Source organism: Chanodichthys erythropterus, chromosome 15 (genome assembly GCF_024489055.1).
Source record: "Chanodichthys erythropterus isolate Z2021 chromosome 15, ASM2448905v1, whole genome shotgun sequence".
Classification (NCBI taxonomy): domain Eukaryota; kingdom Metazoa; phylum Chordata; class Actinopteri; order Cypriniformes; family Xenocyprididae; genus Chanodichthys; species Chanodichthys erythropterus.
Window position 1 is genome coordinate 2,637,911 of NC_090235.1, and position 127,090 is coordinate 2,765,000.

Sequence of the window (127,090 nt, forward strand, 5' to 3'; positions counted from 1 at the left end):
AAAACTAATTGCAGGAGATCTTCAAGGTTTCGTTTTCACGACAAACGTCCACGTTAAAGATGAACGTCCAAAACAGCAGTGATTTAGACAGACCTGAAGGCAACTTGGAGGCACCTGAAAAAACCCTATTTGGCATCGGCACCGACAACTTCGTCACGCTTCTGATCTTTGGACTCATTTTTACTCTAGGGGTCCTGGGAAACTCTCTGGTTATCACTGTTCTGGCTCAACGCAAACCTGGACAGCAACGAAGCACCACCAACATCTTCATCCTCAACCTCAGCGTGGCAGATCTGTCCTATCTGCTCTTCTGCATCCCCTTTCAGTCAACAGTTTACATGCTGCCCACATGGATCCTGGGTGCCTTTATTTGCAAGTTTATCCACTACTTTTTCACCGTGTCCATGTTGGTGAGCATCTTCACTTTATCAGCCATGTCGGTGGACAGGTACATCGCCATAGTGCACTGCAGAAAGTCCTCATCCATTCGAGTTTCGAGGCATGCATTGATCGGGGTGCTGATCATATGGCTGCTTTCTTTAGCCATGGCCACCCCGGTTGCCTACTATCAGGGTATCGTGGAAAGTAAGGACAACAGTACGTTTTGCTGGGAAGTGTGGCCAGATCACAGCAAGAGGAAAATCTATGTGGTGTGCACTTTTGTCTTTGGATATGTGCTGCCGTTGATTCTGATATCTTTCTGTTATGCCAAGGTTAGTGATGAATATTTTCATCATTGATTATGAATATTTGCATTTAATGTGCATTGATTTTAATCCTTATTAATGCAAAATGATATGTGGATTTGGTTTAGAATCTGTTTTCGATGAAAAATAAGCATGTGTGCCAAGTTAGAAATATTGTCATTATTGTTTTTGTTTTTTTGTTTTTGAAAAATGGTTTTATGGTTTAATTAAAAAAAAGTTTTATTACATATTCAAGAATTTGTAAGTTAAGTTTAATTCCATTAATTAATTTTTATTCCATTGAGTCCTGAACAAAACATGAAAGAATAAATACATAAAATAACATATGGGTCTATGGGTCCTCTCTGTTTTATGCATTTGTCACATGACAACAAAAATTGCATCTCCTGCATGTTGATTTGGCTAACAAAATGTTTTCAAATATTATTTTTTACCACCTAGATCTATTTTTTACTTTAAGCCCCACAAAATATATCAAAATAAATATTAAGAAATGTAAAACTTATATATTTTATAGAATGTTCCATTGTGTGTATTCAATTCCCTTGTATAAATAGCAAAAAAAAGTTGTATAGTTGTTGTAAAACTTTATATATCTGGAAAAAAAAAAGTGGGTCAAATCATTGACCCATCATTCTCACATTTTAATTTTCAATTGACTATGTGTCGATGTGTCTTTAGGTCCTGAATCATTTGCATAAGAAGTTAAGAAATGTCTCCAAAAAGTCTGAGGCATCAAAAAAGAAGGTAAGGAGTGCTTGCTTTAAATATTAAAATATAATCTCATATCTTTCCCACACCTTTGTTAATTGTGGACTGTGAAAACCAGCAGAAATGTCTCTCCACCTCTTTTGACAGACTGCGCAGACAGTTCTGGTGGTTGTGGTGGTCTTCTGCCTGTCCTGGCTGCCTCATCACGTGGTGCACCTGTGGGTCGAGTTTGGCTCCTTCCCCCTGAACCAGGCGTCCTTCGTGCTCCGCGTGGCAGCCCATTGTCTGGCCTACAGCAACTCGTCTGTTAATCCTGTTATTTATGCGTTCCTTTCCGAGAACTTCAGGCAGGCGTATAAGCAGGTTTTCCGTTGTAGGGTGGCTTCTGAGTGCCCAACAAATGAGGCCAGAGAGATGAAGGCAGCACCATCCACCAACTGCACGACTGTGTAATTCCTGCAGCTGTTATGTTTGTCAATTTATGATAGCTTAAAAAAGACTTAAAGTTGAGTTTTTAGGCTTGGGAGAAGGTGAGAAGCTTGTTACATATTGATTTAAATTGATAAGAATTGAACATGGTTAGAAATTGGCCAGTGTTTTTCTTAAATACTTGGAGATTTGAGTGGTTGCCATTTTTTAAGGGCTTTTGGCATGTTAAAAAAGCATTTGCTGTGTGCTTACTCATGATGATGAATCTCTTTGGAGTGCAATCGAGACCTTACTTAGCACCTGCTGTGAAGCTGTAGTGATGTATGGCCTGTAAATACGTGCAATCAAAAAAAAAAAAAAAAAATGGTGAAGGTTAAGGAGAGTGAGGATCTGGTTTTCCTTTTCCTACAGGGAAAATAGTCTGAAATGTAATCAACTGTTATCTTGAGCCATGATATAATTTCTCAGTCTTTCAAAGTCTATCAAATGCTTGTTTAATAGCATTTTCCCCTTTATATCATCTGTGGGTTGGGGGGGGGGTCTTGGAAATGTCCCATATGTTGTACATAAGGTATAATTATTAGAACATTTTGGTAACACTTTACTTAAAGCCTTTATAAATAATGCATTATGAAAAATGTATGTCCTCATGAATAATTGTAATCACGGTTATGATACATTATAATATTTTACCCCTTTAGAAGTTAACGCATAAAACACAACCAATTTCAGACAGTAAAATAAATCTGCAAATATTATAATGCATTTTTACTTTGGTTACAAATATTTATGATATAATGCATTATAACATACATTATGAATACATTTATAATCCATTTTACATAAAGACATTTAGTAAAGTGTTACCAACATATTATATACAGTACATCATGTTAGAAAATCACTTAACAATTTGGCTTGTTATATTATATTATATTATATTATATTATATTATATTATATTATATTATATTATATTATATTATATTATATTATATTATATTATATTATATTATATTATATTATATTATATTATATTATATTATATATGTAGTATAATCAACATGCGATCAAATGCTTGCTATATTGCATGTATATTTTCTTTTGCTATATATATATATATATATATATATATATATATATATATATATATATATACAGCTATGGAAAAAATTAAGTATATATATATATATATATATATATATATATATATATATATATATATATAGTGCTGTCAATCATATATAGTGCTGTCAATCAATTAAAAGAATACACAATTAAAAAATTATTTTTTTTCCATAGCTGTAATATCTATCTATATCTATATATATATATATATATATATATATATATATATATATATATATATATATATATATATATATATATATATATATATATATAGTGCTATCAATCAATTACAAAATAAACACAATTAAAAAATAACGTTTTTAATATTTTTATCCTGTAATACTTTCAAAATGATGTAGAAACACCATAGTGTAGTATATTTTAAATATGTTTAATTGCATTTTAATAGCATTTTTGCTAAGCACTGAAAGCCAGTATTACTGATACCAGCACTGGTGCTGATTCTCGGATGAATGTATTTTTTTTTTTCTTTCTCAATTTTAGGCATTATTATAGCCATTTGAATACAGTATAATTGAAAGCTATAATTTGTAAAGGCTGTGTCTTTAATATATCAGGGTTCAGCACTTTTTTCTACAGGCCCAGGTGGGGTGGTTCAGATTTTTGCTAAAATGCACAAAAAAAAAAGTTATTGTTTTTGATCCTTGTAACCTTGTAAACAGAGCTTTAAGATGTTCAGGTAGGTCTAACAGGTAGGCTTAAATATACAGAAATTGAACAATGTCTTGAATAATTTCTGTATCTGTGCAGTTAATAAACGCAGCACAGACTTTACTGCATAAATTATACACTGAAAATAGATTAATGCTTGTTAAAGCTACAAAAGTTATTCAGTCAAGAGCAGTGAGTGATTTCCCTTTGTTATTTGTTCTTTGAATAACATTAATGTTTATCAGGCTGCTGTCACTTTAAGTCCTGGAATACATGACGCAGATCTGACACACATCCTCTCACAACTCTACATTCAGTTAATGTTTTTTAACTCAGCTAAAACCCTGCTTATGAGGTTACTCGCCAATAACAGTAATTTTGTGTGTTTTTGTCGTTTAAGCGCGAAACAGAACTCAGTGCAGCGCTGGTGCCTTTCTGTGTGAGCGTTTCGAGTGTTTGTTTAGAGAGACAGTGGGCCAGTGGACCTAAAGATGCCAGGAAAAACGGATGCTGTGTTAATTGTGTTAAATAGGCTATTTTTTATGCGTTAAACTGAAAAATTTATTAACTCACTTGTTAATTTTGACAGCCCTTATATATATCGATGCATTGGGAATTGAGAAATGATTCTGGATCGATTCTGATATTTTCTGAATGCATCGTGATTCTCTCTATTCTGAGCTTAGTTTTTAACATTAGCTGGCACTGTGTGCTTTAGAAACAGCTGTACTCTGCTTCCTTCCAATTCCTTACACACACCACTTGAAACTTCTATAAAATAATCATTCATAAAGTTCGAAAAATGAATTACAAGGGTGTTTCCAGTGTGCTGTTTACATCTCATGTCATAAAAGCATTCTGAGTTGCAAATACATACTCAGACTCAGTTGAATGCACGAGCGCTCTTCTTCGTGAGCATTTGAGCCTGTGGTTAAAAAATAGCCTAGAGCACCATCTGTTAAAAATTAAGCTCAGAATCGATTTGCGATGCATTTGGAAAATATCAGAAACTTGATGCATTATGGCGTTATTTTACTGCCAAATGTTGAGAGCGCATTATTGTGACACGAGAGCACATACATGTAATGTGCAAGCACGAAACTCTCTGCTCGAGCGCGGATTTTTAAAACTGGACGCACGCTCTCAAATATACAGTGCTCTCTTATGAACTGCCTCTCCTCTCGCTCAGATATTGCGTGTGCGTTCAAACTGTGTCCTGCTGCGCGCTCGCGAATCTCTTGCACTAGAAATGAATTTGCTTCGCATTAAACGCTGTTAAAAGTTATCAACCAATCAGAATAGATGACTGATCGATGAAATTGCTACGAGGAATCTTATTGGCTGAGAGTGAACTGCGCCTGGAATTCTTTCGACAAAGATGCATATTTAATTTCTTTACAATTGAATAATATTAATCAAATGTAGGCTGATCTTAGAAATGGCTTGGAATGGGGCGCTTGGATGATTTGTATATTAATAAGCTTGTTTGTCTAACTGCATCACATTACAGGTCAAACCCCACTGAACGATTTATCAAAAACCATCATATTAGCCAATATCATGGACCAAAACATTAAACTTTAATTTCAAAATATTAAACAACTAATTTAATGTTATAAATCAGTATATTTAGAAATGTGTAAAATATTATAAATTAGCCTATTAAAAATATTTATTCATTTAAAAGAATTCATTACAATATCGTTTGAAATTAATGAAGACTTGTTTTGTCCTGTGTTTTTTGAACGAATCGCTTGAATGAATGATTCTGATACATCAAATACATTTTAACAGCCACTGGTTGCCACCTACTGGCAAAACAGTGTAATAACATTAGTTTCAAAGGTCATTTACTCAGTTTTATTGCTGAAATCGGTATATATTCAGAATATAAATTGTTATTGCAGTACTTGGGTTATTATTTAATGTTTGCAACACAGAAGTAGTAATATTGTGTTGATGAAAACACTTTGTGAATATAGCTTACATGACCACTGCTTTCAGCAACAATGCAAAATCAGGTTTAAATATTCTGGTATGATCATATTTTCAAAGGTTTAATAGACATAGCCAAATCGTTGTCATTATAAGATCGCGTTCTTTGGATTTATCTTGCATACATATGGGCTTATAGCTAAAGTATTTTTGAATGTCATATTTGTACCAGATCTCAAAAGAAATTCTCTATGGTGGTATATTTGATCTCCACATTTTAAGTATTTAGGGAATGATGATCTGACACTGATCTAAATAATTCTGTCAGAAGATATTTTTGGTAATACTTTACAATAATGTATCATTAACATTAGTTAACTGCATTAGTTAACATGAACTAATAATGAACGACACTTCTACAGCATTTATTAATCTTTGTTCATGTTAATTTCAACATTTACTAATACATTATTAAAATCAAAAGTTGTATTTGTTAACATTAGTAAATGCCTATTGTCTATTCTGATTGGTTGATAATTTTAGATAATTTTCTCACAGATTCGTGAGTGCAGTGGACACAGTTTGAACGCACACACGCAATATCTGAGCGAGAGGAGAGGCAGTTCATAGGAGAGCACTGTGTATTTGAGAGCGTGCATCCAGTTTTGTGTGAGAACAAAGGAAATCCGCGCGTGAGATTACATGTATATGTGCTCTCACGTCACAATAATGCGCTCTTGACATTTGGCAGTAAAATAACGCCATAATGCATCTGTAGTATTGTCCCAGCCCTAATATATCTCTCTCTCTCTCTCTCTCTCTCTCTCTCTCTCTCTATATATATATATATATATATAGAGAGAGAGAGAGAGAGAGAGAGAGAGAGAGAGAGAGAGAGAGATTAAGCCAGGATTAGATGGAAATTAAGCCAGGATTAGATGGAAATTAAAAATGAAAATGTTTTGAAAAGTCTTGAAAATGTTTCATATCAAATGATCATATTGCATGTATTTATTTGCACTCCTATATATTCTCTCTCCTATATATTCTCTATATATTTCAGAGAATGCTGAAAATGAAAATGCTGGCTTTAAATGTATCATAAGGATGAGAAGATTTTCTATACATTATGTATCCTGTATCACCATCAAAATAATTATATGTATGAGTATTAGCACTCAAAAAATTAATTTTTAAAGATCTCTTGTATAACACTCATCGGATCACAAAGGAAACCGGTACACCTGGGGATGTCTTTACATCAAATCCACATAAGATAACACATAAGCCCATAAGATGCCTCCTCCAGCAAACCAACCACTTGAAGTTTATTAAAGGAACTTTATTGTTAGGATTCATAACTTCATAAGTGTCCTTCACTTTGATGGAAATGTAGAAGCTCAATTTATATGTGGCACATTAAGTCCACATTGAATTAAAAAATCCAATAATAAGACACCGCACTGTCCCAGGGTCACGAGAAGATGCTGTTTATCTTATCACCTCAACAAGAGACTTGACAAGATTACCCTTTGTGGCAAATGTACCTGAATTACTGATAATGGAATATAAGAAGGTCATGAGAGGCAGCATCGTCACGATCTCTCTCAGAATGGATTGATATTTTGCTGTGAAATTTATACATCTACAACTGTACGTTATGATCATGTGTATGTTTTTTGTTGTTGTGATGTGTAGTAAACTAGTTTCATGTGCTGTAAAAAAGAGTTTCTGTCTCAAAGTATCCTGCTTTCGGTCGTCATGGAGACCTGAGTGCAGTACCTGAGTGAGTCCTGCAGTCCCTGGCTTTAGGGTGAGCAACAGGAGTTGTAATTCTCCATTACTGGCTTGTGTGTGATAGGTCACTGTGATCCACAAAAACTCTTGCTTCTGGAAGCATCTATCCAATATGGGAAGAGAAGAGTGTAGAAAGATCTGGAGTCTTATTTTGCTGCACAATATCTATCTATCTATCTATCTATCTATCTATCTATCTATCTATCTATCTATCTATCTATCTATCTGTCTATCTGTCTATCTATCTATCTATCTATCTATCTATCTATCTATCTATCTATCTATCTATCTATCTATCTATCTGTCTATCTGTCTATCTATCAGCCTTTGGATTTTAAGGTCAGGTAAATACATGCCCTCATGACATAAAACAAAAAAAAATCATCACTGGGTCAGAGTATACTGTACTGTAAATGATGAGGTAAGATTATAAAAGGATTTGCCAAAAAGGACTCTTTTTCTCTTCTCTGAGTGTGATTGTGCAATTTGCAACTTCCTCTGACGATACCATTTTTAAGATTTCAAGATTTTAACCCCAGGAACTCTGATGAGGGATCCATTTTGAATGCTGCCTGCATATGTGTGTGTGTGCACATTTTTGTCATTTATGAGGACACAAATTTGTGTAATGACATGGGAATTACACTGATGTTACGAGGTAAACATGAAATATGTGGACATTTCATGAGTCCTCATATTTTAAATAGCTTTAAAAACATACTAAACAATGTTTCATTAAAAATGTAAAAATGCAGAATGTTTTCTGTGATGGGTAGGTTTAGGGGTAGTGTAGGGGGATAGAATGTACAGTTTGCACAGTATAAAAAAACATTACACCTATGAAATGTCCCCACAATTCACAAAAACAAACGTACGTGTGTGTGTGTGTGTGTGTGTGTGTGTGTGTGTGTGTGTGTGTGTGTGTGTGTGTGTGTGTGTGTGTGTGTGTGTGTGTGTGTGTGTGTGTGTGTGTGTGTGTGTGTGTGTGTGTGTGTGTGTGCGCGTAGTGTACCTGGTATTCCCTATGTCATTGGTACCAAAATATATATATATATTTTTTTTGGTCCACATGAGGAAAACAGTTTATAAATCATACTAAGTGAAAAATGCAGAAGGTTTTCTGTGATGGGTTTAGGGGATATAATATTCAGTTTGTACAGTATAAAAATCATTCTATGGAATGTTTCCATAAAACATGGAAATCCAACATGTGTGTGTGTGTTCAGGTATTCCTGCATTGTGAGGACAAAATACCAGAAATCTTTGACCTTGTGTGGGGATTTTAGGTTCCCATGAGAAAAACAGCTTATAAATAACTGGGTTTTTTTTTTTTTTTTTTTTTTTTTTTTTTGCAATGCAGAAAGTTTTCTGTGATGGGTTAGAGTTAATGTATGTTAATGTATGTTAATATATGAAGGCCATTTGCTCTGTGGACATGTGGATACATTTATACATCACATTATGAAATGATTTAGTCAAACGTTAAATGATTTGAGTAATAACATTCTAGCCTTCAGTTGCACTCTCATCAAATTCACTGCCAGTAATAAACATGAATTAGGTTTTGTCTGGTTGATTGACTTTTTTATTGTTTTAAGGAGCTCATTTTTCATATAGGCCAATGGATTAGAGGAAAATTTTTTTTGGGAATTAGTCCCAAAAAAAAGAAGATTAAAAGTTCAAACATCATAAAATAAAATAGAAAATAAAATCATAGCATTTTCATAAAATTATTGTACCAAAAATCATTTACATCAATTCTCAAAGCAGAAAAAAAAAAAAAAAAAAAAAAAAAAATCTTGCAACAAAAAAGTTGCTCTATTGGGTTACACCAGTAGAGGTCAGACTTGCACAGCATTTCAAAGATTGCGCTTCATCATGTAAAACCCCTCGAGATTCATTCAAGTGTTATTTTAGTGGCACTAGACTAGAGTAGTTAACCCACTAATCAAAAAGATGAATCTAAAATTATAATGATAAAACATAGCACTCTCATTACAAAGGACACTTCAAATTGTAACACAATTTCCTCCTCTGTTTTTAAACACAATGCGCCCTCAGCATCAACATATATATATTTTTTTAATATAAGTAATTAGCCTAAACTGTAAGTCGTTTAACACGGTTGCTAAGCAACGTGGCAACCTGGCGTATTAACATATAATTAATCGTAATTAATTTAGTTCTTAAGTTAATTCTTAAGCGGCTTCGAATATGGCTCATCCAATGAGGATCGAGTCAGAACTATTTATGTATAGGCCTATAATTATGGAATATAAGTACAAGAATAAATTATACCATATTTTAATCTAAATGTATAAATATCAACTATTCACTAATATAGGCTATAATGTAAATGTATTCTCTTCACAGTATAGCCTCAACATTAATGCTTTACTAAAACGTTTACTTAAAAGTAAAAATCACAGATTTTCATTAAAGCATTTTTATTTATTATTATTATTATTAAGTAGCTCTTTATGCTATCAAATCCCTATAACCCCCTACACTCTAAAAATGCTGGGTTAAATATGGACAAATCCAGGGATTGGGTTTTTTTCACCTAGCCATTTTTTTCAACCAATTTTGGATGTATTTTTTTAGCCAGCAATATAGTAATATAGTAAAAGGCATGTTTTTGCTCACCCCCAAATAGGGGCAAATTTGTGGGGTATTTTAAGCTGAAACTTGACCACACCAGAGACTTTTACATCTTGTGAAAGAGGGCATAATAGGTGCCCTTTAACCCAACCTGCTGGGTTTGTCCATATTTAACCCAACGTAGGTTGTTTTTAACCCGTCTAGTCTATAGAGGGGTTGGAAATATTTACAAGATGAGCATGAATGACCAGAAAAGATGTATGTCACTGTAAAGCAATTATAGTAATGAATGATTCTGGAATTAAGTTAATTTTCCATGCTGTATATGAAAAAAATTAAGGCACATAGGAAAAAAAGCTCATTGACAAGCAGAGTAAACATGAATAACATAATAAATGCAAAACAAATGTTTGCAAAATAATTGTTTTGTTAGATATCATACATGATTGAGATGAAAATTATATAAAATAAATGTAAAATATAAAACATTATAAAAATGATAAACACGTGTCTACACTGGACACGACAAAATCAAATAGATCCCATTATAATCAGTAATGCTGTCTACAATGGATGTGGCGCAATGCAACACGACACTTTCCCGACAGTAAACTGATGCCTCGTTCTATTTCTGACGTACTTCAAGTTTGATTGTGTTAGTTTAATTGGCCTAAAGAACCATAGGGTTCAATTTTAAAGAACCCATTATGCCAAAAAATTTCTGTATGAGGATAATGATAGTGTAGGGTAAAACGGGGCTAAAGGCACCGCGGGGAAAAAGGTGCCTTAGATTTTATTTTCCTCTAAACCACTAGATGGCACAAAACTTGCCGTAGCACTTTTTTACCTAAACATCCACTTTTCAAGACGCATGTGTAAATTTGTCCTTGACGCAATCGCGAGCAGCAGCACAAAGTTGATTCTGAGGAATTTTGATCTAATATTTGATGTTTTTTTAAAATGTTGTTGATTTAAGTAGCAAATGAGAATTAAAGTAATGTTTATGTTTTCAGACAAAGGTCTTCTTAATGATTTTTAGATTTATAATGAAACAATATTTATAATGAAACAGTCATATTTAAAAATAAATTAATCATATAATAAAATATCATTTATTGTTACTACTGTAAATCTATATTAAATATTATGGGATCTCCTTCAGTGTTATCTTTATTAAATAATTTTTATTTCTGTATTTTTAAAATATATTTGTATATTAACATATTTTAATGACACTGAACAAAAATGAATTCTTTTATTTATCAAAATAAACAGAAAATAGTATAAACTTTGCTAAAGTGATTCTGTCACAGATCAGCCAGGCTCCTTCACCAGCCAATCACAATGCACCCTCACCAGAGTACCAAAGCCACTGGAAGGCAAGCCTGCAACCTTTAGCCAAAAAAGCATAACGGCTAATGCTAAGGCTCCAGCTGTCACTGCCATTACACGATAGGCTGAGAGGTGCAGCACGTGATAAAGTTAGCCATTACGCTTTCTCCAATGGTAAGACATACAGGCCCTCTCATCTCCCTATAATATACAATCTCTGAGAGTACTGATCACGCACACCTGCCACCAATCAACACACTCATCACGCTGGCTACATAAGCAAACACCTCACCTCACTCCAGTGTCCGGTCTCGTTCACACGTAATGGACTCATTCCCCGTTTCTCCTATGTATCCTCCAAATAATATTCTCCAATGTCTCCTAGTACTCACCTCCATTGTTCCTCCAGCGTGTTCTCCTCACCTAGGTCCTCCATTGTTTTTTTGTGACTACTTACCTTCCATAGAGTGTGTGTGTGTATCCATTTGTCATCCGTCCATCCACGATCTCCAAAACCTGAAAGACAAAGACTGAATCAACATCATCATCTCTGCTAAAGTAACATTGCTCTGTTTCCTCACCTGATATTCTGTCTCATTGCTACTGTTGCCAATAAGCATCCATTTATCAATATTCTCTGTGTTCCGAGTATACTTCCGTATAAGTAAAAGGCCCCCCTCACCACCTCATACATTTATTCGATTTTTAAATAAAATGAACCACTTTTATGATTTATTTTCACACAAAATCTGTTGCTCCATCAATGTTCAATACAAACATATATTTGTTCTGCAATCATACACTTTGAGAGCAGTGAAAAGCACATTTTTGCCTTTAAGGTGTGCTTTTAGCCCCGTTGTACTCCTTTCTTGTTTAATGTGTTATTTCATTTTTTGTAGTTTATGAGCTGTTTAAATCTTAAAATTTTATCAAAATTGAATGAATTAAAACTTAATTAATTAATTAAAACTAAATCCAGAACCCTCTAAGGTTCAGAGAACCCCTACATGACAGAATCCTGTAAGGTTGTATATATATATATATATATATATATATATATATATATATATATATATATATATTTTTTTTTTCTTTCTTTCTAAAAGTGTAGAAGTATTATTATACTATTTTTTGACATATTTTGATTGTCAGGATGATATTAACAAGTGATACCATAGTTTTCATAATGAGGCGCCAAATTAGTACCAAAAAGACATTCTGTCAGGCAGTGGTGTAATGTAACAAAGTAATAATACTTCGTTACAGAACTTCAGTATCTGTACTACTTGAGTTTTTATATTTCTGTCCACTTTTTCTTTTACTCCTCTACATTTCCTAACTAAAATGTATACTTTTACTCCGATACATTTTCCCAAAGCATTTTCGTTACTTACTTAAGCATGTTGATTTAATTTTCGGGGTTGTGTCCGTTGCTGGAGCAGCTGAGAAGACAGTCATTATACAGTATGAGAGCGGCCTCTAGAGGCAAAATATAAACTACCACTGATGCCTCGTAGAGTTTGTTTTGACACGTGACGTGAGGCTAAAAAACGGATTTAAACCATAGACAACAAAACGGTATGTTATACAGTATACACTATAGTACATGTTTTCATATCATTATAAAGTAATTAGTTTGTTGACTAGATGCTGCATTAGTGGAGAACAGTAGTATGTTGCCATTGAGGCTGAGAGAATGCTAACATTAGTACCTCAAGCGGTTAAAACAATGTCACAAAAACACTGTTTAATGTCACGATTGTTTAATGCTATGCCTTTGAGTGTAAATATGGCAATTTTTAAGCATTAAGACTGTTTGGATGAAATGGTAACACTTTGCAATAAGAGTCCATTTGTAACATTAAATAAGGTTAATAAAAGTATTGTTCATTGCTAATTTCAACATTTTAACATTTAAACAACAGAGAACAATTTTTAATAATATTTTTTTGCTCCTTTTATATTTTACATTTACTTGTACTTTTACTTTCAATACTTAAGTACGTTTAATATAAAAAAAAATACTTTTCATACTTAAAGGGTTAGTTCACCCAAAAATGAAAATTCTGTCATTTATTACTTACCCTCATGCCGTTCCACACCCGTAAGACCTTTGTTATTCTTCGGATCACAAATTAAGATATTTTAGTTGAAATCCGATGTCTCAGTGAGGCCTTCATAGCCAGCAATGACATTTCCTCTCTCAAGATCCATTAATGTACTAAAAACATATTTAAATCAGTTCATGTGAGTACAGTGGTTCAATATCAATATTATAAAGCGACAAGAATATTTTTGGTGTGGCAAAAAAACAAAATAACGACTTATATAGTGATGGCCGATTTCAAAACACTGCTTCAGGAAGCTTCGGATCATAAATGAATCAGTGTATCGAATCATGATTCAGATCGCGTGTCAAACTGCCAACGGCTGAAATCACGTGACTTTGGTGCTCCGAACAGCAGATTCGATACACTGATTCATTTATGCTCCGAAGCTTCCTGAAGCAGTGTTTTGAAATCGGCCATCACTAAATAAGTCATTATTTGTTTTTTTGGCGCTCCAAAAATATTATTGTCGCTTTATAATATTAATATTGAGCCACTGTACTCACATGAACCGATTTGTATATGTTTTTAGTACATTAATGGATCTTGAGAGAGGAAATGTCATTGCTCCCTATGAAGGCCTTACTGAGCCATCAGATTTCAACTAAAATATCTTAATTTGTGTTCTGAAGATTAACGGCATGAGGGTAAGTAATAAATGACAGAATTTTCAATTTTGGGTGAACTAAACCTTTAAATACAAAAAATATCACATATTTTAAATATAGTAATATTCTAAACAGTTATTTTAACTTCTACCAAAGTCATTTTCTGGTAAGATATCTCTACTTTTACTCAAGCATGGCTTTCAAGTACTTTATCCACCACTGCTGTCAGGCAACGGAATCGCTGTGGGGGTTTGGATTTTGGGCTCTCGATTCGGCTTCCAGGTTGTTTGGACTCTATTACCTGAGCTTAAAATGTCATGACTAATGACTCAGGTGGCACCACAAGAACGCACACACTCCAAGCCTTTCACTGCAGCTATCCAAAGCTCTGACGTCAATATGAATCCATTAAATGCTTTTAAGAGCCCTCCAAAAATAATCTAACAGCAGAGGCTAACAGGGCCATGCTAACCAGCAAAACCTTGAACCCTTCGTCCGAACGTTGTTATGCAACAAAATAATGATAATAATCTATGTATGCTCACAGTGATATGCTGGACATGTGATCTGCATCATAGTTGTATAAACAGGTTATTAATATTGCTGGAATGTTGTGTTGACCAATTAGCATATGATTAACTTATTTTATAATTGTATAACTGCATGTAAAGGTCGAGAGAGATCATGCTGCTGTTGTTCCACTTTCTCTCTTTCTCTTCCTCCCCCGCAGTGAGCTGATGGTCATACATCTCTTAAAGAGCCCATTGCAATCAATAATATTCCGAGCTAGCACTCAGTATTGGCCTCTATAGTCATATAATACCGCAGCATTTGTCATTATTTGTACTGACGGCTGAGGTCTGTGTTATTCCCCTGGGAGCTGTTCCCCGGTCATTACCGCTGTCATAAATAATATGCACTAATGAGATATGAATTGATTGCTTGTGTGAGCCTGACATTTTCATCTCTCACATTAAATGCTGTTTAACAATAGATTACAACCCAATCGTTCCTTCAGTAAGGGACCAAGCGGAAGAGTGAATTGTCGCCGAATCAGGCTGAAAGCGAAATACAGGACTAAATACCTGCTATAGATGTTGCACAAAAGCTGTTTTTTTTTTTTGTTTTTTTTCTGTCTGTACAAGAAATACTGGTTTTTATTTGAATATTAAGCATAAATGGGGTGCAGAGTGTATGGTATGTTTCAGGGTCATTTCTTATTATGTTAGTGAGAATTAGACTATAGACTATGCCACTAATTGATTTTTTTTCTTCATATGGCTTAGATGAAGACTAACTGAAAAGCTTGACACCACTAAAAGCTTTATTCAGCCAATAGTTTTCTTTTTTTTTTTCAATTAATTTAGAGCAAACACATCAATAACACCTTCAGTCCAGGAAAACAAAAAGACAAAAAAGATGAGATGAACATAAAGAACATGAAATGTGTGCGTTTGTATGGCTGTCACTTTTACTGATTAATGACTGTGTCTGTTAATGTACATTGAAGCCCAAGTGTATGTGTAAGTGTGTGAGACAGAAGAGAGAAAGTAAGGGAGCGAAAGAACGAGAGTGGAAGAGATGGAGATAGGAACATGGAGAAAGAGGGATTGGTGTTGGTCTGTCCCTTTGTTCTCAAAGGAAATGGTGTCAGTGGTTCAGTGTTGCTTGCCATTGAGAGGTAAAGATTTACTGTCATCAAAGAGCAGATTAGAACACACAGACACACACATTGATTTGGAAGAGAGAGAGAAGAAGGGAACGAAAGAAAATAGAAAGAGAAAGAAGGAAAATAGATAGAGAGAGATTCACATTTTTGGTGAGGAAACTCATTCCGAGCTGGGAAAGATATGATCAGCTTATTTCGGGAGAGGGGAACATGGCAGCTCCTTCCTGAATGAACGTTGAAAGAAGTAAATTGTAAATATTGATTTCTGCAATGAACTGTCAATCTCCCTCGGCCCGAGATTATGCCGATCATCGGAGACCGACAAATTCGAAAAATGCTGACAGAGACAGCTGTATGGGATTCGTTTTAGCAGTGAGTGGAGTGGGCTTTATTTTCTGATGGCTGGTAATGGTTGTTCAATTTCATCAGATAGCAGCAGAGATCTCATCGGCGGGGGAAAAATGAAACCAAGCGTGACACCACAGACAGACCTTCACAGACAGAGGGCTTCGTCCCCCCAGAAGGATCTGAGGCACTTCAGTGGTCCTGTATAGCAGGTCAATTTTGATATATCAGGAAACCTGTTTCAAACCGGGTCAAGCCATTGAACTGATGTCAGTCCTCTTAAGTGAGTCTGTTTTTTGAAGCAGACAAAGGAGAAGTTAACAGATTTGTTCCAAAACGAGGAATAGCTGCAGACCTTAGAGGTGTACTCAGTAACTGCAATTATTTCATCAAAAATATAGTAAAAAAAACCGTCAATATTGTGAAATGTTATTACATTATAAAATATTCTTTTTAAATTTAAAATGCAATTTATTCCTGTGATGGCAAAGCTGAATTTTCAACAGCCATAATTCCAGTTTTCAAGTAACATGATGAAAACAGTCCATGCAAATCCATGCAAATCAACAGCCTAATAAAAGTTGTTTTATTTCACATGAAGTGGGTCGCCTCATGAGGGTGGACATACAGAAGTGCAGGGGTGACGTATTTTTGTGGGCCAGCCTGGAAGTTAGCATCAACCTGGTTCTCCCAACAGGATTTTCCCATTTGCTTTTAGATTATTGCAGAAAATAAGGTCAGTGACTAACAAAAGCTGATGATTCTTATGTTTTGTTCATCATGATAATATTTACAAATAAACACAATTTTTTATGAATTTTGAAGCATACTGTAAATACAATAGGCAGAAGTCAAAAGCTGAATGTAGGCTATAAACAAACTACACTACAGTCACATGCCTCCAACTTAGTCATCATCACTAAGCTTTCAGTCTTTGTTTAAAGGGGACAAATAATGCCACTTTTACAAGATGTAAAGTAAGTCTCTGATGTCCCCAGAGTGTGTATGTAAAGTTTTAGCTCAAAATAATTATTTATAACATGTTAAATTTGTCACTTTTTGAGGGTGAGCAAAAACGCTCAGTTCTTGTGTGTGTGTGTGTGTGTCTCTTTAACTGCAAATGAGCTGCTGCTCCCAAGAAGAGGGCGGAGTTTCAAGAGCTTGTGTTAGCAGCACCGATTACCTCATGCAGACTCACTAAAAATGTCAGAAACTGTTCAGACTTTTATGATCAAACCGGAGTCGGACAATGATGGAGAGACTAAAGAAGAAGTGACAACATGTAGAATGCAACAGAACATTTCTGAATGGTTAGTTGCTTAATTTATGTAGCTGAAGTGGGATATCTTATAGTCATTGATTAGCATATTCTGTCATGATAATCTATAAATCGCTTGTGTGGGAATTGTTGTAAGATGCCTACAGAGTCAGAGAATATATGCTGCATGAAGATAGAACAGATATAGTTTAGTTTAATTACGGTGGTAACTTGTCTTGTTGTCATCTTGCTTTTATGACATGCTATTGCATTTGTGTCATGTACTGTACCCCTGTACCCCTTTGTTGCATGTTCTCTGGGGCTGGGTTTATGTAAATTTTAGGGTTAGTGATGTCACTAATCCGGGAAGAAAGCCGAGTTAAAAAAAAAGCAGTTTCTTGTAGTCCTTAAACAGAGAATTCTTCAAAAAAAAAAAAAATTGTCATTTTGATTTGAACTTTAAGCGTCCTAACTTTGCAGATGTTGTTTAAGCTCTAACAGCAACATTACACACTAAATAAAGTTAAAAAAGTGAAATCATAAACAACCACCTCTTTAAAAAACTTTTTTTCCTTGAAAGTTTAAGTTAAAATAGTTTGCAAGAGCGTGATTCTAAACGATTAAAACAGAAGTGCTCGTTTCTGGGTTTTGGTCTACTAAAATTTCTCATCCCTGCATCACTCTATAAGCATACAGGATGGATAGCGTTTCCACTTCAAATGCAACATCGTCATGCATTTTTGGTTACCTCTGTATATGGTTTTGTTTACGGAAACACTCAGCTCTTTCCCACCAGAATAGTTTGCATTGTTCAATGAGACTGCCATAGACAGCGACAGCATTTCTCTGCCCCGCGCTCCATTTGAGACATTCAAAACTTTTTCTGCAGTGGAAATGTGCGGAACGGTTCGAGAACGGTCAAAGGCAGTGTTTACTGACAGCAGATGGATAAATAGTAGTAAAGGAGCAGATGAACACATCACAGCTAATTATGGCAGGTAATCAGTCCATAATAAACAGGTAATGGTCAACCCAGTCCTCTAGGAGCAAGACATTGAGGATGGCTTTCGTGGAATTTGGTAAGTAGGGTCAGATCCAGGATGCCATCCTTATGTACCACAGATCTTTCATCAGGTCTGTGTCCTTCCCAGTCCACCAGGTACTTTAGACGACCCCCACAGAATGGGAGTCCAGGACCAGGCTCTGTGGATGGACGTGAGACAGGTTTTATCAGGGATACATGGAAGGTAGGTTAAATACGATATTGTGGAGGGAGCTGGAGTTGATAAGCCAGGCAGAAGTCCCTTGTGGAGAGCCACACCTTCTGCCTGGGCTGGTAACTGGGAGTGGTGGATTTCCGGGCCTCAACGTTGCTCTTCTGGTACCACAGAGCTTGTTGCAGTTGTTTGTCAGCCAGACCCTCTAGCTCTCTCTGAACCAGAGGTCAACAGAAGGGACATCCAATGGTTCACCAGACCACAGGAACAGAAGAAGGTTGGTATCCTAGCACACACTGGAAGGGGGTGAGTTTCGTAGAGGGGTGACAGAGTGAGTTCTGTGCATATTCAGTCCAGGCCTGGAAGCAGTTCCACTGGTTCTGACAGCAATGAAAGAAGGTATGGAAGAAGTGACAAATCTCCTTGATTTTGCACTCAGTTTGACCATTGCTTTGTGGGTGATACCTAGATGACAGGCTGATTGTCACACCTAGGAGTTTGAAGAAAGCTTTCTACAAATGAGAGATGAACTGGGGACCTCTGCCGGGCACAATATCCTCAGGAATCCCATAATTTTGGAAGACGTAATTAAAGAAGAGTTCAGCAGTTTCCTTAGCCATGGGTAAGCCTTTGAAAGGAATATGTTTTTGGAGGCTTTGGAGAAGCGGTTGACAGAGATGATCACCACGTACATCCATCAGAAGAAGGGAGATCTGTTGAGAGGTTTCTCAACTGGTTTGGCCATGTGACCAACATTTTCCAATGGTTAAAGTTATGAAAATATGACACCTACATATAGACAACATCTCATCTGACCGCTGATCCTTAATCAGAACAAAGTGTTTTCTCAGGTATGCTTTACTTATACTGCATCTGAAACAAGAGTCAACAGCTTTCAAAAAAAAGTCTTTCAAAGTCTTGTATTAGAAAAACATTTAGAATTACATTTGTTGTTGTTTCTTTGACTACATACCTCGCAACCTGCTCAAAATGATTTTGGACCCCCTTTTGGGTCGCGTCTCACCAGTTGAGAAGTCTACTCTAAAGTATGACCAAGGATGGTGAGGAAGGGGGAGGGGTAACAATTTCCCAGAAGTTAAATGTCAGGGGCTCTTAGCCATGGCACATTCTTCACATCCCTAGACATAACTTCTGACATCTCTGTCCATACACGGCCACCAGAACCGTTCATGGATAAGCAGAAGGGTCCTATTGGTGCCTTGGTGGCCAGTGCCCACTTAAGTATGAACTGATTCTATGAGAGGGATATGTTGCAAGGTGAGAACAAATGTCTTTTTTGCAGGGCAACCTGGTAGAGCAGGTTTGGCAGCCTTCGTGATATGATCGTCCAGGGACCACTGGATGGGAATGAGGATAATCTCTGGAGATAAGATTGTTTTAGGTTCCTCTAAGGGTTCTTCAGGTGAGTAGAGGTGAGATAATGAATCAGCTTTAATTTTTTTGGCCCCTGGATGATATGAAATACCAACAACAGATGATGGGCCCCCTCCAGCCAGTGCCACCACACTTCCAACACAAGCTTAATGGCAAGAAGTTCTCGGTTAGTGATCAGTATTTTGCTCTGCTGGGGAAAGTTTATGGGAAAAGTACATCGATGAAGTTTGGGAGGCTTCCCCTTCTGCTGAGACAAAATGGCTCCCGCAGCAGAGGTGGAGGCTTCTGGGGTCTAGTACAGAGACTTGGGCTTGAGCAGGGATGTTAACTAAGCAGCAATGGAACTATAGATTTTGATAAATCAGCAATAGAAGTTAGCAAAACCTAGACAGTTTTGAAGTTCTTGGATGATTGTTGGAATGGGCCAGGATTGGACTGCTTTGAGGAAGAGATGGAATTTCTATAGCATTTCCAACACAAGCACGATGTGATGTCTGATTCTGGTAGTACACTTGTCGATATCGTCAATGTAGATGATGACAAATGGATTGAGGTACTCCTGGAATAAATTCATGAAGCCCTGGAAGACGAAGGGGGTGCTGACTTGGCCATACAGCATAACACAATATTCGTAGTGGCTTGTAGGGTTCACAAGGGCAGTTTTCCATTCACCCCCCCCTGTCATATTCAACACATATTATACGCATTGTGAAGGTCCAGCTTCCGGAAGCTGGCCCAGAACAGACAGGAGTGGAGGACTTTTGTTGCTGCCCTACATGCCAGTGGCATAAAGGGCAGTAAGTAAGTAGGTAAGAAGGTCCAGCTTGGTGAAGACCTTGGCTCCTTTCAATAGGTCCAGGGCAGCTGGTATGAGGGGATTTTTTTTTTTTTTTTTTTTTTGAGGGATCCAATGTATAAAAGGTTTGAAAGGGGATATATATTTCTGGAATCTTGACAGGGATCTTATGAGTAGGACTGTTTGTGACAGGTTTAAACTCGGTATGAAACAGAAGTTGCAACAGTATTTTCTTCCCTATTGTGACGTATATCCGAGTGAAACGGCTTCTCAGAAATAATGTAGGTGAGGACAAGATTTTGTCCATTGGGAAATTATTGAATTGTTGGATCGTTGTGGTTTGCTATTGCTGTGAACTCATGTGAGTGACAGGTTGTCCCGTCTTTGCGCCAATAAACACGTCATCAGAGGAAGTTATTTTGTTTAACCCTTTGATGCACAAGCTATGAAAACCCCTTCTAATGCGCAACATGGGTCAAAAATGACCCGTATTCATTTCCTATGTAATTTCAATCATGGTTGAGTGTTTCTTTGCTGAATCTTTAAAAGAAATGTATTTTATCATTAATTTATTCCAGGTATTCCTTAAATATCTTGTTTTAGATTGACAAAAATCATTATGTTCATTTTTTCTTTCTTACTTTATAAACAAACACAGTTTCTACATCAATTTTACACACATGGGTCAAAAATGACCCGTATTCATTGTCTATGGTATTTCAGTCATGACTGAGTGTTTCTTCGCTGAATCTTTGAAAGAAATGTATTTTGTCATTTATTTATTCCAGGTATTCCTTAAATATCTTGTTTTTGATTTTAACAAATCATTGTGTTCTTTTTTTCATAAACAAACACAGTTTTTGTATTTCTTCATCAATTTTACACACATGGGTCAAAAATTACCCATATAGAAACCTTTGCAAATTTTCGCAAGAAGGAACATATTTACTGCAGACAACTGTTCATCTGTCACACATTTCATGTCTCAACATGGCTGCTTTTGTATATTTGATGGATGAAAGACATATTATATTTCATATAATAGGCTGTATATTATATTTCATAATTTGTATTTTTTGTCATAAACCAATGCTACTGGTCACCTTTTACATCTATCAGTGTTCCTGAAAAGTAACAGTTTTGAACAAGGTTTCTGTCCAACAGTGAAAATATATAATAAGTGTATCGATCAACAGTGATTTTGAATTTCTTTATCTAGAGTGTTAATGGCTGGTCCTCAACAGAACTGAGGTGGATGATGACATCACTGTAAAAAAAGCTGAAAGTGTACTTTGCGAACAGTCAAACATTTTAAATGTGTATGTGCAGGGTTGCACATACACAGTTACAGAAATCTGGCGGAAATTATAAAAAGTTACAAAAATCTGTATGCTAACCCTCACGTACACATAAAAAGTGAAGTATACGTTGGCCTTTAGAAAGGTAATGACACACACATTCAAAAAAATTCATTCAAAAAGAAAGGAAAAATTAAAATAAGGATTTGGTTATTGAGTAATAGATGGAATAATGAATGATAAAATTAATGTATTGTAATATATGCAATATAGAAAATAACTAATTCGGGTCACTTTTGACTCATGTTGTATTTGTCCAAAACTGTTACATTTCAGGAACGCTGACAGACATAAAGGATGACCAATTGCATTGATTTATGACAAAAAAATTAAAAATTATGAAATATATAGCCTAATATATTAAATATAAAAGACTTACATCCATCAAATATACAAAAGTAGCCTTGTTAAGATGTGAAATGTGTGGCAGATGAACAGTTGTCTGCAGTAAATATGTTCCTACTTGCAAAAATTTGCAAATCTTAAAGATTTCTATATGGGTCATTTTTGACCCATGTGTGTAAAATTGATGTAGAAACTGTGTTTGTTTATAAAGTAAGAAAGAAAAATAAACATAATTATTTGTAGAAAATCAAAAACAAGATATTTAAGGAATACCTGAAATAAATAAATGATAAAATAAATTTCTTTCAAAGATTCAGCGAAGAAACACTCAGTCATGACTGAAATTACATAGGAAATGAATACGGGTCATTTTTGACCCATGTGTGTAAAATTGATGTAGACAGACAAAAACTGTGTTTGTTTATAAAGTAAGAAAGAAAAAAATGAACATAATGATTTTTGACAATCAAAAACAAGATATTTAAAGAATACCTGGAATAAATGAATGATAAAATACATTTCTTTTAAAGATTCAGCAAAGAAACACTCAACCATGATTGAAATTACATAGGAAATGAATACGGGTCATTTTTGACCCATGTTGCGCATTAGAAGGGTAGTGATACAAAAATGATTTTTATTAAAAAAGTAAGAAAGAAAAAATTAAAATGAGGATTTGTGATGATCAAAAACAAGTTAATTGAGGAATACCTGGAATACTGAATGATTAAAATAATTTCTTGCAAAGATATAGAAAATAAAAACTCAGCCGGGTCATTTTTGACCCATGTTGTGCATCAAAGGGTTAAAGATTAAGAGGAACAAAATTTTATAAAAAATAAATAGTAATGTGCACAGATAAATCATTTATAATAAATACAGCAATATTCTTAAAAAAAACAAACAAAAAAAAAAAACTTGAATTTTGAATTTTATGGTCACATCAAAAGATCTGATCAAAAAATGTTTTATATCCCATTTTCACCTGTATTTTGGCTGATCACTTGTGATCTGATCACCAAAAATGCACCTTAGTACCAGGTGGAAACAGGGCAGGAATGAAGCAGGAATATTCAGTGAAAACATATTTCAGTGTGAAAGAAATACAGAGCAGCAGTAGCCTGTGCAGGTTTGAGCAGGTTGCCCCCCTCTGGTCAGATCAATAAGGTTTCTCTACAGGCACAAGGCTGATTATAATCTTTGGATGAGTTATGTTTCTGTCATAACCATGAGAAGGTTTTAACACTGACTCTCAGCCGAGATAAACAGTAGGTGGCATGTGTGGAACAGGGTCTTGAGTGACGGTGACAGCTTTTGAAACATTAATCCAGAGGCGAGAGCCTTATACGAGAAGGCTGTGTGCTGTTTGTATGCTGAACGGTCTGCCAATCTTCATATTGAATATGGGCTTTGGAACACTGGGTGCTTTGTGGACCCTATTATAAGTTTTTTTTACTGATAAAGGAAAGACGAAGCCTCTTCCTGACGCTTCACCTGGTGATCTGTTATCTGAAAACTTTGAAGTAAATATTAACCAGGGCCATGAACAAGAACATAGATATGAAACGATTCTCATTTATTCTCTATTCTCATTCCAGCTCAGACATGTTCATTTTTTTTTTTTTTGGACAACCAGCTTACATATTCTTGTAAAAGTGACCCATATTCAATATCTGCATTTACACTATACACTTACAATGTGGACTTACTGACCCGGAAAAGCTTAGGCCGAAAAAGGAAGTAAAAACGCCACAATTTGCAATGGATGCAGACTAAATGATAATAAAAGCTTTCGCTTTCTGCACCATCTGTAAAGGTCAGCAAAACATTGGTCTCTTAAGGTGGAGGAAAAAAGAGAGCTCTTGTTGCAGCCTGGGCATTGAAGAATTGATGTCATTCGCCACAATCACTTTTTCAATGATGTACAACTCGCATTGACGGGAATATCCGATCTGTTAGCTTGCATGGCAGACGCAAAATTGTATCCTGATTCATATCAGATTTATTTTCACATATGAATGAGGCCTGAAACTGATCTGAGAATATCAGAATCTATGTGCTTTTTTCCTGCTTACATGTTCAAGGGTCATATCTGATCTGTGCCAAATGGGAGGGAAAAAAATAGAATTGGGTCACTTGAACCATGTAAATGTGGCCTTATTATCTATGTTTTCTGAAATGCTTGATTATGATTGGTTAATCTTGGCATTCTGTGGTGTATTGGAATACAGACCACATATTATGTTGTGATCACCATGTAATGAAAATATAATTTTTTAATCAAATCAATATTTTTATGTCAGCTTTTTTTGTACTTTTGTAAGAAAGTATAAAAGTGGTCACATTAGTGAAATTTTCCATTGGTCCATTGTCTATTATAAATATATAGCAATATATGAAGCACAGGTCACACACCAAAGTCCTTTTCAAACCAAACAGCTTACTCTTGGTCAGCGTTGTGAATCCATTCCACCAGCTTGTACCCACTATGGGGAAATCTTTGGCCCTCACGTGATATTCCCATTCACATGGATTCCTATTGAGATGACTGGATTTAGCCCATGAAAATTCAACAGACAATAGTAAATGTGACCACACCTTAACAAATGCAAGCATTATCACAAAATAACACCCCTGCAATGACATTTTTAGTTAAAATTTCCTCCACAAAGTTTAGGAAAAAAAGTGGAGAATAATGTTATAAAACGTGAAAAAGCAGGGAAATGCAAAATGGAGCAAAAAAATAAACAAACAGACAAACATCTTTGCTAAATGTCTTTCGTGGATATCCACAATTCAATCAGAGACCGCTGCACAGCTGAGAATGATGTGCAGAAAGCCAATGCTGGCACTTTGTTTTGTTAGCATGTGCACATCCAGGTCTCATAACATTAGGACCACTCAATGCGCTGCTCTTTTGAATTACTGCTCCTGGGCCAGGCCTGGGAAGGCTCATTTGTGAGCAATCGATACGGGAGAGGGATTGGGTGCAGATGGAGCGGTACATCAGGTCGGCCTTGATGGGGAAATCATTGAGGTCAGCGCTGAGAAGGCTAGAGCTGATCAGCTGTGTTAAACTCCTGCAGTGTCTTAGACTTCGCAGGACAGGGCCGGATGCATAAACAGACTGCTCACGCCGCATTATACCTCTGAGAAACGTGCTTGATTGTTCAAAGATGATGGTGAGAAGAAGGTATTAGGTTTTTAAGCATCTTGTTGATGTTAGATTCGATCTTAGATTACTGTGATGAATGAACAATAGCTTTAAAGTGATATATGCAAGCTGACAGACTGCCCATAATATTGTTTTTAGCTGTGCATGACTTCAGGTCAAATCAGATGAGATTCAGTGAAAAACGATCCTTTCTCAAGGAAAGACTTGCAAAAACACACAAATCATACTGTATGTGATTGTTTTTTTCATAATTGATTCTGTCTAACTGACTTCAGAAAAAAATTGGCTTCTTTTGGCACATGAAAAAGACTTGTTTGGGTGGAAAGAAAACGATAAACAAAATCAAAATATTAGTGAAAGCTGACATGTATAGACTACAGCCAAACAAAATAATAAACTTCAGAAATAAAACCTGAATTCCAGAAATGTTGGGATGTTTTTTTATTATTATTTGAATAAAATGAAAACTAAAAGACTTTCAAATCACATAAGCCAATATCTTATTCACAATAGAACATAACATAAATGTTTAAATGGAGAAATTTTACACTTTTATCTACTAAATGAGCTAATTTCAAATTTGATGCCTGCTACAGGTCTCAAAAAAGTTGGCATGGGGGCAACAAATGGCTGAAAAAGCAAGACATTTTTAAATGATTCAGCTGGGAGAACATCTAGCAACTAATTAAGTTAATTGATATCAGGTCTATAACAAGATTAGCAATAAAAGGGATGTCTTAGAGAGGCAGAGTCTCTCAGAAGTAAAGATGGTAAAAAGATTGTGGAATACTTTAAAAACAATGTTCCTCAACATCAAATTGCAAAGGCTTTGCAAATCTCATCATCTACAGTGCATAACATCCTCAAAAGATTCAGAGAAACTGGAGAAATCTCTGTGCATAAGGGACAAGGCCAAAGACCTTTATTGGATGCCCGTGGTCTTTGGGTCCTCAGACGACACTGCATCACTCATCGGCATGATTGTGTCAATGATATTACTAAATGGTCTCAGGAATACTTCCAGAAACCACTGTCGGTAGACATAATCTGCCGTGCCATCTGCAGATGCCAACTAAAGCTCTATCATGCAAAAAGGAAGCCATATGTGAACATGGTCCAGAAGCGCGTTGTGTCCTGTGGGCCAAAGCTTATTTAAAATGGGCTGTTTCAAAGTAGAAAAGTGTTCTATGATCAGACGAGTCCAAATTTGACATTCTTGTTGGAAATCTTGGCTAAAGAAGAGGGAGCCCCTCCAGCGTGTTATCAGCATTCAGTTCAAAAGCCAGCATCTCTGATGGTATGGGGTGCATAAGTGCATATGGAATTGGCAGTTTGCATGTTGAAGGCACTATGAATGCTGAAAAGTATAGAAAGGTTTTAGAGCAACATATGCTCCCCTCAAGACGACATCTATTTCAGGGAAGGCCTTGTGTATTTCAGAAAACCACATACTGCAGCTATTACAAGTTCGGGTGCTGAATTGGCCTGCCTGCAGTCCAGATCTTTCACCTATAGAGAACATTTGGTGCATTATTTAACGAAAGACGACCACAAACTCTTCAGCAGCTGGAAACCTATATCAGGCAAGAATGGGACCAAATTTCAACACCAAAACTCCAGAAACTCATTATCTCAATGCCAAGATGTCTTCAAACTGTTTTGAAAAGAAGAGGAGATGCTACATGGTAAACATGTCCCCGTCCCAATTATTTTGAGACCTGTAGCAGGCATCAAATTTGAAATGAGCTCATTTTGTGCATCAAATTGTAAAATTTCTCAGTTTAAACATTTGTTATGTTATCTATGTTCTGTTGTGAATAAAATATTAGCTCACGTGATTTGAAAGTCTTTTAGTTTTCATTTTAATCAAATTTAAAAAACATCCAAACATTTCCATAATTTGGGTTGTAAACACATCAAAACAGTTAAATAAGCAGCTTTTAAATATAATATAGCATAAATTTCACTAAATGAACACAGAGGCCAGTGAATTTAGCATTGTTTCTGTTTTAACTACTGTTAATGGTTTCACACAAGTCACTTTCCCCACTCTTGCAATCACTATTGTCAAAACGAACGTGAGCGTCGATTATTTTTTCCCATTAAGCATATATGATTCAGTTGTGTTAATGGCATTCTTGTTTTCTGGTATGCATGCGTCCATGGCAAACAGCTGTACTTGAACTTTTGTCCGAGCGATTAGGACACAAGGACAGTGCCTGCAGCATTAGGTGTCCTTTAATTGCCATTTGCATAGTGGGTTAATCATTTTCCGACTCCCCAATTACTTACCCTCTGTGTCCATGTCAATGACGCTCTCACACAGATGCCCACATTTGGGATTATGGAGGCTTTGTTTTGCTTAAATGGTTATCGTCCCGGGATCAATCACAAAGTGTGCATTTAGAGAGCGGAACATGTGGTTTTCCATTTGGATGCTTTCTCTGAATTCTCATAGGACTTCATTGCCTCCGTTATAAAGTTGTAAAAGATAGATTATAGATTTTTAATAAAAAATATGTAATCATGCACACTGATTAATTAGAAGTCAAATGGGAGTTTTGTACATTGCATAGGCATGAATGAATGTTAGTGTCTAGTCTTTACACCACGCAGTCCATAAAAAAAGGTATTTAATAACTCTTAGATATATGACAATTACTAAGTGTTTACTTATTGTGATGCAATTATAATTGCTTTACACAAAATTATGCTCTGTTAAATCTTATTCAAGAGTAAGAAAACAGTTTTCACAGTTTTATATTAGTCAACCAAATTGAATATATAAATTCAGTTCACATATCTGATATGGGAAAACCTTACTGAGATTGAAAGGAAAGCAAGTATTCTGGAACACAAAGAGCTGACTTCCAAATTATTTATTGTTGATTCCCTACATTTTGGCATCTTGTTTTCTTTCCCCAGCTGTGTAGTGCCGACTTTGCCCTTTCCCTGAAAGGACGATATGAGTGTCAGATTTATGACCTGCTAAACGAGGCTGCTGGCCCGATTGAAATCTACTGCAGTGAGTAACAATGACAGAGTGAGGATGTTTGCCCATGATTAGCAGAAATGCTAGAGGTTAATTACTCAGATCTACGTTTATTGTTCCATTTGCACATTTCAGACAGACTGATCGTTATTAATTAGGGTCACCGATCCGATCGAGGCGAACAAGGAGCCCCTACAGCCATTTCAAGCAGGCAGAGACCGAGGCACCATTACCTCGGCGGAACAGTTAGCGCTGTAAGCTATTGGCTTCATCTAAGAGCTGCATTAGCGTGAAGAGCTGAGCTCATAAACAGTGTGGGCCGGGCTTTAAATGGCTGACTGGGTTTATGTGCTCTTCTGTTTGATAATGCTTTGCACTTCTAATGCATTTTTAAGTGGCCCTTCACGTACTCATTTACCAATAAAGTGGATTAGTTTGCTTTAAGACCCAGTATGAAGGGGTAAATCACACCAACATCCAAATGAGAATGGGGAAAATGGGTGTTTTTGCATATGGAAAGCATCACCTGGCTAAAGAACCCTTAGGAACCTTTGGAGGAGGCTTTGCAACTAATTACAGGAAGTGTTTTTGACTTCCTGTTTTGCAGTATTGAATATACAATTCAATATACAATGCAAAACCGCTCGCATGGAGTGCCAAAAGTGCTCAATGCGCCAAAAGTGAATGTAGAAGTCGAATAAAGTCAGCCAGTACGCTAGTATACTAATATCAAAATGAGAATTTGATCCTTGACATTTACTAGATATTATTTACTTAAGCTTGAAAATTGAATCAATACATTTCGGCAATTCCATAAATGTAAATCAGATCTTTAAAACAGGATTATCCTCTATGAGGTGATGTTATTCAGAGTGAAATGACTGACCGCAAGAAATCAATCCTGCAAATTAGAGAAGGATGAATCAGACGGCACCCATGTGGACATGGAAAATCAATAAAATAATTTAAAAGATAAAGGCTCTGGGTCCTTCAAATCTCCCCTGTGGCTATACGTGACAGTTTATTCTCATTAAAGTTTTTGATAAAATGCCATGCAACGAAATCCAAGGACTCGTGCATTATCTTTTTAAACATAAGCAGAAGGAGTTGTACCACTTTCCTGTATGGAGTAAGTAAAGTTGGTGGAAACCAGGTGTTTCTAATAAATAAGTCTACCTCGAGGACTTTGTTGTAACTGATGACTCAGGGATGTTTCAGAGTCTTGCTGCATTAGCTTTATCACTATATTTAAGAGTTGCAGTGCACTTTCTGGCTGAGGGATTTCATATCTGAATGATTTCAATAGAAAATATGATGGCAATCATATTTCATACCATGTGGTGGTGCTGCAGTCCAGTTCCTTGTTCTGTCAGATGGAGATACACTCTGAATTTTTAATTGTAGAACCAACAAGCACAGAAGGTGAGTTGGATTAATGCAGTAAAAAAAAAAAAAAAAAACTAAACCTACTTTTAACAAATGGTTTTGTGCCATAGTCCCATCCATTCTCTTCCCAGCATGCACTTGGGCATGAATAATTAACATGCATATAGCAAATGAACATATTTGAACATTTGCCAGTTTTATGTACCATTTATAGTTGTATTTTTGTTGGGGTTTGTCACAACTTTTGTCAAAACGAGTTTGTATTTTTACTTAAAATGATTAGTTTGTCTGTTGTTTCTCTTGTTGCGATTCATATAGCAAATCTTGAGGTCTTTCTGTGATTTTTACAAAAGTTTTAATCTTATAAGTGTTCAAATAATTGTAATACTTCAAACCATTCGAAGAAAGGAAATCATTTATCTAAAACTTTTTTTTTTTTTAATGATTGCAGATTTTAAACCATGGCAATTTTCCATTTTAATTTCAGTCAAGATATTTACTTAAAATAATTGCGCAAAATAATCAACAACTACAAAACATGCAAACAGTTGTCGTCATTTTTTAAAGTTCTGTAAACACCCCATTTTTTACAGTGTATATAAACAGTGTAGAAATATATGACAAATGTGTGATCACATATGACAGAAAATCTATCCAATAAAGAACAAATATTTAGACTTACCCTAGACTGATGGCTCATTTTAATAACACTGCGGTGATGAAGGTAAATAAGATTGAAAGTTCGTCTTGCTGAAGAGGGACTCAGAGTTTCACAGAACAAGTTATTTACAGGCACACTGAAAGGTCACACTAATCTCTGAATAACCAGCCATTGATTTTCAGTTATACCTTTTAATAACATGGAGAAAGAGACACTCCTTTATATACAATAGTTATTAAGTGCCTCTAAAATTGAGAAATTCTCTTAGGCTTTGCTCTAAATGTTTTGTCTTTGTTAAAAAAAAAAGAAAAAAAAGGAAGCATTCTTCACGGTTTGGTCTATTTAAGATGTTCATCGACACAATGTAGGCATGAAAACCTCCATAATGGAGATGGGAAAATGAGCAGAGATTATTCTTTTGAAAAGACTAATTGGTATGAATTACTAAAGCTATGGCTGTTTACACCCATCTTCTTGTTGGTTGACAGGTCTGGACCTCACAGGGCACCCCTTTGATTGAGAATGAACTCAGACAGCATCTGATGAGGTCAGGCTATTTGTTGATTAATATACAAAGAGTCACACTAGGACTCCATTAATCAAATGAGAATGTCACGTTCCGTATGATTTACATGTCGCCTCTCCTCCAGCAATTCTGTTTCGGACATGGCACGGGGTGGGAACGAAAGGATGAGGGATGAGAAGACAGGATGATGAAGGGTATTTTAGAGAATGAGTTTACTGTATGTGATGTCACTCCTCGCAGCGGGACTCTTCGTAGAGCAGCGAACTTTCATTTCTGTCATAAATCTATCTATTCAAAATATACAGTCAAATGCAGCATGCAGGCGTACATCAACTTGTTTATTCGTTTCGGTTCAGATTGGGCACAGTTTTTCCAAAGAAATGTACATCTTCTTAAGTTTGATGGAATTTCTTTATATGTTTTGCAACAGATTAATTAGGAATCATTTTGTTTGTTTACATGCTTATATGACTTTTCTATGATCAAACAGATTAATAATGATTCTGAGTCAGATATTTTCTGATTTCAAATTTGAGTCTAATTCCAATCATGTTTGTTTATTCATATATTTATTTGTGATCAGACTGATGTTTTAACGATTCTGATTCTTATTTTGATTCGGATTCACTGTGATCACACTAATAATTATTGATCCAAATTTAAATTTTCTCTTACTATGAGTGTGAATCTGATTCTGAACCGTGTGTTTACTTTTTGTAACAGTGTGATCACACTGATAAATTAATAATATTTCTGATTCTAATTGTAATTTGTATTCTTATTCTGAATTCTGATTCTTATCATGTTTGTGCATCTGGTTCTGATTCTAAATTTGACTCATCTGATTCAATTATGACTCTCAAACTGACTCCCAACTCATTTCTGATTCTCGTCATGGATTAATAATGATTCTGATTCTAATTCCAAATTAAAATTAAAATTATGATTCTACACTCTTAGAAAAAAAAAGGGTTTAATTAGGTTCTGAATATAGGTTCTGTATTCGTGACTCAATTTTAATAAACACTTTATGGCAAAAAGATTCCATATAAGGAGAAATATCTTAAATGATTACATAATACTTTCAGGTTTAAGGTGTTATTTAATTTTTTCTAGTGATAAAGTATGTTTATGAGCTGCTTAATTAATGAAATGTAAGTAACATTTAAAATAAATTACAATAATGCATTAAAACCGCTAAATCCATAAAATGAACCCCTTGACAGAACCCTTTAAAGTTCTATAACCTTTCCTTCTAAGACTGTATCTGATTCTGATGGCTGGAGAAGGTGATATGAACTGAAGGTTTTATTTTCCTCTCCAGATCAGTGTTCAGGCTGGTGGTCAGACTCTGACTCTGTCAGTCGGTGACCCTGAAAAATGACACACTGATTGACTCTTTGTCACCAGTGTGTCATAAGGACGGTTGTCGTGGCAGCTGCGGAATGTTCTGAGCATAAAAGCAGAGCCATCAATCTCTGCCGGAACACGTCTTGTTCCTCGTTGCCCTGAGATGATTTCAAACACCACAGGTCTTTTCCATCAACCATTTGAAAATATGCTTGCCAAGACTGCTTTCTCTCTGTATTAATGTGTATATAAGAGTTTGTCAAACATATTCCCAAACTTATTTTTGACATTTCCTTCTCCATTAACTGCTACAGAGGGACCACAGTGCACGGAAGCAGATGTAATTTCATTTATATGTGACGTTTCCCAGCATGCCCCATCCAGACGCCAGAGCATAGCAGGGGGGACACTCTTTTATTCCTTCAGTCTCAGGAGACATTCTCCAGCGTTAAAGATCTCACCAGAAGGTGAAGTCAACTAGCAAACATCCCACAATAATGCCACAAAGTGGATTTAATGTCTCACAAAGCATCAGCCGTAATCCACAAAGATGACTCTCACAGTCTTTCAGGGAGTTTTTATGATGCTAATCAGATCGCTGACAGCTTGAAGTCTACGGCTGACAGTGATGAAAGCAAATTTAATTTTCTGTTTTCACACAGCACAACATTATTGAAACATGCACTTATATTTCCACACATTGTGATGCTGTATGATGAGCTGTTTTGAAGCATATGGTGAAACTAACATTGAGGTAAAAACTGCCTCAGCACTGTGTCCAGTCGGCTTGTCGTTTAGCAGCTGTTTTTTTTTTTTTTAATCTGGACACAGGACCCCCCACTGTCAGGCCAAGTATTTACTTTTCTCTCAACAGTTTACATTTGATAACAAGTGCGATATGTTCACTTCCTCAAGACACTCTCATGTCCCATTCTCTTGCTTAATAGACCAGTGAACACAAAGTGAGAGAGGGGGACTAAAGTGAGACTTTATTCAACTAAATTCTGGCACCAATAAAGCATAATTAATGACATATGACATATATATCATATATAACATATATATATATATATATTATTATATTTTGACTGTTGTATCGGAACTATGATAATATACAACTTTTTTTGTGTCGATAAAGCATGCATTTTTTCATTCTATTATTACTGTTCAGGAACAGCGAGTAACTACTTTCTTATACACATGCTTATATATGTATCTTATATCTTTAGCATAATTAATAAATTACTTTTTGTTCTTTCATTTTTTAGATATTTTCTGAAAAAATATACTATATACACTGTAAAGAATTATTTTCATGATTTATCACATTTTTCATCTTCAATAATTAATGTGGTTCAGATAACATAATATTTTGAGTTTCTTTTGATTAAAACAATCGTCTTCATTGTATTAACTCAAATTTTTAATTTCAATGAACTCAAAATTTTAAGGCAACCAGGTACTTTTTTTAAGTTAAACCAACAATTCTTTTTAAAGTGTATAATATATATATTTTACATGTTTTTAAACAAATATTACAATACTTTATTATAAAATATAACTATTATCTTATGTGCTGATAAAGCACATTGAAACGCTGCGAGAGCAAGAGAGAGCAAGAGAGTGAGAGAGAGAGAGAGCGTCTGTGCATCCGCTGCATGTTCTCTGTGCCTCAGTCATTAGTGCAGCAGTGTGAGTGAGCGTGTGAGACCTGCTCTCTCTGGCCGCCCTGCTCTCTTGCTCTGTTGTTGTTTATGAGGGCCGAGGAAGGGCCGGGGAGTTGCTGAAATGACAGGACATGCCAACAAATTGCATCACTTCTGCCTCAGTAGCTGGGGACAAAGCAACGCCATATGCTCAGAGCCGGCGATGAATGGGGCTCATTTCCATGGCCGCACCAGGCTCCCAGCATCCCCTCTGTCCACCCGGGAGACAGCTATGCCAGGACATGTGACACTGATGAACCAGTGTACTCAATCTCACCAAAGAGAAAAAGAACTCTAATGCCAACTACTACTTTATGTTTAAGTAAAGTTGGACACACTCATGAAATTTAAAGTTTATGTAAATTAATTATTTTCTGTTCTTATGACAGTCCTGCATTACGTTTTAAAGTCAACATGAATTTACATTATTAATGAACATTTCTGGTCTTATACAGAACAGAAAAAAGCTATATAGATATTTATTAGGGATGTAATGGTACACGTATTCGTCACAAACCATCATGTTATAGACATCATGGTTCGGTGTATGCAGTCAGACGATGAATACAGTTGTTCACATGCGATCCACACTCCAATCCAGAAGGGGGCGTGGATGGTAATGCAATGCTGGGAAAAGTGGTAATGCCACAACAGGAAAGATCACAGAAGGAGAAAAGACGATCTATGCATAGATATGTTTACGTGTAATCTCTCAACCAGTGTTTCAAAGGCAGAAAGATATACATGTACACTACCGCTCAAAAGTTTGGGATCGGTAAGATTTTTAATGTTTTTAAAAGAAGTTTCGTCTGCTCACCAAGGGTGCATTTACTTAATAAAAAATACAGTAAAAACAGTAATATCGTGAAGTATTTTTACAATTTAAAATGACTGTTTTATATTTGAAAATATTTTAAAATGTAATTTATTCTTACGTTGGCAAAGCTGAATTTTCAGCATCATTACTCCAGTCTTCAGTGTCACATGATCCTTCAGAAATCATTCTAATATGTCAAATTGCTGCTCAAGAAACATTTATTGTTTACAATTGTACAAAATATTTGTGTACAATATTTTTTTTTTTCAGAATTCTTTGATGAATAGAAAGTTCAAAAGAACAGTGTTTATCTGAAATCTAATCTTTTGTAACATTATAATGTCTTTACTGTCACTTTTGATTGATTTAATGCATCCTTTCTGAATAAAAGTATTAATTTCTTTAATTTCTTTTAAAAAAAAAAAAAAATTCTTACTGACCCCAAACTTTTGAACGGTAGTGTAAAATGTTACAAAAGCTTGTATTTTAGATAAATGCTGTTCATTTGAACTTTATATTCATCAAGGAATCCTGAAAAAAAAAAGTACACAACTGTTTTCAACATTGATAATAATAACAAATATTTCTTGAGGAACTAATCATCATATTAGAATGATTTCTGAAGGATCATGTGACACTGAAGACTGGAGTAACGATGCTGAAAATTCAGCTTTGCCAACACGGAATAAATTACTTTGTAAAATATATTCAAATAGAAAACAGTTATTTTAAATTGTAATAATTTTTCACAATATTACTGTTTTTACTGTATTTTTAATTAAATAAATTAAGCCTTGGTGAGCAGACAAAACTTCTTTTAAAAACATTAAAAATCTTACCGATCCCAAACTTTTGAGCGGTAGTGTAAATAAAACAGCTTGAGAATAATATCTCACGTAGCATTACTTTTACCACAGGCAAGTCATTTACTGTCCACAGCATGTTAGTTTACAAGAAGAAATGAACTCTAGAGAGGAGCATTTCATTAAAAAAATATGCACTATTAGCTTATATACTCATTGTTTACTTTACCAGTTAGTAATGTCTTTATTATTTAATATAAATGAGTTATGATATTAAATGTGTAAATGATTATATTTCAAAAATTAATTGGAGTAGAAAAAATTATTTTTAAATGAGATTTAGAAGTTAACCTGCCTTATGTGCATTTTAGGGTACATTTACACGACAACGATGTATTAAAAACAGAAAGGTTTTTTTCTTTGTACAGATGACATTTTCAAAATTATCCCTGTTCACACGGATCCGCGCGAACGACTAAAAACGCTCTATTACGCATGCCAGACAAGTAGTTGCCGATGTCACTTTGTAAAGACTACAGGTATACGCATTATTTTTTTTTTATAGTGCACTCGCCTCGTGCATGCCTATCCACCTTATTTTTACAGTTTACTGCACTTTGATATTCTTCTCGTTTTTTCCCTATTGCGGTTAAAAAATCGTAAGTCTCGCACATTCACAGAAAACTTTATTTCTGTATTGAAAAATAAGGTAGATAGACCAATCACGTAATATGCATGTCGAAGACGTCACCGCTTTCACAGTTTCGGTTTTTGCAGTTTACATGGAGATGATAACTATCGTTTTGAAAAACTTCCACTTTGAGTCCTGTTTTCAAACGTTTGTGCATTTTGGTGGAAAAAACAGTCCCACTTTATATTAGGTGGCCTTAACGACTATGTACTTACATAAAAAAAATAAGTACAATGTACTTATTGTGTTCATATGATATTGCAGAACACGTTTGCTGCTATTGAGGTGGGATACGGGTAAGGTTAGGAACAGGTTTGGTGGTATGGGTAGGTTTAGGGGTGTTATAAGGTGTAAGGGATGGGTGTAATTATAAATGTAATTACAGAAATTAATTACAGATATAATTACATGCAGGTATTTTAAAAATATATATAAGTACAATGTAAAAACATGAATATACACCATTTAAGTACAATTTAAATGTAAGTACATAGTAGTTAAGGCCACCTAATATAAAGTGGGACTGAAAAAACTATGGTTAGTGTGGTAGATTTTTGAACAGCATATTGCAATATGTTTCTGAAATATGACATAGGACATAACAAAGAGAAATTATATTTTGCACAATTTTTAAAAAATTGCCTTAAAAATATACCATATACCACTACCATTTTTCTGTCCCAACAGAGGCGCATCCCTCTCTGTAGCCAGTCTCTGCTCCTAATAATCACTCTAATTAGAGTCGTGTGCTGATAATCAATCAAAACGATGGGGCTAATCTGTTAACCTCTCTCTCATTCTACACCTAATCCACCAGCCCATTAGCAACTGCTTACGTCACTAAAGCTGTTTAACTGAAATCGTAGAAACACTCCAAAACCCTTAACAGTGGCCAATTTCTGTAGATATGACCGCTGATTAGTTATTTTGAGTGCTTAGTGACAAAGCCAATTACGAATGGCAAGAGAAGGCGAGAGAGGCAGAGAGAGATATGATTCTGTCAGTGTTAAATTGAGCATAGAAAGTCCACAGGGTTTAGGCATGTCTGCGCAGATGTTGTATGGCTGAGTTGTATTCATTACTTCCCTGAAATGATTTTAGATAGCCGACCTCCGAGCTAGGCGGACATTGATTAAATAACTCTCACATTTCGGGATCAAAACGAAAACCGACATTGATGGAAAGTATGTAGTGTTTGCGCCAATTTAAATAGAGAATTCTACAACAGAAAAGATATAACCATCAGACAAAGTGCTCAAACATCTGCCAAAATGCGATTAAAAAAACCCTCTGATATCACACTGATTTACTGCTGGCTTCTATGCAGGTGTTATCCTCACTAACTTTTAGGCCGGAACTAGTTCAAGGTTATTTGTCAGCATATGTTTACTCCGGGGGGGCTGACAGGGGTTGGGTCGGGATCCTGAGTCAGCCTCACTTATGATGTTCGCTGGTGTATTCTCAACCTTCTTCTCTGGGTTTGTGCCAGATGCTCTGCCAATCCTCAGCTTGGCACAGGTTGAGATCAGGCATGCAGGTGCTCACTCTTTCTGTCTCCCGCCACTCTTTATGCCAGGAGTGTGACCCTGAGGTAATTTTAGTGCCAGGGTTGTTGGGGCGCTGCCAGACAGTGGTGGTCATGTCAGATATGGTCATTAGTGTTGTGAAGATCTTGCCAGAGGATTTCCTCTTATGACCTGCTAAATGTTTGGGCTCTAGGTTTAGAGTAAATCAGGTGTCTGGAGGGTGAATTAATCTGTCGTAGTGTTTTAAATCCCCAGTTAATGGCATATGGCACTTATTTCTGACACTGAGGTTTACTGGTAATGGGGTTGACTGTACACTAATGGAAATGTGGTTAAAAATTTGGTTGTTTACCTCATAACAGACTTTAAAAATGTATTAAGACCAAATGAAATGTAGTATTCATTTTTTTTTTCTGAACATGAAAAGGGTTTCATCCAACGCTATCTCACGACCAATTCGTTCGTAATTTACAAGGTGGCTAATTCGTACAACCTCACTCGTACGAATTCCTACAATTTGTCTAAATCCCAGTGACGGGTAGGTTTAGGGGCAGGGTTAGGGGTAGGTCACTCGTACGAATTCATATGAATTAGCCACTTCATAAAATATGTACAAATTGCCATGAGATCAGGTTAATTTCATCACATTATGAACCTGTTCTCTTAATTTGTGAGAACCTGAAAGTGTCCAAAATATTTATTCATTTATTCATCATTTTTGAATTTTAGGTAATTAATTAAAGGGGTCACATGATGCCACTTTTACAAAATGTAAAAATAAGTCTCTGATGTCCTCAGAGTGTATATGTGATGTTTTAGCTCAAAATACCCCACAGATCATTTTTTATAGCATATTAAATTTGTCACTTTTAGAGGGTGAGCAAAAACGCTCCATTTTTGTGTGTGTCCCTTTAAATGCAAATGAGCTGCTGCTCCCAAGAAGAGGGCGGAGTTTCAACAGCTTGTGTTAGCACATAGTACTGTTAGCAGCTCTGATTACCTCATGCAGACTCACTTGAAAATGTCAGAAACTGTTCAGCTTTTTATGTTCAAACTGAAGTCGGACTATGACGGAGAGACTCAAGAAGTGACAACATGTAGAATGCAACAAGACATTTCTGAATAGTTAGTTGATGAAATTATGTTGCTGATGTGGGATATCTTAAAGTCATTGATTAGCATATTCTGCATGATAATCTATAAATCGCTTGTGTGGGAACTGTTGTAAGATGCCTACAGAGCCTTTGAATATATGCTGCATGAAGGCAGAACAGGTATAGTTTAGTTTAATTACCGTTATAACTTATGTTGTCATCTTGCTTTTATGACATGCTATTGGATTTGTGTTATGTACTGTACTGCAATAATATGACCTCACCCCTTTGTTGTGTGATCTCAGGGGCAGGGTTTATGTACGTTTTAGGGTTAGTGATGTCACTAACCCAGGAAGAAGCTTGTTGTAGTCCCATACCAGCCGTTCGTTGTAGTCCTTAAACAGAGAATTCTTTAAAAGAAAATATCTCCTTTTGCTTTTGAGCGGTGTAACTTTGCAGATGTTGTTTATGCTCTAACAGCAGCATTACACACTAACCAAAGTTTAAAAAGGGAAATCATAATCAAGGACCCTTTAAATATAACATAATACATAATATCATATATAAAATATACATAATACACAAATATTATTTTATTAAATATTATTTATACTATTTATTATATTTAAATTTTAGTGGTGTTACTGTTGAAATTACTGGAAAAAAATAATGAGAAATGGGGATATATAGGAAAAGGTGTACAATTCTTATCCTATCACTTCCCATACATTTCTCTAATACTTTCAAGAGTAATTTCACTAAAAATTATATAAATAAATTATTTAAATGGATTCAGCTACGAGATTATGTATTATGATAATTAATAAAATATCTAGACTAGACCGTAGAGATAGAAAAATCACTCCTGGCCTCTTTAGGGAAAAACTTGATTTTTGTCCATCATACAAAAATTCATTACTATTTTAATAACATCCAAAATTGGGCTCAGGTGCAGGACAAAAAAAAAAAAAAGAGAAAAAAAAGGAATGTCCCCACACTGAAAACAAAACTCCAAAGTAAGTAATTAAGTACATAAATGAATAAATAAAATTATTGAAATATTTTTGATCTGCATGTGCGCTACTACATGTGCTGCATCACAGATCCTTTTCTTTTTTATTTGTTGGAGTTTTTTGGAGGGGGAACAACGACTAACTATGATGTACTCTTTGATACTGCACAAGTAATAAAGAACGGAAAATCTCATGTTGGGTTTTCTTTCCCCTCTCCCTCTTTTATTTTCTGAAAGGAGATTAAATATTTCTGCATGAGGAAGTCTTTTTAAATCCTGCAGTGACTACTGCACTGGCCCCACACTTATTGCTTGGACACACCGAGATGCGGTGAAATCCTGAAAAGCTCCGCCTGTCCACAATGCATGGGGGGAAAAAAAATCAAAGTCATTTTCATGGGGAAGGCAGAGAGCCTGTAAAAGCAAAGTGTTTTATGACCTGTTGCTTCTTAACAGGTAAGATAAAGCAGTAGAATGCAACACATGTAACAATATTATTATTAATGAGGTTTTCTAAAAAAAAAAACAAAAAAAAAAAACATTGATTCTCATGACATCACTACAGCACAGAGTTCATATGGATAGATATAAATGCTTCAACGGGGCAGATATGCTTGTGTTCAGAGATGATCTCCTGACATCTCCATTGTGATCTGACGGGAAGCCGAGACTGCCATAGTAACTCAGGACATGCATTTATGGCTGTGTGAAATAACGACTTAATTTTGGAGAAAGGCAAATGTTTTCCCACCCACTTTTTTCTCTCCGTCTTTCAAGCACACCAGCTGACTAAATCCATGAAGTCAAACACAATGTTTATCATTGCAGTAATGCTCTGTTTCGGATGAACGGCGACGATATTATCACTGCCGCATTTTTAGCATAACTCCACTTATACAAACAGCTTTTTGAAAGACTTCAAGTCATCAATCTCTGGGACCCACGTCCAGCTTTACAATGGTGTTTTATGGCAGATGGGCTGTCCGGGAAACTCAAAGGCTCTCAAAGTCAACTTTTATTCCTTTGGGATTTTTCCCTCAATCTTCTCCAGCTTGGATTTTAAACATGATTGGTGTTTCCAAGGAAAATTCGATGTTGAAGCCGAACTTGCTAGTGATTCTACCCATAAGCCCCCAGACCTCCTCACTATGAAAACTTAATCTGCTATAGAAACGTCCGGTAGTGCTGTTTCAGGACTCTAGTCATATTAAACATACTAAGCCGTATCGATATTGTCGATTTAAGTTCCCATAATACTTTCCCGTGTACCATATGGTGAAAGTTAACAATTAAGTCTGTAATGCAAAATCAGCATTTGTACATAGCAGAGTGTGTATCTCTGCTTTATGAAGTAACAATTGTGTGAAATAAGGGTTAGTTCACCCAAAAATGAAAATTCTGTCATTAATTACTCAACCTCATGTCATTCCACACCCGTAAGACCTTTATTCATCTTCAGAACACAAATTAAGATACTTTTGATTAAATCAGAATTTTTATCAGGTTTTTTATCCCCCATAGACAGATATGTTACCACTACTTTCAAGATCCAGAAAAGTACTAAAGACATTGTTAAAATAGTCAATGTGACTACAGTGATACAACCTTAATTTTCTGCAGAGACGAGAATACTTTTTGTGCGCAAAAACAAAACAAAAATAACGACTTTATTCAATCTTCTCTATGTCATTCTTCTATATTGTTTACGTCAGCGCTTCCAGGTTCTATGTCAGAACGCCAACTTATTATCAAAAGTCTTACGAGTGTGGAATGACATGAGGGTGAGTAATTAATGACAGAATTTTCATTTTTGGGTGAACTAAGCCTTTAATAACATTCTAACTTACGGACCTTATTGTTGAGCCACACTTGTTTGTGACACCAGCCTATCAAACGCATCCCGAGTTCCAGATCGATCCGGTGTGGGTGTTTGCTTCTATCCCATTATCAAAGCACTCTTACTGTACCAGACTATTGGGGATTACGTTTAGAGACCATAGACTAGATAGAAAGAACCTCACCGGCACCCCTGGCCTCTTCAGAGACACTTGGTGGGGGACAAAAACTTGCTTTTGTTCCCTTGGACACAAATTAATTACTATTTTAATAACACAGCCAGACTTGCTGAAAATCGGCTTAGAGAAATGGTGATGTAATGATTGCTGGAGAGGAGTTTTGTAAGGGGCATTTGGGGGCTGCCTTGAGGGCCCTCCAAAATCTCTATTTGCCACATTGAAAAAGTGCACAAATCAAAGTGATCTGCAGGAAAATGAAACCCACACAGTAGGTTTGAGAAACCCCGGCTCATTGAGTGAATTCCTGTGTGTCGTTGTGACATCTGCACGCAGTGTGTGCTTCCTTTACGTCTCGCATGGACTCGCGCACTTCAGATTGCGCAGCTGAAAGAAATCAAGTGTGTTGAAATTTCACAAATGCAAATAAATTTTCAGTTTATCCCCATTTGAAGCACTTGGGATTCGTGCTGGCCCGCCGAGTCTGCCGAGAACAAGAGGGAAAGTGATAAGCTCGTTTTTGATGAGCAACATTTCAATTTGCATGTGAACACACACGAATGGTGTTCTCTCTCTCTTTTTCCCTCCCTCGCTCACTCACTCGCTCTCTATTTTCTCTCCCACTCTCTCTCTTCCTGCCCCTTTCCCCTGACCGTGATTAATACACACATGTTGTACAAAGGGCTCCTTGTTAGCTTAATGGCAAGGCCTAAATGGAGACTTATATTTCCAGGATTATATCTGTATTCAATTGCAAATGATTTTTTGGGGGGACTTTTAATACCCTGCTCTCTTGTCTATGAATAATAGTATCATTTAAATGTAGCAGACACCTGGTGCAGGGAGGGGGGAGCTCAAGGCACCGAGTCTGGCTGGGCACTACTGCCAACTTCCCTCTTTCCCAGCCTTGCCTTATCCCCAACGACCAGCCTCCGATTTCACTCGCTTACCTTCAAATGCCATGCACTTGAAACTTTATTCTCCCTTCGGTAAAAAACTCCGGCGCTCCTGAAAGGGAGAGAGGGATGTAAAAAAAAAAAAAAAAAAAAGCTGAAGAGATTTAAGAGAGGGAGGAAAGAAATTCTTATCAATCTTTTCTTAGATTTGGGGAAAAGTCATCTGAAGGAGCCGTGTAACATTTCAAGGGACCCTTCCAATTAAATACTTAAAAAAAAAAAAAAGAGGTACAATAACAGAAGCCTATCCTATACTCAACGGAGACATTAATGCTCTTTTGTTGATTTATTGTACATTACCTTCTGAGGCAGAAGAGAAACAGGGGGTACTTTAGAGGGGGGGGCATTTGTATGCACCCCGCGTCCGTCCCGCGCACAATCCGGCCTGTATTGCGTTTTGCAAATTTATACCAGGATGTTGGTTTAGAGTGTTTCCCTGGAAAAAAAGGAAAGTTTTTCAAGTAAGTGTCTGCTTTCATGAGCACAAGTGACTGAAGCTTACAAACAAAGCTTTGTTTCAAAACTCACAGATGTATGGCCGGAGCATGCTTTTGTCCTCCAACCCTGAGATGTTTTTTTTTTTTTTTGTAGATTTTCTGTACGGGGAGAACACAGACAAAAAAAATACTGGTGAGCACAGATATTAGTCTAAGCTTTCCCAGGGTTATATTTTCCCCAAAGTGGCTTGTTCGTAGTTTTCGAGGGGTGAACACTTTTTCTTGTTCTCAGCACTTTAGCTAACGGGAAATAATTTAAATAACTATTGTTCCTCATTTGTGAGGTGCTTTAGATCCGCTAAATGAATAAATGTACATTTTTATATTAAACATAAGAAACTCTAAAACAATTTACAGTCTCAGGGAATTTTATTCTGGCAAACATTTATAAAGTTTGTGCATTAAACAATGTGCTAAATTAAAGCATAACAGAAAATTTTAAAAACAGTATCTAAGTGTCTTTTGGAAAGACCTGCCAAATATCATTTTTAAAAACGGTGGCTAATATCAACACCTCACATTCACATTCTTTCTTCCTCAAAAGTTTTGTCGGAGTCCGTTAGCTGCTAAGCAAACAGCATGTGTTGGGACTCGGCTTGCCAACGCTTCTTTTGTTGTGTCTAGACTACAGGAAATGCAAAATTGCATTTGTTTACAACCGTTAGGAAGTCAAAGCCAAGGCAACAATTAAAGAGCTGCTCCCAGGAAAAAAGGGCTTGAACACGGAGCACAGATTTTCTTAAGAAAGGGCGAGAAAAAACACAGGAATATATACGAAGAGGGACTGGCTCATAAAAACATCTGTAAATCTTATCGCACTGAGCTTCATTGTTCTTATTCACCGTCCTGACATTTGCTCCTGAAGCTTGTAAGTGCTGCTGTTTTCAGATCTAATCTTGAATCAGTCATTCTCTCAGCTTTCTTAATGAGTCACATAAGGATGTGAGGGGAGGAAGTCGATCCCTAACCAGAAATTTCAGGTTACCACAGTAGTAGCCTTCACTTCAATTTTTTCTATTTTAAGAATGTTCTTCCGCGATGTGCGGATTACGGCCTGTCATCTATACACCACCGCCTGCTTCCATTTGTTTGTTTAAGTACCCTGACCATGTCTCACATATGGGACTTTACGTTTTTCACCCTTTGGGAAAATAACAGTGAATGACGGTGGCCTTGTTCTGTGTTAACGGAGCAGTGAGATATGTGTCTTCTCTATGCCATGAGAATTAGTTGATATGACTGAGCTTCACCAATTCAATGACCAGACAGACAGCAAACACTACACTGTTGACTGACTGTGTCTACGTACTTTACACTGTCTGGTTATTCTGCTTAGTAACAAAGTTTTATTTTAATTGTCAAGGCTGCTGAAAAGCAAACAAACAAAAAAAAAAAACAACAACTACAGTAACCTCTAAAATTAATTGGCAACTTCAAGGAATTAGTAACAAAATATCAAACCAAGTAGCAAGAAATGATGCCAGACATTTTCTCAGAACTAACTTCACTTTTCTATTCAAGTTCTGCAATGACTTTTAAATAACTGGTCTCAAGATCATTTTTAGTGGATGTATGCAAGTCATTTCCTCTCAACTTCACAAAGGTGTCCTAGCAGAGTAACCACAGGTAGTTCATCACATTAACGTTGAATAATTTACTATATAATTATTTTCTCATTTAAAATCAAAAATCTTTAAAAATATTGTGAAATGTTCTGATTGAAAAGTGCATTTTTAGTCTATTTTTAGTTTGTGGCTTACTGTAAGTCCAAATACTATATATGTCCAAATACCGTTTTGGGCTACACTATATATAAAACAATAATGATAATATTTTTTATTATTATGGTATTTCTATAATAAAAATGTATCATCAGATTGTACATGCACAATGTAAATCAAGAATTTGGAGAGGACATGATCTGAAATTATCTTGTGTTTTGGAGTCTCGAGACCACCTCTACTGGACATTTTTATATAGAATTGGTTCACATGCTCAAATTAGTCAAAATGTGTGAAATTCTTTTTGGGGGAAAAAAGAATTTGATCATTTCTGAGGCTAAGCTATAGTCTTATTCAGTGCGTTCAGAGAAAGCTTTGCCTCCGTTTACATAATAGTGTAAAGTGAGGAAAACAGGAAGTGCCCCGAGTGACCTATAACAGCTGATTTAAAGCTATTTTTATCTACTTTCAAACAGAGGCTTCAGACCATAGGTTTATCAGATCTCAAAAAGTGTCATATATGTAAGATGTATTCCTTACACTGAAAGTATTTCAAGAACGTCCAAGAGAAGAGCATCTTATAAGCTATATTGAGGTAATCTCAGGTCCTCTTCCATCAGGGACATGTATGGTGACTTCTCTGCGGTTTGCCTCAAGCGTCTGTTTAAGACATGGAGAGGAAGTCACTATTTCGGAGAGTTTACACAGATGGAGCCCACTCTTCAGTCAACACTCACATAAAAATCGAGCAAAGACTTGTTTTTTCTTTTCATTTCAGTGTACACAGATGCTTATGGCGACATAGAGGTGCCACAGTTTGTTATGAACACGCAAACGCACGTGATAAAATACCACGGATGATTATTATTTTCATATAAAGACACCTTAAATCATGACAACAGATCTTGAATAATCACTCAAATCAGTTTTTCTGTGTGACCGTATTTGTAACAGGATAGTTGTTTAATAACCAGTTTAGATCTCGTTACAGCAATCAGACAGCTCTTTTACTGTACAGTTTAGGTCAGTGTGACTTTTGTTATTCATTCTGCCATTAAATTAAAGTTAGACTTTGCCTTTCTGTTGCTTAAATGAGCGCCTCTTGGTTTACTGAACTTTTGTCTGTGGTTTTACAGCAGAATGCTGGGAGACTAAGAGGTGACTCATAAACCAGGCACACACGTCCGCTAGTCACTGTCTGTTTACTTCTGACAGCTCTTTACAATCGTTAACTGTAAATGTCACATGCATCTGTGATCTAAGGCCAGTGGCATGCAAGAGATTGTGCCATTAATTTCTTTTACTTTGTCAAGACAGCAACAATCATTGCCCCGAGCACCTTTAGTTTATGCATTCAGAGGACTATTCAATGGCAACAGGCTTAAGTCAAAGCCACTAGATGATGGATGATCATGCTAACCTGGTTTTGCATCTCTCTCAGCATGTTCAGGGAAACAGCTTCCTAATCGTTATCTTGTCCCCAGCCTCCAACTGAGAGAGTAATTTTGGACATGGAAGGTTAGATGTCCTCCCATATGCTCCTTTATTGAGCTGTCAGTGAAGTCTGACTTACAGTTTTGTCACAGTGTCTATTTAATGATAGAATACATCCAAACTCAGCATAAAACATGCCACACTTAACATAGGGCCTAACCGTGTTACAATTTGTAATTTCCACATTGTTCATTTTATTGCTAATATAAACAATGTTATATGGGCCAATGATACAAATTATTTTGTCTGGATCTATAAAATTAACAAATTTCACACATACACCAATCAAATGACTTAAATATATCTCTTCTATGATTAACCATATGTTTTCAATATCCTGAACTAAATTAAATGTTATTTTTATATTTTGTTTATATATTATATAATATTATATATTACATTTGTTTATATATTATATAAAGTAAAAAAAAAAATGGTGTAGTGTAGGTGGTGTACCTGGCAGATTTGATAAAAAAAAAAAAAAAGAAGTCTTATAAAACATTAAAAAAAAAAAAAAAAAACTTGGCATAAAGAGTTTAAAATTAGGTCTATTTTATAAAAAAAAACAGTAGTGAAGCAGTTTTGTTTTAAAGTATTATATTTAAAACACTTCTGTCTGCCGGATCAAAATCAGTGTAGTGTAATCAACATGCTGGAAGCCATTTTGTTGTCATGTGACAAGAAAACAACAAACTTTTACTGGTACTTGTTTTCTATATCACAGACGCTGTAGACCCTTACTTCTGTTTCAAAGTCAGTAAGTTTTTAAATATATATTCGTTTTTTTAAATGATACAATATATGTACATATGACATATGTAAAAAAATATATATAAATTTTATCTTGACAGTATGTTTGAAAACTTTTTAAAACCAAATTCTCATATTTATAAATATTTTATGTGTATAATATATTTTATTTTATTACTTTTTACATAATGTTTAACCACAATTAAATAAAATAGTTAAAAGTGGTAAATATATAAATATATATATATATATATATATATATATATATATATATATATATATATATATATATATATATATATATATATATATATATATATATATGGAAAAAATTAAGAGACCACTTAACATTGATTTCTGAACTTGGAGTGGTCTCTTAATTTTTTCCATAGTCTAACACTGAGAAGACATATGCAGTGTTTTACTTTTCTAATATTCCCCATCAGGACCATAGGTCTACATTTCATTATTTCACATTGACCTACCGACTAACGCACAGATATTGTATTTGTATAAAATACACTCTATAGTATATTTCAAAGCCCACAGACTGTCCATCTCTAGCATTAGTTTTACCCTTGGATTAGATTTCACACTCTATGTCAGAAGATACTTCCTGTGAAGCGTTCAGAGAATCTGAGCTGATGGAGATTAAACTCATTTGTTACATGCTTTTCCTCTATAGCATGCCAATAAATGCTAATAGCAGGGTCTGTTCTTTTTCAGGTCATAAATGTAAGTGAATTACTTTGCGCCTAAAGTCTTCCCTCTGCCATCTCAGACTGCACACACTCACAGCCAGTAATTAACTACTGTTTTTACTGGCTTTACTCTTGTTTTTGCTCGTTATTCCCTCGAGAACATAGAATACATAATATCCTGTTTGTGCCTAAAATTTGCTGTCTTTCATAAAAATAGTCGGTTGTCATGGCGACTCGTGTTAACAGAACTGAAACATCTTCTTTGCACGGTTGTTTACAAAGCAAAAACTTTGTGTACGTATTCAGCGAAGCCCTTTTGCAGAAGTGTTTGTAAATGACCGTAAGTACAGGGGTGAAATCTCATGATGCGGTTTCAAATCAAGGCACACAAAGCAGCGCAAGTATACTGATGTCCATGCTACTTTGTTGCCTATATATAGAAAATCAGTTTTTTTTTTTTTTTGTGGACAGTCGGATACAAGACTGTACCACGGTACCGCCTATAGGGACCCGTATCTCTCGGCTAAAAACGTTTATTTCGCCTTAGATGTATCAGGTCCAACTGGCCCCACAATAGACCCTGACTCACCCCTCATACATTGAGATTCAGTTTCTTTTCCCAGCTCAAGTCTCTCCTGCTAGTGTCAATCACAGGCTTTATTGGTGGAAGCGGACCTGACACCCCGGACCTCATGTGAAACCATGGTCGACAGGAGGCAATAAGCCGGAGAATAGCAGCCATCTCAAAGTAGTCCTCCATTTAGCAAGTGCTTTTTTTGCTCTCTTTGCTCCAGTCCTGCATTAAAGATAGAGAAGAGAAATCAATAGAGGTTCACAGCATTAGATAAAAGTCGCGGACTTGAGAAGCAGCCGCGTTAGATGTGGTAAATTAAACCAATCAGAAATTTCCAGAGGCCCTCGGCACATAGAACAGTGCTATCTCACATCTGTCCATCTCACTGCCCCGTCTCTGCTTTGTTTGTTCTTCATGTAGTTTCGCCCTGACACTTCATTTGTTGATCTATCTGTGATGATGTGCTTTATACTCAGAGTCAAACCCTCTTCATCGTGTTTAGAGTAGGGAAAGATGTTTTTTAGCTGAGGGATATGTTCTTGGTTAAAAGGTTGCATTTGGGGCTAAAAGGAACAGAGTAGTATGGACCATGATAAGATTCTAAACATGATCCTGTTTTAATGGACAGAAAATGATAAATCTCAACAAACACACAGACTTGGATAGAATTCTTCCTTTTATCAGCAGAATACAACTCTTGAATTCTATGCTTGAACAAAAACAGCTTTTTCTGCACCAACTGAAATTAAAAGCTCATAAATGTTTGTGAAGCTATAATCTGTGATTACCAGGTGATGTAGAGTATAGAAAAAGCTATATCTGTGGTAATTAGTTCATTTAAATCTGGCTTGTCTTATTCGTATGAAAGCAGATGGGGGGATGTGAAGAAAAACAGCAGGAAAAATAAAACAAAAACACAATTAACAACCGCACAGGCAAAAATTCCCTGTGGGAACAAACATTAAGGGTTTCATATGCAGAATTTTAAATATTTTGTCCTTCTAGGCGCTCGTCTTCATCTGATCATTTTGTTTCGTTTTGAAAAGCCTGTTCCTAATCCTACATGGCATGGATAACAGAAAAGCCGGGATAACAGCAGCCGTTTTAAAGACTTCCCTTGGGGGTGGATTTTGACAATTCCCACCACTTTGTAATTTTATTGATAATGAAGAGGATGGCGAGGAAGGGACTTTTGATTTTTGCCAGAAAAGCTAGTTAAGGACAATCAATAGTACATCATTGGGAGAGTTTTGTGATAAAAGCCCTCGGTTACCCTGGCAATCCATCACTTGGCCATACAGATAGGTCAAACGAAATTATATTGCGCTTATCTCTCTACACCAGAAGAGTAACAGAGACGCCGATCAATAGGCTTATATATTGTTCTACTTGTGTTGTAATGGAAATGATGTATCGCTGATTTAGAGCCCTTTGGCCGCTATACACCAGCGATACTGGTCAGATGTGAATGTTGTCTGATCCCATGAGAGAAGCTCAATATCACGATAGACACATAACTGAAGTTTACTGTGTTAAATTTATATGGTGCTACATCACAGATCATAAAATAAGTGGCATAGCCTATTTTTGTGTTCCTTTTAAATTCAGTATCATAACAGATGTGAAGTTATGAGAAATGTTAACAGGAAAAAGAGCAGGTTGAATAGGGGTCCATCGTTCTGTGATATCCTAGTGGTCGCCTAATGCAATAAGCACAGAACAGCCCTTCTGCAATTCTCCAGGACTTCTGCTGGGTTTTACACGCACATTTGCTGCACAATATCAGCGAACTGGTTTCAGCTCAGCTTCTATCAAGACATCCACCTTATGGGACTCTGGAAGAAAGGGCATAGTTTTGAATTGGATGAGCTATGGAGGATGCGTCCTCGGCATGAATGAGGAGCAGACGGACCGACAGAGAACAAAAACGAACAGTTTATTGTTAACATAGGCTACTTAATAAACAATCTGCGAATCATTCGGCTGAGTTCTCGACGTCCCTCAGTAACTTTCGGGATTTTTCGCGCTCGTTCTGTGTAGGTTCGTCTCGCGAAACCGAACTGGGTTTTTTTTTTCTTTCCCTAATACAAAAACTTAAAAAAACTAAAACTTTAAACTGTTTTTGTTGTATACTTGTGGTAAGTAAATGTATAGAAAGCCATAAATTATGGCAGTCACTTATGTTTTGCGACGTACCGTCCCATACAGATCCTAACGGAAAGCGCTGGAGCAGCCTACTGTTGCTATGGTGACCTCCTCAGGCGAACGCGACATTTGCGAGTGTGTGCTGTTGTGCACTCTGACTAACTTGTAATCTAACTTTCGTGGTTAATGAAACATTGTTTGAAAAAATACATACATTTAAAAGCACACAACATTTTGTTTTGACGTTGACAATGGGGGTTTAAGCTTTAATTACACTCCCAAAAAAAGCGCCTCAAATAACAACAAACCATTACCCGAATAAATGCTTTATTAGGCTAGGTGTATATTCGCCTGTCAGAAAAAACTTTTCTCGTATGGATATAAAAATTAAACAACTTATTTGAAGGAGGGATATGCTTAAACTAGAATCAATACACTTTTTGAAAGAGCCTGTTTGAGAGGTGCTTGATGTTATTCATACTGTCATTTATTTGAAAAGAAGGCGTGTGAGCGTGACAAGACTGGTTTTTCGTACTTACGGTGATGTTTAACAAACTACGGATGGACTTTACGCCATGTGAAGTGCCAGCAGAGCTGTAGACGCACTTGTTTGCGTCCAGTTTGTGGTCCTACGTGAACAGAGAGCAAAAGGGGGAAAGTGAGGAAGTGAAACGGGCTAATTACTCAGTCCATCCCTCATTTCCATATCCAGAGAGAGTGTCTACTGGCGCGCGGCCAATCCCTCATGCAGCGCAACGTAATACATGACCCTCTATCATTATAACGCCGACATGCGCAATCTGCACAACGGTAACAACATCTAATATCTCTTATTCACTGACCCCGGGACTGTACGGGACTGCCTGCGTCCGATGTTTCTGCAGATCGGAGCGCCGACGCGAAGCGCAGAGACATGTCCCGAAGAAAGCAAGCGAAACCTCAGCATCTCAGATCGGACGAAGAAGGAACTCAGTCGGACAAAAGTCCGGATAACGGTATGTGAATTGAAATACGAGTCTTTTATTTGGCTCTTTAGAGACAAGTTTCTTTTGTCAGAATTTCGCGATGTTTTATTGTTAATTTTGAGTAGTGCTGAAGATACGCTATAGAACATGGACATATGGACACTTTGAACACAGAGAATCGGAGAATATAAAAAGAACTTCATTTAGCAGCATGTAAGTTTACACGATGTTTCAGTTCAGTTTAATTAGACTAGATGGAACTCGAGACAAAGTTTTACACCCTTAAAAATAACGTTCTTCGATGGTTGTTAGGTTCAACAAAGAGTCATTTTAAATGGTTCTTTGGATATAGGCTAGCTAGCCTATATAAAAAGTTCTTACTGTTAGTTTTCTATGTTATTTAAAGCATCGGTGCACAGATGTTCTCTAAAGAAATAAAAAAGTTACTTGTGGAGGTTGTCCTATGACATGATTGTAAAATTCTATTCGAACCTTTATTTTTAATAGTGTATCATAAATACGAGTTAAGTGTGTTTATATACCTAGTAGCCTACTTGAAACCTACAAATATGTGCTGTTGGAAATTTCGTGTCAAACGTTGATTATGTGTCATTTGACAAAAATGCCGAACACTTTTCTCCCCCCCTAAATAATGCAGTCGTAATTTCTAGAGTATTTTCAGTCTTCTAGCTGCTAACTAACAATTTCTGTTAAATTCACTTGAGATAATTCAACATTTATGAACATAAAATGTTTTCATTATTTGCGATTTAATTTGCTTAATTATGAACTGTTCACGTACAAGCCCTATATATATTTATTTTTGTAGACTTTCAAAAAATACTTTGATTTAAAATGATTTAAAATGAATTATTAATTATAATCAGTAACGGTAGATTAGAGCTGTGCATCTGTTTGTGCTTTTGATAAAGCACCAAAATAAAAGATCTGCAAAACATACAAAAGTGTCCAAGACCCAAACAAAACCTTCAGCATTCGTCTGTTTGCGTGAGAATAATTCCTTTTGTCATGGTAATGAAGTTACTTATGAAAAAGCCTCACACTTGGTTTGGTGTCGAAGTTGTGTTTTCATTTAAATGGCGTTAAAGTATTTACTGCAACACAAAGATCGAACTAAAAGAACTGAATCAGAGTATGGGTTGAAAACACACTGAAAGACGTTTATTGTTCTTCAGATCAGTTTTAATCAGATGAATCCATTATAATCAGGCCTGATCTGTTAGAAGAGTAAAGAATTTGAGGGAAAACCTGTCTGATGCAACAATATTGATTGTAGAAATAATTAACATAATGTTTAAATCTTGATCATTTAGTCCACATATACATGTTTAAACTGTGGGTTAGTTTGTTTATTTATTATTTATTTTTTAACCACCAGTTAATCAAATAAATTGACTGCTTTAGTCAATAAGCAAATAATTGCACATGACAGTTTTTTTTTTTTTACTTTGAACAAATTTAATTTTTTCATAGCATAAAACATCTGTTGTATGTATTCTGAAATGTACTAAAATTAATGTACAGTAAGTGCAGAAATTTCAGAGCAAGCTCAAACACATTGGGCATTTTAATAAATTTAAAAAAAAAAAAATATATTATTAACAAACTTAAGTAACTTATGGCCTATACGTACACCATCTTAAGTTAGTTAAAAGGCTAATTGGCATACACAATTGTCCTTATTTCTACTTTAATATTAAATTGTTATATTTTAAATTAATTTTCAAATAAAAAATAAATCATGATGATTAGACTTCAGAGTGTTATCCATATGCAATAGATACTTAGTTTTTGTTTTCTCTCATTTTGTCGACGCCAACACAATTGACTTTCGTGTTTGCCCTTGTACATCTTTCAGTTCGCCATTCATCAGGCCTCTACAGTAACGATTGTCTAATAGCATTTTAGCTTTCTTCTTTTAGGGTCTGAGAAATTTATTCCAAGACTCTTATGTTGTAACCTTTGTCTGTCTCATGTCGAAATGATCCAGCTAGCTAACAAAACCACGGTTACCAGCTGAGCACCCTAGGAATCTCCTAAGTTTTTCTTTTTTTGTAGAGGTTGATGCAGTAGGGCCCCACAGAATGCTTTTTTTCTGATTGCCTTTTTTTTTTTTTTTTTTAAATTGATATATCATGTCATGAACACAGTTTTGTCCATCTTTTCACTGTGGATTCACCATAGTATTTTTTATTTATTTATTTTTTTAAATCTTTTCAGACCAAGTAGTTAATGCTAATATCTATGTGGACTAATGTATGAACATTTTAAGATGATTTGTAGCATGGCTTTAAGTTAATTTGTCGCCTTACTAGATCAGTTTCAGTTAGCTCTCACCTTTCGGTGTTAAGAGTTTTCCAGACCACCCACACAGTTACTGGAATTAGACGAGCAAATGACCCACATTGTAACTCCTCTGAGGAAGGCTCACAAAAACTGAGAAGATACACAACAACACCTGACCACAAAATTATTTCAGATTTTTTGTCATCCTCACTCCACTCATTTCTCTTTCTCACCGTCACTTTTTCAGATTTTTTTATACAATAATATTCTTAAATGCTTAAGTCATAAACATTTAATGTGGCTACAGCAAGAGGGGTTATCATACAGCAAATACACCCATACAGTCTTTCATCTTCTTTTACTACAATATTGATAAAAAGATAAATAGAAAAAGAAGAAAAGAAAAAAGAAAACACTCACACACACACACACATACACACACACACACACACACACACACACACACACACACACACACACACACACACACACACACACAAATACAAACAGATTGAAAATATAGGAAGTAATTGCTTACATTTTTCTGTTTAGACTCATACAGTTTGCCCTCTCACTAAAACTTTTATGTGTAAAACTATTTCTGTTTATACTTTCCTCTGAAAATTTTTGGCAAGTGCATAAATTACCCCAAAACAACCCCTTAAGCCCTCATCAGTGAGCCCACGACCTATAACAGTTTAAGGTCTTTTCTGAACTGGATGTAATATTTTATATGTTGTCTAAATTTGAATATCAGAACAAAAAGCTGCTGATTTATTTTAAAACAAATATTTTTTTATCTCCCATGATCATTACACTTTGATTTTTTAATATTTTTTTAAGCTGTGTATTGTTGTTCAGTATTGATATGCTTTACACTTCATAATGTTCTTGTCGTTATTTAATTTACTGATTCAATGAGAAAATGGCGCTGAACAGATTTATTCAAAGATTATGCTGTAAAGGCTTTGACTTTGACTGAAAAGACAGATATTTTTTTTCTTTTTGACAGTTTATTTTAAATGATCAAATATGGCATGATTTTGAAGTTAATTGTGCAATTTACACTTTTAAAACTGAAACCAGTTTTGTCAAGGTTGTACACCTTTAGCAGTGAGAGATAACTGTTTCACTCAACAATGTCAAGTGGAGGAATTAGTTCTTCAAATTCATCAGGAAATAAGAGTGTTTGATAGCAATGGAGAGTTCAGATTAGTCAATCAAAGACTCAATTTGCCCTCAACTGACAGTGCAGCTGTGAATTGTATAAAAACATTGGAAATCAATATCCCCTATAGAATTTCATTAAGCTCCCGTATATTCAATAGATAGGTCGCATAATTTGATGGATTGTGCAAAGAAAATTATCGTCTGAGTCTTTGGAGCATGAGCACAAAGAGGCCGGCTTTCAGTAATTGGTAAAGTGGTACAATTGATTTAGTTTATCTATATTGTTCACTCCTCCAAGAATAGCTGTGAAAAATCTATCATCTCAGAAATTTCTATTCACACGCTTTCTCTCTGTGTCTTTATCTCCTAGCACTTCTGTTGAGGGGAGGCGATGAGGAGGACAGCGGCACAGAGAGCCGTAGCGGGGGTGAAGAGACGCACGTGTGTGAGAGGTGCTGTGCTGAATTCTTCAAGTGGTCCGAAATGCTGGAGCACCAGCAGAAGTGCACGGAAGACCCCCCTGTGCTGATAGTAAAAGAGAATGAAGAGAAGGCCATTTCCCGGGGATCACCGACAGAGTCATTCTTGAGTGCCCACAGTGACTCAGCAGAAATGGAGGCCAGCGAGCTCAACTCTGAGCTGGCTGAGAAAGTCGACGAGATACCTGAGGAAACCCACATCATCGACATGGATGAACAAATGGATATAAGTTTGCCAGAGCATAAAACATCAAACCTCAGCCCTCTACAACTTGACAATGATAACACCACCTCTTCTCCTGCACCACCTATAACCAATCACTATGACATGCCCAGCACCAATGTGACTCTGGAGATTCTTCACAGCACCCGAGTGGCCGTTGCTCAGTTTTCCCAGAGCATTCACTGTGCAGGGTCTGCAGGCAAGCTGAACTCAGCAGCGATACCCATGATTCTAGAGCAGTTGATGGCGCTTCAGCAGCAGCAGGTTCAGCAATTGCAGCTCATTGAGCAGATCCGCAGCCAGGTCGCTGTAATGAATAGGCAACCTACGCAAGCCGCCCTTAATCCTGCCTCAAAAAGCCTGCCCTCTGACTCTAACACTTACAATTTCAAGGGCATCGCTCCACCCCCTGTACTTCCATTATCTGGGGTCATGCCCTCTGCAGTGAATGGGCAGGCCTCTGTATCCCAGTCGTCTATGCTTGCGAGGCCACCATTGCTTTCTTCCCAGCCAAGCAGTGGACAAATCACCTCTAGAGCATTGGAGAGTGCCACTGCTTCCTTAACAAGTTCCAGCCCTCATCTCTTCAGCTACAGTGGGGCTTCCCCGCTCTTATCCACTTGTAGCGGATCGCTCTCTAATGTTAGTAACACCCAGTCCGTAAGCACTCCCAGTCCACTATCAGCTTGCCAGAGTAGCCTCCTTAGCCCGTCTGCCAACCTACCATTACTACCTCAAAGCCCTCCCAATGGAGTCATATTTCCCAATCCACTGGCCAGTATTGCAGCCACTGCCAGTGCATTAGACCCACTTGCTGCTATGATGAAGCACCGTAAGGGCAAACTGCCTGGCGTCTCCATTTTTGACAACAAGCCCAATTCCGAGGACCCATTCTTTAAGCACAAGTGTAGGTTCTGCGCTAAAGTGTTCGGCAGCGACAGCGCCTTGCAGATCCACTTGCGCTCGCACACAGGTGAGAGGCCCTTCAAATGCAACATTTGTGGCAACCGTTTCTCAACAAAGGGAAACCTCAAAGTCCACTTCCAAAGGCACAAGGAGAAGTACCCTCATGTTCAGATGAACCCCTATCCAGTCCCAGAGTATCTTGACAATATTCCTACCAGTTCTGGGATTCCCTATGGGATGTCTTTTCCTCCGGAGAAGGCAGGACCTACTTGGTTAGACAGCAAACCTGTTCTGCCAACGGTGCCATCCTCAGTGGGTCTGCAGTTGCCCCCCACAGTACCAATTATTGAAAGCTTAAGTGATTCATTTACAAGCACACCCTCCGAAAGATCTCCACACAGGCCGTCGCCAGCCAGAGGTGAACTTGCACCATCGTCACCCAATCCCACCGGCACTGAGACAGATATGTCTACCATAGCGGCCTCCCCTATTTCAAACAGAGAAGGAGAGATCACACAGAGCTTCAATACAGAGGAAGTGCACCTGCCATCAAACAGTGTGACTAGAAACAGTAACAACTCCAACAGCTTGCTTTTGCAGTCCATGTCGACAGAAACATCTGTTAAGGGGAATGTATCAGAGTCCACCGATGTTCCTTCAGCTGTCAATAAGTCGTCCTCTCCTTCACTCATCTCGGATCAGTTCAGGGCCAAGTTCCCATTTGGTGGTCTCCAAGACTCTATGCAAACATCTGAGACATCAAAGCTCCAACAGCTTGTGGAAAACATTGACAAGAAAATGATGGAGCCTAATCAGTGTGTAATCTGCCACCGCGTGCTTAGCTGTCAGAGTGCGCTGAAGATGCATTACCGCATCCATACAGGGGAAAGACCATTTAAATGCAAGGTTTGTGGACGAGCTTTCACCACAAAGGGTAACTTGAAGACCCACTTTGGTGTCCACCGTGCAAAGCCTCCTCTTCGGATTCAACATTCATGCCCGATCTGTCAGAAAAAGTTCACAAATGCTGTTGTGCTACAGCAGCACATACGCATGCACATGGGTGGGCAGATTCCTAACACTCCCCTGGCAGAAACCATGTACGAGAAAGATACAGATATGGAGAGTTTCGACAGCATGAGCACTTATGATGACGACTGTCTTGATGATATTTCATTTGAAGAAGAAGCGGATGTTGGGGAGAACAATGAAAACACCCTGAGCTCTTTTTCAGACAGTCCACCACCTATCTCATGTCTTCCAACCAGTGTATCAGAATCTCAAAACGTAGGGGGTGACTCATCCGTCAGTCTGAGCCAATCAAATGGAAGAAAGATGGTCAGGTGCGGACCAATGGATAATGATCTTAATGCTCTGGGCTCGACCACCACTGCTGAGATGGAGAACCACAGCATGGGAACTGCTTTAATGCCACATTCATCTAGTTCTATTCACATTCCACCCTATCCCAACAGTCAACCTGAAGGACAACATGAGCACTTAGTCTCTCTGAACCTCTCATCTAAAATCCCAGAGGCAACAGCTATAGTAAAATCTGAAACAACAGATTGTCCTGCAGCAAATGCAGTCAACGGGGTGACTCTTAATCAAACAGGAATCCAGCCTATCAAGTCTACAGTGAAGAAAGAAAACCCTTTCAACGTGCAATGTTTCAGTAAGGAACATGGTAAGCTAAAACTGTTATATGATACTCATAAAACATGCTCAAAAATTATTTGTTCAGTGAGCTTAATTAAACTGAGCAATGCTTTTCCGCACAATTATTTTAGGTTTGCACAACAAGACTATAAGTAACTGAAATAAGCACAAATGTCAGGGCATGTCAAAACCCCTCCAGGGCCCCAAAAAAAAAAAAAAAATCTCAGACCCCAGAAAGTTAATACAAATTTTTTTTTTTGAATATAGCTACCTAAATTTAAGTTCTTGTGCCAGATAACTTCTAGCTACCATTAGCGCATGTTACACTAAATATAATTTATTATGAAATGCAACGTACGGAATGATCAAGTAAGACAGGTCTCAGTACTACATTTAGCAGTTATTTCTCACGGACTGAAGAAACACACACCATAGTATTCATGTAGCCCACAAACTAAGCACAAGCTACACTCTTCAGCACACCAGTAACCACACAAAAACTACAACATAACAGAAACTATAACGTAACATTAAACACGAACAAGTATTTCCTTTTACTCATAAACACAAAATTACTTTTACTCTTTACTTTTAATTTACTCTCCTAATGCAGTCTCATGGAAAGCATGATGGGAATTATAAGTCCACTGTCCAGTTAATAATGTCAACAAAAATGCTTCATGCAGTCTCAACACAAAAGGATTAAGTTAACGTCTATTTCACAAATGTAAGTGATTTAAATGTAATGAAATTAAGTTGTGGTAAAATGTTCAAGAATTGTTTTACTTTGGCTTACTTTAAGTAAACTGAATTTTTTTTCTTTAGTGTAAATTTAATTACTTGAAGTGTGTCATTTTTTTTAAAAAATTCCTACCCTAGCTAAATAAGCATAGACAACTGTAAGTAAGCCGTATTCAGTTCACCTGAAATGTGTAAACACTGTGGTGCTGCACATTGTCCAACACCGCAGTATAGCTCAATTAATGGTTTGAGTTGGGGCTGGGCTGGTCTGTTTGTTCAAGTAATGGAGGACAGAGGAGTGTTTGTAGAAAAATGTAAAAAAAAAAATATTAATATATTTAAATTATTAAAATATTATTAATTATTAAAAATTGAATTGCAATTCTGTTTGGCTTTGCTAGGCCAGAAATTACACACTTCCCCTTTAACACTTAATGCACAGTATTGCCGTATTTGTTTATTTGATTTCACTGTTGAGTTTTATTCTTATTTTTTATTTTTTTTCTCAGAAAATGCTCAAAGGTCTACTGAACAGGATACAAAAAATTCGCCGACTGCAGTGAAACTGGAGATGAGTGCTTGCAGTAGACCATACATGCTAAAAGAAGGGCCTTTCCCTGCATTTGGCCTGCAGTCTCCCACCTCACGCTCTGAGGTGATGATACCGGGCGTCACCTCACTCACTGGACCACCCCCTCCCCGACGGACCCCTAAGCAACACAACTGCAGTGCATGTGGGAAGAACTTCTCTTCTGCCAGCGCCTTGCAGATCCACGAGCGCACACACACAGGTGAAAAACCTTTCGGCTGCTCTGTCTGCGGTCGAGCGTTCACAACCAAGGGTAATCTCAAGGTATGTGATCATTATTGATTATGTTATTTCAGATGTTCACTTATTCACAAGTATTATATACTTGTGAGATAAATATATATATTTTTTATTTAAGCTGTTCACTTTTTCACAAGTATCTAATACTTGTGAATAAGTGAACAGCTTAAATAAATAAAATAGATATACACTTTTCAAATCAGTTTACATTTTACAATGTTCATGTAATGCTTACCAGTGTTGGAGATGTGCATTGCTCCCAACATGTCAAAAGCTGTTGTGCGCGTTTCCTTTCAGTCCTCCACCACTCTGTAAATTAAAGGCAAAAATACATTTAAAATAAAAATGCATATACACATTGCACTCATCATGGCGGTCATTTTTTATCCTTACAGATTAATACTACACAAATCTGCCAAAAAGAGCATAAAAATATTTGTCATTGATTTCTCTTTCATTTCTGTTTGTCAACAGGTGCACATGGGCACCCATATGTGGAATAACACTCCTGCCCGTAGAGGTAGACGACTGTCTGTGGAAAACCCAATTGCCCTTCTGGGCGGTGATGCCCTGAAATTCAGTGAAGTGTTTCAGAAGGATTTAGCAGCCCGGGCCATGAATGTGGACCAAAACTTCTGGAGCCGATATGCAGCAGCTATAACTAATGGCTTAGCAATGAGGAACAATGAAATATCCGTCATTCAGAGTGGAGGAGTTCCCCAGCTCCCTGCCATTACTGTGGCCACGGACAAGGCTAGCACTGGAAACAGCCCACCAATCACAGCCATGGAAAAAACAGGCTTAGAAAGGGGTACTGGACAACACTTCTCCATGATGATTGATGACAAAAAAGACATTGGAATCAATTAAAGTAAAGGTGACATATTCGTTCTCCTTGCATAAGGAACATTGAAAATAAACGTGTCTTGATTTTTAAAAATCAGAATAAACTCTTTAGAATGTGCTTGATTCATGTGGGAAAAGATTCTTTATCTTATGCTATAATGGCACTTGTTTTTTTATTTCATTGTTTAAACTGAGGCCACGGTTAGTTTTTCAATTATGTCCACTGACTGAAACCTTACACTTGATTCAAGGGCATTGTTTTGAGATCAAATGATTATTTTATGTTGTAAATATGTATTTTATTTTATTTTATTTGTTTTTACCCTCTGATTTTGCTGTCAAACATTGCTCAATTCATGGGAAAGGGAACATGTTTGCATATATAATAGAAACATTTCATTCCTACACTGTTGTCTTAATATAGCTACAGTTGAAAGTGTCTAACTTAAATCCCTGAGCAAGAGATAAAGAGACATTTCAGAGTTTTTGAAAAGAGATGTATTCTTCTTTGACATCCCACTGCTCTGCTGCTATGCATTGGATGCAAACCGTTTATTTTCATGCAAATTAAGTACACCACCATAAAACCTAGTGTCATTTTAGCTGCCATCAACAATCAAAGGTTCCATCTTATACCAGCCTATGTATGTTATTAATTCCAATTATGTGCTTTTTTCTGCCTTATTTACTTTTACATGCAAAATTAATTAGTGGGCCAACATGAGACTAACAAAAATCTTGCATTAAAAACATCTTTACACTTCAATGTAAAGTATAGCAGTCAATGAAAGCCTTTGTGATGCATCCAAACGTGTTGCGGGACAATTCTGTTTCAAAATTTAGAAATGTTTTCCTATTAAGAACAAAATAAATACATTTTTTCCAGAAACACAGGAAAAGAAAAAAGTGAAAACAATATACTTGTCTGTAATGGTAGCTTATGTCTTATTTACTAAGCGTGTCATGTCAGGTCAATTTAGTGTTTTTTTATTTTATTTTATTATTTTATTTTGTAGTGCTATTTTCCTTATATAATATATTGTTTAGTGATGGGGGAAAAAACATTAAATATGAACGAGCAGTTTTTTCATAAAATAGGTAATGGTGAAAAGGGACGGGGTATTCGATGTGTCTCTGCATGAAAAAGAGACACTATTTTTGTACTCAGATACGTTATAACGAATAAAAAGTACACCAGGTTTTCTTTTCTGTCTGCACATCAGTATTTTTTCATGGAACAACTGAGGTGGTCTCTCAAACACACTGATTGAACTGGATTTATTTCTAAGATGCAATATTGCTGCCACCCTCAATAAATAAATCTCACAGAAAATATTTTGTGTCACCTACTATTATATGGGAAAATGCTTCACTCTCCATATCTTTCTGTCTCTCTCTGTGTCTGTGTTCTAACAAACTTTAGCCAGACATTGTTATTAATAGTGTTATAAAAAAAAATCATTAAATAAATATATTTAATGATATATTTAACAATATATATATATTAAAATATAAAAATATATTTAACAAAATCTTGATCTAATTTGGGAATACAAGCCATCAAAGAACAGCAGGACAACAATGGTAAGATGCCTAACGTGAAAAAAAAAAAAACAAATATAGTCGATGAATTCAACCAAGTAAGATATAAAAATACACTTAAATAAAAAAAATACCCATAAAATCATATTTTCAAATTACAGTAGATATTCCCCTCTCTTTAGTCCGGACGTGACGACATTCATACGTAGCCAAGTAAAGATGGCAGACGGCATCCCTTTGAATCCTGTACGGAAGAATTCGAGAAAAACTGCGTATTATAATGCTGGCAGACCTGCCAGGTATGTAGGCGGTTGGATATTGATCTTAAACACCTCTTTTTAAGCTCAAGACTGTAAGTTGAGTTGTTATAATAATGTATGTTTTGATATCGGGTTTGTTTATACCACGGTTCCGGGGTTGAGTGCTAACGGGCTAACAGTCTAGCAGCAGTGTAAATTCAGCAGCGCGAGCTGTCAGTGTCAGATTACAGCTGATAGGACATGAGAGGATACAAGACTCCCCGAGAGATGCATGTGTTGATTAAGATGTGATATAATCATGTGAGATATTTGTTATTCCGGTTCCTTCTCATAAAACATCTTATAGGTACATTACATCCATTGAAGCGTATTCTCACACGGCAATGAGATATTCTGTAGTTGTTAGTACATTTATGGAGCATCTTATAAAGAATCCCATGGAAGATGTTTATAGAACATCTTATGAGCCTTAGGTACATTCATTAAACATCACAAATAATACTGAATGTGCATTTGTTACACAAAACACGTCAGATACATTCGTAGAACATATCATGAGCTTTTGGTGTATCTATAGATCATCATTATGAGGCTTTGTTCCTTCTGTAGCATATCTTGTACAGCATCTCATTTGCCTTTGGTATTTTACATCACATGTCATGGTCTGCTGATTCTGAGCTTATCAGGATATCTCTGCAAACTGTTTTCCCATGGTTTTTGTGAGGCAAAGATGCCAAAGATATTCATTTAAAAACTAATGTCCTTCTGGTTTTCCTGAACCGCATAAACAGCCTAACAGCAGACAGGATCCGTATTTATGGCATCCAGCTGTTTGTCAAATACTGACAGTCTAAGGACCACTTGTGGCATTGCTGCTCGAGAGTATGGACCTAAACCAAAGTGATTGCTTAATTTGATTTCATTGTTTGGGGTAATGCTATTGTGAATAATCACTTTGTGAATCATTTTGTGTTTTATTGAGGAGGAAAGAGAAGAGCAAAAGAACTGACCACAGTTAGGAGAGATTAATTGGACCACCAGCTATGTTTGGCTCTTTCTTTGCTTATTCTGTTGTCCTTCTTGATTTATATGGGTGGTTAAGCAGATTTGATGGTCATCTGATTTCTTTTATCATACAATTGAATACAAATATCAGTGGTGGGCCTGCAGGATACAAATGTCTTACATCAGCCTTGCTAAACTGTATCATTTTATGATTACAACGGTCAGCTAACTCTGTGTCTTTTTTAATTACACCCATTTCTGCTTGAACACTGTTGAGACTGTTTAACAAAAAAGTATTTTTAATGGACCTCAAAGGCTAAAATCCACATAGACACATGTCAAAGTGATGTGTTTTTGTTGACATACCTCAATAATTACCTGTCTATTGTGACAAATTAGCCATTGTAGAGCTAATATTTGTCATTCCTATTAGTTCAAAGTCTCTTTTAATGGTGAATCTCACAAAACTTGTCAAGAACATTTCTGGACCATATTTTGTCCCAAGCTATTTGTAGGTCTATTGTTTGAGCATCTCAACCAGCCCGGCTTTCTCTATGTCATTTCAAACCCATAAGACTTTTGTTCATCTTCGAAACACAAATGAAGATATTTTAACATAACCTTAGAGATTTCACTCACTCTATCAGAAGTCCATTCCCCCAAAATTCCATGATTCAGAAAGACATAGTTGTAATTCATATGAATTGAGCAGTTTAAATCCAAGTCTTCTCAAGAGACACAATTTCTTTATGTGATGAACAGATTTAAAGGATTAGTTCACTTCAGAATGACAATTTCCTGATAATTTACTCACCCCCATGTCATCCGAGATGTTTATGTCTTTCTTTCTTCAGTCGAAAATAATTTAAGGTTTTTGAGGAAAACATTCCAGGATTTTTCTCCATATAGTGGACTTCATCAGGGTTCAATGGGTTTGAAGGTCTAAACTGCAGTTTCAATGCAGCTTCAAAGGGCTCTACACAATCTCAGTTGAGGAATAAGGGTCTTATCTAGCAAAACGATTGGCCATTTTCTAAAAAAAATAATGATAATATACTTTTTTAACCATATTTGCTCATCTTGCACTAGCTCTGCGATGTGCCACGCATTACGTAATCAAGTTGTAGAGATCACGCGTGACGTAGACGGAAGTACGAAAAAGTCTCTCATTTTCTCCTCCAACTTGAAAATCATCTGACATAATTTTTTTTTGTCTTTGCACATTCGCATTTTAAAACACTTGCTCGGTACTTCAGCCTACGTCATGCGTGACCTTTCCAACGTGACTACATAACGCGTGGTGCATCACAGAGCTAGTACAAGATGATCCTTTGTGGTTAAAGAGTATATCATTTTTGTTTGTTTTTTTTAGAAAATGACCGAACGTTTCGCTAGATACAACACTTATTCCTTGGCTGGGATTGTGTAGAGCCCTTTGAAACTGCAATTTGGACCTTCAACCCGTTGAACCCTGATGAAGTCCACTATATGGAGAAAATGTTTTCCTCAAAAACCTTAATTTCAACATCTTGGATGACATGGGGGTGAGTAAATTATCAGGGAATTTTAATACTGAAGTTAGCTAATCATTTAATTTAGACTATTCACATATAAACATTGAACATTTATTGAGCACATTAACAATGGTAAACAGAAGGTCAAACATGCTTGATTGTTAAGCAGATTTGATGGTGATATCAGTCGGTGCGGTAATCTTCACTGCACAATGTGGTCGTTCTGTGTTTTGTGGAGGATCAAATATGATTCACACTAACTGATATCTCAAATCTATTTCTTCCCTGTTCATTCTTTTAGAAGAAAAAGGGAGCTTAAGGAATTCTTAGCATTAGAGTTTGTAGGTTGTTAACGTCAGCCTTGTAGTGTATTATGCTTCTTTAATAATTTATCTAACACGATATCACTAGCATAGGAGGGCCTGTTCAGTCTGTACAGTCTGCATCTGATATGTATTTGTATGCTTATTTCAGTGTAAAACTGCAAAAGGCTGTCAGTGTTTACACTGATCACGAGGCCTAATTGCATGAATTAAGTCTATCCACGGACAACTCTAGAATGAAAAGGAAGCGTGCAGGTTTTGACACTAATGCTGAAGTGGGTCTGGTGCAGAAACGGTCGGGCTTTTGTGTGGGTGGAAGCCGATATCCTCTTGGGACGTCGACTGTTTCAGAGTGTCACAATAGCATTCTGCTGATCTGGGTTTGAGACTTGTCTCGATAAATGAGGAACACAGTGTGAGAGAGGAACAGTTCCCTTAACTTCTGCATTTTTTTTTGTTCCACTCATTCATGTAGGCGCCTTTTAAAAATGTCCTTATTTCATTGCAAAATGTCTGTTTATATTTGAGAGGTTATGTTGAAAGTAGGAATGTTTTTTGGGAAACAAACAGTGTCTGTTTATTACATTTGTGACGAGACATCTTAATTTGAAATGGAAAACCTATGCTGTTTTTGTAGCTTAGCAGGTTATTTAGCTTTTTGTTAATTTATATAAAAGAGAGAAATTAGCCAACACAACTTGTCAGAGGTGTAATGTCATCCTTTTTTTTTTGTAACGTTTCAGGTATCAGATTGAAGACGAATCCTCAAACCTTGATGAGATGCCCTTGATGATGTCAGAGGAAGCTTTCGAAAACGACGAAAGTGACTATCAGACCCTGCCCAGAGCCAGAGTGAGTCAGAGACGCAGAGGACTGGGCTGGTTCCTCTGTGGTGGATGGAAGGTCCTGTGCAGCAGGTAACAGCCTGCATGAGAGCTCATGTAAAATTTTTAGCCACTAAAGGGATAGTTGACCCAAAAATGAAAATTGTCTTCATTTACTCACCCTCAAGTTGTTCCAAACCTCTATGAATTTCTTTGTTCTGCTGAACACAAAAGAGGATATTTTAAAGAATGTCAGTAACCAAACAGAGTTTATGTGTCCAGTTGACTTCCATAGTCACTCCATGGAAGTCACTCAGTGGGGCCCATCAACTGTTTGGTTACCCATATTCTTAAAAATATCTTTGTTTGTGTTGAGCAGAAGAAAGAAATTCATACAAGTTTGGAACAGTAAGTGATGAAAGAATTTTCAATATGTGGGGTATTGAAATCGCTTTTGAATGCATGCTTGTTTTTCCTTATGCTTTCAAATTTGCGATCACACGTACTGTGTGTATAGGAAGCGGGAGTATTGATCGCACATTTTACAAGATAAAATATGTCAATGACGCTAAGGATCTGTTGCGCACCTCACCCTCTGCCATCATCCTGTTAGTCATCTCCTTACACTTGTCACATGATAAGTGAAATCTGACTCTGCAGCTCATGCTGTATATGGAGCAGAGCAGACACTTTCAGTTTATAATTTATAATTTTAGCGTCCATTGTCCGACTGAGCCAAATGGTTTTTATTTCTATAAAAAAGCAAAACGACAGTGGGGGCCAAGTAACAGCCGTACACTGACTACCACAGCAAACCTACTGCAAATGGATTGTTCTTTAATGGCACTTTCAAACCAAGGGTGATATCTATAAAGTTTTAATAATCATTCTAATTCTATGAGAATAGAGAAGTCAGCACCACAGCTATAACAATAACAACATAGAGGAAAGATACTGATGGAATTGCTTTCAGAACGATTTTCTCTAACTGATGAATGATAAAAGCACTGACAGCCAATCAGAATCCATCCAAATTTAAAGAAATCAAACTTTCAAAGTGGCAAACAAGATAACTGCAATCAGGGCCGGCGCCAGGACACACGAACTGGGGGGGCATTCATAATTCTGGAGGGGGCCGGGGGGTCTTATATATTATATACTATATTAATGTGACCATTATTTTAGAGCATTATTTTAAATTCCCCCGCAGTGTATTATTAATGAACCAAACATAAACAACATACTACGGACAGAAAACCAGATGAGGCCAGAATATGAACGCAACACATTTAATTAAGTGTTTTCTTCCCATAAAAAAAGACTTAGTAAAACTTAGTAAACACTATTAAAGCATAATATACAGAAAAAATTGTTTTTTGCCGAATTTGATCTTTTAATATCACTTATGCGATGTTAAACGTTTTCAGTTTTCTATATGAGGAAAACGGTCATGAATTTAAACACTCAACTGCTTTTCTCTAGGCTAGGCTACTTTATTAGTATGACGTTTAGTGAGTTTGGTCTGTTAATATCACTGTCTTTCTTAATAGACTACATTAAGCCACTTTAAGAGTTTTCTATAATTGTTTTATATGGGAGGAAAAGGCTTAACCTGTTAAACCCATTGAGATCATTCAGGACTCATCAGATTTTTTTGTAGGCCTACATAGTATTTATTAGTATGATGTTTAGTGAGTTTGGTCTGTTAATATCACTGCTACAAGCCACGTTAAGCTTTTTTTCACGTTAAGCATTTTAGAATGTCCCGTTGCCGACGCGTCATGCAGCCACAATGACGCAGGCTATTGCGTTTATTTCCTTTTTCCTTTTTATTTAAAATATTCACAAACTTGTTAACTATATCATGAATTATTGATATATTCTGATTGTCAAATATGTGGAAGTGAATGTGTTTTGTTGTTTATAATGGTCATGTTGATAAAACAGAGGATCAGTCGGATTTACATAAATTCATCCATTTTCCCGAAATACATAAACATAAGTGAACTGAGAGAAAAGAGTCAACGTTATTGTTTCATACGCAATGTAGGCTATCTGATATGAATAGAAAAAATAACAAATTATAATCGAAAGGATTATTTCAGTATTTCAGCTTCCATATCAGTGTTTGGAGTTTGCATTTAACAAACTATAAATAGCCTATGTCTTTTTTTATATATATAGTCTCTAGGCTAGTACTTAATAAATGTCTATTTAAATGTCTGAAACTTCAAATAAACATTATGTTGAAAACACTGAATAGTTGTGACATAAGAAAAGCACAGAGCACGTCCATCTCTGGCTCAGCGCCAGCAGCGCAAAAGCAGGTTTGAATTTAGCGGTGACGCACTGAATGTTTAATCACACCGGTGTGATCGCACACGTTAAAGGATACAACTGGGAGTGAATGGGGGGAAAATTTAAACTGAGGGGGCACAAATAAGATCTGAGGGGGCAATGCCCCCTTTTGCCCCCTCATGGCGCCGGGCCTGACTGCAATGTGCGCTTATAAGAAACAGAATGTTACTGTGTGTTGGTGTGAACGCTGTTATCTTTACAGTTATTGTTCTTGGTGCGAACAGCCCTATGTCAGTAATAATATTTTATTAAAAAAATATGAAAATAAAATAATTTCTTCATTTGGGGGCTTTTATCTGAACATATTGATATATGTTATTACTTGTGATTAATTTAATTTGGTATATCATGTTATAAATATGATTTAAAGATTATTTGTAATTGATTGACAGTCATAGACTGCAAGGCAGACAGACATTTTGCTGAAAACATTCAAAAGATCTTGGCCTTCACCTTTTGTTAATAAAATGTCACCATTGTCATGCAGCCTATTGTGTGTGTATGTAGCGCTTGTGCCAGGTTGGCTCAGATCCTTTCTAACGCACCGGTAACTGTGCATGAAATACATACACAAGCACAGGTTGTGTTTTTTGGTTGAGGTGCTCTCTGCGCATCATCAGTCAGAAGGTCAAACGCGCCAACTGAAAATTTGCTTTTCCAGCCAACAATATCAACGAGCTCAATGTCTATTTTGGAAGTGCATTCCCTGAATATCTCAATACCTTTTGTGTTGCATCAATGGCATGTGATGTTTAAGTGTGATTAAAAGATATATTATTAATTTATGGTTATGAAAGTGTGGACTTGACTCTTCTCCGCTTATGCACTAGGTTATCAGCAGCGCATCTCAGTTGTAAGCTGGGTATTGATTTTTTTTTTTTTCTTCTCCTAATGAACAAATGGGATTTCACACACCTGACCAGTTTGCTGCTTTCCAGTAATTTTCTGTGTGCTTAGGCAAAGGATTATGAAATGAACAAATAATTCAAGCAGAATAACTCTGCTTATTCAAACGGCCCTATTATTTGAACTACATTCATTTGAGCAAATAATCTCTCTTATGAATCAGGGCGCTGGCACTTACAGACAGGAGACAAAAGGGGCCAACACAAATATTATTATTTTTTTTTTTTTCAAGGTTTATGTAATTTAGTTCAGTGCCAGCCAAACCAATCGGCATGACTGTGTACACTGCGCAGAGTACCGGCAGAGTACCGTCACGCCGTTCAACAGGGATGGCAACCGCTAGAATATAAAATGATTATGAAGGTCAACAAAGTGTTTGGCTCTCTCTCTGACCTTCACAGCGTATCGGAGCTTTCGTTTTACTAAGGAGGGGTTTATTTGGCAGGGGGTTACAGAGGACATCATCTACAGGTTTGTTGTTCCCTTTAGGTATCACTAAGCCTGCATAGAACCCGCAGGAACTTCAGATGATTTTTGCAAAGTTTGTCGCCGTTCACAAAACTCTTCACATCTTCATCCCCCTTGCTTGTGTTTTTTTATTTGCTTTTCTTTATTATCAATATGTGTAGTATTCTCAGTTGACATGAAATCAAAGTTCAAGGGATAGTTCACCCAAAAATGAAAATTATCCCACGATTTACTCACCTTCAAGTCTTACTACATGTATACAAAATCAGAGTTATATTAAAACATATCACCAGCTCTTCCAAGCTTTATAATGGTAGTGAATGGCACTCCAAAGTCCAAATAGGTGCATCCATCCATCATAAAAGATATCTAGGGGTTTAAAAAAGACCTTCTAAAGTGAAGCGATGGGTTTTTATAAGAAAAAATATCCATATTTAAATCTTTATAATTTAGCTTCCTGCAAACGGCCTACGCAAATCGATTTATGCCAAAAGAGTAACCTCTGACGTGACGCAATGACGAATGCGGAAGCACAGAGGATAGAGCAGAACAGAACACAAATTAGAATTCTAAAACAAGAATTTTTAAAGAGAAATATCAGAGGATTTCGATATAAGAGAAGAGGAGATTGGGTTTGTTGCCCTGCCCTATTTATTTTGAACCGTGAGAGGAATCTAAGCCTACGCTGCTACTACATCCTATGTTATACATTGCGTCAGAAGTTACTCTTTACATCTGCTGGAAGCTAGTTAAATATGAATATTTTTCTTACACAACCCCTTTGCTTCGCTTCAGGAGTCCTTTATTAACCCCCTGGAGTCGTATGGATTACTTTTATGATGGATGGATGCACTTTCCTTGGACTTCAAAATCAGGAGTGCCATTCACCACCATTATAAAGCTTGGAAGAGCAAGGATATTTTTTAATATAACTGATTGTGTTCGTCTGAAAGAAGATAGTCACATACCCCTAGGATGGCTTGAGGGTGAGTAAATCATGGGATAATTTTCATATTTGGGTAAACTATCCCTTTAACTCACATTTCCCTCTTGTTTTAACTATGAATGATTCTTCAGTACATAAAAATATATTATATTATGGTATTAAAATGAGTTGCTTGTTGCAATTAAATACAGATTTAAAATGGTCTTTTTGAGGGGTTCGAGAGCATTCTCACTCTTCTTTTACTATTTTCTGGCTCTACCGTTCCAGTGTTACTTCTTAGTGGAAGTGCTCTGTGTCGTCTGCTTAAAGTTCAAGTGAAACTAGACTGAGCTAGGCTTCCTTCACTCTCTGTAACATCAGTTACATTAATGTTGCATTAACGTCAGTTGTATTTCAAGTGGAATCAACTGGATACGCGTGACTGGTGATGAATTCCGCAAAAGGTCTCAGTGTTCGTTTTCAAGAGCATTTTAAGTGATTAACAGGGTGATAATTCAACAAAATCGCCGGTTTTCAGCACAACCCTCAAATTAGCAGTAATAACCAGCCTTGATATTTGTTAATTATTTGGTCAGGGATATTTTTAAATGAAGGCCATTTACTGGAATCCAGGCCTGAACTGCGCCTGTAGCACTGTGTCTCCTTTAAGTGAATTTGTCTAATCACTGGATGATCTTTTTCCTCCTGTGGTCTCTGTCACGCAGCTGTTGTGAATGTCTGGTTCACACATGTCGCAGGAAGAAGGAGCTGAAGGCTCGGACAGTGTGGCTGGGACATCCCGAGAAATGTGAAGAGAAGTACCCCAAAAATGCCATCAAGAATCAGAAATACAACATTGTCACTTTTGTGCCAGGGGTAAGGCCATATAAGCAATCTCTGATGCATGTGTTTTTTGAGAGTGCTAAAGCTGACTTCTTTTCCAAAATTACAAAGAGTTGTTTATCATTTGTAAAATGGTGTATTATTATTTTTGTATGTTTGCTTGTTATAATATTATTTTTATATTTATTATTTATTTCATCTTAATGTTCAAAGGTGCAGAACTCTTTTTGTACCTGCATTTATTCTTTAGCTCTCGCTAGGCTGTTTAAAGTGAAATCTCTACCCATTGTACGCACAGCAGATTTGCTCAGTAATCAGGTTAATGTGTAACTAGCTGTGAAGTAAGGGGGTGTAACAGCAATCTAACGGATCTTTTTCCACTGAGTGTGTAAGCGATCTACTGTATTATGACTGCTGGTGATGTCTTATTCAGGCGAACGCACCTTGTGTATGTGTCCTTGGCAAAGTATTTGCAGCTTGTACAATGAATTATGTATAAGCCAATCAGGTGTGCCTCCTAAAGCAATGTTAGGATGTATTACCGTCATTACATCACTAAGTCCTAAAATGTTATTTGATTCATATTGTTGTGGGTATATTATCATATCTTTATCAAATATATTACTGTTGTTGATTTATCTGGGGTGCTTTCTCTTTCTTTTGTTTTAGGTTCTTTACCAGCAGTTTAAGTTCTTCCTCAACTTGTATTTTCTGGTAGTGGCTTGTTCTCAGTTTGTTCCATCGCTTAAGATAGGATATTTGTACACCTACTGGGCCCCGCTGGTGAGTAATCTAACCGTACAAAGGTGGAGATTGAACACTAAAATCTAAATTCATTCAACACTTGTTGTTCCTTTTTTTTTTCTTGTCATTCAGGGTTTTGTGTTGGCTGTCACCATGGTGAGAGAGGCAGTTGACGAAGTTCGCCGCTGCAGAAGAGATAAAGAGATGAATTCCCAGCTGTACAGTAAACTCACAATGAGAGGTGACCACAATGTGACACATCCTGATGATATTATACATGTTGTGTCATATGCACATGTTTTAAGCTCCATTGACTAGCTTCAAGAGTTCCAGCCTTTGGAACCTATGAAAATAATTTAATAGTGATTAGTTTTAATAGTTTTTTTTATGTATTCAAATTCACATAATGTTTTAGAAATCTAAAATCATTTACTTCAGATTTTGCAGTTGTTCTTGTAAAATTATTAATTAATTAATCTCTATTAATATTACATTTTTGAGATGTTCATTTTTAATGTAAGTACTTGCACGAAAAAGTCTCAAAGTAGGCCTACATCAGATTGCACAGAAAATAGGAAATTTAGTATGCAATTTGATAATTTTATGAATGTAATATTACATGTATAAAGATGCATTCTGCCACATTTCTGTGAATGATAGTGTTTCAATGGGTGATGTGCCACTTGTTGAGCTTTGATGATAATTAAATGTCACCATACAAAGAATGCAAATGACTTTTGTTAAAGGCCCTGTCTGGGTTTAATTTATAAATAAATTATCCGTAAAGAATGTCTTTCTCCATCTAGTGGGAAACGGGTACTCCGCAAGGCGCTTTTGTGTGCATGTGTGTGAAATCTTAGTGGCTCTGTTCAGTCCCAGTCACTCTTAATGTTCTGATCATTTTTTTTTTTTAAATCACATGGAACAGAATGAAAGTTATATTGTAAAATTAAAAAAAAGGTGCTAACTGAATTAAACATAGTTAATCCATCATGGTATGTTAAGTTTGACAACCCTAATATTTATCATTTTAAAAATGTTTTTATTAAATGTAAATTACCTTTTCTTTTTACAGTTTTTTCTTATCCATCTTGCATTTCAGGGAAGGTCCAAGTAAAAAGCTCAGACATACAAGTCGGAGATTTAATCATTGTGGAAAAGGTTTGTTGTCCTTTTTTTTTAATCTCTCTCTCTTTTGTTGTTCAAGGTATCAGCATAAACTTTCTGCTATGTGATCCGTCACATGAAATCCTGTCATTCTTTCAGTGGGACATTGTGTCTGTCTCTCCCCTTACTGTCTGTGGTTCGCTTTAATTGCTTGCTAGGGAAATGACCTTGTTCAATTATTCAACACAACGCTAAAATAGGACTAACGTTACAGAACTGGAGTCACTGACATACCTGTATATATATATTATTATTGCATAGCTACTACATATCTCTAAAGATTATAAGCTGCGTAGGTGGGGAGCTCATTCATGTTTTAAAACAAAGATAGCATGGAAATTCTATGTGCCTCTGACTGATGTCTAATGTTTTGTTTTATAGAATCAGAGAATTCCTGCTGATATGATTTTTCTGAGAACTTCTGAGAAGACTGGTAAGTTTCACTCTTTACCAACAAACCCAGCTTTCAGTTGTCCTCAATAACTACTTGTCATTAAGCCAGTGGTTTCCAACACTGTGCCCGCGGGCACCTGGTTGCGCATATGCAGCCTGTGAGTCACTTGTAGAGCACATTTTAAAAATACACGTTTTATTCCTTAATTTTCTGTCTTTTTCATAAAATAATATCAAACCAAGTGGCATCTAATTCATCCCAGGGTGATTTTAAGGGATGTATTTATAAGTTTATGCAGTTCTTAAAAGAGTAACCACAGGTAGTTATAGAAGTTCGACCAATGTTTCATAATCACAAAGTGTCCGAATACCTTGTCTTAATTTTCATTTGAAACCTTACAAACATCTTTATGAGAGTTGTTTCTCTTGAAAAGTGTGCTTGTACAGTCTTTCTTTAAGTGCCTCTTGGATTTGATATTTTGTTGAAGTAAACACGACTGATGCTTCACTTGCTAGTTTGAAAGTGGCACTTCTTGCGTTCTGAGAAACCATGTTCTCTGTACGAGTGTGAGCAAGAGTGAGTACGATTACCAGCATTTGTCTTGATGCTGAGCCATATAAATGACTTACAGTCACATTATGACACAGCATTACAATATTTTTATGTTTACAGTTTTCACCAGATGCTGAAATTGCCGTGCTTTCCATAGTGAAATTAAAATCAGAAAAATATTGAAATATTTATTTATTTTTTTATCTGATGTGCTTAGCCAGTGTTTCTGTTTTTTTTTTTTTTTTATTTTTTTTTTTTTTTAGATGTGGTAGACTCTATGGCTCTTTGAAGCTTTTTAACAATTTTGATAGAATTGTTAAACACTTTAAACAGAATATCTTCATTTTTTTTTTTTTTTTGTTCTCTATTTTTCTCTTAATTTCTTTTCTCCTGTTTGGTTTTTAGATTTTCTGTATAAATAAATATTTTCCAGAGTTGATTATTAACCATTTCTTTGTAAGACATTAACCGTGTCTTAGTGAGCAGATGCTTTAATGTGTTGTATGGTTTACTGAAGCAAGTTTTTTTTGCAGAAAGTCATTGAAATGTATTTTGAGTACCATGAAGATTTTTTTTTTTTGCATTGTGACATTATATTTATAACATTTTTTATAATTATAATGAAGAGAAATTATCATTCTACTCTTATATACAGTACAGTCCAAAAGTTTGGAACCACTAAGATTTTTAATGTTTTTAAAAGAAGTTTCATCTGCTCACCAAGGCTACATTTATTTAATTAAAAATACAGTAAAAAACAGTAATATTGTGAAATATTATTCAATTATTATAATTACAATTTAAAATAACTGTGTACTATTTAAATATATTTGACAAAGTAATTTATTCCTGTGATGGCAAAGCTGAATTTTCAGCATCGTTACTCCAGTCTTCAGTGTCACATGATCCTTCAGAAATCATTCTAATATGCTGATTTGCTGCTCAATAAACATTTATGATTATTTTCAATGTTGTTTTTCAGGATTCCTTGATGAATAGAAAGTTCAAAAGAACAGCATTTATCTGAAATACAAAGCTTCTGTAGCATTATACACTACCGTTCAAAAGTTTGGGGTCAGTAAGAATTTTTATTTTTATTTTTTTGAAAAGAAATTAAAGAAATGAATACTTTTATTCAGCAAGGATGCATTAAATCAATCAAAAGTGGCAGTAAAGACATTTATAATGTTACAAAAGATTAGATTTCAGATAAACACTGTTCTTTTGAACTTTCTATTCATCAAATAATCCTGAAAAAAAATATTGTACACAAATATTTTGTACAATTGTACACATTAAATGTTTCTTGAGCAGCAAATCATCATATTAGAATAATTTCTGAAGGATCATGTGACACTGAAGACTGGAGTAATGATGCTGAAAATTCAGCTTTGCCATCACAGGAATAAATTACTTTGTGAAATATATTCAAATAGAAAACAGTTATTTTAAATTGTAATAATATTTCACAATATTACTGTTTTTACTGTATTTTTAATTAAATAAATGAAGCCTTGGTGAGCAGACGAAACTTCTTTTAAAAACATTAAAAATCTTAGTGGTTCCAAACTTTTGGACTGTACTGTATATATACATGAAGACTTCAGATGCATAAGCCTCTAAGTGCTGTCTGAAATTTTCTTCTAAAATTAGCATTTTTATCAAGCTTGTATGTTTATGTTCAGTTATTTCACTTTAATGGCAATGAATATTTATTTATTTATTTATTATTGATTGATTGATTGATTGATTGATTGATTTATTTCCTCAATGAAATGACCGGATATGTTTTAACAGGCTGTGCTTCAGTAAGGTTTGATAATGTAGGCGAACTCAGTATATGGAGCATGATGAACACTGAAGCATTTGCTCTGAGAGATTAAAGACTGCGACCTTTCCTGTCTACTGCCCACTGTTATATCAGTCTTGTCTGAGATCAATATGAACAATATGTTAAGCATTCAGAGTTCTTTAGTGTATAGGGGCCAAGGTTTTGGCCCATAAAAAATGTGTCCTTCACACATACAACTCCAGCCCTCTCACTTTTCTGTCTGTAAATAAAGATAATACAAGTTCAGAAAAGATCACTGGATGTTTTCAGGTTAAATTTGATTTTTGAAAGAATAATGTGAAATTATTTTATTTTTTTCATATTTAAGATGCAAATGTTTTTGTTTTCCAGGTTCGTGTTTTATTAGAACAGATCAGCTGGATGGAGAGACAGATTGGAAACTCCGAGTCGCTGTTGTTTGTACTCAAAGACTACCTGCCTTAGGGGTATGAACGTTGTCTTGCATAAAAACACTACATACTTGATATTGCTGTGATCTTAATGCATGTTAGTAATAAATAATACAAATATTTGTTAATATAAGATGCTTGACTTGTATAAAATACGATGTTATGATCTAGTGCTAGTCTTTCACATTTTAAGTCTATTAATGGTGCATTCATGCTTGGCTCACATAAATGTTTTTATACTAAAGTAGTCTGTGAGGTATGAAGAAAAAATGCCCCCCCCCCCCTCCCACATCTTTCTTGTGGCATAAATTTTACTTGAATATGTTTCTGTATAATAACAAAAATGGTTTTATTGCCCAAAATAAAAATCTAAATAATATAAAAGTAAGATGATTCGAACGTCAGAGACATCAGCACCCATCTACTTATGGAGCGAAAGCTGCTGCTTCCAAAATCACATTTCAGCTCCTTCTGTTCTGTTCTCGGATGGGTCGGTAACTTTACCCCCGTAGGCCCACACTCAGACTCTCTCAGGCTGATGATACGAAGGCTCATGTTTGATATCACTGTGTATCTGATTTACTGGCCGGAGGGTTTGTTTCACATGGGCCGGTAACTTTACCCTGAGAGACAACTGGAATCCGCCAAACGGTCTGTCTCCCAGTGCCATCAGCGTGGAGATGACACTCACCTCGAGCAAGGGTTCACGTTTGTATTTGTCTTTCCGAAACCACTTAATGTGATCACAGAATTAAAATTTCAGCAAGTCGCCGAATGATTGCCGCAGTAAAGCAGCGGATCGGGTGTCTGGTGGGCTTGACGGTCAGATCGCTAAACATCCCTGTTTTTCATACTTGCAGACACGTCATCGAATGCAAAAGTCTTTATAATTTGTAAGCAACCCGTCAAAGTTTTGTTTCATTTTAATTACGTTGTTGTGTCTGCATTATCCATTCTGTTTGAAATTCAGTCTTGTGGCAGGATATCAGAGGGGGCTTATTTTCATGAGAATCACTCTGATTGGTAGTCACTTTGAGTCCTGCACATAATACTTGCATGAACAAGAGGTTGGGTTTGGGCCGAGCCCAGAACTTTGTTCATGGGATGACATTTCGGCTGCTGATTTATTGCGCTAATGTTTTTCTTGACCTTTCTGTTTGCTTATTTGCAGGATCTCTTCTCCATCAGCGCATACGTTTACGCCCAGAAGCCTCAACTGGACATTCACAGTTTTGAGGGGAACTTCACAAGGGTAAGAGAAACTGCTATTAATAAAGGAATTTTTACGAGGCTTCGTTTAGCATGCGCTGTGACGTCACGGCCCCAATTTAAACCCGCTGTTAGGTTTTTGTAGAGGTATTTAATGTTGTGTTGTTGCCCAGTAAACTAAACCTAACCGCTGTTTTTAATTGCACATTAAAATAACATGGATTCTCAAAGTGTGCCTGTTCACATGACTATGAGCTGAAGTGTCTCTGGAATGTAAAAGCGGCCAACGAGGCGCATTCCTCACAACGTTGATGACATCACGGGTTGTTAGGCTCACTCCCAGCCCATTGGCTGAGCACAGTTCCTTATTAACAGCAGATTAGCGCAGTACCGGAGAAAGAGAGAGGGAGGGGAAAAGGGAAAAAGGGACCCCCCACATGAAGCCTGTCTTTGTTTGAAGTCTTCGCTCTTGGCCACACAGCATGCAGGGGCAGAAGATCACTTCCTGCGCTGAGTCACCCTCCTGAGCCTGCTTTCACAAATCTGCAGCTACAGGGACACACTTCCAAATGCTGTTTCCCACAGTTCTTTACTTCTCACACACTTGCTGCACCTTATTGCCACTTCAGTGCTTTATTTATTTAAAGGAGTATGTTGTCATTATTTACTCACTCTTTTGTTGTCCAGACCCATAGAAATTTCTTTCTTGAATTCATGAATTTGAAGAATATTCTCTTTTTAATTAAAGCTAATTTAAATGTAATTTTAAAGCTTTAAATATTTTGCCCCCATTCAGTATAATTGCATAGAAAAGTGCCACCAGTACATTATTCAAAATTACATGAGGGTGAGTAAATGATGACAGAATTTTCATTACGGAGTGAACTATCACTTTAATAAAGTTTTATGATTCAGACATCAATACAGGCCCTTACAATGACATTTTAATCCATTGATTAATCACTTGATTGATTGATCGCTTCTGCTTTTATTATTCTCATTTGTAAGTCACATTGGATAAAACAATCTATAAATTGAAATGTGAATATGATTATTCCTAATGTCCCACATGCACACACATCTATGTTAGTATCAGAGAGGTCAGCCTATTTAAAACATGATGTTCACTTTTGATGTTTTTTACACTTGTCTGTACACCTCTGTTTTTAAACAGGTGTGTGTGTTTATTTAGCCGAATTTTGGTGACATTCACGTTTGGAAATCATTTTTTGGTAACACTTTACAATAAGGTTCATTAGTTGACATTAGTCAACAACATTAGTTAAAATGAACTAATAATGAACTGCACTTATACAGCATTTATTAATCTTTGTTAATGTTAATTTCAACATTTACTAATGCATTATTAAAATCTTGTTATCATTAGTTAAAGCACTTTGAACTAACATGAACAAACAATGAACAACTGTATTTTCATTAACTAACGTTAATGAAGATTAGTAAATACAGTAACAAATGTATTGCTCATGGTTAGTTCATGTTAGTTAATACATTAATGTTTAACTAATGAACCTTATTGTAAAGTGTTAACTTTGTTTTTAATCGTTCTAAATTAAAACATTTCTTTGTGTGGTTTTGGGTTGGAGTTAATTTCTAGAAGAGAAGTCTCTTATGCTCACAGAGGTTGCATTTATTGATTAAAGATTCATTAAAAACAGTAATATTATGAAAATATTATGAAATATTATCAACAGTAATATTACCCCCCCCCCCCAAAAAAAAAACATTTTTTTTTCCAAATTAAGCAACAAAAAAAAAAAATTAAATATATATATCAAACAGTTTTGATGAGCATTGACTTACACTGTATGGACAATCACAGAGATTTCTCAAAATATCTTCTTTAATGTTCAGCGGAAGAAAGTAAGTCATAAAGGTTTGGAACAACATGAGGGTGAGTAAATTATGACAGAATTTTCATTTTTGGGTCAGCTATCCCTTTAAGTTACGACAAGGCCGTTACCATGTCTTGATCGTTGGGGTGGACCAAAGTTTTTTTTTTTAAATAAATAAATTGGGATTAAAAAGGATCAAAAGGGATTTAAGGGAATAAAGAAGAAATTTTAGGAAGTTCTAGGTAGTAGTCCATTTAAACTATGCACTCATTCACTTTTGTTTGTAAGTCTGATATGTCAGAAATCAACAAAAAAAAGTCATCACATTGTTATGAATGATATTGTTTTGATTGTATATTTTCAATTCAAAATGGAGAAATTCAATAAAAAAGTTGAGCATTTTGCATCACTGTATGTTACTATGGGTCGTTAAACATATCCATTGTAAAACAGTTTTATATAGTTTAATATTGAATGTTTAGCTACTTATGCCTTACCACACACGCACTCTTTCACTGTAAAAACTAAAAGCGTCCTGTTGGAATTCACACTCTTCTTAAGTGAATAGTAAGCCCGCCTTCTTTGATCTGATTGGCCATCTTTTTGACATTGATGAGCGCAGTTAGAGTGCTGAGGCGGCCCAGCCTAAAAATGTAACTTTTTAACTGTCTATCATCCTAACAACAAACAGAGCAGTGCGTAATGGAGAGCAGCATTAAGAAATATCAAATATTGGGGGGGACCATTTAGCCATTTCCAATTATTGGGGGGCGGGGGTGCCTATGGTGGTTACGACCCTGAGTTATGACGCAGCCAAATGTTTCTCATTAAACTGTCAGATTCACAGCTGGAGAAAAAAATGATGAATGCTCATCTTGGAACTTTTCCTAATGGAAACTTGTAATTATACCTAAAAGTTTTATATAACTTTTGTCCTAAGTATGGAGTTATGATTTATGGTTTAAAACATTTCCATTTCTTTAAGCCTGTCTTTTGAGCCTTATCATTGATAAAAGGCCTTTTCTCTTGATAAACCTCTCTCCAGTTTCTGACAGGTTGGCATTGCTAAATCTGTTGGCAAGAAAGAGTGAAATGACAAAAGCAAGTGGCCCGTCTTGAATAGAGGACACATCTCTCTCGCTATCTGCATCAATGCGCATGTCTCAGCAGCCACGATGTGTGTGGCCCTCTTTCTCACTGTATATTATGCCCTACTGACAGCGGATAATTAGATATCATCTGTATTCACCCAGCCGCAACATGTTATGTGGAAAAAAGCATTTAAAGATTTAATTTCTGCGCTTCTCCCCTGATTTATGGCCTGGTGTCAGAAATTGTGTTCTGTTCTGTTCTGCTCAGCACAGAGCGTGCTAACACTAAACGAGGCCTTATTATGATGTTCAGCATGGCGCTGTTTTTGTAAACAAGGCAAATCAAGTCAAACCGATTTCACCATTCCCTCTAAATGGACTGTGTCGCTTAACTGGGCATTAGCGTAATTCAATCTGTTGTCTAATTCCCTACTTACCGTTCATCGTGATGAAAGTTCATCGATTCATTATTTGTGCTTTGAGTCTTTGTCATTTTTATTGACCTGCTTTTTAAAGGCCATAATTGATAACCGCTTTTTCCTGTGCTAGATAACCATGAAATCAAAACAGACTGAGATGTATAAAACTGGACTAATGTACGACCTCTGTCCCCAGGAGGACTGTGACCCTCCCATCCATGAGAGCTTGAGTATCGAGAACACCCTGTGGGCCAGCACTGTGGTGGCATCTGGTAAGCAAAGTCTTTTCCAGCGTGAAATTTCTTTTATAGAAATATAAGAAAAACACAAGCCTCAGAGGTCTGAAATATTCATCACAGGTCAAATATCTTTCGAGTTTATTGTGTTGTAGAAGAGTGTGCCGTTGATACCGAGGCAATCCACCAGCATCACTCAAGACCCCCTTCGCTCTCCCGTTTGTTTGTCACTTGAGATCGCTAGACTCATCTGCTACTATTCAAACAATCTCATGAGCAGAGAAATATGAGGAGCCGTTAATGGGAAGCCAAAGTGTCTGGCTTTTCGCAGCCCTATCCCTGCGGTGTCAATGAAACGTGTCCCCAAAGAACAGGTCCGAGATCGGTTTTTGCCGCTACTCTTTCTCCGACATCTCCTAGGGGTTTGTTGTTTAGAATCTGATCCCAGTTCAACAATAATAGCAGGGCTATTCCTTCAAGCGGCATGCGTTTGTGCCAGCGATCGGCCCTTCATTGATCTGTGGTTGCCCGTGTCTTGGTTCTCCAGGGGTTTTTAGAGGTTCTTCTTATTCCCCAGCATGGTGTGACCTTCAGCCGAAGAAAGTCCTTCCACATCACCCCGCAAAACACAGTCTGGTGACGTCATCCCATCCAACCAAGCAGACCCAACACAAAACACCATGGGGCGAGAAACCGATATGCCCTGTAGTTCTAGACCATTAAAGACCCCCTTGAGAGCAGCCTAGGTTTCGTTGCTTTCCAAACATGAAACGATATGTCAAGCTTAAAGAAAATGAAAAATATTTAAACTCTGTTGCAGCGCGTTTTATATTGTGTTACCGTGTTTAAACAAAAGTTGGACTTCGGTGCGTCCTTGTTTAGTGGTGAGGCTGCATACTCTATCAGTAATTAGTTTACTTTAATGAATCAGTCCATTACCAAAGCGGCACCATTGATCTGACTATAATAGGCCTCATTGTAATGGTTTATTTCTGGGTGTCCCACATATTGAATCATTTGTCTGAGTCTCAGCTGCATCCGTTAACTGGAAGCACACTTTTTGAGCTAATTGTTCATTAGCCGGCCAGAGACACACGGCCTGTTTATTTATTGTTGTCCATTTGCAATCAGTCATCCAATTTGTCTTTTTTTTTTTTTCTTTTTTTTCAGGTACTGTCATAGGTGTGGTCATATATACAGGAAAAGAGATGCGAAGTGTGCTGAACACGTCGCAGTCCAAAAACAAGGTGGGTTTGTTTGTCAGGTTATGAGTGAAATGCTTGGTTTCTTTAAGTAGATTTTGTCCCAAAGGCTTATTGTTTGAAAAAATATAGAAATAAAAATAATGAGATACAAGTATGAGTTGTGATATCTACAGTTGTATTGTCAATATTCAGTAGACACTACCCAGGGATTGTTTTTCCTTTTAACCTTTCAATATAAACTTAACCAAATAAAAACAGCAAACAGTTGAGGTGGTTTTCAACCCTGATCTTAGTGATGAATTTGGACCTGTCGATGTGAAAGGACAACCCCAGAGAGATTAATCTAGAGGGAAATTAACCAACCAAGGGCTTGCGTGACATTTGTGGCAGAACCTTAATCCTGCAGAATTCCCCTTAATGATTAGATACAGTGGACGTCAATGCTGTAAAAGTAAACTTAAAAACGTCAAATCCCATTACACTCATTACCCCTCCCCTAACTGACCCCTGCTGTCTTTGGTTTTTTTTTCTTCCTTTTTTAAACTTATCCACATAGTTCGCTCTGACATTGTTCTACTCATATGTACACTACTGTTCAAAAATGTGGGGTTGGTAAAATTTTGTATGTTTTTGAAAACAAAAAGAAGAAAGTATCTTACACTCACCAAGCCTGCATTTATTTGATCAAAAATACAGTAAAACAGTAATATTGTGAAATATTGTGAAATACTGTTTTCTATTTTAATAGTATGGTAGGCAATTATTTGTTATACTGGTTGAAACTCTCGTCACATCCTAGCAATCAATAATGCCAAGTGTTCTAAATATTAAAATGGAAACCGTGACATTCTACCTAGAGCTAGCGCTTTGCAGACTCTGCTATGTGCGTTCATGTTTTGAAGGATGCGTGGCTTTGGAGAGCCCTCTGAAGGGCGGGTTGGATCTCTTTTAAAATTAGCTTGCTATAGACCAATTTGGGGCAAACGTCACAGTTATGTCACTTGCAGCTGCGCACACATGGTGGCAGAAAAATAGCTGTAACAAGTGGAGAAAAATGGGCAAAATCCACAGAATAAAAGAAAAATGTAGCTTCAAACACCCTTTGAAGCTACATTTACATTTACATTTATCCAAAGCGACTTACAAATGAGAGTAGTAGAATCAATCAAATCAACATGAGAACAACAGTATGTAAATGCTGTTTGAAGTCACAGTTATGTCAGTAAAGTGCTCGTAGCAAGGATTTTTTTTTTTTTTTTTTTTTTTTTAAATACACAAATAGATAGAAGAAGAATAGAAATCAAGGTAAGTGCTACTATTACTGGGTCAAGTGCTGACGAAATTTTTTTTTGAAAATTGCTAAAGACTCAGCTGCTCGGATAGAGCGTGGTAGGTCATTCCCCCAACCAGGAACAGCTAAATGCAGATGTTTATGTTGCAAGTCACAGACAGGACTGATGAAACCTGAAATTATTAATCTACTTTTAAAGAATGAAATTGATGTAATTGATGTAAAGTCTACATAATATTCACATATGCTTTTCATAGACATACATACATAGCAGTTATAGCATGAAATAATATTTAAACCTATAACATTTTACATTAATAACATGATAACTTTTAAAAACATAGACCTTATGTAGCCCCGCCCCTTTTCAGCTCTGTGCTTGTTGTCTTTTGACTTCCGGTTTGTGTTTCAACAGCGGTCTTACTTATTTATGAATGAACTGCTCGTTTCAAAATCTTCCCGGTCTACTGACATATGTTACGACATCTGCTTTAAACATTACAATGCTCATGATAACTTTTGTTAACTCTACATTAAATAAATCCACTTCACCAGCTAATTATTCTTTGACAGTGATGCCATAAAAATATACAGGGCTACTTCAAAAACGGAAGTTCAAAGACATAATTCTAAAGATGGCTGCTTGCACGTTTTTTTTCTTGCATTTGTGTGTTTATATCTCCCAGCTCGGACTTTATAACTTGCAATTGTGAGTTTATATCACAATTTTGAGGGGAAAAAAGTCAGAATTGTGGGATATAAACTTGAAATGAACTTTTTCTATTCTTTTATTCCGTGGCTTCCACAGACTGATACTGCAGAACTGTCATTTTCTGCCACCAGGTAGCCTCCGCCCACATAAACGCCATCGCTGTTTGCAAACACAAAATAGATCAAGCTGAATTTTCAGCGCCCATTGCTCCAGTCTTCAGTATCACATGAACCTTCAGAAATCATCGTATTATGTTGATTTAGTGCTCATTTTATTATTATCCATATTAAAAACGGCTCAAAATGCTCGTAATATTTTGAATACATATTTTTTGAGTAAAAAAATATAAATAAAATATGAATAGGAATAACAGTCTTATCTCTGTGATCTGCCACGCATTATGTTTGAAAAGTGGCGGAAGTACCGTGGTAGGGCGAAAAACACCATCATCAAATTTTCTCCTCCAACTTCAAAATCGTCTGATATCGTTGTTTTACCTTTTTTTTTTTTTTTGTAAAGGCTGTTTGGCTTAATCTTTGCACATTCACCTTGGATACACTTGCTCGGTAATTCCGCCTACGTTACCCGTGACCTTTCCAACATGATTACGTCATGATTACATCAATTTTGCAGTATCATTTGGCTCTCTAGTGTCGGATTTGTCAGTGCATAATGTGGATTTTCTATTTTCAAATGTTTTTGAGTAACTATTAAAGTAGAGGTTTTAATTAAATGTATTTATTTAATCATTTAATTTAGTGTATTTATTTTCATCTAATTTGTATACATAATTTTATTAGCCATTAGCCTGTGTGCTAGATATCAGCATCACAAAACCCCATATTGGTTAACCACTATTCTTCATGTCATGAAGTGTTTCAGACCCTGTCATGGATGCTGCAAGATGTGTGTGATAGCAGCAGCTCTAGCGGAGCTCATAGCTCTACCATGTTCTGTGTGCAAGAGTGGAATTCAATATCTCAAGGAGATGATGTCAGAGGTGCCAATACAGGGAACGAGACGGGGCGGGAAAGTCGATACGACTCGGCGAAAGTCACTGAGAACGTTTTCGCCTCTTATAATCTGTTGTGACATTCCTTGCACAAAGCTCTAAGCTCTCACTTGAAGCTGCTGACAGCACATAAGCTATCACTTACACTCTGTGTGTGTGTGTGTGTGTGTGTGTGTGTCCGTCATTGTTGTAATATGGAGCGATATTCTCTTTGAGGATCGAAACCTTGGTGGTCTGAAGGATGTGACAATGGGTTGGACAACCTTCTTCGCTGACCAGACATGTAGAATGTAGAAGCTCACATAGATGCTCAGTTACATATTTTTAAGCAGTGTAGATGTTCAGTTAGATTTTGATTGATCTATTGATTTGAAAGCAATGTAGAATCTCAGGTGGATTTTATTTTAAGCAGTGTACTGTTGATGCTCAGCTAGATTTATTTTACTTTATATTTTATTTTTATTTTGAAGACTTTTTGTAAAATTATTGGAAGGAGAGTGGCAAGAAGACAGGAAAGTGTGAAGAAGTGGGAGGAGGGTTAGTATTGTAAAATGTTACGAGTCAGATTCAAACCCTCAGCCTTTAGGACATAAGCACCACTGCTCAATAACCGGCAGGCCATGGCTTTGATTTAAATATCTTTTAAAACTTTTAAAAAGTCAAGTTTTCAAATTCTGTAATCTGTAATCTTATCAAAATAATCAATAAATGAATGGCAAATATTGATTAGAGTTATTTCATAATGTGAAAGAAGATTGGTTGTCAGGGACAACGACCAATTATGCAGTTTAGTGGTCATTACACAAATTAATTTGACCATAGTATGCAGTGATTGACCAATCAGAATCAAGTATTCGAGACGTAATAAGCTATGACTATATATATTTTTGATTATGAAAACTTCATTAACTAAGATCATTTTAGGCGATACGTTTGTTTCGTAAAGTGAAGGAACTTCTTTCAGGCCTCGTCTACGGTCCTGCTCCGTAAATGGCATGTTACATTTAGCTGTATTGCATATCCAGTTTCTGGAGCACTAGTATAATGCCATATTGTTGTAACAGCCTCCGTATACTTGATGGATTTCAACCAATGAATATTCATTATGCAGGCACAAAGTCGTCATCAAATTTCACACACAAAACATACAGGCAGGGAGGGCAGGTTGAATCATTCCTTTCACTTTAAACGAGGCCCGGTTGAATAGAGTAAAATATGCACTCTCGATTCATTGATAGCATCTTCAGCTTGAGGTAATTGAGTCGCTTTTTCCTCTCGGGCTGAATGAATAACGGCTTCACCCGATCCCTGGCCAGCTTTGCAAAATTCAGCCTCTGCATTGTTTTGCCCCCATAAAGGGGGATTCCTCCCTTTCAGCTGGGGAACTATGTCCTCTGTCTTAATTTTTCTTCATTTTAATCCTTCCATTCCCCCCTTTTTCCTCACTAGCTGAAGCATGAAGCTCGAAGTGGGGAGGCAGGCCATCGGAGGGGTTTTAAACTACAGCTGATAAATCAGACGGCAGTTCTTCTCTCCCAGTGTCTCCCAGTTTACGCAGTTCTCCAGGGACTGGGGGGCCATAGCCAGTTGGGGGATTAATTTTGCTTGCATTTTTTGTTTTTTGTCTTTTCTGTTCAATTTGTCCATCCCCTCTCCCCCCTCCCCCCATCCCTTTCATGCAGATTCCTTTTCTCAGGGGACGGTGTTATGTGTTGCTGTTTTTATTAGCGCGCTGCCGAGATGAAAGACCTCAGTGTTTTCGCGCAGGCCACGCTGTCGGCCCTCGCCAGAGGGAAACAAGAAAAACTTCTTTTTTGACATCATTTTCCCACATATTCCATTGGCTGAGGGGACATACTTGAGAGAAAAAGGGGAAAACTCCAGTTCTTTTGTCAGGGGGCCGTTTCTATGAAGAGGCGTTCTGCTTTTATTTTTCCGGTTTTGCCTCCTGTGCTTTTCACAGAGAGACGACAACAGCAGTGGGCTTCTTGGTTAAATGCCTCTCATCTCTTCTCTCCTCCACATACACTATTAGCATGAGAAAGGTCTGCGGTCTGGAACAGGCCTGGGGGGCATTGATCAGTGCTGGCTTATGGGCAGGTTGTTTTATTTTTCATAAGAGTAACATTTCAGATCACTCCCGATGAGAGGAACCCTTAAGGTTCTGGTTCTCAGAGGGGATATCACATGCCTGGGCTAAGAGCGCTTTAACCACAAACTCATTAGTTTTGTGATTTTTTTTTTTTTTTAAATACAATTCAAACAAATGGTACAAATACAAAATATAATAATAGTGAATAAATAATAATCTTTATAATAATAAAATAATAATAAAAAGCATCCATTAGTTTTAATTTCATGTGGACTTACTATAGCCGCTTTTCCTCGGAAATTACCCGGAACAATTTGTCCCAGGAACTTTCCCCCCCCCCAGACTGTCTGCATCGCGGTCTAAAGTACCATGAAGATTAAGTCTGGTGACGTAGGACTGCGTGCGACTGTACAGTTCAAGCTGGATTTCATCCTCCGCATATAATCTTAATAAAGCCTGAACCTCATCTTCGGTCCATCGGACGTATTTTTTAAACTCTATTGTTGATTCAAATAGCAAACAACTCTTAACTGCACGTACTGACAGACTTTTTAAATTGGTGGTTGAAATAAAATGCTACGTAGAGTCAACCAATAAAGATGTTGCATGAACTCAATGAATCATCATGTTCAGCACCCAAGTCCCACCTCCAAAAGTTCTGGAACTTTGAAAAAGTACTACCTAGTGAGCAGGTACTTTCTGAGGGGGACATTTTTACCCATAACTTCATTTAGACTCTGGTTCTTGTGGTCGAAACACACAGAGTATCACTTCAAAGTCCCTAGTTCCTGGGGAAAATTCCTGCAGTGGAAACGTGGCTTATGCTTCATACTAGGCCATGCATTGCTCTTTTACAAAGTCTTGAGGTCTTTTGTTTTGGGGTCTACTAGAATAGGTTTTCATGCTTAAATACAAAAATACACATTTTTACATTGTTGCAGCACCTCTCTTCCCAGTCTTTCAGTAACGCTCTGTTTAGTTCCTGTCTTTATGTAGCCCCTCTTTCTGAAAAGCGTGATGTGCTCTGATTGGTTGGCTGGACCAGTGTGTTATGATTTGGTCAAACATTTCGAGCGAGTTACAGAAATGCAACCCTTCTTACCATAACCATGTGTTTCAATGCATGCAACTCAACCAGGCCTCGCTTGGGCGGGAAATATTAAATATTAAAAATATTTAGACGCATTTGTTCCTGGAAGAAAACTTAAGGCTACAATTGAGGAATTTTAGGAAGTTCAGAAACTTTGCTTGCTGAAGCTTTTTTATGCTCAAACGGTAACATTACACGCTAAAGTTGAAAATGTAAAAACGGATAATTGGTCATCTTTAAATTTAATGCTAAGCATAAAGTAACAGGACAAATGTCAAGAAGATGATTTGCAGATAAGGTCAAGAATTTGATCTCAGACTCTCTATCTTTCATTCTTCTTTTTTAGGTGGGACTGTTGGACCTGGAGTTAAACCGCCTAACAAAAGCTCTGTTCCTGGCTCAGGTGGTTCTCTCTGTTGTTATGGTTGCTTTGCAGGGATTTCTTGGACCCTGGTTCCGAAACCTGTTCCGTTTTGTTGTTCTATTCTCATACATCATCCCCATCAGGTACTGTTAAAATATTATCACCCAGATTATCCTAATGTGAAATATTACAGCAAAATCATCAAAGCTTCAGCTGTGTGAAATAAGAAGAACAAACTTATTTTAGTATGCCATTTATGTGTGTGTAGTTTAAGAGTAAACCTGGACATGGGGAAGTCGGCATACGGCTGGATGATTATGAAGGATGAAAATATTCCAGGTACAGTGGTTCGGACAAGCACCATCCCAGAAGAGCTGGGCCGTCTGGTCTACCTACTCACAGACAAAACCGGTACTTTAAGATGCCTTTTTTCCATTTATAATGATAATTTTTTAATTTAATTTTGATATTCTTCTTATTTCTTTCTGTTGCTTGTTTTATTTCCTTTTGTTGGAACTACTCTGCCCATCCAAAAGCTTTATAATAACTATTGATTTCTTTCCTGATCTTAATCTTTGTGTGCTGTTTTTCCAGGCACTCTGACCCAGAACGAGATGGTTTTCAAACGCCTCCATCTCGGTACTGTGTCATACGGAACGGACACCATGGATGAGATCCAGAGTCACATCATCCAGTCCTACGCTCAGGTGTGATTGACATCTGTCACCTTATACATTACCCTTAAGACATTCTCTGTCAATACATTGAAAACTAAAGAGTTTCACATCCTTCACAAAATGCTGTTTGTGTGTGTGCTTATGTTTTGTGCCAACAGCTGGGTGACACAATGTTAAAGCCACAGTAGCAATTGATTTTCATGCTTCACGGTCCTTCATTACTGTGATGATGGAGTGGCAAGCAGGTTTGAAATGTACCCATGATATGAGCGATCATAGCCTTATTATATACCCCCTCAGGACATGTCAGAGTCCGTGTCCAACAACTTGTGTGAAATTGAGTTTGACAGGAATCAATAAACATAATGTAATTTACTGCTTAACATGCTTTGGTGTGCACAAGGCAGTTGTAGCTCAGATTCTCTCTGGAGTGTTATGAGTATAAAGAAATTACTATTAAAAACAGCTGCTGCTTTGTAGAGGGCAAACCCCATTGTTTTATTTGAGATCTTGTCTGTCCTACTGGGATTTTGAACTCAAATTGTGTTTTGAAAGGCAAAATCTGATATTCCTATGTAAAGGACGTGGTTCAGTTTAGAACCTTCAGTTCACATGATTTTTTCATCACATTGTTGCTTAAAATCTTAGCTTTCTTATAAAGTTTTACTTAAGTACAGTCAAAAAATTACACACAGCACTTTTAAAGCATAAAAAACATATATGTTTGCAGAGATTTAGGAAACAAATACTTGTTTGTCCAAAAAAAAAACAAAAAAAACAGTGCTACATACAACCAGTTATTCTACTTTGAATTGTGTGTTCAGGATTGGAATGTCTGTTTTTGTTTTTGGTCTGTGTAATCTCTCCAATAATTTGAATTTGGACTGCGGTACCCATTTCACCCCCTAGCTGTCAGTAAGTTGGTAATTTTTGTGGCACTAAATGGAAGTTTAATTCAAGGGGTTATGTATAGAATTCAGAAACGTCTTGTTGTTAGCGACACCAGTGGCCGTTAAGTGAACTGCAGCCAGCAAATTATTGTTGTGCTTGCACTCATACACACACACACACACACACAAACACAATGCACACACACGCACACACACACACACACACACACATGTTATATTATATTATATTATATTATATTATATTATATTATATTATATTATATTATATTATATTATATTATATTATATTTTTTTAGTCAATTGTTTAGTCACCAGTTTTGTCGCCAAATCACTGTAAAAAATTGAGATAAAAGTAAGAGATAAATTTAATAAGAATACCTGCATTAAAATTCTGACCAATAGCAATATGATGATTAGGGCTGTCAAACGATTAATCACGATTAATCGTATACAAAATAAAAGTTTTCGCGATTAATCGTGATTAATCGTTTGACAGCCCTAATGCTGATAAATAATATTATTGTTAAAGTTAATGTTAAAGGGATAATTCACCCAAATTCAATTATTCCATAATTTACTCACCCTCAAGCCATCTTCTTCCAGGCAGACACAATCGGAGGTATATTTAAAATATATCCCCATATAGTGGGGAGCCTGATTTTGAAGCAAAAAAAAGTGCATCCATCCATAGTAAAAGTACTCCACACAGCTCTGGGGGGTTAATAAAGGCCTTCTGAAGTGAAGGGATTCCGATTGGGTTTTTATATATATATATATATATCAATATAACACTCGTAGCCATGCGATATGGCTGTGATTTGTCCGTAGGTAATCACAGCGTGCTGATATACAGCCATATCGCACGGCTACGAGTGTGATATTGCGTTTTTACAACAGTTCGACGGCACAAGTGTGTAAATATATAAGAACAACAACGGAGTGTCTTTAAAAACCTCTTTTGTGATGCACTACTTCCTTCTGCCATGGATTCAAATCTCAAGTTGACAGTTGGACCAAGCCTCCGTTACTAATTCTAAAACGTCACTTCTGAACTAGCAACGAAGGAACGTTTCAAATCTCAAGTTGACAGTTGGACCAAGCCTCTGTTACTAATTAAAACTACAGTTCGTGGTACAACAAGTAGTATTCTCAAAAATTATGGTGGATTTGCTCGTCCGCCATGATGGTCACTTCTAGCGGAGTGATACAAACAGTGAAAAGGTAGGAGGAGGAGTGCTGTTATCACTGAAATATCGCACAGCTATCATCCAATCAGATTCGAGAACCAGACAGAACTGTTGTATAAATAAATATAAATATATATATATATATATATATATATATATATATATATATATATATATATAATATTTATATATATATATATATATATATATATATATATAATATGTATGTGTATATGTATATATTAATTATGATACCTAGCTTTACCTAGATTTTTTACTTAGATTTTTTTTTTTGCCTTCAAAATCGGGCCCCCCATTCACTGCCATTAAATAGCTTGAAAGAGCCAGGATATTTTTAAATTTGTCTCCGATTGTGTTCATCTGAAAGAAGAAAGTCATAAGCTGCGTTTCCACCGCAGGAACTTTCCCCAGGAATTAGGAACTTTGGGGTGGTACTCGGCGTGTTTCGACCGCAGAATGCAGGGTCTAAATGAAGTTCCAGGTAAAAAAATTCCCCCTCAGAAAGTACCTGCTCGCTAAGTAGTACTTTTTCATTGTTCCAGAACCTTCGGGGGTGGGACTTGGATGCTGAACATGCTGATTTGTTGAGTTCACACAGCATTTTGATTGGTTGACTCCACACAGCATTTTATTTCAACCATTGTTTTTTTTAAGTCTGTTGCGGTGCGTACAGTAAGAGTTTTTTTCTATTCGTATCAACAATGGAGTTTAAAAATATGACTGATGGTCTGACGACGAGGTTCAGGCTTTATTAAGCTTATATGAGGAGGACAAATCCAGCGGGAACCAGAAAGTCCCGTGCAGACCTATGTCACCAGACTAATAGAGTTAGGGTGACCATATGCGCCATTCTCCCAGCACGCATCCTGTCCAGGATTTCTAAATTGCCTAAAATGGCTTGAGCCCTTGCCTCTTTAATTGTGAAAGTGGTCATATCGATGTGCCCCTGGAACACGATTTAGGAACGCGATTTCTACACAGAGGTCTGTGCAAGCCACTGTTCTTATTGACATTCTTCATGCAATTAATTAAAATGTTGTTGTATTTGCAATGATTTGACCGTTCTCTGTAGATCCAGCCTTCTTGCAAGCCACGATGGGTTGATTATGTATAATGCATGCTATTGGTCAAATTATTTTTCAGTCGTTACCTTCCGCAAATATGAAAACAAAACCAAAACTGGGACATTTTATGCAACTTAGAAATCCTGGACAGGACGCGTCCTGGAAGAATGGCGCATATGGTCACCCTAAATAGAGTGCCCCAGGGATGATGCATTTTTGTAGGCAAAACCCGGAAGCGAGTTAGCATTTTAGGACTTCCGGTTCCAACGCCGTAAAGTCTATGGGTTTTTTGAATGGGTTTTTGCTAAATTGCCTGAAATAAGGTATGTGGTTAACAAAGCCTCTAAATACTTTCATGTTTTGATCTATGACATAAAACACACTGGTTATAACCCACTTGTGATTTTTTTTAAACTTTTACTGTTTCTTAAAATCGGTGGTTGCTAACAAGTTGTTAAAAGGGACTACTTCCTTTGGCGGGGACTTTAGATGTCATCATTAAAAATTTTCTCATGAAAAAGTGGAAAAGTATTCATAACAGCACAGATCATAATCAGCGAGCAAAAGATCGCAGTGTTATTATTAAATTATTGTTTTTAAATTTTGAAGATTAACTCTAAGTGAGCATTAGATGACAGCAGCACAGGTCATCTAAATATAAAAATAGGGGAAAGTTCTCAAATCAGTATTTCATTCACAATTACGACTGGCTGATTGTACATCACACATTTACTGTATATTTGTAAACACATTCAGATTGTCAAAATGGGGACCTAGCACGTGTTTGAGAATGAGCCAGCTGTGGGGTGTCTTTATGTACCTGCGTCTGCAATTTGGAGGCTATGTGCAGGTTGTCATCTCTTCCCCTCAGCAGAGCTCTGAGGAAAGAGGAGTTCATCAAGAGAAATCTCCTGCTCCAGCGGAGCACGGCAACCCCTGTCAAACACACACACACTCAAAGACTCACAGCGGCGCTTATGTAAATTGATAAGTTTCAGAGACAGTGTGAGATTCCGACATTGTGCGGGGAGACACTGATGAAATCTTAACGCTTTTTTGCCCAGTATGTCCTAAGGAAGAGTGAGCACAGGAAGGTGAATTATCAGCATACACTTCCTGACCCAGTCCTCCTGTTCTTACACTACACATAAAGTTATCAGATTCTGACAGATTTTTGAATGTGTTCGACCGGAACCGTTTTTGAAACAAATATTTCTTGTCATGAAAGTAAAGGGAGTCTTTTTATAGATGTTTTATTTTGTTCAAAGGGAATCGAAAGAATAGAATAGATAGAATTTATATACACGTATTTATACAGTACATTAAATATATTATAAATATACATTTGTATATAAGTTTGTGATCAGTAAGATTTTTTTTACAGAAATTAATACTTTTATTCAGCAAGTATGCATTAAATTGATAAAAAATGACAGTAAAGACTGTTATGTTGTTACACAATTTTTTTTTTGAAATAATAATGTTGGAATAATAATGAACTTTCTATTCATCAAAGAATGCTGAAAAAAAGTTTCCACACAAATATTAAATGATTAGTACACTTTAAAATGAAAATTACCACACAATTTACTCACCCTAGTTGTAGGAGTTATATTAATAATCACCCTGATGCTCTAAATCTTTATAATGCCAGTGAACTACAACCATCTGTTTAAAGCTCGAAAAAAAAAAGTGCATCCATCCATCATAAACATACACCATACCACTCCAGGGGTTAATAAAGGCCTTCTGAAGCGAAGTGAAGCATTTGTGTTAGAAAAATATCCATATTTAACGTTATAAAGTAAAATAACTAGCTTCTGCCAGACCGTAGGGATGGGCAGATCGATGTGAAGTATCGATATATCGATACTGACGTTGAATAATGTTAAGTGGGTATCATTACCCATTTTACTCATAGTAATTCAATAATTTAAGGACTTAAGTTATTAAATTATTAACAAATTAAGTTCAGATTAGAGGTATCATATTGGTATCGATATCGGTGATATTGGCCTTGAAAGTATCGGTATTGTATCAAAAACAAAATAAGCGGTATCGCCCATCCCTACCAGACCACCTTCCAGAAAAAAGGGTGTTGGACGTAGCACAAGCGTTTTGAATTGCAAGTTTCTTCTTTTTTTTTTTTTAACCCCCCGGAGCTGTGTGGAGTATATGTTTATGATGGATGGATGCACTTTTTTGAGCTTCAAACAGTTGGTTTCCGTTCACTGCCATTATAAGGCTTGGAAGCATCAGAGTGGTTATTAATATAACTCCGACTGTATTCATCTGAAAGAAGAAAGTCATATACACCTAGGATGGCTTGAAGGTAAGTAAATCATGAGGTAATTTTCATTTTAAAGTGAACTAATCCTTTAAGAAGCACAACTGTTTTCAACATTGATAATAATAAGATATGTTTCTTGAGCACCAAATCTGCATATTACAATATTTCTGAAGGATCATGTGACACTGAATACTGAAGTAATGGCTGCTGGAAATTCAGCTTTGCCATCACAGGAATAAATTACATTTTAAAATATATTAAAATAGATTTTAATATTACTCAAATGGATCAAATAAATGCAGCCTTGGTTAGCATGTGATGATACTTCTGAACCTGGAGCGTACTTTTAAAATTTCTGCTTTGTGTCTCTCCAGGTGAGCTCTACGCAGTCTAATGGCAGTAGTGCGAGTTCCACACCCTCCCGTAAACCACAGCCGCCCGCACCGAAGGTCCGCAAGAGCGTGAGTAGCCGGATCCATGAGGCCGTGAAAGCCATCGCCCTCTGCCACAATGTTACACCAGTATACGAGTCCCGTGTTAACGGTGCCAGCGCTGAATCGGAGGGTACAGAGGCCGACCAGGACTTTAGCGATGACAACCGCACTTACCAGGCCTCCAGTCCTGATGAGGTAAGAACAATGGGACATCCTGAAAGATAACTAACTTATTCATTTAATGACTTTGTTCGCTTGTGTTTATTTAAAAAAATGTATAGTACATTTCTGCAAAGACAATTTTTTACCTTTGCTTTTTTGATTAGTAAGTTTTTGTGTTTAGCATTTTACCTCTCTTAGTAATTTTTTGTAATTTTCACCTTAAGCAGTTCCAGAACAAAAAGCTGAGCTTTTTTTATTTCAATTTATTTTATTTAGAAATCAGACAGATTGCATTGACACTGGTCTTCTCATTCCTCTAACGGTGTAATCCTATATATCGCTGCTTTAGTATTTATGACTCCCCCACTTTAGCCTTGAATTTACTGCCTTATTGGATGGTAATATAGACTCTGTGTTAGTAGAGAAATCTGAGAGGGCTCAATAAATATCAGAAGCAGAGGGGGCATGGGTAGGTCACACACCAGGAAGGACTCGGTCATCATTTGTGTTGAGAGATCGTAGATATTTATAGATCCGTTGTAGAGCAACAATATTTTGAATGAGTTGTTGGTAAGAAAAGCACTAAATAAATGGCAGAAAAGGCACTGAGGCCAAACATATGTCACAATGGCAGCAGTCCTCAAATAGATGGAGGGATATGTCAGGTTCATTACAGTTAAACATATTTTTTTTTTAACAGAGAGGAATGAAGAACTGTTTAAGACTCGACTTTAAGGAATAATTTAATTTCTGTCATTAATTACTCACTCTCATAATCTTCCAAAACTTTCTATTGTGGAACTGTAAAGTGATTGTACTGCTTTTTGCCATACAATGAAAGTGAATGGCCTGTCTCCAAAAATGACAGAAACCACCATAAAAGTATTGTAACAGTAGATTATTTGGCATCAAGGTATACAAAAATATAACCCAAAAGTATCTATCCTTCACAGCCTTGTTTTTATTTACTTATTTGCTTTTATGTCAGCTTGTGGAGCATTTCTTTTCTGTTGTCTCTGTAATAAAGAAAACCATATCTGTCTTGAACAGCGTGGGTGAGTAAATGATGACAAAATATTTGTTTAGGTGAACTAACCCATTCAGATAATTCTGTACAATGTTTGCTGTTCACTTGCAGGATCTAATGAAGATGAACTAATGAAGGGCAGTCGGTTTCAAAGCATTGATTGTTTTCAAGAAAATGCGGCAGTCATTACATAAATTGAGAATATTCCGGTGCTCTTTCATTTTTCCTTTATACGACCTAAGCATCTTTTTCTTCAGGACCTTCTGTAGACGTAGATATCTTTTGAGAGTGATAAAAGGAAAAAGAAATCTGTCCATCTCCCTCTTTAGTGGAATTGCCTGTCCTCTCTTCTCCCTTGATGTGTCTACTTATTTATTTTCTTTAATGCCCAGGTCTTATCTCTCCAACGTCTTCACTCCGGGATTGATCAATATTTAATTTTCTCTGAGAGACTAGCGGTTAACACTAGTCTTTCTCTACGTGTCACTCTCATCAGCGCCTGTGTCTATGTGTGCTCGCTCAAAGACCTCCAGCCTTTTCAACCTTTAATATGACAGGCGCATAGCGATAATATTCCTAAAGAGAGCTGAGTTCAGGGATTGAATAACTCTGATGCCTTTCCGCACACTTACTTTAAGTCATTTGTGACCTTCGACCCTACTGTGTCAAGGGTCAGAGGTTTATCATGACCTTTAATGATCGGACATTCTCACGAGCAAGACTGTTTGTTATGTCCGATAATGAAGTTTTACTTATGGGGGGTAATAGAAGTTCACTGATGGTTTTATTAGTGGTTTTGGCTTATTCAGATGAGATGACAGTGTTCAGTGGCTGTTGACCTTTGCTTCTTCTAGGAAAAATATAGTATTGACCTCTAACCTTTTAGGCTATTAAATAGAAGCTGTCACAAAAAAGATGGGCCACTCGTACAAGAGTTATGGTATGTTCAATTTTTTTACGATGAGTTTTTTTTTGTTTTGTTAGAATGATGTTAAAGTGGATGCGCTCTTTGTATGGTTTTGATTAATAGATTGATCTAGTCTAATTTTGAAATCTGTAGTTTGGAAGTAGAATTTGTAATATGAATTTTGATTTTGAAATTGAAATTATTTAAGATTGAACTCAAATTATGCAGTGCACTGACTTATAAAACATTCATGGAGAACTGAAAGTCATGAAAAGTCATTCCTCAAAAAATATACTGTTATAAAAACAATAAAAAGAAAGATAGATTTCAGATAAACTTCTCTCAGCATATTCTTAGATGATGCTGCTCTGTCAGATAAAGCCATCTCCACTATGCCTTCTTTATGACGTTGTATCATATTTCCTGTCACATCTGGTCTCTTTATTAAATAACAGCCACGTCTTCATGTGGTCGTAGGTCACATAGTGCGGTTCCAATCCTCTCCGCTTCTTGAAGGCGCAGTGATCTTGGTTTATGATTACAGCTTTTCTTCCTGTACTGTTGAAATGATTGATAGAGTGTATTAAAGGCTCTCCCCTGTGTCGTAAAACAGTTCCCTGCTAGTCTCCTGAAGGCATTTCCCCACCACCTGAGTTACACTTGTGTGTGTGTATGTGAGCGAGCGTGTGTGTGTGTGCTCTTGAGGGCATCATTTAGCACTGTCAGGTTGATAGAAGACTGGCTAATTAGTCATATCACATTGAAATGTCATAAACAAGAGTTCTAGCTGTGCTCGGATGTGTCTAAGTGTAAAGAAAGCAGATTTAATCAAGGTTGCAAAGGAATTTAAAGGCATGATTTGCAGGGATGGTTATGATCTTTCAGAGATAAACAATAGGGTAAAGAAGTCTGAGACAGAAAAATACGATTTAAATTATTACATTTATTTCTAATGCATTGCTGTATGCACAGCTACAGTAGATCTAAGGTTGAATTATAAAAGGATTAGTTCACTTCAGAATTAATATTTTATGATAATTTACTCACCCCCATGTCATCCAAGAAGTTTGTCTTTCTTTCTTCAGTTGAAAAGAAATTAAGATTTTTGAGGAAAACATTCCAGGATTTTTCTCCATATAGTGGATTTCACTGGGTTCAGTGGTTTTAAGATTTCTCGTCGAGGTGAAAAGTCGTCTCGTGATTGCCATGACAGAGTGGTTAGGATGATTAGGAAAGAATATGCCACCGTTACCTTTACATTACGCCTCCACTGTCTTTTTGCTTTGTATTTAAAAAAAAACCATTTAATTCAGTTGGATAACGGTCGCCACCGCTCCATATTTACAGAGTACGTGCAATCGCTGAAAGTGAAAGTAAACGCGAGAGTCTAAAGAGACTGAAATCATACAGAAGAGAAGTCAGTCAGTCGAGTTTGTGGCAAAACCTTTTACAGATCTCGAGTATTGTTGTCTTTTACTGCAGATGAAAATTCATACTCAGAAAGTAGAACTGAAATGACATTCATTACAAGATGATTAGTTAAAACATTTCAAATACACCTGCAGAATATTTTTTCTAGTCATGTATTTCGCCATTGAGGATTTCTTAAAAATAGTGTGTAAAAATCTTGTCTCGTGAACTCAATCTCGAGTCTCGTCTCGTCTCGTCTCGTCTCATCTCATGAGATACCTATCTCATCACACCCCTAGTTAATTCTGAAGTGAATTAATCCTTTAACATGATTTTAAGAAAGTTTTAGTATTTGGTTTTGTGTCTCTTTTGCTTTAAGCACTAAAGCTGCATGAGCTCTCCACAAGATTGAATCCATATGAATCGAGCGGTTTAGACCAAATTTTCTGAAGAGACTCGAGACTTTTTGAGCTTCCGGAAGAGGTTTGTTCTTAGGTTAGGTTGAACTTCTGTTTATGTTTGCTGATCAAGGTTTATATGTGACTAAATGGCTAAATTAAATCTGTTTATCATAACAAGCGGTCAAGTTTCTTTCGACAATTTGGACTAAACCATTTGATTCATATGGATTAGTTTTCTGATCTCTTTATGAACTTCTTGAAGCATCAAAGTTTCAGCTGTAAAGGCAGTCTTTGGAAGGAGATCTGACAGCATTCTGTCATCAAAAAGATCTTCATTTGTTGTTCTGAAGGCTTGGAACAACATGAGTACTTAATGACAGAATTTTCATTTTGTGTTGAACTAACCCTTTGAGCTGGAATTACTAGCAATTCTTTCTTTCTTTCTTTCTTTCTTTCTTTCTTTCTTTCTTTCTTTCTTTCTTTCTTTCTTTCTTTCTTTCTTTCTTTCTTTCTTTCTTTCTTTCTTTCTTTCTTTCTTTCTTTCTTTCTTTCTTTCTTTCTTTCTTTCTTTCTTTCTTTCTTTCTCACCAGCCATAATATTAAAAAAAAAAACTATAGTCACAGCTCTTTAAAGATTATTTGACAATTGAGAGCAAAAAGTTGCATGTCACAAAACCACACATTTTTCACAACAAAACGTTCGTTCACTTGTTGTGTAGGTGGCTCTGGTGCGCTGGACTGAGAGTGTGGGTTTGACTTTGGTGAACAGAGACCTGACATCCCTCCAGCTGAAGACCCCAGCCGGACACATCTTGACCTATTACATCCTCCAGATATTCCCCTTCACCTCAGAGAGCAAGCGCATGGGCATCATTGTCAGGGTACGTCACACTACAGCACTATGTGTCTATGTATCGAAATGACATATTTATTTCAATTCAAACTTTATAAAAAACATGTGGTGAGAATATAAATTTAAAAATATGTGTGTGTATTTGAACATGTTCCCTTTTGTAGCCTGATTATGTGTCCTGGCTAGCTGTTTGTGTGTATACTGTATACTTCAGGACTCTGTACTTGAGCATTTCTGTGAGTGTGTTGTGTTTGTTTTCTGGTTTGTTTGTCGGTTACAGTTCATGCATAAGAGTATTGATGACTAAGTTTTTGATATGTTTGTGTGGGAGAAAATTATCTCTGTTTGACTTCTTTTTCAGTGATAACTTTAGGGGTCTAGGCACCATCAGTGTAGTCGTGTGCTCTACAGTTGAACATGCTAATGATGTAGACATATTTGGATATGTTTTAATTGTTCTCTTTTGAATTGATTATGTTTCAGGAGGAGGCTACTGGCGACATTACGTTTTACATGAAAGGGGCAGATGTTGCTATGGCGAGCATTGTACAGTACAATGATTGGCTGGAGGAGGAGGTAAGAATGCATGAACCATTGTTGATAGAGAAAATCGGCATTCTGCTTTTTCATGTGGGCTGGTGAGCATATGAATAAACCTAATTGTCTGTTTCTGTGACCCTTCTTGTTTTTGTTTGTTTATTTGCATATTTAATTGTTTTTGTGTCCGATTCATAATCTATCTTTGCTCGCACACACACACACAATTGAATGCAATCAAAATAAATAAAGTACCTTTGTATTTGTTCCTCAAATGTAATTTATACACAAACACACACACACGTGCACACACACACAAAGAAAAATGTCAGATCTTACAAATTTGGATGTATGGGTGACTGGTGCTAGTTGTCTAATTCTTCAGCTAAATTTAAACCGTAATGACACAAAATTACAAAGCTATAAAAATGTAAACAGGAATACAAAAATATTTCATTTTGAGTTACACTGCAGTAAGACTTTTTCTAAAGAGAGTTTATTCAGCAAGGATGCTTTAAATTGATCAAAAGTGACCGTAAAAATTAGGAAAGAAATCTATCACGGTTTCCACAAAAATATTAAGCAGCACAACTGTTTTCAACATAATAATAAATGTTTCTTAAGCAGCAAATCGGCATATTAGAATGATTTCTGAAGGATCATGTGACACTGAAGACTGGAGTAATGATGCTGAAAATTCAGATTTGCCATCACAAAAATAAAGCGCATTTTAAAATGTATTCAAATATAAAACAGTTATTTAAATAGTAATAATATTTCACAATATTAATCTTTTTTACTGTATTTTCGATCAAATAAATGCAGCTGTGGTGAGCATTAGAAAATCTCTATGAACGGTAGTATCATACAGATGAAGTGCCATCTGAAATTTTCTTCTAAAATGAGCGTTTTTATTAGGTTCCTATGTTTAGGTTCAGTAATTTCACTTTAATGGCAATCAATAAGTCCTTTTCATTGCCGTTAAAGTGAAATAACTGAACATAAACATTGGAGTCTGATAAAAAATTAACATTTTAGAAGATAATTTCAGATGGCACTTAGTTTTTGCAATGGAACTCTTCATATATATTCTAAGTTATAAAATGATAGTATAAACAAGTGTGTGTATATATATATATATATATATATATATATATATATATATATATATATATATATATATATATATATATATATATATATATATATATATAGATATAGAGATATAGAGATATATATATAGATATAGAGATATATATATATATATATATATATATATATATATATATATAGATATAGATATAGATATATAGATATAGATATATATATATATATATATATATATATATATATATATATATATATATATATATATAGATATATATATATAGATATATATATATATATATATATATATATATATATAGATATAGATATAGATAGATATAGATATAGATAGATATAGATATAGATATATATATATATATATATATATATATATATATAGATATATATATAGATATAGATATAGATATACAGCTATGGAAAAAATTAAGAGACCACTTAACATTGATTTCTGAACTTGGAGTGGTCTCTTAATTTTTTCCATAGCTATATATATATATAATGTCAACTTGTGTTTACTAGCCCCAGTTCCCCCTATGTCTGTAATTCAAACGCACTTCCTCGGTAGCTACCTGGTGTGGCGGCAATGTTTGTTGTGTTGAATCCCTTGTATGAGTGACTTTATGAACAAATCCCTGTTGAATTAAGAATCAACACATATGATAAGGTACCACTAAGCATAACAAACAGCTCAGCCTGTCCTAGCCTTTGTGATCAAGGACAATCAGCTCAGCCCATCATCACACATGCGTTTCTCGCTTTGATGATTACAATTTGTATTGGCAATATTCAGTCGATGAGGGGTGGAGATCAGGCTTATTAATTAATGAATGACCTCAATAAAGGCGTATGACTGGGAGCATCATGTCATAATCCTCATCGCCCTGTTCACAATATGCTATGTGTGTGTGTTAGACGCCTTTATGAGGACAGGTCAATAAGTAATCACTGCATCACTTTCGCCAGTTGCATTTTCATATCAAAAATAAACCGCTGTCCCACATATTTTACAGTGTGGTCAAAGATTCCCACAGGCTCTGTTGTATTTTTCACAATTGATCCTTCCTGTGTGTGTGTGTTTGCATATGTCTATTTGTGTGACAGTGTTTTGATGTTTCCTGTAAATACAATTGTGTTAAAAGCATTGTTTATATCTTTGTTCCAATGCTTTCTGTATACCAATTGAGTGCATTGTCTCACACAACGTGGCTGTAGCAGATGTAACTGTAGTTGTGTGTTGCATTATTTTGTCTCAGTGTGGGAACATGGCCAGAGAGGGCCTCCGGACGCTGGTGGTGGCTAAGAAATCACTGACTGAAGAGCAATACCAGGACTTTGAGGTAAGATATAGACCAGCTTTGCTTCTACCCTCAGTAAGTTAAGTAAATTGATATATAGGTTATATATCTTTCAGCTTTTTAGTATTAAAGGGTTAGTTCACCCAAAAATAAAAAAATGTCATTAATTACTCACCCTCATGTCGTTCTACACCCGTAAGAGCTTAATTCATCTTCGAACACAAATTAAGATATTTTTAATGAAATCTGATAGTTCAGTGAGGCCTCTATTGCCAGCAAGTTAATTTACACTTTCAGTGTCCAGAAAGGTACTAAAAACATATTTAAAACAGTTCATGTGACTACAGTGGTCCAACCTTAATATCATAAAGTGACGAGAATACTTTTTGTGTGCCAAAATAACGACTTTTAAACAATATCTAGTGATGGCCGATTTCAAAACACTGCTTTGAATCTTTTTGTTTCGAATCAGTGTTTCGGATCACGTGTCAAACTGCTGAAATCATGTGACTTTGGCGCTCTGAACCACTGATTCGAAAACAAAAGATTGACATAATAATAAATGACATAATTTTCATTTTTGGGTGAACTAACCCTTTAATGGATTTGCTCTGAAATAGATTCAAGTTGTAATTTTTGTAGGAGGAACCATCATTTCAAACAAACTTTCATTGTTGACATGTAGATACAAATTGTTCATGTAATAAATAAAATGCAGTAAAAGATGTTTTAAATGATCTAGGTATATTTTCCATATGTTTTTATCAAACACAAGGAAACATGTATTTAATCACTTTTATTAATTTTGATTTAATAAAAGTATATACGTACTGTTCAAAAGTCTGAGGTAAGATTTGTTCATTGTTTTTTAAAAATATTTTTTTTATGGTCACCCAGTCTGCATTTATTTGATCAAAAAAAAAAAAAAATAATACTGTGATATATTAGTACAACTATTTTCTATTTTTGTAATTATTTTAAAATAAGCTGAAAGGTATTCTTTGTGTAGAAAGTTCAAAAGAACAGCATTTATTTGAAATAGATCTTAAGGCATCTTAAGTTTTTTGGGGGTTTTTGTCTCCCAACCTCAAACTTTTGAACAGTAGTGTGCAGCATTTTTTACAGGACATTTTTATTAAATCCTTTTAATATATGAATAATGACACTTGGAGCCCTCTTTGAACAATTGTGTTGCTGTTGTAAACAACAAATCATTGAATCAGAGTTTGGAATTGATTCATTGGTCAGTTTAAATTGATTCATGCAAGCGACTCAAATCAAATTTACCAATGCTAAGCCATTTTTCTATTAAAGCAAGGCAAGTTTAAAATTCTTATAACTTAACACCAACTTTATCCATCTCTCTGTCTATTCAGAGTCGCTATAATCAGGCAAAGTTGAGTATCCATGATCGCTCTCTGAAGGTGGCGGCAGTGGTGGAGAGTCTGGAGAGAGAGATGGAGCTTTTGTGTCTCACTGGAGTGGAAGATCAGCTGCAGGCTGATGTCCGGCCCACACTGGAGCTCCTCCGCAATGCTGGAATAAAGGTACACATACAGTCAAACCAAAATTTATTTAGACACCTTGAACATTTCATTCATTATTACAGTTCACTATAGTTAAAAAAATGGTAATAAAATATGACAAGATCTCGGAGTTAAACTGTGTCAGAAAAAAATAATCTTAATTATGTCAGATAACACTTATGCAAAACATGGTCTGGTCAAAATGTCTGAATAAATTTTGGGTATAATATGTCAGTTTATTTTGCTATCCTCACTTGCATAAATGAACAATAGTGTCCTGCACCCACTAGTAAAAAAATATCTATAAAATTGTATCTAGTGTCTGAATAATTTTTGGTTTGACTGTACATTATATGGCCTAAAGTATGTGATCACCCAAACACTAGGCTCAAATGCATGTTGTGAATTTAAAGAATTTAAAGCCTGCTGTAACTGTACTGTACCTGCTGTGTCTGAAAAATCTTTACTGACTTTTATGAAGTAAATGTTAGAATAACATATATTGTTGGTAACATTTCAAGGTGAACACTTACTGGACTAAACCTACTTAGATTATCCATACATCAATTTTTAGAAAAATCTTATTAAAATGTAAGTATGAAATGTGATGCATCAGGCTTTTGAGGAACATCTCTCAGTCGTTATGGTATTGTATTGCATTTTATGTTTTATGTATAAGTGCAGTTCATTATTAGTTCATGTTAACTAATGTAGTTAACTAATGTTAACTAATGAACCTTATTGTAAAGTGTTACTGTAAATAGTTTGCTATACTGTTTGCTATCCCATTGACTGACTATCAGAATTTCATCTTTCTTAATATCATAAATATTGGAAACTGCACTAAAGTGCTTTTATTGTTGTTGTTGTTGTTGCTAAATTTGGGCTTCTGAATAAAATGTATACATTTTATTAAAAAAATTTAATAAAATTGAATATGAACTTAAATATGAGCTCCATATTCCCCTATATCATACCATAAAAGCCAGATGTATTAAATGTAATGCACTATATACTGTAATACTCAACAAAAAACACATATGCAAACTTTTTAATTATGATTTTATTTTTAATATTTATTTAGATGTTTAATGAAATGTTCCATTTAATTTTTTCCCCGATTATTTAATTTTTCAGCCTTAACAGGATTAATATTGACCCTTAGATTCTTCTTTTCATTTCAGATCTGGATGTTGACCGGAGACAAGCTGGAAACTGCTACATGTATCGCCAAAAGCTCCCATTTAGTGTCCAGAAGTCAAGACATCCATGTCTTCAAACCGGTAAGATGAGAACCACTGATCGTTTGGATTTTAAGTGGATTTAGAGTGAAACTTCCAAGGGGGTTTATGCTTTGTTTAAACTTTTAGTCCGAATCTGAATTTTATGCATATACAATTGGAATCCAATCATATTTAGCAAGTGTGAACGGCAAAAAAAATCACAAGAAATCTGATTTTTACAAATCTGTTACAAATCAAGCTACATTCATATGTGGTTTGAAATTCTATTTAAATATCATTTCTGGAAATCTGTTTCAGTTTGACTGCTCTGATTAGATATCACAAAGCACTTTCACGTATTACGTTCACGTATGTCACTTTCTCACGCCACGTAAAATGTAAACGTCAGATGTCATTGCAGAAACAGGTTGTGTTGTGTTGTTGTCAATATGCAGGTCACACAGAAATTTAGACCTATAATATAATGGAGACCTCTCTGTGGTCCAGCGACGAGACCAAAGAGACAAATTATTCACAAGACAAATTAGATCTGAACAGTTACGAGACACAGTTTAGACCAGGGGTGTCAAATTTAGTTTCTGGAGGACCACTGTCCTGCAGAGTTTAGCACCAACCCTAGTTAAACACACCTGAACCAGCTAATCAATGTCTTCAGAATTACTAGAAACTTCCAGGCAGGTGTTTTGGATTTGGTTGGAGCTATACTCGGCAGGACAGTGGCCCTTCAGGAGCGGAGTTTGACTCATGTGGTGTGGACAGTCAATAATTTAGGCTACGTTCAGACTGCAGACAAAAGTGGCCCAAATTTGCTCACATGTGACTCAGATCTTTTTTTCTTCTTTTTTTTTCATTACAGTGTGAACAGAACAAACCACATGAAATCTGATTTTAGGCCACTTCCATATGTGGTACTAAATCAGATCCAGGTTGGATGCTTTGCAAAGTCTGAACGGTCATATCGGAGTTCTTGTGACTTTTATGTCACTCTAAATAGACATGCGCCACAATTATGCGCCGTTGGGCTTCACTCCAAAGATTTTACATACCGATAGTTCTTTGGTCACTTGGTTAATATGAAGGAAGTTGTGACTGTAGTCAGTGGAGGGACAGTGAGGTCCAATCATCTTGACAGCTCTATACAAGCAAAACATGAGGGAAATCTATAAAAACTAGAAAGACTTTGCACTCTTTCTCCTTATCCTCATCTTCATCCTCCTTACTGCAGCACATCAGCTTATAAATGAACACATAAATGTTGACTTCATTAACTGCTGTGTTTACTTCCATATGACAGCATGCTGTGTGCCTTCTTGTTATTTTGTGCATGTGGGCCAATTCGGGACCATAATCAGTTCACACTTGAATCTGATATTGAAATGTGATCAGATTCCAATCAGATACACAGTTAAATGGCTTTGGACTTACAGTCTGAACATGGCTTTAGTAAAAGGACGTGTTTTATGTTTTATGTTGGTAGGTGTCCAGTAGGGGCGAGGCTCATCTGGAGCTGAACGCCTTCAGGAGGAAACATGACTGCGCACTGGTCATATCAGGAGACTCTCTGGAGGTAAAACACCTGAAATGTTTTATATATTCAACACAATCATGTATAATCAGGATTGATATTCTCACACTGATTATTTCTCTCTATGTGTGGCCCATCAGGTCTGCCTGCGTTACTACGAGCATGAATTTGTGGAGCTGGCGTGTCAGTGCCCCGCTGTGGTTTGCTGTCGCTGCTCTCCCACGCAGAAAGCTCAAATCGTTCGATTGTTACAGCAACATACAGCCAACAGAACATGTGCCATAGGTCAGTGTTCTCCGCTTCTCTCCTCAGTCTGTTGAGCTTTAAGTCCCGTCATCTAGTAGCTGAGACAAAACCCACTTAAACTGAGCTCTCTCCAAGCACATGAATCTTTGAGAGCGGTAAAGATGACTGTCTTCACAGTGTCTTCTCATGTTTTCCCGCTATCATCTTTCTTATCTCTGTGCTCAGGCGATGGAGGAAATGATGTCAGCATGATCCAAGCAGCAGACTGTGGTATCGGTATTGAAGGGAAGGTGAGGTATTTCTCATTAACTTAGATCATCTTTTCCTGTTGCTGTAACTTTTAATTCATATTTAATGAATCCCATTTTCCCCTCCAAATACATTATCATTACCTTAATGATTTGTCTAGGTATTTTACTTTTTTGTGTACAATTCCTTTTGCTCTCATTGGTGATATCTTATATTGATAATGCTTGTTAGATGAAATGTCATGTTGTTTTAATGGTAACACTTTACAGTAAGGTTCATTAGTTAACTACATTAGTTAACATGAACTAATAATGAACTGCACTTATACAGCATTTGTCAATCTTTGTTAATGTTAATTTCAACATTTACTAATACATTATTAAAAGCTTGTTAACATTAGTTAAAGCACTATGAACTAACATGAACAAACAATGAACAACTGTATTTTCATTAACTAACATTATTAAAGATTAGTAAATACAGTAACAAATGTATTGCATATAGTTAGTTCATGTTAGTTAATATGGTTAATACGGTTAGTTCATGCTAGTTAATATGAACTAATGTTTAATTAATGAACTTTATTGTAAAGTGTTACCGTTTAAGGATTAATTTTAATATTGATATAAAATAAGAATGTGTTTTATATATATATATATATATATATATATATATATATATATATATATATATATATATATATATATACATATACATATATATATATATATACATACATACATATACACATATATATATATACATATACACATATATATATATACATATACACATATATATATATACATATACACATATATATATATATATACATATACACATATATATATATATATACACATATATATATATACATATACACATATATATATATACATATACACATATATATATATATATATACACATATATATATATACATATACACATATATATATATACATATACACATATATATATATATATATATATATATATATATATATATATATATGTATATGTATGTATGTATGTATATGTATATATATATATATATGTATATATATATATATATGTATATATTTATGTATATATATATATATATATATTATGTATGTATGTATGTATGTATGTATGTATGTATATGTGTATGTGTATGTGTGTATGTATGTATATATGTATGTATATATGTATGTATATATATGTGTGTATGTATGTGTAATTTAAAAAAATAAAAAATAAATGTTATGTCACAATGTAAAAATGTAATAAAAAATGTCATAATACAAAACCTTTTAGTTGTCCTAAAAAAAACCATAATTTTTAAGGGACAAGTACCAAGGTGCATAGGCACATATTATATCCGTTAGCTGCCACCACCTTCTTCCTCTTCCACTTCCTCCTCCTCCTCTTCCGCCATAGAAGTAAATTGCAGCCCATAGAACCACTTGTGGGGAAAGTTGAAATTTGGTGCACAGATAGAGGACAGTCTGAACTGTTGCCATAGCAAAAGTCTCTAACTCAAACCCTCTAAACAAAGTTGCACTAATGTTTATGCTAATATCTTTTGAACCAAAAGGGTTAGAAACAAAATTTCCCAGTGATTACTTGGCTCAAGAAGATTCAGATGCACACTATGCCGATTTTTCTGACATTTTGAATTTTACGAAAAACCTATTTTTCAGACTCCTCCTAGATTGTTGCTCCAATTGCCACGAAAATTTAATCATATCGTCTTCAGACCGTGGTGACAAAAATTTATGGAATTCAAGTTGATTTGTCAAACCACTTATGAATAATGCGCAAATGAATTTGACGAAGAGCACACCAAAGTGGACGTGAGGCTATATCTCCGCAACACTTTAGCATATTTAGACCAAACTTGATGTGTGTTATGACAACCATGAACTAAGGGCACCTGCACAGTTTTGGCACAGTGCCACCTAGTGGTCCGAAGATATGGAAATTTATTTTTTAAATTTACTTTATTTTTTTGCTATTTTTGCTTATAACATCTTAATAACTAAAATCATCTAAAATGTCTTTAAATGCTCATTGTTGAAGTTGGTCTGATGCTCCCAGCCATGCTTACATAACTCATGCCTTTTTTGTGCCTGGCCCTTCAATTGCTGCTTGCAGCTATATTTTTTACTATTATTTCTATTGATTTTGAGGTAAAATATGATCTGCATGTTCATGAAAGGTTTCATGACATTCATCCATTAATAGTTTTAGAAAACATTTACTGAGAAATGTTTATATACAGTAAATTGAATCATTGTTTCTACCTAGCCTAAATAAAATGTATTTATTTAATAAATAATGATAAAAAACAGTGACAATATACTGTTTCAGACTCTGTGTGATGAGTTCACAGAAGTGTATCAAGTCATTTTAAAACTAAACTTGTGTTTCAGGAGGGCAAGCAAGCATCTCTGGCGGCAGATTTCTCCATTACCCAGTTCAAGCACATCGGCAGACTGCTAATGGTACATGGCCGCAACAGCTACAAACGTTCAGCAGCTCTTGGCCAGTTTGTCATGCACCGTGGCATGATCATCTCCACCATGCAGGTAACACACAGAGACAAGTAGAGCCTCATGTATATTTCCATTTCTGTAGTCATATACTGTTCACAGAAGTAGCCAGAGTCAGTACAGTACATTGGTTTGCTCTCAGCAGCAAGAGCACCACACTTATGTTGCTGCAGTGCAGCCTCTTGATTTGAAGTGCTGACATCTAGATTTGAATTTGTTTCCTCTCAGGCTGTGTTTTCCTCTATTTTCTACTTTGCATCTGTTCCTCTGTACCAAGGTTTCCTCATGGTGGGGTAAGTAAAGGCTGCACACCATTTTTGGACATCATAGTTGCCATTTTAACATGATGTGTCACATTTCCTAACATTGTGCTTATTTATTGCCAGTTATGCCACCATCTACACTATGTTCCCTGTCTTTTCTCTGGTGCTGGATCAGGATGTAAAGCCTGAAATGGCTCTGCTGTATCCTGAGCTCTATAAAGACCTCACCAAGGTAACAACCTATCAGACCTTGTAACAGCAATGATCAGAACTAACCATCAGCTCAAATATCTGCATGATACACATGATATAAGTTACAGGAATGAAGGCATGAGTTTGTGTTTGCTGCATGACAGTGGTGCTGACTTTGGTTTTCCCTCCACTAGGGCCGCTCCCTGTCCTTTAAGACCTTCCTGATTTGGGTTTTGATAAGTGTATATCAAGGTAAATGGATGATCGGTGTTGTTTTATTTTTTTTTTTTTACTTTAAACAGCAACTCACCAATAACCTTTACTCTCGTCTGATGTTTTATTTTGGCATGATTTTTGTATCATAGCTGAACGAATGTGAAAATTGACTGTCAGTGCAGTGAACTTCCACATAAAGTGGGGATTTTTAAGTGGGGTTTAAAAATGAAAATACATCGACTAGGAAATGTAATAGTCAATTATAATAACAATAATATAATATTGTGATGATACAATTAAATATCAGTATGTTGCAGTTCTTTTTCGCACTGTACTTCATCGATACTTCAGGTCTTTATATTATTAATTTTATTTATTTATGTGTCTTTTCTACAGTTCAATAAAGAAACAGGTCATAAATTACATTTTTAAACATTAAAAAAAGAAAACAATTAAATATAATAGTTATTTTAAATTGTAATAATATTGCACAGTATTACTGTTTTTATAGGATACTAATAAAATAAATGCGACCGTGGTAAGCGTAAGAGACTCTTTTTAAAAAAAAAAAACATTTAAAAAATCCAATTGATTCAAATCTGACCAAATCATTACTAAATTTCCTGTTTTTATGATATTTCATGCATTCATCAAGAATAGTAATGGTATTGAAACGATCCAAGAAAATGAACAAACCTGGTGGTGGTTAATGGTGAAGTATGTAATTTCTGCAATACCAGATAAACCAAATGAAATGGAAATATTTGTTTTTAAACAAATCCTTCATTTATTAGACAGACAGCAAACATACGGGGCTCAATACTGCTTCGTCTTTTTATAGTAAAAACAGAGTTTATAGTTTTCTCTGAGTATTATGCTGGTATAATACTTTAGAAAATATTTTAACATCGAAAAGGTTTTCCATTTAGGTTGGAATCCCAGGAGGAGTGATGCATGAGCTACCACCATTGTGCCTTGGTTGTTCCAGGTGGATTATTTCAGGACAAAAATTCACTGAACAAACGTAAGGGAAATGAAAACTTTAAAACAGCTCTTCCAATCTGAGATAACATGACATATATAAACTAACCATAAACTGATATTTTCTCTACAAATAAATCCGTAAACGTTTCATCAAAGAAATAAACATTGAAGAGCAATGTAACATGTCTCCCGCGAATTCAGCCGAGCTCTTTTCATGAATGTGATTTTCGGACCGTCGCCAGCTCTCACGCGCACACGGCTGCATTATCCGCACTGTAAATCGATCCGCGCAGCGAGCAAGAGAGATCAGTGTCTCCGTCTGACAGCTCCTGCTTTTTAATTAAACCTTAATACAGAGAGACAAGAACAACAGGGAAATATGAGCAAAGATTTCATTTAGTCCAGAGAGTAACCCTGAGGAATGTTCGCCGTATGAAGAGAGGCAATTATGTGATCAGTTAGAGGCCATTAGGCTGGATTGCAGTGGCGTTTATGATTAAAATGAAAGCAGAGACGGTTACAGTAGGCTGAGGAGCCGAGTGAGCGTGGAGCCTCGTGAGCAAGGGTCAGGGCTCGACGCGCTCATGTGTGAATCGGGATCAGACCATGAGCGAGGGTCAAGAAATCACGGAAGAAACTTGTTCTTGATGGACATTAGTAAACCTTATGGATTTGTCAGGATCTTTGAGAGATCTTCTTTTTTATCATTAGTTATTGCCTTGTTTCATTTAATAATGTGTTTTAATGCACACGTATTTCTACTATAACACTAAACTGACAGCTTAGCAACATCTCAGTCCTTGATAGTTCAACTCAAACACATCTTCTGTTTGTCCACCAGGGGGCATCCTGATGTACGGGGCCCTGGTGCTGTTCGATCAGGAGTTTGTGCATGTGGTGGCAATCTCTTTCACTGCTCTGATCCTGACGGAGCTGCTGATGGTGGCGTTGACTATCCGCACCTGGCACTGGCTCATGGTTGTAGCCGAACTTATAAGTCTAGGCTGCTATCTTGCATCCCTTGCCTTCTTAAATGAATACTTTGGTAAGAACTGACAACAGTGCAACACATTTTTCAAATATTCTTTTTTTTTTTTTTTTTTTTTTTTTTTTTTTTTTTTCATTTTTAATATTATTGTTTATTTATTCATTAATTCATTCATTTTTTGTTTATATTATTTTTAATATTATTTATTTTTTTCCTATCTACATATTGTTTTTATTTACTTTTTAATATTTTAATTATTTTAATTTATAAAAGTAAATTCAAACAACAAATTAAAAATAAATGAATATGAATATTATTATTATCTATCCATCAATCTATCTGTATCTATTCACTTATTGATTTACTTTTGATAAGATTATTTTCAATATATTTTTTATTTATTTTTTACCTCTAAATATTCTGTATTTACTTTGTTTACTTTTGTTTACTTCTTATTTTTTGAATATTATCTGTCTATCTGTCTGTCAGTCTGTCCTTCTATCTATCTATCTATCTATCTATCTATCTATCTATCTATCTATCTATCTATCTATCTATCTATCTATCTATCTATCTATCTATCTATCTATCTATCTATCTATCTATCTGTCTGTCTGTCTGTCTGTCTGTTTATCTGTCTATCTATCTGTCTATCTACAGTATCTATCTCACTTCACCTTTAATGATACTTCACCTATCTATCTATCTATCTATCTATCTATCTATCTATCTATCTATCTATCTATCTATCTATCTATCTATCTATCTATCTATATCTGTCTGTCTGTCTGTCTGTCTATCTATCGTTCTGTCAGTCCGTCTATCGTTCTGTCTGTATCTGTCTATCTGTCTGTCTGTAGTTCTATCTATCTATCTATCTATCTATCTATCTATCTATCTATCTATCTATCTATCTATCTATCTATCTATCTATCTATCTATCTATCTATCTATCTATCTATATCTGTCTGTCTGTCTGTCTGTCTCTGTCTGTCTGTCTGTGTCTGTCTGTCTATCTATCTATCTATCTATCTATCGTTCTGTCAGTCTGTCTATCTATCTATCTATCTATCTATCTATCTATCTATCGTTCTGTCAGTCTGTCTATCTATCTATCTATCTATCTATCTATCTATCTATCTATCGTTCTGTCAGTCTGTCTATCTATCTATCTATCTATCTATCGTTCTGTCAGTCTGTCCATCTATCTATCTATCTATCTATCTATCTATCTATCTATCTGTCTGTCTGTCTGTCTGTCTGTCTGTCTGTCTGTCTGTCTGTCTGTCTGTCTGTCTGTCTGTCTATCTATCTATCTATCGTTCTGTCAGTCTGTCTATCTATCTATCTATCTATCTATCTATCTATCTATCTATCTATCTATCTATCTATCTATCTATCGTTCTGTCAGTCTGTCTATCTATCTATCTATCTATCTATCTATCTATCGTTCTGTCAGTCTGTCCATCTATCTATCTATCTATCTATCTATCTATCTATCTATCTATCTATCTATCTATCTATCTGTCTGTCTGTCTGTCTGTCTGTCTGTCTGTCTGTTTGTTTATCCGTCTATCTATCTATCTATCTATCTATCTATCTATCTATCTATCTATCTATCTATCTATCTATCTATCTATCTATCTATCTATCTATCTATCTATCTATCTATCTATCTATCTGTCTGTCTGTCTGTCTGTCTGTCTGTCTGTCTGTCTGTCCTTCCATCTATCTATGTATCTATCTATCTATGTATCTATGTATCTATCTATCTATGTATCTATCTATCTATGTATCTATGTATCTATCTATCTGTCTGTCTGTCTGTCTGTCTGTCTGTCTGTCTGTCTGTCTGTCTGTCTGTCTGTCTGTCTGTCTGTCTGTCTATCTATCTATCTATCTATCTGTCAGTCTGTCCTTCCATCTATCTATGTATCTATGTATCTATCTATCTATCTATCTATCTATCTATCTGTCAGTCTGTCCTTCCATCTATCTATGTATCTATGTATCTATGTATCTATCTATCTATCTATCTATCTATCTATCTATCTATCTATCTATCTATCTATCTGTCTGTCTGTCTGTCTGTCTGTCTGTCTGTCTGTCTGTCTGTCTGTCTGTTTATCCGTCTATCTATCTATTTATCTATCTGTCTATCTGTCTATCTACAGTATCTATCTCACTTCACCTTTAACGATATGGTCCACTGACCTATAGACTCCGGTTTCAGTGTTTTAACCAAACACACATATTAGTTCAAAGTAATAAAAACTCACTGTAACCACAACTTTTAAGCTCTTTCTTCTTCTTTCTCTCCATCTCTGTTTTGTGACTGTGCTTTAGGCATAGGTCGTGTGACCTTAGGAGCTTTCCTGGGTAGGTTTGTCTTTCCCCTGTGTTCTCTCTGTTGTTTCACCAGCTATCATTTCCTGCCTCCACAAACATGTCCGTTCTCCTCCCTCGGGTTTCACTCTCGTTTGGTGTGGGCCCCTGGATGAGAAGGAGCCATTCAAATGTGCCGTAACCCTGTGATTACTCATTTTTCAGAACATTCCATCGTTGCAGTGCATCCCATCCACTTCATCTACAGTCCTCTTTTTTTATAATATGTGAAAAAGGCGCTAATGTACGCCTTGATGATATAAACGAACATGAAGACACTTTGACCCTGATGTTGTTTTTCTTCATATGTTTTGTTTGTCTTCAGATCTTTCATTTATCACAACACGGGTGTTCTTGTGGAAGGTGTGCGTCATCACGCTGGTCAGCTGTTTGCCACTCTACATCATCAAATACCTGAAGCGGAAATTCTCCCCTCCCAGTTATTCCAAACTTTCCTCCTGAGCTTTCCATACGTCACTGTGTCAAACGGCATGCAGACGTATTAGAAGCACATGAGACAGCTACATCAAACACTTTGAAATGGATCTGATCCTTTTTTTTATTATTATTGCTCGATGTTAGTTCACCCAAAAATGAACAGCCTGATATCATTTACTCACCTTAATGTTGTTCCAAACCTTTAAGACTTGCTGTGTTTTCTGTGGAACACAAAAGAAGTTTATCAGAATGTTCACGCTGCTCTTTTCCATACATTGGAAAAACTGTCATACTCCAAATATTGCACCTAAAACGCAGTATTAACTTTTGTGTCTGATCTTAAAGGAAACTCCTACCAGTTTGGAATGACATGAGGGTGAGTGAAAAAATGACCAAATTTTCATTTTTGCGTAAACTATCCCTTTAAGCATCAGCTAGGAATGCCCAGAAGTGCTTTATGATGCTGTTTATGTGTGCTTCATGAATCCTTATTCAGTGACGCAATGTGATTTTTTTGTTTATATGAACTTTGCCATTGGACTTATATGAGTGTTTCAGTGCTCATCACGTTCCTGCACTTAAAGAGGGTGGGACAGGATAAACCTGAGTAGTATTGAGTACTTGAAGAGGCTAAAGCACAAAAAATGAATAAGATAGAATAAAAGGGTTGTTTAGGGCACCCACACTGGAATGACGGTCCAAAAACTGTCACTTTTTACTTACCGTAAATGTATATGAAGGCAAAATCAGTTTTTTATCAAATGGTTAATGGATTTTTAACTTCTTTTTATTATTGGTGGTATATAATGATGTTCATAATTTAACAATACAGTTTAATCTATAATGAACGTAAAGTATTAATAGTATTACCATACCCATCATCACTTTTCCTTCTGATATTGGAATCTTTTGCATTATTAACTTTATTATTAATGAGATCTGGATGGGTGGGGCTTGGTAAATACCTGTGGTTGTGATTCAAGTGTTCTGATTGCATGAGTGTATATACTGAAGTTGAATTCGGGCAGCTCTGGTTTCCTGTTGTGCTGTGGCTGCTGCTGCCATATGATCCTGCTGCAAAACTGTGTAAATGTAAACCAGAGCACAGCGTGTGTTCTTACAGCGGGAACTATTTGTTCTGGGAACAACGGTCCTCTCAACCTGACATCCTAAATGACATTGTATAAACTTAACATTCACATTTTGACATTTGTCAAATCAAACTTGATTGATGCATGATTTGTAACGGCAAGACATTGAAACAAGAATGTATTTTGTTGGATTGGTGTTTTTTAAGATTGTAAGTGTTAGTATGCTGCTTAGAGATGCACTGAAATTTTTGCATTTCTTAAATCACTTATGGACCTTGCTCATCAGCAGTTGTTTTTTATAGACAGTGGCGCCTCACAATCAGCCATTTATTTTGGAACTTTTTTTTTTCCTTTTCCTTTTTTTTTGAGAACATTCACAGGAATAGTGCACATGCTTTGTCCCCTAATGACTGTGCTGACGGTGTGAAATTGGCTCTATAATGTGTAAGATCATCTTGCCTTATCTTTATAAAACAAGTCAGCTGGTATGAGGAATGAGTTTTATCATTCACTTTATTTTCTATACTGTGTGTATGAGTGTTTACAGTACTGAATGAGACAATGCCAAGCATCATGTGTGCCGTACGCTGTTCCTTTCTCGCTGTGCGTAATGGTGGATGTGCTTTGAAGACACTGAGTTGTACTTTACTCAGGAAAACCACTAACTGATTTCTTCTGCTGTGTATAAACCTTCAGTTAACCCTGTGACAGCCTAACAACAATAGCTTATTTATTATTTGAGTGTTTTGCTTTTGTTTCTCCTGCATTTTTTATTGACTGATACATAATGGAAAATGTGATGTTTTTTTTTTTTTTCTTTGGTGTTACTGCGACTGTGGGCTTATTATTAGTGTCATCAGGATGATGATTTCAGCAGTATATTTTACCATTTTAATGATTATTAATGTCTGATTAAAGAGCAATATGTTTCCAAGTGGTCTAGTGGGTGCTTCCTTTAAGAGGTTTGAATGTTTTCAGTGGTGTAGTAATACATATGTAATGCATCCATATTTAGTTGCACTTTTTATGTATAAAGTATACATTGGTGGTAAACTAATAAAGGCACAAACCCCATGTATTTTTTTTAAAGCAAAAACTATTAGATATGTAAAATAAACTTTTCTAGCATCAAATTTACAGTATGAAATGTCGCTAGTTTTAGTAATATCTAATTGGCTTGTAAAATTATTGAGATTAAAATCTTGATTTGACTTTATCAAGCTCAAAAATGACATATTTTAAGGTTTCAGGCCCCTTTTTTAACCATACTCATGGAAAGTTCAGTTCTGTGTGGAAATGATGTCAGAAACTATGACAAACATCCATGGAAGGGCGCAGTGAGAGTGAGTATAAGCTTGCGTTTCTGAAATCTTTATATTACAGCACTGCTTAACGTACCACACATTTATTTGTATGTGTTGCTTCTAACCACTAGAGGGCGGCATTTACACAGTATCACTGAAACCAAACTTTGGGCCCACATGGAAACTACATCTGCTGGTAAGATTGCTTTTTAACAATAAGCTTTCAGATTTGTGCAACCCCTGGTTTCTGTCCACATGTTAAAACAAAAGAAATTGCATTTACCATTGCGTGTAGTGTGTTTTGTCTGCTTTGTCGATTTTGCTCTTTATTTTGTTTTGCAGGATGTTAACATCCACCAGTTATATCTTATGTTATTGGAGCTTTTTTCTTGTTAACTACACCTCCGTGGTCTTTTTACAATGATTTTTCGGTTAGATATACATCACCAGTCAAACGTTTGGACATGTTTGACTGAATAATCTAAAATAAAATCTTTAATTCTTGAAATTAGCTTTGTAGACAAATGCAAATCCCACTGTATTATTGTTGTTATTATGAATAGGTTGGGTCTGGGGCCTGTTTCTATAAGGAGATTTAATCCACTCTGAGCAAAGACACAAGATGCATCACTCCTATTGTTTTGAACGGGAGAAATTGCAACGCACAATATGGCTGAATAAGTCCCGCCTTCTAAATAAGAGCCAGTCGCCATTGGTAAAATCTTTGCGTCACTGCAGCGGCCGTTAGAAGCTCCGGTTCCTGTAGAAACAGTCAGACGCGCGCCTCATGCGCATTAACTTGATCCAGCCTGAAAAATACAGTTTTTCGTCATGATTCAAGCTTATAGAAACAAATATTTATGAGACAGTTGTTGTCAGATTGCATAGGTGGCTTCAAATATGAAGTTTAATCAAGAGTTTGGCAAACGGCTTTGGAATTTTCCCAATTTAAAGAGATAGGAGCTGCACTTGCATGCGAGAGAGGCATTTCAAAGATGGCTGCCGAGTGAAATGACTTGTCTTAGGCTGAGGCCCTGGCTCCGTCCGAAAACCTAGGTAGCTGTCTTGCTGCCTCGCTGTCTTAAAAGAGAATGACTTGTACGTCAGCATTTGTGCATGAAGGTACCTCACGAATTTGATTTCGGACAGACTTCTGAGGCAGCGTTACAGTTTAATGATCTACAGCAATACAGCTTTGGTGAGAACTATAATATTTAATTATTACAGTAGTAATTTCTTGATAGAAATGATATCAAAATTGAAATATAAACCGTAGGGTGTCCCATTCCTCATTTAAAGGTGCTAAAGAGGATGTTTTGTTTTATACATTTTTGCAGAATTACTTGAAACTGTCTTTACTAACTGATAAAAGACTATTTATTAGGTGCACTGAAAGTATTAATATACATCATCTGTGCACGAGGTAGGGCCTTAAAAATATCAGCCAATTGTTTACGCGATCATCGGTCTCCGGTCTTCCTCCAATTCCGCACTTTCGTGACGTAATGCCGCTTTGACTGCTGGGTAAAGTCCTCTGCGTAGTTCACAAACTTGCGGGCTCAGCTGAAGTGTGCATCGAGGGCGCTCACAAGCACGCTTCAAATGATGGGACAGCCTACGGTCTAGTGGGCTTAATGGACATGCGCATGCAGCAGCCATTTAAGTCCACAAGACCGAAAGTGCATAGAATTGTGCTATTTGGGATTCAGCTTTAAAGGGACTTTGCTCTTAGATAAGCGTGTGGACCATGACTATGAAAAGCCATGATCAATGGAGCTCCGATACTACCATTCACCATGGCAACAGCACCCAACAAAAAGACATCTGCCTACTTCCGAGTCAATACAAGTTTAATTCATATCACTGTTATAATATCAGAGGTGAAAACTGGCAGAATAAGTTATTGAACCAATATTAACTTTCATGGTATAAATAAATAATAATAATTTGAGTGCATTTTTCTTATTTTGCAAATTATCTGCCAATGGGGTAACAAATTGCATACTTGCTTAGCGACAGAGGTGCTATTTACAGTAAGTGCAAATAGCTGTAGATGCTATTTACACTTAGTGAAAATAGTGATATATTCTATTTACCATGTAAAAGTAGCAGTTATTTGCAGTAAGTGAATAGTAATTATTCGTACATATACATACATACTATTTGCACCTCAGTATTGTTGTAAATTATCAGAATGCAATAATAACAGTAAATTATTTTTTTTAAATTATAAATATGTCTACGTTTATCATTATTAAACACTCGTTAAGGCACTTCCAATTTTAGAACATTTTCTTCATTTTTATTGAAATCACATGTCTTTCTGATGTGATATGTGATGGGAAAAGGGAGAAGAGCGAGCTCGTCACTCGAACCCGGATCAATCACATCACAAGTTAGATCATTTTTATGAACACACTGGTAGATAATTTTACTTAAGTAAAATGCACTTAATTTAGATTCACCTCAGGAAACAACATTGTATTATAGGTTTGGTATACCTTGAAATGGAAAACCAGAGTTTCCCTCATTTCAGGGTTAAAATACTCAGTTTTCACTTTACCTCCTTTCTGAAACGGGCCCCAGATAGTGAAGGAAAAGCATCTAACAAGTGTTCATATGAGCATCTCAGATAAATACAAGGCTGTCATAGTCAAAGTGTGTATATTTTTATAGTTTATCTTATATGCATTTATATATTCACTATAGTGTAAAAATTATATGATCAGTAAGCAGTAAGTCATGGCAACATGTTTTTACATTAGTTTAACTCATAAAAATAAGTTACGCCATTTCAACTTTTTTTATATAAGAAATTTCAAAAGAACAACATTTATTTGAACCATTATATGTCTTTTTGATCAATTTAATGCATCCTTGTTGAATTAAAAAAAAAAAAAATCTTACTGGCCCAAAACTTTTGAACTGTATGTATACATTACTCCATTTGTTTTATTTAATTGTTTTGGTGATTTTACTATTATTTTATATGTAAAATAGTAATAATAAAGAATGAGCAGGTGTGTCCAAACCTTTGACTGGTTTATTGTACTTACTGAGATCATCACAATGTGTTATCAACCCCTCCACCCAAACTCACCCACACATGCTCTGTAGAGCAGGAAACGCGTGGTTTACAGCAACCCAGCACTAGATGTGATGGTCCACTGACACTAACATGCCAGGAAGCTTTCTCTTTCATCTTATCTATCTTTCTCTCTTCCTCCCTTCCCCGTCTCTCTATCTACCTTTCTTCACTTCTGCATCAAACCTCAATTTTGCTGTGCCAGCTTTTGCTTAAAATGACCCAAATCCGCTGCACGTGCCTGTATAGAGTCTCCACCCTTTGATGTGTTTGTGCACTGGACATTTCCGCGGAGGTTGTGGGGCAGTTGTGTTGTTTTATCAGCCACATGTGGGGCACAACACGCGTCATACTGTTTTGCTTCTGTCTCAAGAGTATCTGTTTTTCCAAAGCATTGTGTTTCCTGTAGGTGGACACAGATTTGAGATACGCCTTTAGCCAAGTACTTTCTTACTGTTGATGAAAACATTCAGCTGTATTTGTCAGCATCTGTCTGTCTGTCTGTCTGTCTGTCTGTCTGTTTGTATCTGTCTGTCTGTCTGTCTGTCGTTCTACCCGTCTCTCTGTCTATCTGTCTGTCTGTCTGTCGTTCTACCTGTCTATCTGTCTGTCTGTCTGTCTGTCGTTCTACCTGTCTATCTGTCTGTCATTCTGTCTATCTATCTGTCTCTCTCTCTCTGTCTGTTGTTCTATCTGTCTGTATCTATCTATCTATCTGTCTGTCTGTATCTACAGTGGGTACGGAAAGTATTCAGACCCCCTTAAATTTTTCACTCTTTGTTATATTGCAGCCATTTGCTAAAATCATTTAAGTTCATTTTTTTCCTCATTAATGTACACACAGCACCCCATATTGACAGAAAACACAGATTTGTTGACATTTTTGCAGATTTATTAAAAATGAAAGACTGAAATATCACATGGTCCTAAGTATTCAGACCCTTTGCTGTGACAATACTGTCCATTTCTTCTGATCATCCTCGAGATGGTTCTACACCTTCATTTGAGTCCAGCTGTGTTTGATTATACTGATTCGGACTTGATTGGGAAAGCCACACACCTGTCTATATAAGACCTTACAGCTCACAGTGCATGTCAGAGCAAATGAGAATCATGAGGTCAAAGGAACTGCCTGAAGAGCTCAGAGACAGATCTGGCCAAGGTTACAAAAAAAATGTCTGCTGCACTTAAGGTTCCTAAGAGCACAGTGGCCTCCATAATACTTAAATGGAAGATGTTTAGGATGACCAGAACCCTTCCTAGAGCTGGCCTTCCGGCCAAACTGAGCTATCGGGGGAGAAGAGCCTTGGTGAGAGAGGTAAAGAAGAACCCAAAGATCACTGTGGCTGAGCTCCAGAGATGCAGTCGGGATGGAGATGGGAGAAAGCTGCCCTCCACCAGTTGGGGCTTTATGGCAGAGTGGCCCGACGGAAGCATCTCCTCAGTGCAAGACACATGAAAGCCCGCCTGAAGAACTCCAAGATGGTGAGAAATAAGATTCTCTGGTCTGATGAGACCAAGATAGAACTTTTTGGGCTTAATTCTAAGTGGTATGTGTGGAGAAAACCAGGCACTGCTCAGCACCTGTCCAAAACAGTCCCAATAGTGAAGCATGGTGGTGGCAGCATCATGCTGTGGGCGTGTTTTTCAGCTGCAGGGACAGGACGACTGGTTGCAATCGAGGGAAAGATGTCTGTCTGTCTGTCTGTCTGTCTGTGGTTCTATCTATCTATCTATCTATCTATCTATCTATCTATCTATCTATCTATCTATCTATCTGTCTATCTGTCTATCTGTCTATCTATCTATCTATCTATCTATCTATCTATCTATCTATCTATCTGTCTGTCTGTCTGTCTGTCTGTCTGTCTGTCTGTCTGTCTGTCTGTCTGTGGTTTATCTATCTGTCTGTCTGTTTGTCTGTCTATCGTTCTGTATGTCAGTCTGTATCTGTCTATCTGTCTGTCTGTATCTATTTGTCTATCTGTCTGTCTGTCCGTCTATCGTTCTGTTTGTATCTGTCTATCTGTCTGTATCTGTCTATCTGTCTGTCTGTAGATCTATCTATCTATCTATCTATCTATCTATCTATCTATCTATCTATCTATCTATCTGTCTGTCTATCTGTCTGTCTGTCTGTCTGTCTGTCTGTCTGTCTGTCTGTATCTATCTGTCTATCTGTCTGTCTGTTTGTCTACCTTTCTGTCTGTCTGTCTGTGGTTCTATCTATCTATCTATCTATCTATCTATCTATCTATCTATCTATCTATCTATCTATCTATCTATCTATCTATCTATCTATCTATCTATCTATCTATCTATCTATCTATCTATCTATCTATCTATCTATCTATCTATCTATCTATCTATCTATCTATCTATCTATCTGTTTATCTGTCTATCTGTCTGTCTGTTGTTCTATCTAACTATCTATCTATCTGTCTATCACTCCTTTCTTCTTTCTCTACTAATGTCTACAATATTAAAACCTCTTACTATCTCACTAAAATTAACAACTCAAATGATTCCCGCACACTTTTCAAAACCTTCTCTTCTTTGCCCTCCTCCTCTCCCTCTCACATCAGCTCTTACGGCTGATGACTTTGCCACTTTCTTCACACATAAAATAACAACCATCAGCGGCCAATTCTCCACACCACACACTGATAATAACATCTTAATAGAAAACACACAAACTCTCCCCTCCTTCTCCATGCTATCTGAGGCAGATGTTTCCAAACTCATCCTTTCCAATCACCCCACTACCTGTCCGCTAGACCCTATCCCCGCTCACCTTCTTCAGCCCATCTCCTCCTCAATTCTACCTGCACTCACTCACATAATCAATTCTTCCCTTCACACTGGAACATTTCCCATAGCTTTTAAGCAGGCTAGGATTACCCCACTGCTTAAGAAACCCACTCTGAATCCAGCAATTTTAGAAAACTACAGACCAGTATCCCTTCTTCCTTTCATTGCTAAGACACTTGAGAGAGTTGTATTCAACCAACTGTCTACTTTTCTCACACAGAACAACCTCCTTGACAACCACCAGTCTGGTTTCAAGAATGGCCACTCAACTGAGACTGCCCTGCTCTCAGTCACTGAAGCACTGAGACTGGCACGAGCATCTTCAAAATCATCAGTACTCATCTTGCTGGATCTGTCTGCTGCTTTTGACACAGTTAATCACCAGATCTTCCTGTCAACACTCATGTCGAAGGGCATCTCGGGAACCGCACTCCAGTGGTTCGAGTCTTACCTCTCAGGTAGGTCCTTCAGGGTATCTTCGAGAGGTGAGGTGTCCAAGTCACATCACCTTGTTACTGGGGTACCTCAGGGCTCTGTGCTTGGACCATTTATCTTCTCCATCTACACGTCATCACTAGGATCTGTCATTCAGGATCATGGTTTCTCCTATCACTGTTATGCTGATGATACACAACGGTTGCTGGTCGCATTGCAGCCTGCCTGACAGCCATTTCTGCCTGGATGAAGGACCAACATCTTCAACTTAACCTTGCAAAAATGGAACTGCTTGTAGTCGGTGCCAACCCAACACTTCATCACAACCTTTCAGTTCAACTTGGGTCGTCAACCATTACTCCTTCCAGGACAGCCAGGAACCTTGGAGTGGTGATGGATTATTGTTTAAGCCTCACAGATCATGTTGCGACAACGGCCCGGTCCTGCAGATTTGCCTTGTACAACATCAGGAAGATTAGTCCCTTCCTATTGGAACATTCCATACACATTCTTGTCCAAGCTCTTGTTCTATCCAGACTGGACTACTGTAATGCTTTCTTGGCTGGCCTTCCAGCATGCACTGTCAAACCTCTACAAGTGATCCAGAATGCTGCAGCAAGACTGGTCTTCAATGAACTGAAGAGAGCGCACGTCACTCCTCTCTTCGTCAGTCTGCATTGGCTGCCACTAGCTGCTCGCATCCAATTCAAGGCTCTGATGTTTGCCTACAGAACGACCGCTGGCTCTGCCCCGCCATATCTTAACTCGCTACCTCAGACTTACGCGCCCTTCAGAAACTTGCGTTCTGCAAGTGAACGGCGCCTTGTGGTGCCATCACATAGGGGCACAAAATCACTCTCACTGACCTTCTCCGGGTCTGTTCCTGGTTGGTGGAATGACCTACCAAGCTCTATCCGAGCAGCTGACTCTTTAGCCATTTTCAAAAAAATGCTAAAGACGTATCTTTTTCGTCAGCACTTGACCCATTAATAGTAGCACTTACCTTGATTTATATTCTTCTTCTATCTATTTGTGTATTTATTTTATTTAAAAAAAAAAAAAAAAAAACTTTGCTACGAGCACTTTACTGACATAACTGTGACTTCACACAGCACTTACTGTTGTTCTCATGTTGATTTGATTGATTCTACTACTCTCATTTGTAAGTCACTTTGGATAAAAGCGTCTGCTAAATGACTAAATGTAAATGTCTGTCTGTCTGTCTGTATCTGTCTGTCTGTGGTTTTATCTATCTATCTATCTATCTATCTATCTATCTATCTATCTATCTATCTATCTATCTGTCTGTCTATCGTTCTGTCTGTCTGTCTGTCTGTATCTATCTGTCTATCTATATCTGTCTGTATCTATCTGTCTGTCTGTCACGACTTTCTTCTCACGTTAATATTTCATTTAATGCGGGTTCTATGGCGTTATTATATTGAAAAATGTTGAGCGCGCATCAAATGGGCGAGCAATCTCTCCACTCACAGGCGG

General features: G+C 36.3%; 3 protein-coding genes across 5 annotated transcripts; all 3 read left to right on the plus strand.

Moving 5' to 3' along the window:
* Nucleotides 1-59: 59 nt before the first annotated feature.
* galr1a (galanin receptor 1a) lies at nucleotides 60-1,871 on the plus strand. Its single transcript, XM_067412367.1, has 3 exons — nucleotides 60-713; nucleotides 1,389-1,454; nucleotides 1,566-1,871. The coding sequence occupies exons 1-3, from the start codon at nucleotides 60-62 to the stop codon at nucleotides 1,869-1,871; spliced, it is 1,026 nt and encodes a 341-aa protein (XP_067268468.1).
* A 50,040-nt stretch (nucleotides 1,872-51,911) lies between these two features.
* On the plus strand, nucleotides 51,912-61,151 carry sall3b (spalt-like transcription factor 3b). Its single transcript, XM_067412112.1, has 4 exons — nucleotides 51,912-51,997; nucleotides 55,815-58,739; nucleotides 59,962-60,305; nucleotides 60,756-61,151. The coding sequence occupies exons 1-4, from the start codon at nucleotides 51,916-51,918 to the stop codon at nucleotides 61,149-61,151; spliced, it is 3,747 nt and encodes a 1,248-aa protein (XP_067268213.1). The 5' UTR covers nucleotides 51,912-51,915.
* Nucleotides 61,152-62,879: 1,728 nt separating this feature from the next.
* atp9b (ATPase phospholipid transporting 9B) lies at nucleotides 62,880-119,407 on the plus strand. 3 transcript variants are annotated; one of them, XM_067411223.1, is made up of 29 exons: nucleotides 62,880-62,968; nucleotides 66,515-66,688; nucleotides 71,978-72,128; nucleotides 72,765-72,878; nucleotides 72,972-73,080; nucleotides 73,942-74,000; nucleotides 74,388-74,439; nucleotides 77,135-77,229; nucleotides 78,365-78,445; nucleotides 81,965-82,040; nucleotides 83,175-83,251; nucleotides 89,753-89,913; nucleotides 90,039-90,181; nucleotides 90,365-90,477; nucleotides 96,295-96,549; nucleotides 100,981-101,142; nucleotides 101,598-101,690; nucleotides 104,033-104,116; nucleotides 105,451-105,621; nucleotides 106,785-106,883; nucleotides 108,322-108,411; nucleotides 108,510-108,654; nucleotides 108,841-108,905; nucleotides 111,282-111,437; nucleotides 111,630-111,694; nucleotides 111,788-111,896; nucleotides 112,051-112,108; nucleotides 113,898-114,101; nucleotides 116,755-119,407. In XM_067411223.1, the coding sequence occupies exons 1-29, from the start codon at nucleotides 62,889-62,891 to the stop codon at nucleotides 116,889-116,891; spliced, it is 3,378 nt and encodes a 1,125-aa protein (XP_067267324.1). In that variant the 5' UTR covers nucleotides 62,880-62,888; the 3' UTR covers nucleotides 116,892-119,407. The 3 variants fall into 3 exon arrangements, with proteins under 3 accessions (XP_067267324.1, XP_067267326.1, XP_067267325.1); XM_067411224.1 differs by having other exon boundaries at nucleotides 62,885-63,021; XM_067411225.1 differs by lacking the exons at nucleotides 113,898-114,101; nucleotides 116,755-119,407 and adding an exon at nucleotides 113,002-113,841.
* The last annotated feature ends 7,683 nt before the right edge of the window (nucleotides 119,408-127,090 follow it).

What these genes read in the sequence shown, in the direction of transcription:
- galr1a (XM_067412367.1), top strand. Translation starts at nt 60, where the DNA reads ATGAACGTCCAAAACAGCAGTGATTTAGACAGACCTGAAGGCAACTTG. An exon ending in TATCTTTCTGTTATGCCAAG is followed by an intron (nt 714 to 1,388) that starts GTTAGTGATGAA and finishes ATGTGTCTTTAG; the next exon opens with GTCCTGAATCATTTGCATAA. An exon ending in CTGAGGCATCAAAAAAGAAG is followed by an intron (nt 1,455 to 1,565) that starts GTAAGGAGTGCT and finishes CTCTTTTGACAG; the next exon opens with ACTGCGCAGACAGTTCTGGT.
- sall3b (XM_067412112.1), top strand. Translation starts at nt 51,916, where the DNA reads ATGTCCCGAAGAAAGCAAGCGAAACCTCAGCATCTCAGATCGGACGAA. An exon ending in ATGTTTCAGTAAGGAACATG is followed by an intron (nt 58,740 to 59,961) that starts GTAAGCTAAAAC and finishes TTTTTTTCTCAG; the next exon opens with AAAATGCTCAAAGGTCTACT. An exon ending in CAACCAAGGGTAATCTCAAG is followed by an intron (nt 60,306 to 60,755) that starts GTATGTGATCAT and finishes GTTTGTCAACAG; the next exon opens with GTGCACATGGGCACCCATAT.
- atp9b (XM_067411223.1), top strand. Translation starts at nt 62,889, where the DNA reads ATGGCAGACGGCATCCCTTTGAATCCTGTACGGAAGAATTCGAGAAAA. An exon ending in TGGAAGGTCCTGTGCAGCAG is followed by an intron (nt 66,689 to 71,977) that starts GTAACAGCCTGC and finishes TCTGTCACGCAG; the next exon opens with CTGTTGTGAATGTCTGGTTC. An exon ending in TCATACATCATCCCCATCAG is followed by an intron (nt 89,914 to 90,038) that starts GTACTGTTAAAA and finishes ATGTGTGTGTAG; the next exon opens with TTTAAGAGTAAACCTGGACA.